The sequence below is a fragment of the Elgaria multicarinata genome, chromosome 11, assembly GCF_023053635.1.
Source record: "Elgaria multicarinata webbii isolate HBS135686 ecotype San Diego chromosome 11, rElgMul1.1.pri, whole genome shotgun sequence".
NCBI lineage: Eukaryota > Metazoa > Chordata > Lepidosauria > Squamata > Anguidae > Elgaria > Elgaria multicarinata.
In genome coordinates, this window is record NC_086181.1 from 34,740,048 (window position 1) to 34,850,041 (window position 109,994).

At 46.9% G+C, this 109,994-nt stretch overlaps 1 protein-coding gene across 1 annotated transcript; it reads left to right on the forward strand.

Annotated features, from left to right (window-relative positions):
• Window positions 1–17,544: 17,544 nt before the first annotated feature.
• On the forward strand, window positions 17,545–78,475 carry STX1B (syntaxin 1B). Its single transcript, XM_063138438.1, has 10 exons — window positions 17,545–17,852; window positions 58,723–58,797; window positions 65,879–65,978; window positions 66,198–66,272; window positions 68,049–68,122; window positions 70,500–70,608; window positions 71,447–71,520; window positions 72,873–73,010; window positions 76,179–76,289; window positions 77,873–78,475. The coding sequence occupies exons 1-10, from the start codon at window positions 17,823–17,825 to the stop codon at window positions 77,951–77,953; spliced, it is 867 nt and encodes a 288-aa protein (XP_062994508.1). The 5' UTR covers window positions 17,545–17,822; the 3' UTR covers window positions 77,954–78,475.
• The last annotated feature ends 31,519 nt before the right edge of the window (window positions 78,476–109,994 follow it).

Sequence of the window (109,994 nt, forward strand, 5' to 3'; positions counted from 1 at the left end):
ACCGGAAGTATTAACAACATAATAACATTTATTATGCTAACGATGTCCGTTACAGAGGCTACCACTGCTCCGTTATTCTCCCTCAGCCGGAAGTCGGTCCAACAGAGGAATTAATATATTAAAAAAAAAACACAAGCAGGAAGTAACATCCGACCCCTCAAGTGAATGTTCCTGTTTTGGCTTCAATATGGCCGCTGCCGGAAGTCCGGAAGCTTCTACCGGATGTCGGTTTTTATCGGATTCTCAAACGCTCTGTGGAAGAATGTGGATGGCTAGAGCGTCCCTCATCGTTAGTCTGGCTATTACCCCAGTTAATTAACCCTTGTTAACGCGTTAAGTAACAAGTGTTAAAATTAGTGCAGAAAAAGGCAACTAAAATGGTTTAAGCGGCTGGAGCATTTCCCTTTTGAGGGATGGTTGCAACAGGTGGGATTGTTTAGCTTGGTGTGGAAGGAGGCCAAGGATGTACACAACCAGGCATGAAGTGGAGGAGGGGAGACGTTTTTCTCCCTCTCCCACAACACTAGAACCCATTGGGGTCATCCCATGAAGCTGATTGTTTGGTGGGAGATTCTGGACAGATAAAAGGAAGGACTTCTTCACACATTGCATAGCTGAAGTTATTGGATCTCACTGCCACAAGATGTGGTGATGGCCACCGATATGGATGGCTTTAAAAGGGGGTTGGATAAATTCCTGGAGGTGAAGGCTATCAATGGCTACTAGTCCCGATGGCTATATGCTTCCACCAGAATTAGAAGCAATAAACATGGATATGCCAGTTGTTGGGGAGCATGAGCAGGAAGGTGCTGTTGCACTTATGTCCTGCTTGTACGTTTCCAAGGGCAGCTGGTTGGCCGCTGTGTGAACAATGCTGCACTAGATAAACCCTTGGTCTGATCCAGCAGGGCTCTTACGTTCTTATCTCTAAGGGGTTTTCTGAAGTATCTATTTACTTCCATCCATTATCAAATCATAGGGTGTACAAAGTATGTTAAAGCAACAATTAAGATAAAATCCAAAGGTAAAAACAACAAACAAGCAAGTTTGTTTATTTATTTATTAAATTTATATACCACCCCTTAGCCGAAGCACTCTGGGCAGCTTACAAAAGTCAAAACAGTGAACATTAAAAAGTATACAAATTTTAAACCATCAAAAATAGAAAAACAACAGTGTAAAACAGTGTCCATTTTAAACAACAACAATTCTTGGGTCCATTAAAAAACAAACAAATTTAGCATATGTTGTTCAATGCTGTTATACGCCTGGCACTGAAAAGATAACAATGTTGGCGCCAGGCAGGCCTCATCGGGGAGATCATTCCATAATTGGGGGACCACCACTGAAAAGGCCCTCTCCCTTGTTGCCATCCTCCGAGCTTCCCTCGGAGTAGGCACTCATAGGAGGATCTTAGATGTTGAGCGCGGTGTATGAATAGGTTCATGTCGGGAGAGGTGTTCTGTCAGGTATTGTGGTCCCAAGCCGTGTAAGGCCTTATAGGTTAAACCAGCACCTTGAATTGGGCTCGGGAACATATAGACAGCCAATACAAGTGGGCCAGAATCGGTGTTATATGTTCAAACCTTCTGGTTCCAGTTATCAATTTGGCCGCTGCATTTTGCACAAGCTGCAGCTTCCGAACTGTCTTCAAATGCTGCCCCACGTAGAGGGCATTGCAGTAATCTAATTTGGAGGTTACCAGAGCATGGACGACTGAAGCTAGGTTATCCTTGTCCAGATAGGGGCGTAGCTGGGCCACCAAACGGAGTTGGTAGAAGGCACTCTGTGCCACCGAGGCCACCTGGGCCTCAAGTGACAGAGATGGTTCTAGGAGAACCTCCAAGCTACGAACCTGCTCCTTCAGGGGGAATGCAACCCCATCCAGAACAGGTTGATCATCCATTTACTTTTCCCATTCAGGGTTGGTATTAAAGGTAGGCATAGTTGGGAACTTCCTGCAGGCTCACATCCAGCAGTGGCTGCTGACAAGAGTCCCCTAGAATTGCTCCTCATCACCATTGCAGCCTGCCTGTTCACTTACCTCTTGCTCTGGCCCAGATAATGGTGGTTGTGAGAAGGAGGAGGCGCAGATCCTCACTGAGGGAGCCCCCCCCCACCGAGGGCATCTTGCCCAAGGGCCGTTGATCTATTTTAAGCCTGACTGAATCTGAATCCAACCCATTATAAGTGAATTAGTATTGTCAGGGAAGTTCCCTGATCCAGTAGGAAGGAAGCGAAGTCCAGGCAAGTCCCAATACAAACTGTTGTTTTACTCTGTACAGCACCATGTACACTGATGGTGCTATATAAATTAATAATAATAATAATAATAATAATAATAATAATAATAATAATAATAATAAAGGCTTTTTATTCAAATTACAGGTGTAGGAGACAGACAGCCCTCAGCAAGCTGAGGGACAGACTCTGACCAACACCCACATACATCAAACCTTTAGGCTACAGAGTTGCTGATGATGAACTCATATTCCCCCCCCTCCCTCCCATGATTGATTACAAGTCCCATAAATGTTCCAAAACGAAACTAGATTACATAAACAACGCCTTTCTTATTATGGCAGCTATAGGTCAAGTGTTACTTCATGTTCCTGATAAGTGTCACCAAGGGCAGCTGGAAAGTCCCAGAGCCCGCTCTGAAACTTCCAAAATGCCCAGTCGAGGTCCTGAGGTATTTAGACAAAGAAAGGATGTGTTCTTCCTGTCCAGCTGATACGAACTGGAGTTGAAATGTGAGGTCTTCTGATATGAACTTCAGGCAAGTAGTAACAAGTTACTGGGAGGGGGCTAGGAGTCAGTGTGTGGGCGAAGGTCTAAGGCAGAATTTGGGTTGCCATTGTCTGGTTTCCCAGACTACATGGATCCAGGGAAGGTGGGGGCAGAGTGTCAGGAATTCTGGGGTGCTTGTGTGTACTTTTTGCATGAAAGACAGAAACCTAGGAAAGAGAATTTCCTTGTCGGTATGAACCAATAAGCAATCTATTAAAGATGACTGTCTTATCTCTTTCCCACACCCTCCATCAACTGTCAACTGTTATGTGACAAACAAATCCATTAGCGGAAACTTCCCAGTTTGTAGATTGCTGTGATGGGAAAACCTTTACCTGCTGAATTCATGACTGTCAGACAGCCATTGCAGGAACCACAGCCAGAAAAAAAAGGGCAGTTCTGCTTCCCTTTGTGAACTCAAAGACAGGTGCTTCTTTTGAGTTTTTTTTTTTTTTTTGGTCTATTTTGGATCTCACCAGGCTACAAATTATTAATAAGGTATGTAGCCACGCCTAGGGTACCACTATGCATAGTTCTGATCAGCCCACCTCTAAAACGTTATTGTAACAGTGGGAAACGTGTTGAGAAGGGCACCTAGAAAGATCGGGGTCCGAGCACCTCGTCTTCGAGGAAAGGGCTTCTAGTTTAAGAGTGGGGGGAAATGAAGGTGTCTACAGCCCCGTGCACACTTGTCTGGGAGTAAGCCCCATTGAAAACAATAGGTCTGCCTTCTGAGTAGACAAGTTGTATAGTATTGTGTTGCAAGAGGGTGGGGAGGGATATAAGGGGATTGTCTAAAATTATGCATGGCGTGACTAAATTAGATCGAGAGCGTGTTTTCTCCCTCTTTCAAAACCTGGGAATTGGTTGGCTTGGCAGGAGATTCACGAGCAGGAGGAAGACTGTACGGTTGCTGCCATTTGTCAAGAGTGCAGCGTCCTCAGAAAATGAGCCAGAAAATAAACAGCGAGGTTTCCTGGACTAATTTTGCTGACAAACGGATTGGGATAGTTGATGGCACTCTTGTTAATTATGCTCTGAAATTATTTATTTATTTATTTATTTATTACATTTCTATACCGCCCAATAGCTGGAGCGCTCTTCCAAATATTGGAAACGCGAATGACAATATCCTCTATTAGGCTGCTGGTCAATATAGATTATAGCGGCTTGGTCCTGTTCAGATGTGTTAGACTGCAGCTCTCCAAATCCCCTAGCCAACACATCTGAAGTGCACCAGGTTGGGGAAGGCTGCTTTATTGCTATTTGTAACTTCTGTGTCAGGAGTACAGAACCTCTTTCAGCCTGGTGACAGAATCCCATTTTGGAGAAGCTTTTGGGGGGCTGTGTTGCCTTGGTGGGCGGGGGTGTTTTTAAAAAGCAGCATATCGTAGCTTGAAACCCTGACTGCCAGTAACTAAGCCTTCGGAAAAGCATTTCAACCTTTTAGAATGGGAAGAGACTGTAGAAAAGCCATCAGATGATTGGTGGTCGGGGAAAGGGGAGGGGCCTGGAGAAGGGGGAGGGGGAGGGGCCCTTTGGGAAACCCTGGAGGGCCAGATGTGGGCCCCAGCCTGGAGTTCTGCACCCCTGCTCTGTGTTCAGAGGCTGAAACCAGTTGCTGGGGGCATCCTGAGCATCTGGAGGGCCACTTTGCAAACAGGATGCTAAACTAGATGGACCTTTGGACTGATCCAGTAGGGTTCTTACATTCTTAAGGAGCAGATTAAAGTACTATAAAAAATTTTTTTTTAAAAAAAATACAGTAAAATAAAACGGCAGACAAACCATTAGATTCCCAGCAATTAAAAAGCCTAGAAAATGAAAAGGTCTTTGCCTGGCGCTGAAAAGATAACAGCACAGGCACCAGGCAAGCCTCCCTGGAGAGAGCATGCCATTAATTAGCAATCTGCCTGCAGGGTGGGATCTAAAATCAGCGTTCTCTTGGTGGTGGGATGTGGGCCAAAAAAAGAAGCCGTTTGATTTTAAGCAGACACAAAGAGGGTTGGAGAACCATGAGTTTTAGGCAGAGTTGGCAAAACCCCCGGGTGTGGGTTGCAACCTTCTGTGCATGTGTATGGTTACTCTGTAATCATTCCTCTTTGAAAATCTGATGCAGAATTAGCAGTTGTGCTGCCTGCTTTAGGAGTCTGCTTGTAGATTTGTAAATAAACAGAGATTTACAAAGACACCAAAGTCCCCCAGTGCACTCTCTCCTCCTCCTCCTCCCTACATCTCTTTTTCATATCGCAAGAAAACAGACCCCATAAAGGGGTAAACTTCACCAAGGTACTGCCTCTTGGGGAAGTAAGCTGAGGTATCCTTTTTCTGGGTAACATCTAGGTATGGGTGTGTGTGTGTGTTAGTTGCTCATTTTTGGGTGGTTTTCCTTTGCTGCTTTGGCTTTCTGTTGCTAAGAGGACCAAAGGAGTTTTTGGCAGCTCCAGCCGTGCGTCAGGCCAGTCCCTTTGCTGGCTGCCTTGGCAGCATGCCCTGGCTGTCTGTGTCAATAGCGCAGCCAGTGACTCAGGAGGTTGCAAAGCTCCGTGATGGGAACAGGGATGAATGGATCCCTACAGCTGACACGGGAGGGAAGGGAGGAGGAGGAGGAGGAGGAGGAGGAGAGAAGAAGCATGGTTCAGACAGGACAGGAAAAAAGGGCATCTTGAGAGGCAAATATGACAATTGGAGAGTTACAGTTTCTCCTTATTTCCATTGGAACAGGGATGAATGGATCCCTACAGCTGACACGGGAGGGAAAGGAGGAGGAGGAGAGAAGAAGCATGGTTCAGACAGGACAGGAAAAAAAGGCATCTTGCAGCAGGGAACCGTCTACCTGCAGTGGTGAGCAGAGGATGCAATCCTAAACACACAAGGGCACTTACTCCTGAGTAAACACACACTGGCTTGTGCTGTTAAAATGGACAGTGCAGATGGTGTCGCGCCTACATGCCCACTATGACTGCCCAAAGCTTTGGTGTCTTTGTATATGAGAATGAGGGCCAGCCCAAGATATTTGATGCCTGGGGTGAAAAATTCAAATTGAACCCACTGCTCCCGCTTATATTATTATGGGTCACATTCCAGTGGGACTTTTACCTACACAAACCTCATTGGAATAAAACAGCCACACCCTTGCACAGATCCTGGGTGATTTCAGTGAGGTTTGCATAGGAACATTTCTGGGATAGGTGGGTGTGGGTGTGGGTGTGGGTGTGGGTGTGCACCCTATAGGTCAGATCTCTCTGTCCCCATTTGCTCACTGTTTCTGCTAGTGGTTAGATTTAATGGTTTCACAGAAGCTCCCCCCCCCTTAACGATGGGTATGCGTATCACTTCACGTACTTGAAAATACGGTAAGCAAGGTGCAAGAAGTTACAGTACCTCTCAGAGTGGGGAATGGATGGCATCTTGTCTCTGTTGCGCATGCATATAAATGCCCACGCATGAACGCTAAGGTGGCATGCATGGCACAGCCTGCTAATTAACGAATTGCTGTTGCTGATGTATATTTTGAAGTAAGTCCCATTGTGTCTTTTGTGTGGGACAATTAGATTTTGTCTCCTAGCATGATTTTAACCAAAAGAAAGAAACACACTCATGATGTTTAAATCTGTGGAAGTCAGTCTTTTGATTTTCTTTTCTTTTTCTTTTATTGTTCATCACCACTCAGGAATCTTATTAGATTTGATTTACAGATCAATTCTGTAAACAAAATTAATTAATGCAGTATAAAACAGACAAAGTACAGCATTCAGTATTGTGTAACAGTGAGGTGAGAGGCAAATATGACGATTGGAGAGTTACAGTTTCTCCTTATTTCCATTGGAACAATTACATAGGATTGTTCGTAGTCCCTCTGCCAAAGTCAGAGGCAGTGCTCCCCCCCTTTGCAGCTAAGGCAAGAAAAACCATGCAGGCCACCCTCCAAGGTTGGAAGAGGAGGAAAGGGGACGCTCTAGTGGGCAGGGAGGGGAGGGGATCAGAGAGGCCAAGATACAAGTTATCCCGAGCCTCTTCCAGCCTTCTTCCCTCCCTTTCCAAAGTGCCCTTGCTAGACGGGCTAAAAAAACCCGTCTAGCGAAATCTGCAGAGCAGGAGAATGAAGAGGTGAAGATCGCTTCTGCTGCCCCTTCCACCCTACACTGGATGATCAGATGGCTCTGAGTTCGGGGGCTTTCAGTGGATAGGATTGTGTCCTTATTTCTCTCAGTTCAAAATGTGGTAAGCCACCCAATGGAGGCTGGTGGCTCTGATGCCAGTGGGGCGGTGAATCCACTCCAGGTTTCAGTCAGAACTCAACAGGAGCTATCTAAGGTGCTGCTGAGTGGAGCCCTGGACGTTTGCCCCAAAGTCCTGCCCTCATGGTGCCACTGCTTATTTCTGTCTGTAAAACATGAAAGGGCATGCCACGGCACCTTTAATTCCTCCCAAATCTGCTGCCCAAGGCCGGTTATCTTGTTGCTACATAGTCAGAGGGAATCTCCTTCCACCATCCGACTGCAATCCCTCTGCATCAGTTGTGCATTTTTGGCGGCCAGCCTTCAGCTGTGCTGTTCTTTCATTTTCAGGAAACGATTCCTGGCAAGTTGATAAGCGTGACACGTTTTCTCTCGGCAGTGGATCCTTCTTGCCAACAGGGGTGTCCAGGAAGTTTGAATGTGCAAACTTCTGGCAGACTGAAAAGGATCATGACCCATCAACTTCCCAGCCCTTCACCTCAAAAATCTCAAGAATTGCCAGGTTTGAAACCAGAATCCACTGGTGTGTGTGTGTGTGTGTCTTTGAACTGACTTTGTGAACTGAGAAGGGCATGAGGACATGTTGCCACTATAGTTTTAACCTCAGCATCACACTCGAGGCAGACAGAAACTTCCTTTTAGATGAAACTAGAGCTGAGATTCTTAATATGTTTTAGTTTTTTTAATGAAGTGTGTTTATGGGATTCATTTACTGTGGAGCCTTGAAGGACTTCTGGATGAAGGTTGCCAGGTCTCCTGAGGCTCAGCCCTTGAGAGTCAGAGGGTGGAGCTTAAAGGTGATGTGTAATGGGTTCAAGGGGTGGAGCTTGGCATTTTAGGGGCGGAGCTTCGAGGTGCCTGGTGGGGGCACAAGGTCACTTATGTCTGGCAGTTCAGAGGAAGGGCGTGCTGTCTCAGAGGTATAGAGCCTGAGCAAATGCTCTCAAGCCATACTAATACTAATAATAATTAATATATCCAGCCCTGTTTGTGGCCTCATCCTGAGGTTATTCTTTCTTCCTTCCCCAAAGAACTTGAGAGGGAGGCTGAAGCCCTGAAACTTTATGCCAAAATTGCCACCATTTGGGGCTGGCCTCTATTTTATTCTCACAACAACCCTGAGATATTGCTTTGGCCTAAAGGTAGTTACTTGCCAAAGGTCACGCTGCCTAATTCTGCGTTCACTCTGCATTCTCACTCTGCCTCATAGCAGGGCCAGCCCTGACCTTTGGCAAGTGACTATCTCTAGGCCAAAGCTACATCTCGGGGCAGAGTGAGAATCTGAGAGGTGACAAGGGCCAGATCTACACCAACCAGGATATAACACTTTAAACGTGGTTTGAAAATGGTATATGGAATGTGTCATGGCCCCCAACAGTTGTCAGTGTCCTTCAATACCATTCTAAAGCAATAGGCTCAGTCCAGACAACACGTTTCCTCAACGGTGGTTTTAGAACTCCATGGTGGAGTTTTTTTACACCCCCGTTGAGAAATGTGTTGTCTGGTGGGAAAACTCCACCCCACGGTGGAGGTGTTTTTGGAAAACACTCCACGCTGAATATCCACACTGTGCAGAGGAGAGTTCCTGCACAGCTGTCTTGCATGTTGTGTGACGGGCTCTGCGGAGTTTTCATTGCATTGAGTTGGCTTTTCCCACTGGCTACAGAGCTCCCTGGCAAGAGTGGTGAAAAGAGCGAGTGCCGCTCTAGGAGAGCCGCCAGGATTGGGTTTTATTTGCAGCAACGGCCGATGGGATTCCATTAGGAGGACCGGGGCAGGAGAGAGGGCGGAGGAACTGTCAATCAAATGTCACGATGGATTTGACTCAACTCCACAGTTGAGTAGCCCACAGTCCTGCAACGGTGGAGTTAGAACATGTGTGGGGAGTACCCCCTGAAAACTCAACCCTTGAGTAGAGTTTTCACACTGTGTGGACTAGCATGTTGTCTGAACTGAGCCATAGTGTAGTTCCTGGCAAGGTGTTGGAGCTGCCACACAGTCTGCCCCCGAGCTACCCAGCTGACCTCAGGTGTTGTAGAGACAGCCAGCATCAGAGCGAGTCTGGTGGGCTTCTGAACATGGAACTGCAAGGGTCCATCTTGTCCTTGCGCCAGCCCTGCAAAAGGCCACCCACTGAGTGAACCAGGTCTCCCCGCTCCAAGCCCAGCATCATTCACTACACCAGCTTTGCAAAGAACCTCTTGGCAAAGAAGCTTTTGTAAGTTGGAAGGAAATTGAGGGTGTTTTTCCTTCCTGTCCTTCTAGCGGTTGGTGCGCCACAAGTTCATTTCTTTATTTATGGGTGTCGAATATAAGTATGCATTGATAGCAGGCTGCTAACAATTCTTGTGGACTAGTGACCTTTGTCAACTTGCTTGGAATTCTGCACTACAGTGACTATACGACGGTGGTTCTCATAGCCTGCATAAAGTACGCCAGCCAGTCAGCTCTAGGCAAAGCTTTGATAAATCTTTATTTATAGCTTTCTTTTGTTTTAAATCGCAGTCCTGTGGGTTGAAGATAATATCATACCCTAACAAAAAGGATCCAGGATTAGAGAACCAGAAAAGGGGGGGGGGGAAGCATCCGTTCAAGTAAGTCAGGATCAGAAAAGGGATAATACAAAAAGGAGGGCGCTGGGTTATTAAATACATGAAAGAGGGTGAAGGATGTGGGATTGAGAGAAAAGGATTCTTGTCAGCCAGTTATAGTACTGGAGGGCCAATCTGTGGAAGGATCTATTAGCAGTCCCTGAAGTGGGCTATTGGCCTGTCTTGTGGTCCTGGTCTTGTGCTTCCCCGCATATAGCAGTCTGGGTCGGGAGGGGGAGATTTGGGCCAGGAGACAGCCGTCGCTGATCCCTAGTACACAGCGTACCTCCTTCATTCTTACGTTGTCATTCTCCTTAACTTGATTTTGTCAGCCCAGGTCAATCGGGATCAGAGAGGAGACAATGGAGGGGAGAGAGTGTGGGGACCCCAGGGGCTAGAAATGGAAAGATGGGGGAAGGAAGTGGAATTGCAGAAGAGGTGTTTCTCAGTGGGAGAGCACATGTTTTGCAGGCTCAAAGAGCAGGGCTTGGTCCCCAACATCCCCAGCTAAAAACAGATCTCAGATAACAGGCCAGGCAAAGACACACACCCCATCTGAGACCTTAAGGCAGCCTTCCCCAATCTAGTGCCCTCCGGATGTGTTAGACTACAACTCCCAGCATTCCCCAGCCAGCCATGATTCCTCACTTACAGTAGTTTGTGGCTCCTTTACATGATATCCTCCAGAGCTTCTCCCGTGCTTTGCAACCATTTTAGGTGGGGTTTCCTAAGGAGGAAAGTCTGGTGATATTTCTGAATGGCGGGATAAAGCCTAGTGTAATTATGCAATTCTGCTATACCACAGCGCCAGCTAGTGCTTGTATAATGGAACATAAGGAAAGGAAAGGACGAGAAAGAAAAACCTCAGGGGGAAAAACACGTTTGAAGGCGCCATCTTAATCCTGTAAAGAATCTGGAAACAGAAGCCTCTGTAAAGTGGTAGGTTAAGCCTGTGGTGTAGATATGCCCTTCTATAAGGTTTGTTTTTTAAAAGATAAGTTATTTTATTGCTTATCAGCAATAAAATATGTGTTCTGTTGCATTTTTACTAGCCTATGCAATCCATGTAATGTTTGGTTTCTATCTATACTTAAATGCGTGAATATACCTTCTGATCAACATGAAGGATGTAGTCTGTGAAGACCTGATGTTTTGCATTCTCGATGGTAGTCAGTCTTACCTATGCTAACTGTTGAAAGACCTGTCATGATGTTCCCCTCAAAAGGAATGGTTGCTAAAAGTTTGGGAGACTGTGTATCAGTTCAGAAGTAAGAGTAATCCATGATTTCTCGCGAGGTTGATGAGTCAGCCCAAGTCTTGGGCTTGCATGCTTCTGCGTCGTTTTTTGTACTTGCAAGGAGGCATTTGGAAAAAGCAACTGCAGCTTCTTGTGATAGTCTGGAACCGTGGTTTGTTTAAACTGCAGTCAGTGAACAAATGATCAAACCAGTTTGATCATTTTCAATGTGTGCATTATAGCTGTTGATTTTTTTTGAGAGGGATTTATTGTTGATTAACCTTCAGGCATTGTATATTGAGATGTTATCCCATGTGCGAGATATAGATACTCTATAGATACCCAGAATCATATACTCTTTCTAATAAGATGTATAAAAGGCTTTTGTATGCATCATAGACTTCAGTGGATTAATTATTTCCGGGGTCTGCTTCCTGATCAAGTCCTGTCATTTCCCCCCCCCCTCCCCGCACCTGTTGAGAAATAGATTCCAGGGCTGAGCCCCAGCAAACCTTTCGCCTCCACTGAGCTGTTGAAAGGATTTTCTTTCTCCAGTCCCCCTCTCAATTTGCAGGCTTGTTTTCACGCATGGCCCTGTCATTGTGTCGCTGTCCCTTTCTCATGCCTAAATGCACGCAATTATGCAACCAGCCACCTTTCTTTCCCCCAGTCCCAATTTCACAGGTAAACGATTCCATGCAGCTCGTTCACCCTGAGGTGGTTTAGGCTCTCCCCAGCAGGGGGCAGTGCTGCATTCTCTCATGCGGCAGCGATGCACCCAAGACAAGAACTCTGGTCAACCTGAGAACATAATCGGCGCACGAGCACACTCACGGCAGCGCGTACCAGCGACACAAGTCCCCTGGTATGCCAGCAAAACACACTTGAGTGCGCCGGGCCACGCATTTTGGCTTTTACCATCCCTTCAGGTTCTCTGTTGATGATCAAATACAATCAGGTGGTAAAGGAATAGCGCTGGTGGCATTGTTGAATGCATTGGGGTGCTGTATGTGCTTCCAGAACTGTGCCGGCGAGTGAGGTGCTAGAATGCCGACATGGCAGGATGGACTGTACCATTTCAGATTCTCAGCGGTGGATTCTGGCTTTGGAGACTCCGCTGTCTGCAAAAAATAATAATAAAAAAAGTCCCTGCAGGCTGACAGCTAGCACAGTTTGAAGCAAGGTTTGACCTCAGCTCTTTGCCTGCTGGGCTGGTTTTCTATATGCAAGGTGTTCTTGACATAGAGAAGCATTGAAAAACGTGGGCTGCCATCTGCTGTCCCAAGTTGCGCAATGTGTTCTTCCATCTCATCACACGACGACCTCATTCTGCTGTGTGTGTAGACCAGGTCCAAGGTTACTGCTTTTCTTGTCCACGTTAAGGAAGGGATGGAGGCCATTGGGCCAAAGCCCTCGGGTCGCCCATGGGCGGCTCTAGCTATATGGAGATGCAGGATTGGCCTTGGACCAGGCTTCACCAACCTGGTGCCTTGCAGAGGTTTTGGACTTCAACTCCCATCAGCCCCATCTAACATGGGCAAGGGTCAGGCAAGCTGGGAGTTGTAGTCCAGAACCGGTTGGAGGATGCTGTGATGCCTGACGCAGGGTCTCTCGTTTCCACACCCGGTTGACAGCTGGGCATGCCAATCAGGTCGAAAGACTGAAACAGATGTCTTAGCCATTAGATTACCCAGAACATCTGTCTCTGCGGAGCTGCCAGGAGTGTGTGATAGTGTGACAGATTTTTAAAACATCCCCAGACGGGGACAGAAAACTTTGACAAATGCCTAGAAAGCCGCCCATCACTACCCACACACTCAAAGCCATTTTGCCTGGATTAGTCATGCCCCAACACACTTTAAATAATCAGGTTCCTGAAAGAGTTGGTGCTTTTATCATGTAATCAGCCTGCTCCAAGCACAGGATTTTAAGGTGGTTTAGATGATGACATCTTCCATTGGTAACCCTCCCGTGTTTGCCCACCGCTTGAATCCCAAAAATCTATTAAGAAGGGAAAGACGTAGCAGCTGCATAATATCTTTGGACTGATAAGCGCTAGGAGCTGTTCTTGTATGGAAGCACCCAGAATGAAAGAAATGGTTTCCTCCCCCTCAGCACATGCTTACACTTGAAGAGGAGATTCTGATCTGTGTTAGGGCACAGTCCCAGGGCCATGTCTACACCAGCCGTTGATTCCAGGATAATATCAAAGTCATTCCTACCGGGCCATATGATGCACAGCTGATCCTGCTGTGATCTTGTGTCAACCTCTCGGTTATTCAGGAATATCACTGACTGCTTTTGTCACCATTTTTTGGCTCTCTCGCTACAATCCCAAAGTCTGTGGCTGGTGTGCCCCCCCCCCCCACTTCGCGGAGCTGTTGCTGTTCGGTGCGAAATCCTGGCTCAGCGAATAGCCAACCCGCTGTCGGGGGCGTGTTTCATCGCCTAGTTTTTTTTAAAAAAAACAAACATCTCTGCGCAGGAGCGCATTATCGAGACAGTACCTGCTGGGAGAAACAAGTATTGTTGTACAAATTCCTCCGCAGCTCGCAAATAAACGCAAGCGTGAGTTTTGAATCTTCAACGCAGTTCATTTAGAGAAGTTCTTCAAAAACAAAACAACCAGGCTTGTAGCAGCAAATTATAACAAAGCAATTGTCTCACCATAAATCAAAGTAAGCATAACAGCTTTATGGTTCTCCTTGACAAAAGTTGGCTTTGCATCAAAACAGCATACTCCTTTCTCTGGCAGTGGCAGCAGCTTACTCCATACCCTCAAACCTCCACTGGCTGACCGCATATTGCTGTGAAAGAGCGAGCTTTTTACTCCCTTCACTCAAACACCAACAGGTGTTCTGAGCTTGCAAGTCTCAGCCAATAATCTGACATTAATTACTGTTTAGGTTAACACGAAAACCTGACAGTACCTATCCCCCTTTGTGTTGCTGCGTGTCTGCGCTGGCGCGAATCTCTCAGGAGTTATTAAAAGAAAAGAATCCATGCTCCGTAACCATCTGCCTAGTCCTGCCCACTTCTGCCAATTCACATTCGGAACTGCCGTAATGGGGCGCATGTGGAAACATCGGTGGCGCGTGTTCCGTGTGCGCCGATCCTGGAAACTGAGAACCATCGCAATCATCCCTTCTCTATTACGAAAGGGCTGTAGATGTAGATTAGGCCTCTAGTCACGTTTAGGCTGGGGAAAAAATCTAAAACTCCCAGTATGCCCCAGCTAGCTATACTAAACTTTTAGTGGCTTTAAATATGGCGCTTCATGCACAAAATCACACTCCTCGTCTGTGGAACTCTCTGCCCCTGGAGGTCAGGCAGATGCCAACACTAGGCTGTTTCCTGCACCTCCTGAAAACAAAGCTATTTCGAAAAACCATCTTCAACTCAACTGACTAGCCACTGTTTTTCTGAGTCCTTTGCTTTTAAATTGAACAATTTTAACCTGCTTTTTAAATCTTCTTTCTTTTACTGTTTATACCTATGTTCACTGCTCTGGAATCTGTGTTAGATAATTGAGCGGGATATACATATTGTTAATACTACTACTACTGGGCACATCATTTAGATCACAACATGGCAGAATGAGTTGTATCCTGTGTTGTTCCTACTTAGCGTAGACCCGTTGGCATTATTTATTAGCAATAAATTACCACTTCTCATTTTAAACACAACCCAAAGCAGTTTACAAAAGAGTAAAAAGAAAAAAATTAAACAAACAATTACATACATACACGCAAAATAAGATCGTGAGTCTGGTGCAACAATAGTTCATGGCAGACGGAAAGCGAAAGATGTGGTTTTGGTAAATGCCTAAAATTTGCCAGCGTTGAGAACGGACACACCTCAGAGGGGAGATCATTCCACAGGGTGGGTGCCACTGCAGAGAAGGCCTTCTCTCTGTGTTGCCACCAAACGGAAAGCCATCACTGCGGTACGGATAATAGGGACTCCTCTGAATGGGACTTAAGTTAGAGTAAAATTGAATACAATTCAAAGAGTAATTATACTCTGGTATTTTTCAAACTTGCGACCTGTAGGGAACCTTTTCCTCATTGACTTGTTTTCCCCAGGGAAGTGCCTTGCAGAAGGTGCAGTGTCTTCGAATGGCCTTTCCCAACCTGGTGCCCTCCAGCTATGTTGGACTACAACTTCCATCATCCACAGCCATGCTGGCTGGGGATGGTGGGAGTTGTATTTATTAATTTCATTTGCAATAGTTGAAGCTCTCTGGGCAGTTCTCAACAATTCATAAAAATTACAAACCACAGATGCAAGATACTAAAACATAGAATAATTTTTTTAAAATACAAAATTCAGAACAAGTTAAACAGCTTAAAACAATTTCAGCACGATACTAGACCTGTTAAAGATAGCTGACATAAATGCCCCATCATATGCCGCTAATTGCCTGAGAGTAGAGGACAGTCTTAACCTGGCTCCAAAAAGATACCAAGCAGGCCTCAGGGGGGAGTTCATTCCATCATTGCGGGGGGGGGGGGGGCACCACTGGGCTCATCTACACCAAGCAGGATATTCCACTATGAAAACGGTATATAAGTGGCAGGAGCCACACTACTGCTTTATAGTGGTACTGAAGTGCACTGATAACTGTTGGGGCCCATTGACACATCTACACCAAGCAGGATGTAACACCATGAAAGTGGTATGAAAGCGGTATATGACATGTGTCAATGGGCCCCAACAGTTGTTAGTGCACTTCAATACCACTAGAAAGCAGCAGTGTGGCTCCTGCCTTTTATATACCACTTTCATAGAGGAACATCCTGCTTGGTGTTGATGAGCCCTTAGAGAAGGCCCTCTCTCTTGCTGCTGCTTTCTCAACCTCCCTTCGAGATGGCACTTGGAGGAAGGCCCCAGATGTTGGTCATAATGTCAGGGCATATTCTTGTTAGGAGAGGTCCTTGTTGAGGTATTGCGGTCTTGAGCCATGTAAGGCTTTATAGGTTAAAACCAGCATTTTGAATTGGGTTTGGCAATGTACAGGCAGCCGATGCAAGCAGTCCAGAATTGGTTTTATATGCTCAGATCTTCTGAACCCAGTTATTCATCCGGCTGCTGCATTTTGCACAACCTGCACTCCCACGTAGAGTGCATTGCAGTAATCTAACTTGAAGGTTACCAGAGCATAGATTACGTGTACTCCAACACGCCTGGAGATTGTAAGCCTATGCGGCAGGGTCTTGCTATTTACTGTGTTATCTGTACAGCACCATGTACACTGATGGTGCTATATAAATAAATAAATAAATAAATAAATAAATAAAATAATAATAATAATAATAATAATAATAATAATAATAATAATAATAATACAGTCCACTCCAGTTCATGCTGGAGAATCACACAAGCTCTGTCGGTGATCAGAATTGCCTTGTGTAAACAGAGCATGCGACTTGACACACCCAACAGCTTTCTTGTTGTGGCTGTGCATTGTAAGTGAACGTTGGTAGCAAGGTGGGCAGCCGCAGTCCTCCTGGGAGGGGTGTCTGCCATTGATCTCCCTAGAAAGTTACAGATGGACGCCCAAGGTTTCCCCGAAAGTACAATTTCAAAGGCTCTACTCTACATGTGCTGAACACCACCATGGCGGACAACTGGCAAAAGGGCAGACCTCTTTATTTACTCCGTTCTTGCAGGTGAAGTGGAGATTCAAATCAGCATTAGGGATTCAGAGTACAGACCCAGTGCAGGGTACAGAAGGTGACACCCTTTTCCTTTGCATGAATCCGTCTGGAGAGACCGCCGCTCTAAATGGGTGGGAATCCTTCCCATAAGCAGACGTTGAAAGAAAGGACCATTTCCTCTCCCTCCCCATTCTTATCACTCTCTAACCAACTTGTTTATGAGCAACAAGAAAAGATAGTAAAGGGAGAAAAACAACCCAGAGTTTAGTAGCACAGCTTTGTGTTTAAGCACTCGCCTGGTCGCCAGAGGCGACCAGGAATTGCGTGCAGGGGGATCAGCAGGCTAGTAAAACGTTCTGCAGGCTATTTATTTTTATAGGCTTATTTACAAGGCTGCTGTAACACCTGAAAGACGGACACATTTAATACAGCATGAGCTAGCCTTCCTTCACCAACTGGGTGGTCCTAGTCACTGCAGGGGATATGGGGAATTGTAGTTGGGAGGGCACCCAGTTGGGGAAGGCTGGCATAAACTTCCGTGGACTGAAGTCCACATCTTCAGCTGCAGATGAACACTCTGGGCCTCATTAAAGGGGAAATAATAATTTCTTTGTGTTTTTAATATTTATATAGAATAACCCCCCCTTTTTTTTTCATGGCGGGGGACCAAGTGGTCTCACACTCCGGTTTCTGCTTGGGTGCTTCGCTTCTGTAGCCCTGGGGCCTCAGCTGCTCCCAACCCATCCTTCTCTCCCCACTGAAAACTCCGACTGCATTACGCAATCTTGAGTGAGCTGCCCAAGAGGCCGCCGTTACTCCAGGAGAACTAATGCCCAGTCCTGGCCGTGCCAACTTCTGCATGTGGCTCCCGACACCATAGGAAGCAACCCTTGCCTCTGATTTCCCCCTTCTCTGTGGCAGACTACAACTCCCATGGCCCCTTGGGTGGGTGGGGGCGCAGCGAGCATGCCCAGCCTCTGGGTTCTGCTTCCCCCTCCCCTCCCCTCCCCTCCCCTCCTCCCTCTCCTGCATCCTCCCACCCTGCTCTGCTGCATCAGCACCAGCCTCTTTCCATCCTTTGAGCATCTTTCTCCTCCCAGCTTGGCTGAGCAGGGAAGCTCAGTTTATCCATTACTGCAATTGCCAGTAACCTCCCTCTTCCCCCCCCTTCCACGCCAGCCTTCTCCTCCACCACCCCAAAGAAGAGGGGGGGTCCTCGCCAGCCACCGTGCCTGTCTGCTGTGCCAGAGGGAAGGTGGGGGAGAAAGCCCACTGAGAACTCGCAACCTCACGAGGAAGCGCAATGAAGGATCGCACCCAGGAGTTGAGAAGTGTAAGATGCAATTTCTTTCCCCCCCTTTCTCTACCTCGATTTAATGCTAATCTCTCATCTTCTCCCCCCGCCCCACGCCACAGAAGAGATGGAGGTGGTGGTGGGTTGTTAGCAGTATCTTCCCAAGGTGTTTCTTATATTCCCTCCCCATTGCATAAAAATAACCCTTTTATCTAGTCATCACTAGTAGCCATTTGGTGGTAAGGGAAACGCGATTTGTCTAAATTCTGATGTGGGGGATGGTCAAATAAGGCAGGGGGACAGGAAGGGGCTTCGGCTGCGGGATCAATGGGGTCTGTAGATAAGGATGTCTCGGATTTCCAAGATGGGGGAGGGTAGCAACTGGCTTGGGGAAGGGGCTGCTGCTGCTCCCTGGGTAGCCGAGGAAAGGCAGCTGGTTGCATTTCCAGAAGGGTGGAATCTCTCCAGAGATGAGTGTTATATATCCATGCAACTGAGTGTGTGTGTCGTGGGGGGGGGGGGAGCGGGCCTTTCTAGGGCCCCCAGAGCATGGGAGGGGGCAGCAGGTGCGGTGGTGGGAATTTGGGGGATAGAGATTTTAAGGCAGATTTGATTTTTGAGGAGTAAAGAGAGCCGAAATCTCTCATTCCAAATCCAGCCAATGTCCGCCTGTAGAAATGTGTGTCTTTGGCGTGGGGGTGGGGGGTGGGTGGACGGGCGACAGCTAATTTTTATAGGTCATCCGCTCCCTCCCCTCCCCAAGGAGGAGGAGGAGGGGGGGGCGGCGGTGGTGTAGGAGAGAAAGGAAAAACCCGTAAAGCGTCAAATCTTTCAGGAAGTGTGTGAGCTGGGGGCGAAGGAGGAGGAACTTTCATCCGCTTGTTGGGAGAAGGGTTGATAAATCCTCCCCCTCCCCTCCCCTCCCCCCTCCTTTTTGGGGATGGCAGAAGGTTGAGTCCAATTGGATGTGATAGATTCTGACTCCAGGGGGAGAGGCTTTGGGGACAGAGAAAGGCGGTGTGTGTGTGTCTGGGTGTGTGTTGGTGTTTAATATCCCAGTGTGATAATGTCGTTTTCCGATTAAAATGCAGCGATCGCTCATTGATATGTTACAGAGAGGTCTAAGGGGAAGCCATTGAAATAATTTCCAGGAAACCCCCCCCCCCACCTTTTATAAGATAGCACCTTCCTTCTACCCGGGTTCCAGAATGCCTCCTTCCATCACCCTTTTCTTGCTTTGCTGAGATAGGATGTGACTCTCATTTCCATTTAAGCCTGGAGACACACAGCAAGTCTTTGGCTTTAGTCTCTCTCTCTCTCTCTCTCTCTCTCTCTCTCTCTCTCTCTCTCTCTCTCTCTCCTCTCCCCCCCCCCCGCCACACACACACACACTTCCACCTCCAGTCTGCCCTCCCCAAGGGAATGGAGTCATTCATATAAAATGTTTGAAGTCAGTTCCTAAAGCAGGAGAAATGGGGGAAAGGAGAGCGGCTCCTTGTGATCATGGCAGGGAAAGTGGGGTGACCGGACGGGAAGACTCCACTTTCTCAGAGCCATCTCATTTCTTGTAGATCTCAAGTTGTTTGTGAGCTGGGGTGGGTGAGTGGGGTGGGAATAAAACAAGACTTCTTTACGATTATTGCCAAATCGACAACAACAGCAAAATGAAAATCACATCAAACTCACAACCACTCCCCCCCCCCGCTCCCCATATGAGATATTTCGCACAGCCTCTGCGGTTCCGTATTCTCTTCAGTTTCAACTTGTGTATGTGTTTTCCATGCAGTTTCGGTGCCTTTTGCGTGAATGTGAAGAAATCCCGGCTTTGTAGCGTGCGTGCGTGTTTGTGAGATTGGGGGGCGGGGGGGGGGGAGAGAAGACAGTATTCACTGTGTATGTTTGGGTGTAAGGGAAAGAATTTGTTTTGCATCTTCGTTTCTCTGTGTTTCTTCAACATTGACTCTTCTCCAATAGAATAAACATATTTTTTGTTGGGGTGGGAGTTAGGGTGGTGGTGTAGAAACGGTTTGGCTTTTTGGTGTTTGTGTTAATGTCACTCTCCAGGGACTGAGAAAGAAAAGGGGGGGAACCCAATCACCCTGCAAAACAATTTAATTGCAACTCTAGTGAAATAATTCGGTGACCTTTCCCAGCGTTGGAATAATCTCCCCCCTCCCCCATTTACTCTCTCTTTCCCCCCCCCATTGAGTTTGTGCTTTTTCTCTTCTGAGGGGAGGAGAGAAAGAGAGAGAGAGAGAGAGAGAGTTAATAATCACCATTCCATATGCTTCCATCTGCAGAGACAACAGCATTGAGCTATCCCTCCCCAGTTTCTTTTTTTAAATGTTTGGGAGGGGAGGAGGGGATTTAGGGCAGATGCAGTGACAATAAAGGAATCCTGGTGTGAGATATATATATATATCAATCTCAATGCAGCTCCTCCCCTTTTCCTCCTGTCTCCCTCCCTCCCCTTTTATTCTGCATGGATCAGAAGCAGACAGAAAATTGTTGATCTGCATGCGGACTCCAATTCTGGGAATATCTTTAGCGAACGCTTATATGGGGTGATGGTGGTGTGCTCTAGTTCAGATCTGCCGAAGGCAGATCAAATAAATAAATACCTTATCTCTCCACCCCCATATATATATATATATCTATATATATATATATATCTTTTCATTGCCAGCAGGCAGAGAATGGGCTTCAACATCCCTGCCTATCCCCCTGGCCAGGCAAGAGAAAATGGCATTTGCTTTATCGTTGGTGCATTGTGCGCTGAGGGGGGGTTATGATGGAGGAGACGGTTTTGCTGCAGGAGCCAAAGGCTTGTGTGTGTGTCTCTCTTTCTTCTCCCTCCCTTGCCCCCCCTTTACCAAACCTCTCCTCCATGTAGATAGTGTGTGTTGGTAGCTGAATGCAGCAGAAGAGAAGGCTTGCACCAACACATGCAGAAAGCAATGTGGGGAGAGGAACATCTATAAAAGCATGTGTGTTGGCAGGAGGGAGGGGGCTGCTAGCACCAAATGTGATGGCAGTCAGTCTGATTTGGGGGGGCAGGAACCCCTGCACCCCCTTAGGCAGCCTGTGTGCGTGAGTTTTCAACATCCTGCGGTCTCCAGCCAGGCTGCTAAACCGATAGAAGTAGAGGAGAAAATTCCTTTGCAAATCTGGTGCACCAGAGGGGGTAGAGGGTGGGGAACGCTTCCCCTCGCTTGCAAGCCCAGTTTTGTTTATCTCTGCTTTGCCATTGCAGCCCACCCAGGCTCCGGTAAGGGAGCAAAGTCACAGCAAAGCGCGATCAAACAGATAAATCTAAATCGGCATTCAGTTTCTCCCTTCCCTACACCACTGCAGCCAATAAAAGCCAAGAGAGATTTGTTTGTTTATTTGTTTGTTAAAAAAAGGGGGAGGGAAGAGGCAGGGGAAAGGGGATAGTGGACTTCTGGAAAAAATGCTCAAGTTCAGGCTTTGGAGAGTCGCCGAGGAAAGGGAGTTCCACAGTTGTGGGGCAGGCAGCCACAGGTCCATTGCGAGGGCTGGTCGGCAGTGGGGTGGATTGTGATGAATGAGGACCGATAGTAGCTTTGGGGAAGGAACGGGCTGCTTCCCCCTCTGCGAAAGGAGAGAGCTTCTCTGCATTTGGTTGCCCAGACACCACATGTCGCTCCTTAGATTCTGTCTCTTTACTCTGGAGCTCATCCAGAGGGCTGGCCGTGCGCATTAAATGGATGCAGCCGGGGGAGAATGAGAGAGAGAGGCTTAGAGATTGAAATGTGAGGAGGGAGGCTGAGGTGGGAGAGAATCTCAGGTGGCAGGTGGAGTCACAGGTAAGCTGAGATTTTGTTGAAGGTCTTGAGGAGGGACGTGAAGGAGGAGAGGGATGGGAGGCTGTTCCGGAGCAGAGCAGGAGGCTCAGGGACGAGACAAGGGCCTTACTGGGGGCCGGGGGTGGGAGGTACAGTACTGAGAAAAAAATGTGAAGGGGCATAAGGAGAAAGACTGGCCAAGGAAGTAGAGTAAATCTGAATGGCTGATTTATTTTTCTTGTATTCGATTAACACATACCCCCCTCCTTTTATTTACGAATCGTAAATGCAAAGCGGCTGGCAATTAAAGAAGAATGACCAAAAGCAACCCCAGATTACAAAATACAGAAATAAAATAGTAAACGGTGATCATAAAAGTTTCAAATTCCAATTCAACAAAGAGTCCTAGTAACAAGAGCAACAATCCATACACGGCGGCATCGTAGAGTCAGGCTAGGCAATGGCTCTTGGATAGAGGTTTTTGCCTGGGGCCTGCAAGTAGTCAAGGTGTCAGATCTCTCTGGGGAGGGCATTCTGTTAAGTTGGCACCACTACCGAAAAGGCCCTGCTCCTGAGAGATGCTCCCATGAGCGTCATCTGACAATGCAAGGCCTCGGATGTTGAATGCGAGCACATATGGAAGAAGGCGGCGGGCCTTAAGATATTCAGGCCTCAAGTCATTTAAGGGTTTAAAGGTCAAAACCAACAGAAACTAACAGTGCTGATCAAATATTTATTTATTTTTATTTATTTAAGTATTTTTATGCCGCCATTCAGCCAAAAAAGGCTCTCACGGCGGCTTACAAAAGTATTTCTTGACAGTATGAGTACTATATATTCCCCTCAGCCAGCTCCGTCCAATAATCTATCAATGACATTTTGCACTATTTGAAGTTTCTTTCCTCCTCTTTTTTTTTGAAGGAAGCCTCATATAGAGTGGGATAAAGTAGTCTAGCTGGAGGTTACTGGGACACGAATAGCTGTAGCAAGGTCCAAGTTAGCCAGGAAGGGTTGTCGTTGGCACTCTAGTGGAATCTGGTGAAAAGCCCTGCTAGTCAGTACTGCCCCTGCTCTCAGAATTAAGCTCTGGTCTTTGGACACATATTGCAGATTTCTGCTCTCTAGGGTAATCTCCCTAAGCTATTAAAATAAGGACTAGCATCTTGAAGGATCCAGAGGTGCGCTACAGAGAGCAGGAATGGATCAGCACGGAATAAATCGTTGGGGTGGGGGGGAATTGCAGACCTTTCCATAATGGGTTCAGTAGATTATTTTGTATATTTGGCTTTTAAAAACAACAAAGGAGTATTGTAAGCAAGGAGGCTCCTATGTGACAGGCTCTGTGTGTGTGTGTGTGTGTCTGTGTGTGTGTGTGAGAGAGAGAGAGAGAGAGGGAGAGAGTTCATGGGGAGGGATGATTGCACTCTCTCTCTCTCTCTCTTTCCTGCACCCCCAAACCTAAGTCCCAAAGCTAGCGATTCAAATAAATCCTAACCGTGTGCAATCTTTCCTGGGAAGCAGGGAAGGTGAAGAATTTCGTTCGGCCCGTATTTTGAAGCGAACCGGCATTCGCATTTCTCGAACTAACGTGTGGATGGGATTACGCCCTTCTCCAAATGTTGCGATATAGTCCTTGGCTTTAAAAAAAAAAATTGTTTTAGGAGGAAATGCGGTTTAAAGTGAAAATGCATACAAAACAGTGTACTTCTGGGGAATATGTGTCCGGTTCAAATGCAGTTTTTTGTGCAGCTAAAAAAAATAAATCCGGTCAGAACGGACTTATGATTGAACACTTGTGAACTGGGCTAGAGGAATAGACTGATCTGTCCATGCCTCCTAGGGAGTAAGCCCCATTCAGCTCAATAAGACTTTTCAATAAACTTGCTTAGCATTCCATTGTAAAGGGCATCTCTCTAATATAAACTGAAACCTGGGCCAGATCCACACTTCGTGTCATAGCAGTACGATCCCATCACGGTGACGCCATATCCCTCTTGCGCCCTCTTAGCACACACAATGACATATTTTGGATAGTACGGCATAAAAAAGCAGGAAATGATGCTAGAAAAGCAGTATACGGAATGCGTAATGTGCAGTTATCAGTGCACTTCAATACCGATAAAAAGTACTAGTATAGATTTAGCCTAGACTAGCAGAAGATTGGGAGGTGCTGTTTTTTAAGGGGGCTACAGAGCGTTCTTCCCAAAACTACAATTCTCAGAGTTATTTTGAGGGAGGGGAATGAGGGACCCATGACGTTCCTCCTGATTTCTAAACCATGTATGAGCTTTAAGGAAAGGAACACTTGTTAATCTGTGGAATTCATTGCCAGAGGATAGAAGATATAAATGGTGGGAGGAAAGAATAAGTTGCCTTGTGTTCTTTAGGGCTGGAGGAGGAAAGGGGAAGAGGGCTGGGTGGGTGGGGGGAGTTCTCGTATCGGGATCTAGTTATGGAAACTGAGAAGAGGAAGACTTGACAAGGAAGGATGGATGGAGACGACACCTTATGTTCTTCCAAGGAGAGCTCTTACGTCAGAGACAGTTGAGTGGGCTGGAAGGGGCCATTTTGGGGAAGGAAGCTGCATCTTCTGCTCTCGAAGCCCTTTGCCCTAACCCCAGATCGGCAGAAAGTTACTTGTGCTAACTCAGTTGTGAGTTATTATCTCTTCCCTGTTCTAGGCCTGAGCCCAGGCAGGTTCTGAGGCTAACCCTCCTGGTGAGGTCTACCTCTAAGTAAATCCTGGTCAACATCCATCCCTCAATCCCAACTCATGTCTTTTACTAGGTACTTGTCCAAACACTGGGGGATTTATGGCATATGGTTAGTCTGAGACTCTTAACAACTCTCCGCTCACAAAGTGTTCTTTCCTAACCACCTCAAGTCAATTTGTACTTACCACAGGTGGCCACTAGTCCAATGGCTGTTACAAGCCTGATCCAATGCTATGAGATACCATCCATCCATCGAGTCAATAGGTTGGTTCAGACATAAAACTTTAGACCATAGTTTAGCATTATACAAATGGTGCTAGGCGAGCCTTTAGCTTAAGCACTCACTGCTCCTCTTCTGGCACAGCTGTGAGGAGGGGTTCAGAACCCTTCACTTGCATTTTAGATTATCCACAGCTTGCCATGTTGTCCTAACCCAGACAAACCGTGGTTAATCTAACTACGGTTTGAGAAGTTGGCTTGTTTTTGTTTTTTGTTTTTTTTAAAAACGTAGTTAAAATGAACCACAGTTTAAGATTTGGAAGTAACACTAAACTGTGGTTAAACTCCCTTTCCCTATCTCTTCATGGTTGTGCATGAGCCTGAGACCCACTGCGGCTTTTTCTTGTAATGCTAAAATATGGTTTGGCATTACATCTGATTATTATTATTATTATTATTATTATTTATTTATTTATTTATTTATATAGCACCATCAATGTACATGGTGCTGATCCTTCCCAATATCTATATATCCAACTGTTCTTTATTTCATTGGTCTTCAAGTGGTGGGCCATGACTGGACCTCAGATGGGCCACACCTGGTCCATCACCATCATTCTCTTTCTATTATTTTTTTAAGAAACAAAAAAGAGAAAGAGAGGGGAAGGGCAGAGAGGGAGAAAGTGAGAATCAGAGATAGAGGAAGAAAGGCCAATGAGGGAGAAGGAAAACTACTGCCTGGCCCATAGGATATAACATTAAAAGTGGGTCTCAAGTTAATTGTTGCGGGAGGCCCTGGTTCTGACAAGGTTGATGTCTTCCACTGTATCTTACCTATCGATCCCTCCTGCTGTTGTTGTTGCTACTCAGTGTTTGGTTAATACCAGAAATAGTGCTTGGTGCAGAGCAGGGTTGGACAAACTCCTGTATTTATAGCAGACATTCTTCAGATCGTGGTCTTTGTGTGTGTGTGGAAGGAGAAGAGTAGAGAAAGTGATTTTGCCACTCCCATTGAACTGCTCGCATAGCTATCACAAACATTAAAATCTGGGATCTCTCAGTTTCTTGGAATGAAGGAGCTGCAATAGCTCAGTGAAGGAGAGCACAGGCCTTCCACAAAGAAGGTCCCAGATTCAGATCCTGGCACTTTCAATTCAAAGGATGCGAGGGAGACTGGAGCAGGCAGGGATCATCAGAGCCTGCTTCAGTTGGAAAAACACCCCCCCACACACACACACAGGGCTAATATCTTCACCTTGTGGGGAAGAAGGAGCTGTTGGTTTGCCCCTCCATTGGGAGATGAGAGGACGGAGCAGGGCCTTCCCACCAGCCTAAACAGTCTCCTTAATTTATTTTTATTTTCTCCCTCTTCCCTCCCCATCCACTTTTCCTTGTGTGTCATGTCTTTTTTAAAAAAATGTAAGCCTGAGGGTAGGGACTGTCTTCTTTATTGATACATTGTAAGCTGCTCCGAGAGCCTTTTGGCTGAGGTGCAGGATAAAAATACTCTAAATAAATAAATAAATAAAGGATCTTGAATAGCAGGGCTTGGACTGAGAGCGGACATCTTTGGGTAGGAAGACAATAGCCTGACTTGGTTTAGGGTTCAACATTTATTTATTTATTTATTTATTTATTTATTTATTTATTTATTTATTTTTGCATTTATATCCAGCCTTTTTTACTCCAAGGAACCCAAGGCGGCGAACATAATCCTCCTCCTCCTCCATTTTATCCTCAAAAGAACAACCCTGCGAGGTGGGTTGGGCTGAGAGTCTGTGACTGGCCCAAAGTCACCCAGTGGGTTTCCATGGCTGAATGGGGACTAGAACCCGGATCTCCCGACTCCCAGTCCAACACTTTAACCACTACACCATACTGGTTCTCATGGGAATGTTCCTCCCCCACCCATCCATTTCATTTCTATCCCACCTTTTGCCCATGAGGGAATTTTGGGGGTATTGTCAGTGTCATCCAGCCATTGACCCAACCCAGACCTACTTAACTTCAGTCAGGTTGCTGCATCATGCACTTTCAGACCATGCCCACTTGAAATGCTTGGCAAATATTTGACCATACCATGATGAAATTTGGGTAGTGCGACCAGGGAGCTGACTAAACTTGCTTAGAATTGGTGTGTGTGTGTGTGTGGATTTGGCCCGTGGGCTACCATTTGGCCAGCGGAGGCTGGTGGCTCCTATTTTAGTGGAACAGTAAATCCACTCTGGGTTTCAGTCAAAACCAATCAGAACTCTAAAGGAGCTATCCCAAGTGCTGAACCCAATCCCTCGGATAGCTCCTTTAGAGTTCTGACTGGTTCTCACTGAAACCCAGAGTGGATTCACTGCCCCACCGAAAATGGAGCCACCGAGCCTCCATTGCATTTGGCCATCCCTGTTGGAGACGTGACATAACTCCTACCCAGAAGGTTTATAACTAGAGCTGCATACAACAATCTGAGCGACCAAGTGCACCCGCACCCGAGCCATGGTCCGCAGCGAGAGGTGCCTTGAGTTTTGATGCGGATGGGCACACATTGGCCCATTTCACATTGCTGATTGTGCGTCTGCTGGTCATGAGGAGGGTCACCAACCCATGTACGCTGCTGGAGCTCTTCTCTTAGGCCCCTGGAAATCCTTCTCGGCCCCATCCTCCCTTCAGGTCCCTGGGCTCCTGCCCTTTATCACCGTTATAGTTGGTGACAGCCCTTAAGGACTGGAAACATGTTTTTGTTTCTCTAATGAAAGCTGATTTTTCCTGAATTCTGCGTCCAGTACCAAATTTCATGGTAGCCTGTTGCAGCTGCAAATGAAGGATACACATACAACCCTGCTTCTGTTCTACAAAGCACAGAAACAGGTTGTGTGTGTGTGATCCTTATATTGATCACCTCACATATTCCATTCTATCCCTCTCCGCATTTTTCCTCCCTCCTTCCTTCCCTTTCCGGCCTGTTTGCGAACAGGTGTAGTTGCCGTTTATACACGTACATAGATTTTTCTAGAAGTTGTCGCGTCCTTCGTTAGCAAACCCCCTGGATCCTCTCCATACATCCCCAAAGATCCTAGATCGGGCAGCCGGCTCAGATTGTCACGAGGTTCGCTAGAACAACACGAGACATGAAAAATCGTCCTGGCTTTGTTCTGCCTACTTGGCTTTAATTTCTCAGCCAGCAAGGCCTCCTTCGGCCATATCTGCAAGCATTTCCAGGAGGGGGTAGAATTTTAATCAGAGCTCTGCATGTGCTTATCAGGGTTACCTGGAAACAGTTATAAAAGAGGATGCTCAGGTGGTTGGACATCTTCTTTCCAGACTTCTGGATAACGTCTGAAGCCATCAGTGGAACATAGGAAGCTGCCTAATCTTGAGTCAGCCCTTTGATCTATATAGCCCAGTATTGTCGACACTGACTGGCAGCGGTTCTCATGGTTTCAGGAAGGAGTTTTTCCTGCCCTATCTGGAAAGGCCCAGGATCGAACCTGTGACCTTCTACTACTGAGCTACGGCCCTTCCCAAGTGCCTGCAGATTTTCTGATCATGCAGAAACGACGAAGAGTCTTGTGGTAACTTAAACACCCACCTTCCCCAACCTAGTGCCCTCCAGCCGTCTTGTACAACTCCCATTCTGGCTGGAGAATTCTGGGAGTTGTAGTCCAACACATCTGGAGAGGAAGGTTGTTAAAAATTAATGATACTGTGCTAAATGCATGAAGTCTTTAAGGTGGCACAAGACTCCGTCGTTTCTGCTGCAGCAGAGTGACACGGCTAAATCTGCAGCGTGATGCAAAACGTTGCTTCTTAAAATCCTTTCTTGTCCTTTGTCAAATCAAGCTTCTAGGCCTCAGGGGAACAGCTTACAAACCACTCCAGTCCCCCCTGCCTTCCCATTCTGTGTCAACCATTCCCGCTCCCTCCCCAAACACTTAAGTGACTCAAAACCCCAAATCGTGGCGGCTTGGCAAATTAATGCAAATATCATGCACTGCGATGCTATCACTGCTGAGTCCATCGGCTCTGCTAGCCTTACTGGGCCACGTCGTGCTGCAGGGTCTTTCCAGGCTGAGGAAGGAGGAGCTGCCAGATCTCAGGGAAACCATTTGCCTGGAGCAAAGGGGGAATAGCTAATTATAGCCCTGAGCAGTGCCGGCTCCAGGTTCCTCAGGGCCTTTGGTCAAGACCTCAATGGGTCCACCTCCCTCAGCGGGTCTCCCTTCTCATTGCCATGGTCCTCAGCTGTTCTTCCTCCTCCTCCTCATTGCCACTGCTTGCTCATTTGACAGCCAGGGGGGGTCATCGGGCAGGGCATCTGGTGCTCCTCCTTCTGACCACCTGGGCCAGAGCAAGAGGCAGATGAACAAGCAGGTTGCAATGCTGAAGAGGAGGAGCACCTCCAGGGGGCTCTTGTCCGTGAACCCCCTGCTGGGGTGTGGGCCCTTCGCATGTACCTGATCATGCCGACTGTTGACACCAGCCTTAGTTGTCGTTTTTATCGATTCAATTTGTATCCAACCCTGCTTCCAAGAAGCTCAGGGCAGCATGGGTGATGCGCCCCTGACTTTTCTATTTTGTCCTCGCGCTAATTCTTCAAGGTGGGTTAGGCTGAGAAGAAATGGTGAGCTTAGGGTCGTCCGGTGAGCATCAGGCCTGAGCCAAGATCTCTCCTGGTCCACGTCCAACGCTCCATCCGCCACACTGTCTCTTGACAGCAGTCGAAAAGAAGCTTCCTTCTAGATCTGAGATTGTCCTGGAGAAGCTTCCAAGACGTTGCTCTTGAGGAACCGCCACATGGCAAGCATGAATTTGGGATTCAGCCTCCTTTGAACCTGAGCATCCAAATGATATGCAGGTGGTTTTATAGCACTTAAGGTTTCAGAAGCAGGGTCGAAAGGGCACATTATATCATGGGGGTGGAAATGGGATGGATGGATTTGAATCAAAGCAATCTGAATCCCATAATGGTTGATTTAAATCAAATTTACCACTGATAGTTCTTCACATATTTCTTCAACAAATGGTGCAAATCGGATCACTAAAACATGTTAATTTACAACTCGGTACAGCATTTTACAACATTGAGGGGGGTATACTTTGCGTAATTATTTTTAGATGCAGTTTTATTAATTTAGGAAATAGTGCGGAATGCTCCTTGCCTGTGTCAAGCTGCAGGTGCATTATGAATGGTGAGAAATAAACCACACACACACACACACGTACACAATAGTCCAGTTTCTTTCTAGCCCGCTCCACTGCTCCCTTCTACTCTGCCTCCGACCACGGTTTCCTGCGTTGTCTCTCTGTCTTAAGTAACTCCTGTGCCTTGTTGGCCCAACTCCATCAACACAACACAAGACAACACAACAATAATCCCATCCAGCCCCAGCTGGTGTCTTTGCGCGTGTGATTTTAGTCAGAGAGGCAGAAACTGAAAGCCCAGCACTTTCAGAAAGCAAGAGCCGGTAGGGAGCTTGGACAGAGCTATTTCCATGAGATGAAAAACTGAAACTAATGCCCTTGTTTGGTTGGTAGGTAAACCTCATTTTTATCAGACTCTAATGCAATCCTCTGCAGGTTTAGACCCAAAAATGTCTTACATGCTGGCTGGGGAAAGCTGGAAGTTGTAGGATGAGTTGTTTTCTGTCTAAACATGAAAAGGGGTTACGCCTGAATTGTGTGGTTTAGCATGTTTATATAAGAACATAAGAAGAGCCGTGCTGGATCAGACCAAAAGCCTATCTAGTCAAGGACTCTGTTCACGCAGTGGCCCAAAAGCTGACTGTGGGAAACTCACGCTTAGGGCATGAGTTCAATGTCACCCTCTCATTCATGTTCTTCAGCAACTGGTATACAGAGGCATAACGCCTCCGATTCTAGAGTTAACATATAGATCGCATATAGCCATCAGGACTAGTAGCCCTTGATAGCCTTTTTCTCCATGAATTTGTCTCACACCCTTTCAAAGCCATCCAGATCTTCTGGTAGCAAACTCCATAGTTTAACTATGCGCTGTGTGAAGAAGTCCTTCCTTTCTCAGACCTGAATCTCCCACTAATCAACTACATGAGATGACCCCGTTGGGTTCTAGTATTTGGAGAGAGGGAGGAAAATGTCTCTCTCTCCACTTTCACCACACCAGGCACAACTTTGTGCACCTCTATCGTGTCTCCCTTTACTCTCAGCTAAACAGTCCCAAATGTAGTAACCTTTCTTCATGGGGCTGCTGCTCCAGCCCCTTCATCATTTTAGCTGTCCTTTTCTGCAACTTTCCCGAGTCTACCATACCCCTTTTTAGGTATGATGTTTGTAAGTTAATTGTAACTACATTTAAAGAGAGAGGGAGAGAGAAATTTAGTGTTTTATTGGTGATTCTAAAATAATTCACATTTTAAAAATCTGGTTTGTTAAAAAAAAGAAAAAAGACCATTGATTTTAATCCACCCTTTGTGGAAACCAGTGTAGTGTGTGATGCTCCCGCACCAACTCTGTAATGTAGGAGCTCGCCCCTGCCCCCCCCCCCCGATTACATGAGAGCAGGTCTCTATTATGGTTTCTTCCCAAGCCAGCGTCTCATACTAACATGAGGAGCCACGCCGTGGATGCTTCCTACTTGGCCTGGGGTTTCTGATGCTTCCAGAGCATTGTGGGAAGGAGACATGAAGTCATAGCGCCCACACCGCTCAAGTAGCGTCACCAAAGGATGTCAGAAGCCAGAAGGGTGGATCACCTGAGCAGGGTTTTCTCAGGTGGAGTGGGGGGGGGGGGAGTTGCAGGGCTTCCATGGCCCGGGTGGAACTCTTGCCTAGCGGAATAAATTATGCAAAATAAGCACGCTTGCATAATTTATGCAGGTTACACAATCCGGCATTTGTCTCGGCGGAGAATTTTGGCTGGGAATAGGTCCAGCCCTGCATATACTCTTGCCCGTGCCATTAGTTCTTTTTTTGCCTTCCTCTTCTCCTCTGTCTCTCCTCCGATATAACCCAATCCATCACCTCCCTTTTCGTGTGTATGCCTTTAACATGGCATCTGTCCATCCATCAACGAAATTGGCAGCTCCGAATACTTAAAAGAAAAGGCACTGTCCGCACCCATACATTCCCCCCCCCCCTCCAAGTTCCCGCAGATGAGACTGGATAAGCCTGTGCAAAGACTGCTTTTATGCCTTTTTATGGTTTATGTGCCTTTGGGGCGTATGCTGCAGTATTTCCTCCGGAGCCTGTCTCTTCAGCTATGAAGTGAAATGCCTTCTTCTTCTTCTTCTTCTTCTTCTTCTTTTTCTTCCCCCATTAAAAATGAAAGTTTTTTTTTTTTAATTTAAGCTTTGGTTATGTTATCGTGAAGGAAGTTGCGAAAACAAGACATCGTCCTTGTGGCATTTTAAATATAATTGCTTTTCTCTCCTCCGCCCCCAGCCCACTCTCGTGCGCCTGCACAAAACAGACGCAGCCCCCTTCGACATGGTTTTGAGAGAAGAAGGAGGAAATAAGAATACAAATGAAGCAATTTTGTTCAAGGAGGGGAGGGAAATGAAAGAGGAAAGGAAAAGGGATCTGTCGTTTTGTGTGTTTGTTTGTTTCTCCCCCGAAATGCTAAAGAAAAAGAGCATGCATTTCCTTGCCAAGATCTTTTTATTAAATAGGATGAAGTTCCCGCGTTGCCAATTGCATTGGCCTTTCTAACCAAGTTTCTGCAAGCAACTATATGATGCGGGAAGGCTTTTCCTGGATTGTGGCGGGAGAGTGCATGTTTGAACGCTCCCACATCTCATAATTCTCCCTGCACGCAGAAAGCTAGTCTGTAAGGGAGAAAGGATCAGCCTAACCTTCTCCCTGACACACTATTTTTCCGCATTCAGGGACTACCACAATACACGGGAGTCGATTCAGACACGACACCTGGTGCCTGAAGTCACACAATCATAGAATCATAGAACAGCAGAGTTGGAAGGGGCCTACAAGGCCATCGAGTCCAACCCCCTGCTCAATGCAGGAATCCACCCTAAAGCATCCCTCCAGATGTGCTCCAGATGTGTTGGGCTGCATCTCCAAGAATCCACCCTAAAGCAATCCAAGAAAAGCTTTACTATTTCATCCTGTTGCATGAATAAATTAGCCTCAAGTCTATATGAAGGACGGCGAAATGGGACCTGCAACAAAAACATACGCGGAGTGTTCCTGTTCAGGGTTCTAGTCAACTAGTCATGCTCTCTTATGGATACTCTAATCCATCCCCCCTCCCTCTCCCCAGTTTTCTGGGTCTCCCCTCAACAGACACTCAGCATTTTATGGCTTCTGAGTGTTGTTGCTCTTTTAGGGCTTTTCCCCCTAAAGGGTTCTGTGTGTGTGTGGGGGGGGTACTTTGGGGTCTCACTGAGCATGCTGATACCTGCTTCATGTTTCTCAGTGGCTCCATTTGGGATACAGTCCTGTCAGCAAACACCGGCTGATTTTGCTATTAGAAGGAATAATTAGCTGCTGGGCACAGGCCTCTGTCTTGAGAATATTTTTTGGACATATTATATATTGATTTAATGATGGGAGTAGTTTAAATGACCCACCAAGCCCACTATTGTGGTTCTAAGATTTTTCACTATTTTGGTTTCCTTTCACCTCATCCTTTATTTATTTATTTGTTTGTTTGTGACCCTCCAGAGCAGCCTTCCTCAACCTGGGGCGCTCCAGATGTGTCGGACTGCATCTCCCAGAATGCCCCAGCCAGCTGGCTGGGGCATTCTGGGAGTTGTAGTCCGACACATCTGGAGCGCCCCAGGTTGAGGAAGGCTGCTCCAGAGCATGCTTTTTGGTCTCAAAGAGCTCTCACAGTGGTACGCAAACATACTTTAAATGAAAAGTATGAATCTATTTTAAAACAGTTACAGAATATATATATATATATATATATATATATATATATATATATATATCACAAACACGCACACACACACACACACACACACACACGGCGCTATTAAAAGAAAAGAAACAAACACACCACATTAGAACAATTTCTAGCACCAGCACCACGTTAACATGCCCCCAAGGCCTTCAGAAATAACCATGTTGTCATGGTTTGTTGCTTGCTGAAAGGCGAGCAGCAATGGAGTGAGTGGACCTCCCTTGGGAGGGAATTCCACATTCTGCCACCATGACCGGAAAGGCCCTGTCTCATGCATGCGCTGAGGGAAGGGGAACATGGAGCAGGGCCACAGACATTCACTTGAGCACATGGCTACGGTGCAGGTGGGACGAGCCGTTCATTCAGGTGTCCTGGTTCCAGTTTGTTACGGCTCTAACACTCAAAGGCTGCATGTGAATTAGACCTAGAAGTGAATTAGTAACCAATGCAGATGGGATCATATGGGATTGCTGTCGTTCCCTGCCTCGATCCAATCGGAGAGGAGGGTAAGAATTATTATTATTATTATTATTATTATTATTATTATTATACGCTCTATGCAGCAAGCCCCAGTTTGAAGAACGGCTACTGCATTTTGGACGAATTGAAGCTTCCAAACATGTTTCAAAAGCAACCCCATGTAGAGCACTTTACAGTCGCCTTTACATGAAAAAAGCCCTTGGGGAATGAATGAATGAATGAATGAATGAATGAATGAATGAATGAATATTGATCTATTTTGAAAGTTGCAACAAATAGTTAGGGTCTGTATTCTAGAAGGATACTGGGTCTGCAATCCTATAGACCAGGGATAGCGTACCTCTGGCTTGTGGCCCAAATTTGGCCCACCAAACTGGCCCATCCAGCCTGTGGGACTGAAGCCAAAGCCCCCCTCCCTGTATAGTAGCAGAGAGCAAAATCATCACTGTCAGCAATTCCCCACCCCTGCTGTAGATACCTGCCTAGACGTAAGACCCATGGAACTGCGTGGGGCCTGTTTCTGAGTGGACACGAATAAAATTAAACCATTAATTATAAAATAGGTCAATAATTGCACAGCCAAACAGAGATCGGTTTAAGACTGTTCAGTAAAAAGATTTCGTCTTCTGTCTTCCCCAGTAACACGTTTGAAATTTCAGAAATCCAAACTGTGTTACCGAGGATGACAGACGCTGAAACATGTAACCGAAGAGTCTTAAATCTATCTCTGCTTGGCCATTTAGTTATCCACATATATTACATAACCCTTTCCTCTATAAAAGTTAAGAAAATATGAGCATGGAGACACCTTTGCAAATAAGAATACAAAAATTATTCTCATGCTGACGTCAGCCATTTCTGGCACATCACTGGAGAGAAAGGGCAGGCAACAGGTTCCCTTCTGTTCCAATTTTTAGAAACTTCCCCCTGCATTTTCCAGGAGGGTGAAATTCTTAGCACAGACGAGCAGGTCGGGGCTGGGCAGAAGGTCGATCTGGATTCCCTAGCAGATCTCTCGATGATTTATTTATTTATTTTATTATTATTATTTTTATTGCACTTATATACCGCTCCCATAGCCGGGGCTCTCTGGGCGGTTTACAGGAATTCTAAAATTAAGATTAAAAACGAGTATACAAAATTTTAAATTCTAAAACACAGAACATACACACAAAAAGCATTAAAAACCGTTAAAAAACTAAACATGTGGGTGATTAAGATGTGCCACCATATGCCTGGGCAAAGAGGAAAGTCTTAACCTGGCACTGGGAAGATAGCAGCGTTGGTGCCAGGCGAGCCTCGTCAGGGAGATAATTCCACAGTCTGGGGGCCACCACCGAAAAGGCCCTGTCCCTCGTTGCCTCTCTCGGAGTAGGCACCCGGAGGAGGACCTTAGATGTTGAACGTAGTGACCGGGTATATTCACATCGGGAGAGGCGTTCCATCAGGTATTGTGGTCCCAAGCCGTGTAAGGCTTTATAGGTCAAAGGCAGCACCTTGAATTGGGCTCGGAAATGTACACGCAGCCAGTGCAAGCAGACCAGAGCAGGTGTTATATGGTCGAACCTTCTGGTTCCCAAAATCAATCTGGCCCCTGCAGATTTGAGGTAGATAGGCAAGGTTTTCTGACTCTCAGTTTTCTAACAATAGCAACAATAAAATCACTCCCACCCTAAATTGTACTGCCGCAATGAAGGAAACTTGGTGTAACTGGGAGTGGATTTTGTGTGGATAGGACTGTGAGCACAGTTCAGTTCTGCTACATAAGAAGAGCCAAGCTGGATCAGGCCAAGGGTTCATCTAGTTCAGCATTGTGTTCACACATTGGACAACCAGCAGTCAACCAGGAACCCATAAGTAATACACGGTGCAACAGCACCCTCCCATCCATGTTCCCCAGCAACTGGTGTATAAGGGCTTACAGCCTCTGATACTGGAGATAGCACACAGCCATCAGGACGAGTAGCCATTGATAGCCTCCTCATCCAGGAATTTTTCCAACCCCCTTTTAAAGCCATCCAAATTGGTGGCCATCACCACATCTTGTGGTAGTGAATTCCATAATTCAACTATGTGCTGTGTGAAGAAGTCCTTCTTTTTATTTGTCTTGACTCTCCCACCAATCAGCTTCATGGGATGACCCCGTTGGGTTCTAGTATTATGGGAGAGGGAGAAAAATGCCTCCCCATCCTACCTTGAGAACAAATGCCTGGATCTAGACCTTTAATTCCAAGTGGATGTCTTTTGCATCAAACTCAGGTGCATCAACCTCAGGAGTCTTACCGATTCTGGCACAAGCCCAAAGTCAGCCCAACAGTTTCGATGTTGCAAGTGATTCCACTGGAGCTTGAGGGACTGTGTGGGGTCGTCCTAAGCAGACATTTTAGCGCTGGTGGCAGAAAACCCAACTCCCCAACCCCAGTTGACATGGGGCACCATCAGGGACTGTATGGGCACTTCTCCCTTCTAGTCATATATTGGAGCAGGTCCTGGGCATCAGGAAGAACTCCAGATGTTTTGGACTTCAACTCCCAGCATTCCTGACCATTGGCCATACTGGCCAGGGCTTCTGGGAGTGGAAGTCCAAAACATCTAGGAGATCTACCTTCTGCTCACCCTTGTTTCAGAGCATATGTGATTTTCTTTTTTTAGAAGCAAATCTATATCTGGTTGTTCTTATTTTAAATAACAACACCAAACTTGAAATCACCCCAAGGGCATAATCCACTGAACGTGGAGCTACACAAAAACAGGGGTGGTGGTAGAGGATTTCTTCATGGATCCTGCCTGCCTGGGGCCAGCTCTTTTACTCTGTGGCCTCTTCGTGGCATCCCATATACACCACCTGTGGTGATCATTTCAATCTGAGATCGGGGGGGCTTCGAATGCCTTTTGGGATTAAGGTGCCCAAAATAAGTGTGCGGTTCGTGTGTTTGGGCGGTGGTGGCAGAAACTTATTTTTGTCTGAAGAGAGAACACGTCCGGAGGTGTATCTGCACAAATGTGCAATGCTTGGGAAAAGCTGGCTAGAGGAGCCCACGCACGGGGGTGCGTGTTGGTGGGGAAACGCATCGCCTGCTCTCTGGGTAAGAGAGCTGTAGAGGCAGATAGATTTTTATATAACCATGATAGCTCTGCCACTGTTATGTGCTCAGAACAATAGAGCTAGCCAGAGAGGCAGCATTATATAAAACCCCCTCCTGTCTGTCGGTCTCTATTGCCTTGTGTACTTAAAGATCTTTACGGAAAGCCCCATTTCTAATCTGACCCGTTTCTAAAGATACAGAGAGATGGGGTTACCTAAAGTAATGAGCTGCCGTGACCTGTGCGCTCGCTTTTCTGAAAATCTTTGCCGCTGCCCCCAAAAGACTTTGAAGTGGCGGCCTCGAACCAGAGGCAATTTTGCCCCGTTGAACGTATGACAAGGCCTAGATTATGGGCCCATCCAGGCCAGCATTGTCAGGGGGAAGCGGCTCTCCGGGTTGCAGGCAGAAGGTCTTTCTAATTGGAGGTGACAGAGATTGAACCTGGGGTCTGCTGCGTAAAAAGCGCGTGCGCTACGCCGAGTTACGGCCCCGTCGTGAAACCCTAGCAGTACCAAAAGGATATGATTTGAGCCTGGTTCTTGTCCGTCTCGCGGCCCCGGAAGCAAAGGGTGGATGCCAAGGACCACGAAGAATATTCAAGCGAGGAGTGCGTATGCGGAGTGCACTTCTCCACTCCCAGATGAGTAACCACAGCTCCCCATTGCACCTCTGGGATTTGGGAACGCAGCTTCTAGGTCAACCTTGAGCAATGGAATGACTTAAAAAAAAAATAGGCATAGTATATTAAGGCACCCCCATCGGGTTTTCTATGTATTGTTTAAGTATATCTGAGGTCTGTGTGCCACCCAGCAGCTGTTAACTCTGCAATGCATGGCAGAAATAAGGGGAATGTACTGAAATGAAGAAGCAGCAACACCTGTTATAACACAGTACCTACTTAGCTACTGTTATGCTAAAAGCACATCTCTGCTGCCAAATGCATAATGGTTTTAGGCCACGTTGACTGTCGTGGCTCTCCTCACCCCACAAGAGTCCTGGGAATTGTAATTTAGTGAGGGTGCCGAGATCCCTATTAGAACTCCCTAGCACCTCCTCATAGAACAAGGTTCCCTGGGGAGAGGCAGTGACTAGTAAACCCGTTTCTCTAGATATGCCGGAGCTACATTGACGTGAGAGGGTTACGGAGTTGATTCATGTACAGCCAAGCCAGGGGGAAGCAACCCGGTGTCCTGTAGACCCTGAGCATTGGCCAAGTGGGCTGGGCCTGAAGGGAGAGGCATCCGGGTAAGGCTGGTGGCTCTCAATTCGGTGGGGCTGTAAATCCATTCCGGGTGTCAATCAAAACCAACCGGAACTCTAAAAAGAGCTATCCAAGGTACCGAACCTGTTTTGGGACTAGGGTTCGGCACCTTGGATGGCTCCTTTAGAGTTCTAGCTGGTTTCTGACTGAAACCCAGAATGGATTCACAGCCCCACTGAAATCGGAGCCACCAGCCTCCACTGGTTGTACCCCAAAACATCTGCAGGGCACCAGGTTGCCTGTCCCCTGCACTAAGCAAAAGGCATTTGAAATCCAGTTCATTTCATGTGCAACTTTTTCTTCCTTGCATGAGACGTTCCAGCCAGTCTCTGGCGCCTGCTTGCTTGAATGCTGTTCCCTTGTGAACCATCCAGTGGTGGCTTGAGTTGGCCGCCAGCTTGACGTTTGTGGCGACTGCTGAGAGGCCTTCTTGCATGTGTGAACCTGCCCTATCCTATCTGTCGTGTCAGTACTGCCAACCTTGACCTCCAGGGCTCAGCTCCCTGATCAATGGGGTCCCAGTCCCAATCACCTTTCATCGGCATGTCCAGTTTCGGGTTAAACACAGCGGCCATTTTGGTCATGACCAGTAATAGATGAACAGGGTAAAACCAAGAAAGTCTCTTGTTGCACCTTAAAGACTGGCACTTGTATCATAACACAAGCTTCCACAAACTAGATAGGGCTGCTAACCCCAAGCCGGTGCCCTCCAGATGCGTTGACTACAACTCCCATGATTCCCAGCCAACATGACATCTGGGACAAGGTATTGTCTTTAGAGATGCCAGGTGTGGGGGAACTCATATCTCTGTGACGATCCTGCCACCCTTGTGGCAAACAGGAAGTGAGGCCCGTGTGTCCCTCTTATAAAACTTTTATGGCTCTATAGTCAACTCACACCATCATTTCCTTGTACGTGGCAAAGAGGCAACGCAAAGTTATTTCTTTCAGGGGTTTTTGTATCTTGGCTGGCCCAGGGGCGGAGCCCAGTTGGAAAGCTACCTCTTAACCTTTAAAACACACACGCATCTGGGGGTGGGCAGGGGAATGGCCTTGGCCCCTTGTCTTTTGAGGCAAGTAAAAGTCCATTAGCCAGGCTAGCGGTGTCTTCCTGGCAATCCTACAGGCAGCGTGAGCTTATTGGTAATAACCTGCTCCATTGTAATATTTGTGATCAGCTTTGTGAGCGTGCTTGAATCTTTGCTTCCCCTTTCCCCCAGACTTCTTTAGGTGGTAACACCTTCAATTCCCCGCCCCCAGGAATTCACCTGTTTGGGCTAACTAGGGCGACCATATGAAAAGGAGGACAGGACTCCTGTATCTTTAACAGTTGTATTGAAAGGGGAATTTCAGCAGCACCTGGTGAAATTCCCTCTTCATCACAACAGTGAACCGCCCAGAGAGCTTCGGCTATTGGGCGGTATAAAAATGTAATAAATAAATAAACAGTTAAACCTGCAGGAGCTATACCAGAATGACTAGGAACAAAAGAGGACAGGCTACTGCAACTTTACCTGTTGTGATGGAGAGGGAATTTCACCAGGTGCTGCATGCATACAAAAGCTGCTGAAGTTCCCCTTTCAGTACAACTGTTAAGGATACAGGAGCCCTGTCCTCCTTTTCATATGGTCAACCTAGCCATTGGCCACATCACCCATACAAGTGCTTAACCAACAAATAACAATGTTGTGCATGGGGGTGGCAATGCAGAGTTCAGAGCCAGGGCTCAGCCTCTAAAACATATGTATTCAGAGTGGTAATGCATGGCTTATGGTGACACTGGCTGATGGACTATTGGTTACTTATTTTGATATGCCTCATTGCAGGGGCTCAGAACCTCAGTCCTGGGGGCCAAATCTGGCCCTCCTGGGGTGCCAGTTTGGCCTTTTGGGGGTTTCCCAGAATGCACCCCCTTCCTCTCCATTGAGAGTTTGCTGTTTTCCCGGGTGGGTTTTTTTTTTTTTTGCAGTCCCCCGCCCTGTTTTAAGTGTTGAAATGCATGTCCTAAGGCTATGTTACTGGCACTAAGAGCTTTCAGCTAAAATGTGCTGGTAGTTGGGGTATTTTGGCCCAAAAGATGATCAAAAATGGTACTCAGCCCTTGGCCTGAAAGAGGCTGTGCCCTCCTGCCCTATTGTTTTGAGCTTCCACTTTGCTGAGTGGTGGAATGTCCAGAGCAGCAAAACATCTGGAGCAGCGCAAGTGGGCCAGCTGCGAACTTCCAGATGATTTGGCCTACAATTCCCATTGGCCCCAGCCAACATAGCCAATGTTGAGAGAAAATGGGAGTTGAAGACTAAAACATCTGGAGCAGCCTTCCTCAACCTGGGGCGCTCCAGATGTGTTGGACTACAACTCCCAGAATGCCCCAGCCAGCTCTGGCTGGGGCATTCTGGGAGTTGTAGTCCAACACATCTGGAGCGCCCCAGGTTGAGGAAGGCTGATCTGGAGAGTCACAACCTGCTCACCCCTGCTTTTCAGTGTCTGTCTCCTGGCTTACTTCAAATGTACAAGTTGATCTGGTATTATAAGTTGTTTTTACGCTTTTCATGGTTTTAATTTTTGTGAACTGCCCGAGAGCTTCGGCTATTGGGCGGTATAAAAACGTAATAAATAAATGAATGAATAAGGATGCAGAAGCAAGCGCACAGGCAGGTAGGTTCGCAACAAGACCTTCATCAAAGGTTCCCCCACCTACCCCCGAGACAAAATTGACTCCTTCTCCAGTCACCTTTTAGCAACATTGTCTTGCAACTCCAGATTCAAACTGCCCTTCTGATCCAAATTGTGATCAGCCCGTATCCAGGCAGATGGGTGTGAGTCATATTCCAATATGGCTTTTTTAAACAGCACAATGGCCCATCAGTGACCACTATACGTGACTAAGCCTCACCCAGCCCAGGGAGGTGTGCAGATGACACTGCCTGGTATTGAGTCATCTGGACCACGGCTGTCTACTTCTGACTGGTAATGGCTCCCCAAGGTCTCAGGCAAGGGGCCTTTCCCAGCCCTTACGATCCTTTTAATCAGAGAAATCAGGGATTGTATCTGGCACCTTTTACACGTAAAGCCTTGGCATGCCACTGAGCTGATGCCCGGAGTTTAGCTGCAATACGTTATTTTAGTATGTCACTAACTCTGCTCTGAGGATTGATCATACTGATTCCTTTATGGAGACGGGCAGGCGAGGGTCCAGGGCTCAGTGGTAGAGCACATGCAGGAGGTCCCAGGTTCGATCCCTGGTATCTCTAAGGTCCTCCTCCGGGTGCCTACTCCGAGAGAGGCTCGGAGTGTGGCAACGACGGATAGGGCCTTTTCAGTGGTGGCCCCCAGACTGTGGAATGATCTCCCTGATGAGGCTCGCCTGGCACCAGCACTGCTACATTTCCGGCGCCAGGTTAAGACTTTCCTCTTTACTCAGGCATATGGCGGCACATCCTAATTACCCACATGTTTAGTTTTTAATCGGTTTTTAATACTTTATGTGTGTATGTTCTGTGTTTTAGAGTTTAAAATTTTGTATACCCGTTTTAATCTTAATTTTAGAATGTCTGTAAACCGCCCAGAGAGCCCTGGCTATGGGAGCGGTATATAAGTGTAAAATAAATATCTCCAGAAACCCTGGGGAGCCGCTGCCAGTCAGTGTCGACAATACTGGCCTAGATGGACCTATGGTCTGACTCCGTATAAGGCAGCTTCCTAGGTTCCTGTGTTTATCCCTAGGGTACAGACTCTCTTTCAGCCCAGGGAGTGGGGGTGGGCAAATTCCACTCTTGGGAGCCACATTCCATTGGTGGGAAGACTTTACAGGCCCTCGTCTATACGACTTCAATAATGCTGCCCCCGGCGGCACGGGCCGGGGCGCAGCTGTGTTGACGCTCCTTCCCAGCGTCTACATGGGAAGGAGCGCAGTTGGAGGTTTCCAGGTGCCAGCGTGCCCCCCCCCCCCGGAACACGAGGCCGGTCCAGGGGCACCTGGGAGCATCCGCACCCCTTCCACTTTGGTTAGTGGGTTTTTTTTAAGGGGAAAAGGGGGCTGATGTTTTGGTTTTTGTTAGCTGTAAATGCGAAGGGTCGCATTTGGAGCTAACTGGGGGATGGAAACAAGGGGGGAGGAATGGGGTGCACCCTCCCTGGTGGGATTTCCAGCCCCCCTCCTTTAAATTTTATTTGTTTTTCCTTAACAAGGCTCCATAGAGCTATGGAGCCTTGCTCCAATCTAAAAAAGTCGGGGTAAGTCCCCAACTTCTTTAGTGAGGAGCTTTGGGGCTTTGCCCCTGGATTGCTTGAGAGTGGCGGCTGCATCATGTAGATCACCTGCTGCCACTCCGAAGCAATCCAGGGGCGAAGCGCCCATGTGGATGAGCCCCAAGACAGGGCCAGAACCCCAAACATGCCAGCATATTTTAGTCCACAGCTTTCACTGCCAGTCCTTATGAGAGGCATTTCAAACTTTTAAAATAGGAGGGGTGGGGGGGTCTTCACAAAAACTGGGAAACAACCAAAGGGTTAGAGGTTAGAGGCAAGGGAAAGGGGTCATGGCCATTTGGAGAACCCCGGCGGATCGGATTTGGACTCCGAGAGGGCTTGATTTGGCCCCCGGGCCGGAGGTCCTGCACCTTCTTTGATCCAGGTGTCACAAATCTGAATTTAAAATCTGATTCTCCCCCTCTCATTCTGCCCTCCTCTCCCCCTTTCATAGCTCTTTGCTCCCAAGACAACCTTGTATGGTGGGCTAAATTCGGCACCCGTCTGGAGAGGGGGAAGAGGCTTCTCCTGCTGAAAAGCGAAGCAGATGATGGGCAGATATATTTCAGAAAATCGGAACAGACTGTTTTTTCTAACAATGGCTGTTTCATAGAGAGATGCGCTTGTGCGTAGCTTACTCTGGAGAGCCATGTATAATAGCATTATCGCTAGGGCTTCCAGCTTAATCGGTTTAATTGGTAGATTAATCAACTCAGGCTTGAGTTGATTAAAACTGGCCCCCATCCGATTAATCAGCGATAGCAAATTTTAATTGCTCAGGCTGCGAGTTAAAGGCAGATTTTTTTAAAAAATCTTTTGGTATTGGGTCTATCATGTAGAAGGGAATGAAACAGCAAATGCAGAGAATGACCTTTCCGTCTTTATGGCAAGTTGTAGCTTTTGTTTTTTTTTTATTATGCTGGTAATAATATTAATTTTGAAGCGATCGGCTGTTTTGTTGAAATTCCTTTGACAAATTTATCCATTAAAAGGCCGATGATTAATCTGCTGTCGATTCCTTTTAACTGACTGTCAGCGCTAACTATACAGCTGTGATAACGCTTCTAGTTTGTGTGAAACTTAGGGAGAAAAGTGAACCATGTCACTAGTCCGGTCAAATATGTTTCTTGAATATTGCCACTGCCTTACACAAGGTGCCTTCTGGTGGTGAATTACCAGTGCCAACCCAAGATTTTTTTTGCCTGAAGCAGAGTGCAAACACGTCCTGCCCCCCTCCGAACTGCAGTCAACCCTTAGAAGGTTTTGCTGCACCATTCAGAGCTTGGGTGTCATCGTGGGCCCTTGGCATGGTCGGGCATATGCCAAGGGGCCACGAACCTGCAGAGGCCCACTGACAAGAGCGCCCCAGAGTCGCTCCTCTTCTTCAGACTTGCCACCTGCTTCTTTGCCTGCCTCTTTTCTTTTTAAATTTTTTAATTTATTTTCTACAATACTTAAACATACACCATTACAATTAAAAAACACACCATACTACATAATTGTTGAGTAACATCAATATCATATCTATATAACATAATCAAACTTAACATATAAGTGCACCCCCCACCTCGGGATCTCATTCCTGCTTCCAAAATCTCATATTTTCTTCCGCTGGCGGTTTCCCACTTCCCTTAGAAAACACAAATATTAGGAACTGTTTCCAGATTCCTTCAAAATCATTTGTTTTAGCTATACCTCTTCTCACTTTAATATTACAAGTCAATTTATCATTAATAGCTATATCCCATACTTCTTTGTACCATTCTTCAATACAATCATCTCCTTGAATCTTCCAGTTCCTAGCTACGATCAATCTTGCTGCAGTCAGCAAATGCCTCTTGCTCTGGGCCAGATCGTGGTGGTGGTGGTTGGTGGTGGTAAGAAGGAGCAGCAGCAGATGCCACGGTCTACTTGCTCACTGGCTCTCTGTCAAACAAGCAAGCGGTAGTCATGCTGAGACATAGGAGGAGTTGGAGTTAAGAGCAGCTGGGGACATCTGCAGTGTAAAAACAGTTTCACTGAGGGAGGGGCCCCATTAAGAACATCAGAAGAGCCCTGCTGGATCAGACCAAGGGTCCATCTAGTCCAGAACTCTGTTCACACACTGGCCAACCAGCTGTCACTCAGGGACCAACAAGGCAGGACGTGGTGCAACAGCACCCTCCCGCCCATGTTCCCCAGCAGCTGGTGTACCCAGGCTTACTGCCTCGAATACTGGAGGTAGCACATTGAAGGTGTCTTGCCCAAGCCCCCCCACAACTGAAAATATGGATCTGGCCCTGATTTGGAGTCCGATTCCTGCCTTCATCTGTCCTCACCCCGTCCGCATCCAATGGGGCTGCTTAAAACAGGCCACCTCATCCTGGAATTTAGGCATGTCTGGAAGCTACCCTGCCTCTAATCCCAGTGAGGGCTGGGCTGGGCTTACTCAGCGGTAGGAGAAAAGCACTCTGGCCATGCTCAGAGGCCATTTCTTCTTAATGAGAACTTTGCATAATTCAGGGCTGACACGTGGCTTTGTAAATCATTGGAGATCATTTTCCGAAGCTCCGGGTAAAAGCCCTTGGCTCAGTTTGAATCGTGAGAAAATCCTCATGTGATTAGTCCATTCGCTCTGTTATGAGCATGTATGCATGTCCATCTGATGATGCGTCTCTTCCTCCTTTCCCTTCTGTGCTCTCATTTTCATTCAACTCTCTGTCATTATAGATACTCTTATCATAGAATCATAGAATAGCAGAGTTGGAAGGGGCCTACAAGGCCATCGAGTCCAACCCCCTGCTCAATGCAGGAATCCGCCCTAAAGCATCCCCGACAGATGCTTGTCCAGCTGCCTCTTGAATGCCTCTAGTGTAGGAGAGCCCACAACCTCCCTAGGTAACTGATTCCATTGTCATACTGCTCTAACAGTCAGGAAGTTTTTCCTGATGTCCAGCTGGAATCTGGCTTCCTTTAACTTGAGCCCGTTATTCCGTGCCCTGCACTCTGGGAGGATCAAGAAGAGATCCTGGCCCTCCTCTGTGTGACAACCTTTTAAGTATTTGAAGAGTGCTATCCTGTCTCCCCTCCATCTTCTCTTCTCCAGGCTAAACATGCCCAGTTCTTTCAGTCTCTCTTCATAGGGCTTTGTTTCCAGACCCCTGATCATCCTGGTTGCCCTCCTACCTGCCTGCGTGTTGACACTATCTGCCTATCCACCCACCTATCTTCCTACACGTAGTTCAGTCCTATCCTGTCTTATCCTGTCCTTCCAGTCCTATCCACCAGCGGCAGGCAGAAGGTAGTAGATTTGGGGCTGCTTCCAGACAGACAACTCCTGGTGCTACAAATCAAAAGGCACTGTGGAGCTATTCCTGTTTTCCCTCCTTCGTAGATTTTTTTGTGACAAGAAAAAAGGCAGAAGAGCTGGTGAGGAAACGCAGGAGGGTCACAAACGGAGGGGGAATCATCACCTGTACCCCCTTGTCCAGTTCCATGTCTGAGGCAGGGTGATTGCACAATAAAAAGCCTCATCTGGAAGTCCCCTGGATCTAATGGTGGATCTCTGGAATGCTTTGCAATAGATCAGCTTTCTGATTCCCAATTGTTTGACAATAGCGACAACAAAATGATCTTTCCCTCTGCCCTAAATTATACCCCCCAAATGAAAAGCGCTGGGGGTTAGCCAGGAGTTCGTTTTTGTGTGGAACAAATGTGAGCTCTGTTCAGTTCTGGTCGCGAAAACATGTCTGGCTCGGAATTCTTCCATTTTAAGACTATAACTTTTGCGCTAGACCAGCCTTCCTCAACCTGGAGCGCTCCAGATGTGTTGGACTGCATCTCCCAGAATGCCCCAGCCAGCAGAGCTGGCTGGGGCATTCTGGGAGTTGTAGTCCAACACATCTGGAACGCCCCAGGTTGAGGAAGGCTGCGCTAGACTCTAGGAAAAGAATTAAGTCGATCCTGTAAGCCTGCCTAACACCTGCCCCGCCCCACGCTGCCTATTCATGGCAAACTCATTCCCTAAGTGCACATCCTTCTGTAGCCATAACAGCACCATCCATACACAAAAGGGAGGAATCAGCAGGCTTGGGGAAAACCCTAACGTTTGTAAAAATACCCCCCCCCCAAAAAAAACCCGAGGGGGGCAAAAAAAAAAAGCCTATAGAAAAACCACTCAGCATGTTCATTGGGCTCAGAATGACTGGGGGCAGGGGGTGGAAATCTGAAGTTGGCGGGAGGGGACGACGGAATGGAATGATCTGGCAGAGGGCACGGCTGGCTGGAATTCTGAACAGGGGTACGCCATGCTGCAACATTTTGTTGCAGGTCCCACTTGTGCATATTGATTGGAAATAAATCCCACTCGGTTGAGCTGGGCAGACTCCTCTGTAACGGTTGTTTTCGGGTTGCAGCTACACACACTCACCCTGTAATGCTCTCCCTTGCTTTCTCCGTGTTTAAATTGTGCTCGCTCACTCATTATTTATACCTCTCAAAGTTGTCTGTCTCCAGTTCCATCTATCCATCAATCCCCTAGTAAATATATCTCTGCCCAATCTATACCCCATAAATTCCCCCCTCTGTCTCCGTTGCTCCATACATACCACTGGGTCTCCGTCTGGCTTCTCAAGCTCTCCATCTGCATCCGAAGGATCGAGCGTTTTGTTAGGCAATTTTTGCTCTGTGGCTTCCTTTCTCCCACCCCTCCCTGAATCAAAGCCTGAGCTAGTTAGATTTGGGGCTCCTCTCGAGATTTGAAAAGCCTGTGTTTTCCTGGTGTGTGTGTGTGTTTCTGCCGCTGCTTTTCTAGATACCTGCATTCTTTCCCCAAACAGCTGCAATGCAGGAACGAATTGTGTGAGTGGTGGAGATGGACGTGGGCTTGCCTGCTGTATCTCTTGTTCTCTCCTCCTCCTTCTTCCCCCCCCTTCCAGTTTCCAACAAAAGCCATAACTCATGTCAACTAGGGTGGTTTATGGGCTGCAGGCAAGAGGCTGGGCTGTGGTGGGGTGAGAGGTGACGTGGGGCTCCGGCTGGCTGGCTTTGCACACATGGGCCTTAATTGAAACCTCTATCATCTGTCTATATCTGGAACCAGTCCTCAATGCTTGGCCTCTGTCTGCAACTCTGAAATTATTATTAATAATAATGAGTAATAATCGTATATAGTAATGTCGCGCGCCTCTGCAGGTCTGTCTGCCTCTCTGCCTGCCCGCCTCCTAATCGACTTTTTTGGTGCAGGTGCGGGGAAAGGGCTGTTGAAAGTGGGGAAAGAGGTGTGGGTGGGAAGGCGACAAGCTTTCACTCTGGGGAGAGTGTCGTGTCCCCCTCACTGCCACCCCCCAAATGCCCCTTTTTCCTAAGAACTGCACTGGGGAATATCACAGTATTAGGGATCCATCTGTGATTAAGGTGCCCCTATGGAAAGGAGGACAGGGCTCCTGTCTCTTTAACAGTTGTATCGAAAAGGGGATTTCAGCAGGTGTCATTTGCATGCATGCAGCACTGGGGAAATTCCCTCTTCATCACAACAGTTAAAGCTGCAGGAGCCCTGCCCTGTTTTGTATCTGGTCACTCTAGCTAAAGACAGCAGGGCTCCTGCAGCTTTCTGTTGTGATGAAGAGGGGATTTCACCTGGTGCTGTGTGCACCAGTCCTCCTTTTCATATGGTCACCCTAGTCCTGGACCATCAGTACCTTTGTGACATCAGCAGGCCTTGCCCCAATCTCCATCCTACCCTCAGGCATATTTATTTATTTTATTTATTTATTTAACGATTTTTATGCCGCCATTCAGCCAAAAAAGGCTCTCACGGCGGCTTACAAAAGTATTTCTTGACATGCCTAGCAACCCAGGGGCAAAAACAGTTGTGTTTAATGGGCATGGAAACAAAGGTTCCAGGTTCAAAAGTGGGCATGAGAGGTGGTGGGAACAGCCAGCGTTTCCCTCACCCGCTTGGCTACAGAGTCCCACCTGCTATTTGGTGGACATTTTGCTAGTATAAAAGAGTGCCAAAAGCATGTGCAGAGTGGCTTTCCCTTTCTGCTAAGCAAACTGAAACGCACATAAATAACTCACTGTGACTTTGGGATTATGGGTGTCACTTCTAATGTAGGTTTGACCCCAGATCCTCTCACTTTACAAATCAAGCACTGAACACACAAGTGGATACATGAACAATGATGATGCATTTATATCCTGCCTTTTTTCCTCCAAGGAACCCATGGCAGCGAACGTAATCTTCCTCCTCTCCATTTTATCCTCACTACAACAACCCTGTGAGGTGGATTGGGCTGAGAATCTGTGACTGGCCCAAAGTCACCTAGTGAGTTTCCATGGCTGAGTGGGGACTAGAACCTGGATCTCCCGACTCCCAGTCCGACACTTTAGCCACTACCCCACACAATTGCAAACACACACCCTCTTTCCCCTCTCCGTCTTTATGCAACCTTTTTTGAAATGAGCAAATCGTTATTTTGTGCTACATGCGATCTCTGAATGCTTGGACACAGCCCCAGCCCTGTTTTTCCCCGAGACATATGAGGGAAAGCGTGCGATTGCACGCTCCGCAAGTGTGCTGTCATGCACCCCAGTGTGCGCAATCTGTCACAAGAAATGCTTTGATCCAGTGTGATATCAGATCCCGCATGGGGTGCTGGCAGAAATTGACAACACATGACAACATAAAGCTTAAACACAAGGAAGGGGACAGGGAAGGGAAAGTGGCTAAAGATGAATTTATTTATTTATTTATTTATTTATTTCGCACAATGAGCCACATCTCCAGGAATACCCACAGAGAAGCTTGACTGGAAGACAGATTCGTGATCAAAGGGGACGCTATACAATAGGAGGTAATTGCCTCCATATGCATTGTAGGAAGAAAGCACGGCTGAACTCAGGAGAAGCAGAACCCTTTGACCTGGTGTGGGTTGGCTAGAGATGGCTTGAGGAATTCTGCACAACGCAGGCATCCTTCTGTAAGTCCTTCCTAGTGTGTTTCCAGCATAGGCTTGCCACGTTTTTGGTTTAAGCAGCGGCTTTCAGACTCGGGGCCCGCCCAAGACACTTTGCTGCCTGAAGTGAAGAACAACATGGCGCCCCCTCCCATTCCATGTTCAAAACCCAACCGAACTGGCAGTTGAATCTTTCTTCAACACTGACAATGGGGCGGCCTCCTCCGTCGTACCTTAAAGCAGCAGCTTAGGGGGTGCAAGCAGGCTGCGCGCCCACAACTCTCTCCTCCAGCTGCCACCTCCCAGCATCTGCCAGCTGAGGTAACTGCCTCATTTGTCTAACGGTAGGGCCGGTTCTGTGGAGACTTCCTGCCTTCAGGGAACTCTTTCTTTACCTCATGTTTGCCATGAAAAACCCTTGCCTGTCAGACAAGGGGAACTGATGAGTTACAGAGGAATCACGAGTGTATTTTAAGGTGAACCCAGAGTACATCCGGGATGGCAGCACAGGCCAAGTGGACTTTCCACCTCAGGCGCTGAAATGCCTCAGGCCTACCAGTTGGCAGCTTTCGGCAGCCCCGGGATGGTGCTTTGGTGAACGCTTTTGCCTCAAAGTGACTGAGTGCTGGTGGCAAATGGGGACGGACATATTTGCTCTGTGCCAGCCAGCCTTCAAAAGGTCATAGAAAGGAATCCCTGCGGTCTAAGAGACTCAGGCCCCGTTCAGACAACACGCTAAACCGTGTTGCTTAACCACAAAATGGTTAACGGAATGCATTATCCATTAACCATTTTGTGGTTAAGCAGCATGGTTTAGCGTGTTGTCTGAACGGGGCCAAAGAAAAAGAGAGGCACAGCCTCTGTCGTGAGAAGCCAGACTCAATTTTCAACCTCTTGGCTAGAGTACCAGTCCGCTACCACCATCCCATTCCAGTTCTCATTCCACCGTTGTTCTCGTTGCTTTACGTCTTTTGATACACACACACATATATAGTTATGCAGCACTTGCTGTCAGTAAGCCTGTCAAGGTACGCATCACCCCACTGATGCAGTGTGGCTGCTTTAATAAGTAGATTCTGCCTGGCTGTGTCTAGATGTCAATTAAATTTCTCAATACGGGACCGAATCAAATGTGTGAGCTTGTGGTTGTTATTGTTTTTGGTGGAAGCCTAGATGTCAGAGTCAGATGAGCAGAGCCCTACATTTTGCAGTTTCTCTGTCTTTGCACACACACACACAAAGCACACGCACGCATGCAAAGATGAACTTAATGGTAATTGAGGGGTAACAGGAGTGTGAGTGTAGAAAGCGGACCAGGTGGGCGGCAGAAATCCCTGAATTCCTTCCCCACCATCGGAAGGGAGCGTGAACTCTCTAAAGGCCAGAGGGTGAGAGACGAGGCAGGCCCAGGGAAGGGAGGGGAAGGATGCATGCATAAGCTATTAAACTAAGTGGCTCTGTATTTGGGCAACTGAGTCTTTTTTTAGCCCGTGATTTTGTCGTCGTTGCGCTGGGTTTTCCTCAGTCAGGGGAGTGGAGTGGAGTGGAAGCCGGGGATGTTGAATGCGGCAATTGCTTGTAGCCTGCTCTCTCTGTGTGTATGTGTAAGAATAATGTTCATTATAATAATCTCTCCGGATTCCAAATCAGCTGGCATTACTCTGTGCCCGACTGTTCGCTGGGAACACAGTGGTGCCCTTTCTCCTTCTCATTGATTTTACTGGGCTCTAATCCCTACAGCTGAGGCTAGAACCCCGAGATCTGGGCTCCTAGCCATTCCCACCTCTTAACAAACCAGACCACACGTAAATAAAGGAGGACGTGGGAGGGGGGGAGAATGGCAGAGTGCTGGCCCACAGCCCATCTTCCTCCTCTGAACCCTTTCTGAGAATTTGTGGGGGGGGGGGGGAAACTCAGGAGTCCTAGTTTCCAGATTTAAACCCTGGTTTCTAGGCAAAGCCTGATTTTTAATCCAATAATCCCCATTAGGGCTGACTACAGAACCCTGATTCTCAGCTGTTATCCATTCGTAGTGCAATTGTATGCGCCATTTTAAAAACGTTCTACAGGTCTCAGCATTCCCCAGCCAGCTGTAGGACTTTTTTCTGTCTAAACATGCATTGGTTTGCACCCTAAATCACTCTTGCCCTCCAGTTTTACAGTGGGCTCCAGGGTCCCAGACTTCGTTCCTATTTTTAACCCACTGGTTCCAACCCAGTAGACTCCTCCACATATTGAAAGACCCCAAGAATCCTGCCTCAAAATGATCTCCTACCCCATATCCATAACTTTAGTATTGCCACCTTATTTTCCCCTGCCAGAAGTTCTGTGTCTTGCATGACAGGTGACTGTCCAAGAAGTGCAGACACACTCATGAAGAAGAAAAGCTTGATCTGTTGACTTTCCGCCTTATCATGCTGTTACTCAGGCTCCAGGGGAAAATTGGCAATTGTAACAATGACCCTGTTCAGAGAACACATTCAGCCACAGTGGTTAAGCGTTTTGAGCTAAATATTGGCCTGGTTCAGGCAACACTCTAAACCATGTTGCTTATTTATTTATTTATTTATTTATTTATTACATTTCTATACCGCCCAATAGCCGGAGCTCTCTGGGCGGTTCACAAAAATTAAAAACATTCAAAGTATTCCCTTAAACCATTTTGCGGTTAAGCAGCGTGTTTTAGAGTGTTGTCTGAACCAGGCCAGTACGACTTAGCATGTCATGTGAATCATTCCTAACCATGGTGGCTGCATAACCACGGTTTGAACACAGTTACTAACCCTTTGCTGCAAAAGGGTTAGTGGCCTAACCATGGCTTAGCATGTTGCCTGAACAGGCCCAATGGGTGCTTCCAGACGGAGGGGTCATAGCACTAGCTGATAGGGTGACCATATGGAAAGGAGGACAGGGGTCCTGTGTCTCTAACACAGTATTGTTAGAGACACAGTATTGTATTGAAAAGGGGGATTTCAGCAGGTGTCATTTGTAGGCATGCAGCACCTGCTGGATTTCCCTCTTCACCGCAACAGTTAAAGCTGTAGGAGCCCTGCCTAGCATGACCAGATACAAAAGAGGGCAGGGCTCCCGCAGCTTTAACATTTGCGGTGAAGAGGGAATTTCACCAGGTGCTGCATGCCTACAAATGACATCTGCTGAAATCCCCCTTTTCAATACAACTGTTAGAGAGACACAGGAGCCCTGTCCTCCTTTCCATAGGGTCACCCTAAGCCATTACCAGTTAAAAAACCTTCTGCAGTTATTCTGTCTTCTTCCCCTTAACGGATCTACTGCAGTAAAGAAGAAAAGATAAGAAGGAAGAAGCAGCACTGGAAAAACATGGGAGGTCGTAATCCGGATCCTTCATAAAATTCCACGGATCAGGCAGGGTGATAGCATGGCAAGAGCCTTGTCTGGAAGCATCAGATGTCATTGTAATTCAAAAGAACAAACCAACCCCATTTTATTCCACATTACCACCAATCTGGTACCAACCTGACCTCTACTATCACTTTCTCATTGGCTAGAAAAGCAGCTTAGTCACCCTGGATCGAGAAAGTCTGATTGGCCTGAGAGCCAATCACACTTGAAGGAGAACGGTGGTGTGAGGTTTTTAGGCATGCAAATAAGGGACTCGAAAGCAGCCAGTCACACTGGAAGGGCAGCCCTAGGAGGATCCTGATATTCAAATGAGGGGAAGCGAGCATCCAATCCGGTGTGAAAACAGGCTGGCAAGGGACCTGGTGGAGTGGGGGGAGGCTGCCAATCAGATTTGAGCAGCCTGCAAACAAGACCTCCGAAAGGTGAAATCAGTGATGGAGCCCCGTCCTGATGGGGATCTGGCTAGATACAGCTTTTCAGAGCCCAGTTCCCATATTACTGATCGTGTGCACACGTGCTACAGTACTTTTCCGTCCACTTCTAAAACTTTTGCTAACCCAAACAACATTCCCGATGCAGAAAGTTTTCTCTGAAGGCACAGTTTAAAAAATAGCTGAGCACCAGAGGTAGCAACAAATGCCAACTCCATCAGGGATGCAGGGGCTGGACTCGATGGCCTTTTAGGCCCCTTCCAACTCTACTATTCTATTATTCTGTTTGACTGTCAGTGTGGTGAATGGAGGGCTGAACTCGGATTAAAGAGACCTAGGGCTCATCTACACCAAGCAGGATATTCCACAATGAAAGTGGCATATAAAAGGCAGGAGCCACACTATGCTTTATAGCGGTATTGAAGTGCACTGCAGGATCTACACTATTATTTATTTATTTATTTATTTATTTAGAATATTTATATACCGCTCCTCATTGAAAAAATTTCGGAGCGGTGTACAAGATAAAATGAAAAATAAAAACAGAATAAAACAGTTAAAACAAAATTTAAAAAGAAGCAAAACAACAACAACACAGAAATCCAAGGCTGCATGTTAAAGAAAGGCTTCTTGGAATAAAGATGTTTTCAGGAGGCGCCGAAAAGAGTACAAGGTTGGAGCCTGTCTGACCTCCAGAGGCAGGGAATTCCACAGGAGGGGCACCGCCACGCTGAAGGCTCTTCCCCTGGTGGATTCCAATCGGAGGATGGATCTAGGTGGAACCACCAGGAGCAGGCCCTCGGATGACCTCAGTGACCGGGCAGGTTGGTAAGGGAGAAGGCGCTCTCTCAGGTATCCTGGTCCCAAGTTGTTTAGGGCTTTGTACACAAGTACAAGAACCTTAAACCTGGCCCGGTAGCCAATAGGCAGCCAGTGCAGTTCCCTCAGCAGAGGAGTTACATGCTGGAAAGGGGCAGCTCCAGACAACAGCCGAGCTGCAGCATTCTGCACTAGCTCCAGCTTCCGGAGCAGCTTCAAGGGCAGCCCCACATAGAGCGCATTACAGTAATCCAATCTTGAGGTTACCAATGCCTGTACCACCGTGGTCAAGCTATCCCTGTCCAGGAGAGGCCGTAGTTGGCGAACCAACCGAAGATGGTAAAAGGCACTCCGAGCCGTGGCGGCTACTTGAGCCTCCAACGACAGAAACGGGTCTAAGAGTACCCCCCCTACTGCTTTATAGTGGTACTTAAGTGCACTGACAATTGTTGGAGCTCCTGACACACCTACACCAAGCAGGATCTAACACTGTGAAAGTGGAATGAAAGCGGTATATGGTCTGTGTCTATGGGCCCCAACAGTTGTCAGTGCACTTCAGTACCGCTACAAAGCGGTAGTGTGGCTCCTGCCTTTTATGTACCGCTTTCATAGTGGAATATCCTGCTTGGTGTAGATGAGCCCATAGTTCAAATCCTTGCTCACTGGATCGACTTGGGCAGATCACGGCTCACCCTCACCTAGTTTGAATTGGACCAGTTTTGTCATAAAAGGGGATAACCTTATCTAAGCTGGCCTGCTGTGCTGTTTGGAGAAAGAGAGGGAGACAAGCGTGATAGATAAAGAAATAGATCCCAAAGTTATTTGGGTAGCTTTTTTTCTCAGCAACATTCCTCAGAGATCCTTGAAAACCGAGAGAGATAGCATCATGAGCAAAATGTTCCCAAAGTTTCTGACTGCCAGAAGGCACAAGTTGAATGACAGTAGATAGATAGCTTCATAAGTGCCCCATGGTGGCTTCTGAATCATCCAGATCTTGCCACGATCGGAGATGGATGGAGCCGTTCCTCGGACCTGATAGGGCTGCTCATCTGTGCTTGCAAAGAGATGACGACCTTGGCCTGCATCTCCTCTCGTGATGCAAATTTAGGAAATGGAGCAGCCAGTAACATTCAAGAATATGAGGATGCCAAGCATCCAAACCTAAGGTAGGTTAATTACCCGAGCCAGCCGGGAGTGACACAGGCCGCCAATGCAAATGGCTTTGGAGAGCATCCAGTCGGGGTGGAGCATCCAGCCGCATGGCCTGAGAGAGAGAGAGATTTGGAGGAGCCATTAAGCTCGCAAAGAACTAGGAATTACAGGCCGAGCCTGTGCTGGGTACGGGCTGCAGGAACAGGATGAAACAACCTAAACAAATCTCAATCTACCGTATTTCTTCGATTGTAAGACGCCATCGATTGTAAGACGCACACTTATTTCAGTACCACCAACAGAAATAAAAACCCTAAGACACACCCGCGATTCTAAGACGCACCTCATTTTTAGAGATGTTTATATGGGGGGGAAAGTGCATCTTAAAATCGAAGAAATAGGGTAGTCTGTGCCTGGAGGGGAGACTACTTTGGGAGCTTAGGTGTACTGCTTGGGGTTCCGATGTAGAAGAAAAATAGAATTAAATAAATTAGCAGAGTTTTGGTAGTGAGGTTACCCATGCAATCACCGCTTACCACAGTGATCTCCCAATTTCCCCTGTCGTTATTTCACTGGTAGACCTGCTGTGATTTTGACTCCAAACAAAACAAGTTTCTAGCCCCTGTGGCTATGAGGGGAAAAATGTGGATCAGTGGGAAAAAAATGTTGCCACAGTCCATGACATCCTCTGCTTCGTGGTCGCTCTTCCTCGGTCTGTACATTCCTAGTTGAGAAGTATCATTTGTTCTTTGAATGGGGTGGGAAAAAGCACTCCTCCGTGGCCTGCAAGTAAGCCCAGAAAAACAACTCCTTCCCACATCTGTCTCTGTCTCTCTCTCTCTTTGCCTTTCTCCCTACTCAGAAAGTGGAAGGGAGAGAAGAAATGGAACATGTCAGGGTACGATAATGGGTCGGCTGGTTGCCAATCGCTATTGCAAGTTCACAGGATTGTTAAATGCCGTCAGAACTAGCCCCAAACCTTGCACTGCAGAAGAAGTGGGAAGGAGGAATGAATATATATATATATATATATATATATATATATATATATATATATTATATGTTGTCCTCAGCCACCGGGGCTGGTTATTTTGGGGATAATGGTTTTCCTGGAAGGAGAAAAGGAATCTGATAGTCTACTGAGGTGATGTGGCACTGCCCTCTCTCTGTCTCTGCACACGCACGCACAAACACACACATTCCACACTGGAGTGTGAGCGGCTGTTTTGTGTGCATGTGTTATTATGTCACTGTTCCAGCTCGATTAGCTGTGACCTTGGACGGAAGGAGAATGCGATGAGAGAGCTTCGTCAGACACTGCCCTCCAGGAGACAGAGCCAGGCACCGGTCCAAAACCCAGCATCCTGCTTTGCTCCCTCCCTCCCAATCCTTCCCTCCTAATCCCTCTCGCTAGTTCCTTTCCCCATGGCAGTGGGGACAGCCTCCTCCGTCCCCACCCCAGAGATGTCAGCTTTCTCCAGCTGTGTGGAGCGGCAGGAGCGGCACGCTGCACCCGAGGGGACTTTCCAGGCGGCTGAACTGTCTCCCTCTGCCGTGTCGCCTCAGGTTAAATCAAGTTTTTGGGGGCTGCCCTTATATAAGAAGAAACGTGGCATCTCTGCTGAGAAGAACAGGCCTTCTCGCCCTGACAACTGGTGCAAGGCACTATGGGATACGGAATGGGGGAGCTGGTGGGAGAGAGACCAAGCGATGCCAAAGTTTCACTGTCAACGCTAAGGCCTAGTTCAGGGGTTCTCAAACTTTCTATCCCCAGGGTCCTCTTGAGAGAGCCAAACATGACTGAGGCTCACCAGTCACAAAACTGTGGTACAGGGTCAGCACCAGTCACAAAATGGTGGCAGATGGAGGTGAAGTTTGGCATAATCAGCTGGCAATTGCTGACATCATTCAACTATGAGATTCTCTTCCCCCCCACCCCACCCATGCAGACAATCTGAAGTTTGTAGAGCCCACAGACAGGTTAATCCACTGTTCCTACAAACTACTAGACCAGTCTTCCTCAACCTGGGGCGCTCCAGATGTGTTGGACTACAACTCCCAGAATGCCCCAGCTGGCTGGTGCATTCTGGGAGATGCAGTCCAACACATCTGGAGCGCCCCAGGTTGAGGAAGGTTGTACTAGACCATAAGGACCCCGTTCAGATGTAACCATTTGCTGCAAAAGGGTTAGTGGCCTAAATATGGCTTAGTGTGTTGTGTGAACCGGAAAATGAGGTGACATAGGGAAACTGTTGGGGGAATTTCTCTGGAGTTCTTACCCTCCTCTCAGTTCCCAGCTCTGGAAGGGAGATGAGGCCTTGTCTGTTAGTGCAGAGGAATTGTTGGAAACTAGGTCTTAGGTTTTTCTTTTAGCTCCAAAAATGAAATAGAAGGGTGTTTTTTTCTGGAAAATGGCTCGTCACTTTTTCTTCCCAGCTCTAGGCGTGAGAAATGGGCATACGTTGGTAAGAGGGATTCCAATAGGCAGTGACACATGCCTTGGTTGCATCCCAGTTTGATTACTGTAATCCATGAAGACAATTTGGAAACTGCAACTGCAGAACGTGGCAGCTAGAACGCTTATGGGAGCTAGATGTTTGGGCTATATTAGTCCTATTCGGTATCATTTATATTGGCTGCCTGTTAGTTTCCACCAGGCCCAATTCAAGCTGTTGGTCTTGGACTTTAAAGGCCTGGATGGGTTGGGACCTACACCTGTATGAGCTTGCCCAAACATTAAGATCAGCATCACAGGCCCTCCTTTCTGGCCGACCTACAAGAGTCATTAGGCTGGCAGATTTTAGGGGTAGGGCTTTCTTAGTGGTGACCCCACACTTTTAGAACTCCCTCCCCAGGGAGATACATACAGTATAGCCTCATCACTGCTGGCTTTTTAAAAAACCTGAAACACATTCATTCTAGTCTCTACTTGGTGCTTGAAATGGTGCCTCTGCTACTGCTTGCTGCTACTGCTCTCTCTCTCTCTCTCTCTCTGTGTGTGTGTGTGTGTGTTAACTGGAAGTTGTACATCCATGTCTTTGTAACATTGCACGCTGGCTTGTGAGGGCAGTGTGGCTAGATGGGCCTTTGGTCTAGTCCATCAGAGCTCTTCTTCTGCCCTCACGTAGTTCTGGACTTGGTTTTATTTATTTATTTACAATATTTATATACCGCTCCATATCTGAGATTCTGGAGCGGTGCACATAGGTGTATACACAATAAAAAGGAAGAAGATTAAAAAAGCAAATTAAAATTGTTCAATTTGAAATGAAGGACCTCTAAAAGCAGTGGCTAGTCAGCTGAGTTGAAGAAGGTTTTCCCCCGAAATAGAGTTGATTTCAGGAGGTGCCGGAAGCAGCCTAATGTTGGCGGCTGCCTGACCTCCAGGTATGCCTTGAACCAGGGAGCAAAGGCAAGTGTTTGTTTTGAGTAAAGAGCCAGGTGGGATGTTCTAACCTGCGACAACATTGTCTCTTGGGCAGGCCAAAGACAGCGACGATGAAGAAGAGGTGGTGCACGTGGACCGAGACCATTTCATGGATGAATTCTTCGAGCAGGTAAGATGATGGGCACCGTGGAAGACGTCTGCAGAAGAGGCCCAAACGCCTGCAGCTAGATTATATGGACTGAGCTGAAATATACAAATTAAGTACATTTGCATATTTCGGCTACGCTGATGGTTTTGTTTTAGGATATTAATTACACATGTGCATTTCCTAGGAATAATGAGCACTTAAGGGGATAGGCATTTGTCTTCGGAAATGTCAAAACCTACCATTCAGGGACCAGAACCCATGCTGCCACCACAACATTTTGAACATGTGCACACTCAGGCTTATCAGAGAAACCCATCCCGTAGGCCAAAAACGTCATGCATCTTAAATTCAGATTTTCACATATCCCCAGGCAAAATCAAAGTTTGGGCATCTGAGTGAAAATGCCCGTGTGGCCATTTAAAATTTGAGAGAGAACTTAGTCGAGAAACGGGGCCTCCCTATTCAGATGCAGTGTTCTCTCTGAATACCAGATGTTGGGAATGGGCAGCAAGTGGGGTGGGAGGGCTGTCCATAAACTTCCCAGAGGCTGACCACTGTTGGAGACAGAATGCTGGGCCGCATAGACTTTGGTCTGACCCAGGAGGGCTCTTGTGATCTTCCCATGCCATCATGTATCGCTCATTCTGCTTGCGCTCTATATCGAGATGAGTACTGAAGTCCTACCTCTTGAGTCATGGGTCCCACTTCTGGCTTCTGAAGTCTCACCGGACTTTGCCCATACATTTTCAGCTGTATGTCTGCTGTCACCAGGTCTAGAAACGTACCTCTTAAGAAGCAGAAGCTGCAGCTCTCAGGTTCCTGAACTCTGTGCTATGTACCAAATGCTGTACTTCATGATTGCAACTAAGTGGAGTACACATGGTCTTGGCAACAGGGGAGTAATGTAGACGCCCGAGCACTGGTGTCATTCGCTCTGCGCGACAAACCCCGCTAAGAGGCGGGTGGTCCCATTCCGCATTCGGCTCAACTTCCAACACGTCCTCAAGAGCCTGCCCTATGCCAGGGATGTCCAGCAATCCACAGGCTGCATCTCATCTCTGAAGGTATAGGATCTCTTCCCCATTCACCCATCCTATCTAACTAGCTAGTTTTAAATTCAAGTGTTATCAAAAAGTTTTTGAAGTCTGAAATATGCACGACAGCAGCAGGCCTGCGTCTTTAAACATGGGCTGGGCCCCCTTCATGTAAACAAAACAGAACAGATTGGGGGGGTCCAATTTCTACCACAAAATGGGTGAGAGGAGCTGAACCCTCATTTGCTGCTTCTCTCTTTGCAGCCCATCCCCTGGGGCAGTTTTCGCTCAGCCACATTAAGGGGACAGCTTGCAAGGAGGTAAGCAGAGGGCAGGGGGAACGTCAGCGCTAGATTACTTTCCCTTGACTGTGTGCTTCTTTTGCTCTGAACAGGGACACACAAGCACACACATTTTATATGTGATTGGGACAGACACAGATTTAATGAAACCCGTCTGTCATAGGGGGACCCTATGGAAAGGAGGACAGGGCTCCTGTGCCTTTAACAGTTGTACAGAAAAGGGATTTTCAGCAGGTGTCATTTTCATGCATGCAGCACTGGGGAAATTCCTGCTTCATCACAACAGCTAAAGCTGTAGGAGCCCTGCCCTCTTTTGTATCTAGTCACGTTAGGCAGGGCTCCTGCAGCTTTAGCTGTTGTGATGAAGAGGGAATTTCACCAGGGGCTGCACCGCCTACAAACGACACCTGCTGAAATTCCCTTTTCTATGCATCTGTTAAAGATACAGGTTCCCTGTCCTCCTTTTCATATGGCCACCCTAGTCTGTCCTGATCATGTAAGGGCGTTGTGTATATGCATGTGTGTGAAACTACAGATCCTACAGTTTAATGTCATCACTCTTGTTCAGTTTCACCTGTCAAACCCCAGCTATGCCTGAACTCCTTTGCCCCGTAGCAGTAAATCCACTTCCTGTTAGATAACTCTGGCTTCAATATAGAGGTTGGTTTATACAGACAAATACCCTTGCAGCTTCCAGCCAGCTGTGGGGAAACCAAAATGGCCACCAAGAATGCAGAAGTTGGCCATCCGTGGCTCTTCTCTTCCTGTCCCCGCACCTCACTCTTTCTCAAGAGCTGCCTTGGTACAGCAGAGGATACCCGTGGCCTGTATTAACTCCTGCTTAAACACGTGCTTGGGATCTGCATGAGAGCTGAACTCATTAATATTCAAGCCTCACGCATTTAATATGCAAGAGCATCTTCTTAACGATTCCAGGCAGCCTCCGTAATGCCCAGGCGCTGGAGGCTGAAGTAGGGCAAGGAAGGGCCATTGAGATGGCAGCCACCAACAGCTGCGGAATCCGTGCTCGTGTGTCCGGCCTTCTTTACCAAGGACATTCGTGAGTGAGACCGTCGCTGTGCGCTCTAGAGAAATCTTGCTGATTCTCCCAAGCGATGTGACAGGGTTGCTTGTGAAAAATTCATGCTTCAAATGCCTTTGACATTTTTTTTTCCAGAACTGAGCCTCTTTGCCTTCCATAACAGCAGGAAATCTGGTATTTGTGGCAGAACCTAATATTTATTTATTTATTCTTTTTATATTCTGCCTTTTCCTCTGAGCCGCCCGAGGCAGAATACGTAATTCTCCTCTCCATTTTATCTTCACAACAACTCTGTGAGGTAGGCTAGGCAGGAAGTTGGTGACTGGCTTGAAGTCACCCTGTGAGCTACTTGGCCAAGTGTGGACTAGAACCCGGATCTCCCGAGTCCCAGTCCAACACTCTAACCGCTACACCACTCTGGCTCTGATGTAGTCTTCTGTGATTCTTTCTTCCTTTTTTTTTAAAAAAAATGTTTCTAGCCCTCATGGTGACACACTTGAAAAGATGCTAATGATATGTCTTGAAGCGATTCTGGCATTATTGTGCTGAGCAGAGCTAACTATCCCTCCTATGGGGATTCCAGTAAAATACCTCTCTCCTAAGAACATAAGAAGAGCCCTGTTGGATCAGACCAAGGGTCCATCTAGTCCAGCACTCTGTTCGCACAGTGGCCAACCAGCCGTCGGCCAGCGACCAACAAAGCAGGACACGGTGCAACAGCACTTTCCCTCACTGCCTTTCATTTAGCCACACCTCACCTCTTGCCACCTTTCCTCAAAATTCCATTTTTTCTGCTTAAAACACACGCACCTGCTAACCCTCGTTCAAAGAAGCATGCGGATTCCCCAATTTCCTGCAAAATTAGCAAATGTAGTGCTCTGATCCAAGAATCTGAATCTTCTTGTCATCTCTTCTTGTGTGTGCCTGGATTCTGATCTGCCTCGGTTGTGTAACCACTCATCCGACATACATAACTTGTGAACACTTAGGCTCCATGTAGATATGATGGTGGAAGATGCATCCATTCAGACCTGGGTCTGTCCGTGGTAGTTGTGGATGGGCGGTTGGTAATTGCTAAGCCTACAGCTTACCTCCCTCCCCAAAGCCTATTTTCTGATGGCAATGTGCTCATCTGAGAGCGAAACGCCTTCAGGGGGAAAACCGTGAGGTGCTAAACTTGCAGCCTTCCTCAACCTGGGGCGCTCCAGATGTGTTGGACTGCATCTCCCAGAATGCCCCAGCCGAGCTGGCTGGGGCATTCTGGGAGTTGTAGTCCAACACATCTGGAGCGCCCCAGGTTGAAGAAGGCTGTGCTAAAGGATGGCCTTGGGAAGGGTCCCAATCCCCAGACACCCCTCTTGCTCTACAAATCCACCTTCTCCCACACCCCACTTTAAAACTGACTGAAGCAGACTTTGTGTGTTAAACAAACAGGCCTCTCTCAACTCGATGCGTAGTTTTGAGCCTTAGGATAAAGCGACTGAACACTCATTTGATAGAATGTACGCTTTCTTCTGACAGGGAGGGAAGCCCAGGTCGGGGTTGTTATGGGGACTTGAGGAGTACTGGCGAAGCCACTGTCTGCCCTATGTGAGTCGGCTGCAGGTTTCAGGACCTTGGAGAGGGTTTCTGGTAGTTGGCTCCAGGAGGAGGAGGAGCCCACGGTTCGAATCCTTTCTGCAGCGCAGTGCCCCCTAGTGCTCTTGCTGGGGCACTGCAGGCATTTCACTGGAAAAAACTAGCTTTAAGTCCGTCAAGTTTGGGGAGAACTTAGCCATGAATGGCAGCTCCATTCTCCCTGGATATAAAAAGGAATACGGTATTGGGGTTAGATAAATTCTAACCCCAATAGGCGAAGGCTATCAATGGCTACTAGCCCTGATGGCTGTGTGCTGCCTCTAGTATTCGAGGCAGTAAGCCTGTGTGCTCCAGTTGCTGGGGAACATGGGTGGGAGGGTGCTGTTGTACCATGTCCTGCCTTGTTGGTCCCCAGTCGACAACTGTGTGAACAGAGTGCTGGACTAGATGGACCCTTGATCTGATGCAGCATGGCACTTCTGATGTTCTTATTCCACATGGGTGGGGATGCTGGGACTCAGGGCTGGGGAACCTCTGGCCCACGGGACTTATCCGGCCTGTGAAGCCTTTCAGCCCAACCCCTACCCTTCCCATCCTTCATCCCTACCCCCTCCACAGCTCATCCAAGGCTCCCTGGGGCAACTCCAACCACCTCCACCTCCTAGCTTTCTCTTTTGCATTTAGGTTTTGTGCCTCTGCCTTTTTGTTCCTTTCTCCCCAACTCTCCGTGTTCCCACCCACCCTGCCCCACTTTCTTCGTGTGTGTGCATGTGTGTGTGTGTGTAGATATATGCATGTGTTGATGGATGTGTGTGTGTGAAACAGAGAGAGAGAACTGGGGGATGTGTGTGGACATACGATAGACGTGAATGAGGGAAAATGTGGATGGATGGGTGTGTGGGGAGTGACAAATGGGTGGGTGGGTGAGTGTTTATGTGGCTTTGACCCAGCCCATGCAGACCCCAGAATGTCATCCACAAGGGAACGTGATCCTCAGGTTGAACCCTCCTCCCCCCTCGCATTTTAACCGGTCCCCTTTCTTTCCAAATGGGAAAGGATGTTCTTGCTGGGCATAGAAACACTTTGTGAAACAAATGATAAGATGTGAACAAGAAGAAGAAAGGGAATGGTGAGGGGGAGATTCCTGTACAGACAATCATTGTTGCTGTGCCCATGTTGGGGAATATCTGTTTCAGGTGTGAGTAGGGTGACCATATGAAAAGGAGGACAGGGCTCCTGTACCTTTAACTGTAATGTAGAAAAGGGAATTTCAGCAGGTATCAATTGAAGTGGGTGAAACTCTCTCTTCATCAACACAGTTAAAGCTGCAGAAGCCCTGCCCTCTTTTGTATCTGGCCACTCTACTATAGCTAGTGTAGCTTTAACTGTTGTGATGAAGAGGGAATTTCACCCACTTCAATTGACACCTGCTGCAATTCCCTTTTCTACATTACTGTTAAAGATACAGGAGCCCTGTCCTCCTTTTCATATGGTCACCCTAGGTGTGAGGGTCTACGTGAAGGAACAGAAAGCACTGGCCGCTTCCCTTCATTACTGGAGTGACACCTGAGAGCTCTCTAGGCATGCCAGGGCAGACCTGCTGGGCCCTGGGGCCCTCAGAGGCAGGAGAGCGTATAGCACCCCATCAAAGCCCTGTCCCCAACCTCCACCTCCAATCATATATATTTATTTATTCACTGTGTTTTTATCACACCCTTTTACCACTCAGGGTGGTGTTCATGGTCCTCCCACCATTTTATCCTCACAACAACCCTGTGAGGGACCGTAGGCTGAGAGAGAAGGTAACTGGCCCAAGGGCACCCAGTGAACTTCATGGCTGTGCAGAGATTCGAACTTGGGTCTCCCTGGTCTAAGCCCTCCCTCAGAACTCCCTCCCCAGTCAGTTGGGGCTTCCCCCTCTCCTGGAGGCCACTCGGTGATGACGTCACACCTACCGGGGATGTCGCTCTGTGATGACATCACCCCTATCAAGGATGTCGCCCTGTCATGACATCCCCAACTGGCTTGATGTTTGCTTCAGGCAGCTTCCTGCTGGCTTCCCCAGGGTCCTGCTGCCCACTGCTCGGTTGCACGAGGCATTGAGAACCAGGACGAGGTGTTCTAATTGCACATTGCAGGGGGTGATGCCTCAGCACACAAACCTTACAGGACAGATGGGCTTGTTTAGTCCAACATATCCGGAAGGCACCAGGATGAGGAAGGCTGCAGTAGATCATTGCAAGGGGACACAGCCTCGCTGAAGCTATAGCCGAATGTCCAGCCGAACGTGCTGGAAAACCAAACCCAAGAAATAGGATAGGGCACCATAGAGATTTTGTGGCAGAGTAGCCCTCCCTTCTGCATTCATAGGCGTGCACAAGGGGTGTGCTGGGTGTGCCTAGGCACACCCTAATGTCTCAAGCAATAAGCGCTGAATTGAGGGGGCCATTGAGTAGGGATCTAGATGCAGCGGGAACCGTCCTCTGGCTCCCTCTGACTGCTTCACTGCCACCGCCCCCAACACTGCACCATTGCTCCCAACAGCAGGAGTGAAAAGGAATCATTCTGCCGGGAGCTTCTCTGCTGGGAACCACACTTCAAAGAGGCCAAGAGGAGGGCCCCCGAAGGCTAATCTCGCCTCATAAGCCCCTTCTCCTGCCAGTGTCACCACAAAACCCCACCAACGCCCCACCTGCAACGGCCCTCCCCGGTTAGGCAAGCCAAACACAGAGTAGGGCATCGGTGTCCACAGTGCTTAATAAATAAATGAATAAAAATAATATCGTTTAAATGTTCGCCTTTAAAAGAAATTAAATTCCCTGGGCGCACACCCTAATGAAATGTGCTGTGCGCGTCTGTGTCTGCATTATGCTCCGGCCTTGCACATGGCAGCATTCAGATAAAAACTAGAAGTGGGTTGTTTTTTTTTTGTATAACTCCCTTCTTTTCCTAGCTCTGTGGCCAATCCATTCTTCCAGGCCTGGAATTGTATGTTTCTCTGGTTAAAAGCACAGAGGACCTGTCCTGTATTGACTCTTGCAAACGTGGGTCACCATGTCGGTTTCCGAGTGGACTGGAGTCAAATTGCCCTCTGCAACCGCAGTCCGAGGGAGATCCCATGTGTGCCTCTGTGTCTCCTCGCCCAGGTGGAGGAGATCCGCGGCTGCATTGAGAAGCTCTCGGAGGATGTGGAGCTGGTGAAGAAGCAGCACAGCGCCATCTTGGCTGCCCCCAACCCGGATGAGAGTGAGTGAAACGTGGACCCTGCCATCCCCAGGGCTCACGTTAAGTGACGCAGTCCCATGCACCTGCACACACCCTCTGCCACATGTGGACCAGACATGTGCAGGGCTCTCCTGCTACAAACCCCTGGGAGGACTGAGGCACGTATCTCAGGCACAGGTGAACATTTCAGTCGTTGCCCGGTTCGGCTGCCAAACGCCCCTTTTTGTATTCTCTTTGCAGAGACTAAGCAGGAGCTGGAGGACCTCACAGCTGACATCAAGAAGACTGCCAACAAGGTGCGCTCCAAATTGAAAGGTGAGAGATGGAGCTGCAGCCGTGTGGATTAAGCTCTCTTGCTCATCACCACCATCACCATCTATCTATCTATCTATCTATAGTGATTTTGGGGTTTAATTATCATAGTAATCCTTACAATAGCCCTGTAAGGTAGGTCAGTATTATTAACCCCGTATTGCAGATTAAGGATTGAGACTGAGGCAAAAGAGCATGGCTTACCCCAAAGGGCACCTAGCATGCCCGTGGCTGAGATAAGATTTGAACCAAGACGACAGCTTCGTCGTAGGTTGTAGGTAGAGGAAAAGGTACCCAAGCCTAGAGATTCATGGGAATCCGGCACGCGTCAGATGTAGCTAGCGCTGAGCACAAACTGCTCCTCACTTTTGTGACTCCATTTTCAGCCTGCGAAAGTGCACGTGGGAATGCTGTTTCGCCTGATCTTTCAAGGGAAGGCTAAATTTGCAGGGTGGGGGGCGCAAAACCCATTGCCACTCAGAGCTCTTCCTGGAGACTGTGAGGGGGGGTCACTGTTTCCTCCCCCCCACCCCCACTGCATGCCTCCCAGAAGACCTTGTACGTGACGCTACATCGTCAGGCAGAATTGCGCCCAGGGGCTTCTGAGAAAGGAAAATGGCAGCTGCTGAAAAGTGCTCTGGTTGGCAGGGGTTTGTCCCCACCTTGACATTTGACTCTCCACTCTCAAAAACTGACGGGGGTGGGGGCTTTTCATCCCCATTTCACCTCCCCTCCTTCCCTCCTCCCCTAATTTGAGCTGGATGATCTCATCCAAGAACTCTTCGCTCAGCTCTAGATCTAGCCGGCCAGGTCGCCGCGGACAGTTGCTCAGGCAGGGTTCGGTCCTGAACAGGGGGGGCCCTGGGGGCTGGGAGGATGACCAACCCTGGGCGCCTTTTAACCTGCAGCAAGTGGAGACTGGTGGCTCCAATATCAGTGGGGTGGTGGATCCACTCAGGACTCTAAAGGAACTATCTTGACAGGTTCTGACTGAAACCTGGAGCAAATTCACTGCCCCACTGACATTACAGCCACCAGCCTCTGCTCGCTGCAGCCCTGTGACTCACCACTGGAGGCAGCAGAGGATGATGCCGGCATCCCAGGTTCTAACCTGGACTAGGAGCTCCATCACACCAACGTTTTATTGCACTGTTGTCCTGCCTTGTTTATCGTTTTACCCCATGACACTCATATGACGTTGACCCTGTCCTGCAGTTGTCTTGCCTCTTCCCCTCCCTTTTCCATCTTTTTCTAGAGCAGGGAAAGTGCGACTTATTTCCTCCATGTGAAATAAAAGCGCCCTTCCGTCCCCGCGTATTGCCGTCCTCGCACTATGTTGCTTTTGTTGGGGATGGTCCTGCTGATGAAAGAGGAGGGTGGGGCAGTTCTCCTCGAGCTTGCGGAGTCTGTTGGTCGAACAAACAGACTTGTGCTGAGCCACCTTCGTTGCCCACAGAAACTGCACCGATTAAACGCTGAATCGGTAAAACCCTAAACAACAAAACTAGAGCAGGGGCGGGGGGCGAGGAAGGCACCCACTTCCATCACCTGACAAGAACCAATGAACTGAAGGGGAAGAGAGAAGGGGCAGGATGGGGCAGGCGCATTAGAAGGAGAGCAAACAACAGTGGCAATTTGGAAAGGGACCCGCGCTTGCCACGCTATTGAAACAGACGTCAAAATCGCGGGTGCATACCAGGAGAAAAAAGTAGGTGTGATGGAGCTCAATATCTGGTACACGCAACAGCTCTGGCCTTTTTGCTCTTTTCATCTCCGCAGCGATTGAGCAGGGGATCGAGCAGGAAGAGGTGCAGAACCGATCCTCGGCGGATCTGCGGATCCGGAAAACACAGGTACCCTTCATTAGATTTGAATAGACTACATTTCTTCTATCTTTTTTTCCCCTTTGTGTCTTTTTGTTTTTTAATTATTATTATTTTAAAAAAAAATATCTGGGGTTTCTCTGCAACTTCATTCATCTGAAATTGATATGAACCAACTTGGATTTATTAATTATGACATGCAATATGTATTATATTATTATCCTTTAAACCAACTTCTGAATTATGGGACATAGGTTTAAAGAGTATTGAAAGGATACAATGATTGCAGAATGAAATGAACAGAACGGAGATTGAAGTGGTGACATCCACTAGGAAGGAAGAGTTTGGTACAAGAATGATACCGTTGTCATATTGCATTTTTGAGATTCCTTTCTCACTAGCCAGGCACCTGCCCCTTCTTTTTACTCAACTGATAACCTCAGCTAGAGTTATTGCCTGAGTTGATACATCACAATTGCTCTAGTTCAAGGCTGGGGAATGTGTGACCAGATGTTGTTGAACTCCCAACTCCTATCATCCCTGAACACTGGTCATGCAGCCTGGGGTTAGTGAGGATTGGGAGTCCAATAACATCTGGAAGGCCACGCATTCCCCACCACTGTTCCAGTTGATTGATCGATCTTGATCAATCAATTAAATCTGCATACTTTTACATCTGAGAAAGATGATGGTTCTAAAGGGAAAAAAGGTTTTTCCTCCTTGCTTTTAGATAATAAAGGCATTTGTCACTGCAAGCATTATCATTAGAACAGGGCATTCTCCCTTTCCTTTGAAGCTGAAAGGGAATGCCTCTTCTAAGATGAACCAAGAAGGAGAAGAAGAAAAAGAAGAAGAAATAATTATTCCGAAGTGGAAAATAATTTTTCCCTGTACATTTGGGTGATCGCATGCACGTGCCATCATAGCACACATCACCTTCGAAGAGGTGTTCCTCTCTTCTCCGGACACAGGAGGGAATGCCTCTTTTAATACAGTGCTTGCTTTTGCATTTTTTTTAATAATTAAAATAAAATATCTCTGGCCCAATTAATCTGGCGCCCTTTTTAGGCAACCAGATTTATTTTTAATCTAGCGTCTAGCCAAATCATCTACCGTATTTCTTCAATTCTAAGACACACTTTTTTCTCATATAAACATCTCTAAAAACGGGGTGCGTCTTAGAATTGCGGGTGCGTTTATTATTTCTTAGAATCAAAGCTTTTTTCTGTTGGTGGTACTGAAATTAGTGTGCGTCTTACAATCGGTGTCGTCTTAGAATCGAAGAAATACGGTACTAAACATTGCAGCCCTAATCCCAACCCATAGCTCCTCATCCTGTAGGGATGCATTTTTCCCCCCTGGCGCGGGTCTTCTGCTTTCAACTGTTGCTCAACCAGTATTTTGGCCACCGCTGGATCTGCCCGGGTGGTGCCAAATTCAATGCTTTATGCTGTGTTTCCTCTTCACACTTAGACCTTCTAAATCTGGGATGGGGAAGCCTTCCAGACGTTCCTGGACTACAACTCCCGTAATCTCTCACCAATGGCTATGCTGGCTAGGGTTGATGGGATTTGCAGTCCAACAACATCTGGAAGGCCACATTTCCCCCACTACTGCTCTAAACTCTCTTACAGCTGAGAATGGGCCCGTTCAGTCAACACGCTAAACTGTGGTTAGGCTGCTAATCCCTGCGCAACAATTGGTTAGTGAATGTGTATAAACTGTGGTTACGTAGCCACCATGGTTAGGAATGGCTCGCACGACACGCTGTGCTATCATGTTTCACACAATGCACTAAGCCGTACTGTTTAGCTCAAAATGCTTAACCATCGCGTGTTGTCTGAACAGAATCAATGTGGTTTAAAAACAACAACACAGTTCTGATGAAGCCCTATTAAGTTGCATGTTTTGGCCGTGTCGTTCCCCTTCAGCTCTATGATCGATAGGATCAGGCCCTGCCATGAAACAGGGAGGTCAAATGCCATGTTTCTTACCCGCCCAAAGGTCTCTACTTCTCTTGCTCGGCTTCGTCCATTTTCTCTCGCTGCCCCTTATGCCTGGAATTCTCTTCCAGAGCATTTGCGCATCACGAGTTCAATGACTGTTTCTAAAGCTCAATTGAAAACTTTTCTTTTTTCCCCTACAGCTTTTAGAACTTGACTTTGTTCTTATGTCCACACTGTTGGTTTTATTGCCCCCCGTGCCTATCTGGTGCATTCTCTTCCCTTTCTTTTTATTATGATTTTATTAGAATGTAAGCCTATGTGGCAGGGTGTTGCTGTTTTATTCTTTTACTATGTACAGCACCATGTACATTGGTGGTGCTATATAAATAAATATATAAATAATAGGTGAGGGAGAGGGGAACCTTCCCTTTGCCTCATTATCTCCCCATTTTGCCGGCTAGCACTCAACCCTCTCCCGCAAGTTTGTGGAGGTGATGACGGAATACAACACAACCCAGTCCAAATATCGAGACCGATGCAAGGACCGTATCCAGAGGCAGCTGGAGATAAGTACGTTTGCTTCCCCTCTGCTTTCCACTTCCAAACGTCCCCAGTATTGTCCCATTTTTAAAAACAAAGAAATCCCACTTCCCCTCCTTCACATTTTAAAATCCGGTCTGTGAAATACGTTCCACCCAGAGAAGTTGGGCTGTGCCGATTGGATGAAGCTACTGGCAGGTGGGCGTGGGAGTTGAACCGTATAACGTTAGCAGTAAGAAAGATGAGAATGCCACTGAGCCTGTGCAGAGTTGCTTCCCCTCCCTGCCAAGTCATGACAGTTAGCCCTGAATGTCTGAGATCAGGGGTTTGGGCTTCCAGGGCAGAAGGGTACATTTTCCTTTGCACCATTGCAAGCAGAAGGAGGAGGAGCCACCCCACACCAAAGCAGCCTCAGCGATACTGTGTTGTGGTGTTTAAAGCAGCGTGATTCCTTTGTTCCTTTTCTGGTAGCCACTGCCTTTGCCTAATAGGGGAGAGTAGCTGCTGCCAGATCAAATGAGGCACAGCTGCTGTTGTTTTTAAAAACACAAAACTAGTGACTACTGTCCAGTATCCATGCAGTAGTGACTCTTCCTCCTCAGTGCAGGACTAAGCAAGCAGCAAGCGAGGTAGTCCTGAAAGCATCTTCTTTGCCCAGTACCTGTACTGTCCGATGCTGGAAGGGAGCCTGCTCCTTTCTGCAGGATTTGTAAACAAGCAAACACAGTTTTGCGCTTTTTCTCACCAGGAGTGCAACTCAGCCCAGATTCAGAGCTGGCTCCTAAGCCTCGTGGCGGTAGTGGGGGGTGGGGGGACTGCGCTGCAAGGTGTGGTTATTCACCATTCCTCTGATCCCCCCTTTCTGCAGCTGGCAGGACAACAACCAACGAGGAGTTAGAAGACATGCTGGAGAGCGGGAAGCTGGCAATTTTTACCGATGACGTACGTATATTGGAGCCATAGCTGCCTCCCTCCCATGCTGCCTGGCGGGAGAGTGGGGGGCGACTTGGGCAGGCAGCACAGGCAAAGTGTGGCTCAGAAGCCGTGTGCAGACACGGCTCTCCCGCAGCTCAAAGCCTGGGGAAAGACAGTGGCACCGCCAACACCAGGGTGCTCTGCAAGAACCCCGTTCTGGGAGGCCCTGAGGTTTATGGATCAGGCTTGGCGGTGGGGTCAGAATACAGAAACTGGGGTCAAGGAAATGGAGATCCTACCCATTTTCACCTGTAAAGCCAAAAAAAGGGGGGGAATGTGTTAAATGTATTACTATCTGTCAATAACTAGACCTAAGCTTGATATATTTTTCAGGGGAGGGGGCTGCATGTATGTTTGTCTATCTTTATAGGCACGAGAAAACTGGACACTGAAAGCCCACTCTCTGTTAGGGAGCCGTGTTCTACACCACTTTGGCCTTGGAAACATCCACATATTTCAGTATCTTAGGGGCTAGAAACTTGCAAACATTTGTTGTTATTGTTTTCACAGCGCTGAGTTGACACCACTCCACTGCCAAGCCCTGCGATATCGCTGGTGCGGAGTGGCGGCGAATAATCCACACTGGGGGAGGGAGTGGGGGCTTTCTGGCATCCCTATTGCTTGCCAGGCCCACCCTGTCCCATGGCTTCCGGTGACCAATAGGAGGACACTTTCTGCTTGGGAACTCCCCCAGAGCAATGCCGCAACAAGGGCAAACGGTTAGAAGAGCCTTGCTCGGGCAGGAAATGTCAGGGTAAGTCCCTGACTTTTCCTCTGCAGATCTTTGGTTCTTTGCTCCAGAGTGACTCCGAATCGTTGGCTGTGTAATTGACACAGCGCAGATTCAGAGCCACCCTGGGGCTTCCAGAGCATATAGACAGTCCCCAGGACATCATAGCTCTGTCGGCTACATTATTATTATTATTATTATTATTATTATTATTATTATTATTTATTTATATAGCACCATCAATGTACATGGTGCTGTACAGAGTAAAACAGTAAATAGCAAGACTCTGCCGCATAGGCTTACAATCTAATAAAATCATAGTAAAACAATAAGGAGAAGAAGAGAATGCAAACAGGCACAGGGTAGGGTAAGCAGGCACAGGGTAGGGTAAAACTAACAGTATAAAGTCTGCACAACTTCTATCCGCGATTTTGTGTTCCAGGCCGTCAAGCAACATAATTTGTTTGTAGTGTAAGATGGGGGTGGGGTGGGGTGGGGTGTGGATGTGGGGTTGGATTTCAGGGTGTTTCCTTAGTGCAAAATTCTCCCCTTCTGTCTGATTATGCCTGCCTTGTGCCCTTTCCTCCAGATCAAAATGGACTCACAGATGACGAAGCAGGCCCTGAACGAGATTGAAACCCGGCACAACGAGATCATCAAACTGGAAACCAGCATCCGGGAGCTGCATGACATGTTTGTGGACATGGCTATGCTGGTGGAGAGCCAGGTACATACATGCAGCCTTGACAGCAGGCAAGCGTGGGATGGTTGCTCGACTTGGGGCTGTCTTTGAAGACAGTCCAGCAGTTCCAACGAGTTCAGAATGCAGCGGCTAGATTGCGAACTAGGAGCATCATCAGATAGCGGGAGGGAAATCGCGTTTACCTACCGTCGCTTTGCTTTCTGCTGATGTTCCACAATAGGGATGAACAGCTTCCTCTTTCCTCACACGGGGAAGAAAGAGGAAGCAAACGACGACCACATGGCCCATTCAGTGGGCATTTTTATCACGCGGCTTCTCCTGCACACAGCAGGAAATGGCAGCAAGTTTTGTCACAGCCCCCACAAAATTGGATTTTTCCGGGTCTTTTTTTTGTGACGGAAAAACGATCAGAAGGGGCGGGAGACGTGCAGGAGGTGGGCGACGTCATGGAAAAGACCGCGAAAAACCGTGAGTGGGCAGTAACAAGCGTGCTATACAACACTCCTCTGAGGACGCACTAGGAGATGGAATCGTACCACACCGGTTTTGAAACAACTTCAGCGGCTCTCTTTTTGCTGCTAGGCTCAATTCAAAGGGCTGGCATTTACTTTTAGAGCAGGGGTGAGCAATGTCATTCCAGTGGGCCAGATATGGCCCTCCCAGATGGATTCCCCAGATGGGGACGCCCCCTTTCCCCCAGCAGCCAATCATTTGGTGACTTCCCAGCATTTAGGCGGGGTTTTGTCCCCATTCTAAAAGGTTGAAATCGCTCTCCTAAGGCTCAGCTACTGGCATTAAGAGCTGAATCATAGAATAGCAGAGTTGGAAGGGGCCTATAAGGCCATCAAGTCCAACCCTATGGCTGTCCAACAGCCTCTTGTGTGGGAGAGCCCACAACCTCCCTAGGTAACTGGTTCCATAGTCATACTGCTCTAACAGTCAGGAAGTTTTTCCTGATGTCCAGCTGGAATCTGGCTTCCTGTAACTTGAGCCTGTTATTCCGTGTCCTGCACTCTGGGAGGATCGAGAAGAGATCCTGGCCCTCCTCTGTGTGGCAACCTTTCAAGTATTTGAAGAGTGCTAAGTTAAAATATGTTGGTATTTTAGCTCTACCCCCTTTTGCCTTTGGCCCCGCCCCCCACAGGAATGTCCCTGCGCCCCATGACAGCTCCAAAACTGAATTCGGCTCACGAGCTGAAAGAAACACACACCCCTGCACGGTTTAGGACTCCCGTTATCTGCTGGGCTTTTTGTTCCATATGGTGCTGTGAGATTGACATGGGAGGCTCTTCTTCCGGTGCCCCCACCCCCATCAAAAGTCAGGCAGCTGTCAAACAGGGAGAAAGCCTTTTCGGTGGTAGCATCCCCATCGGTGCAGTGTTCCTTCCCCAAGGAGGATTGCGCAACATCCATTTTGCTGTCATTTCAGCACCAGAGAAAGACCTTTTAAAAAAAAAAAAAAAAAAAAACCACATCCCAAGCTTTTAACATTTTAAAAATTAATTTTTTAAAAAATTGTTACCTTTTATCGTTTTGTTAACTTTTGTTAAATTGTTAACTTTAAAACTGCAGCGAGTTATTATCGATTTGAATTTGATCTTGCCCTGTGCCATGGTTTTACCATCTTTAAAAAAAAAAAAAAATCCACCATGCTTTTTTCGTCTTTTTATTTATTGTTTTACTCTTTTGTAAGCTGCCCTGACAATGCAAATGAAGGATGGTGTATACCTTTTGGGAAGAAAGAAGGAAATCCCACGTATTAATAGCAAACTCAATTTTCCAAGTGCTGATCTTTAGGTTGCCAAAAAATGCACCACCTATGCACAAAACGGAAAGTATCTTTAGGGCTCAGGGGAACCCCAAGATTTGCAAAGGTACAAAAAATATTCAGGAAAAATGGCTCAGTGGCCAAGGGACGCTGACTGATGGTGGCTGGAATAGGGTGACCATATGAAAAGGAGGACAGGGCTCCTGTATCTTTAACAGTTGTATTAAAAAGGGAATGTAATAAATAAATAAATAAATTCCCTTTTCTATGCAACTGTTAAAGATACAGGAACCTGGTCCTCCTTTTCATATGGTCACCCTAGGCTGGATGGGAGGCACAAACTGGGGGTGAAGGAGAATGGAACAGAGCGTGTCCTGAACAGAAGTATGCGGCAATATTTTGTTACCAGACCCACCTGTAACCAAGGAAATAAATAAATAAACATACCGGGCACACGGAATACTGCGGTCATCTGCCCCATGCCTGCGGGACAGCGGAGAGAAATCCTAGTGATTCAATACTCCAACAGGTGGCAGCCTGGTTCAGAGCCATGGTTATCTGTCTGCCATTCTTAATTTCTTAAATGAGAAGTCCTGGGACTTGAAACTTCCTTCTCTCTCTCTCTTTCTCTCTCACACAGACACACACACTCACACAGATGAATAGCAGCCTGGAGCTAGTGCTGAGAGAGAAAACTCTGTACATGCTCAGGAGCACAGGTGGCACCATTGAACTCTGGCATTAGAAAAACACCACACAAAACCAGGTCGTGGCATTTCCCTATCGGCTCCTTTTGCTCAAGTAAAGCCTTGAGGGTCTTAGGATGCTTTTGCATGCGGGGGGAGTACTTCAGAGCCACACAGGTTGTACTTCAGAGTCCTTCAAAGCCACACAGGATCTCTTCTCGATCATCCCAGAGTGCAGGACACGGAATAATGGGCTCAAGTTACAGGAAGCCAGATTCTGGCTGTACATCAGGAAAAACTCCCTGATTGTTAGAGCAGTACGGCAACGGAACCAATTGCCTAGGGAGGTCGTGGGCTCTCCCACACTAGAGGCCTTCAAGAGGCAGCTAGACAGTTAGGGATGCTTTAAGGTGGATTCCTGCATTGAGCAGGGGGTTGGACTCGATGGCCTTATAGGCCCCTGCCAACTCTACTATTCTATAATTCTATATGCAAGACCAAACAACTGAGCCAGTTTTGGGATTGAACTGGGCAGAAGCTTGGGTCCTCTTAGCCATGGCTGGGTTCAAGCCACTCAGCCTTAATGACTCTGCAGCACTATTGTGAGTGTGCTAACTATCGCTCCTTCGAGGAAGGGAGCAGGAATAGTTTTCTCAACCCTCCGTGTCGGCCATACCAACCCACCGTATTATGTTAAGCTTCCGCTTTAGTGACGTCTCTCCTCCTCCCATATTTCAGGGCGAGATGATTGACCGCATTGAATACAATGTTGAACACTCTGTGGATTACGTGGAAAGAGCCGTCTCTGACACCAAGAAAGCTGTAAAATACCAGAGCAAGGCTCGGAGGGTAAGCAAGCAGTGCTGGGGCCATGGGGAAGAGAACGGAGAAGGGGCGGACCTATCCTGCTAGGGGGCAGGGGAATCACGAACCTGCTAGGAAGTAAGAAGTTGTGTGGTGCACTGGAGAAGGCAAGATCGAGACCCGAAAGCTGAGGCGTCAAGCGGAGTCAGAAAAGGGGACCGAGAGGAGATTGGCATGGTTAGAAAATTTAAACTCAGTTCAGTACCTGGGATCTGAAGACAAGGTAGGTGCGGGAGCTAAAAATAAAGCAAGGAACAGAACCAAAAGCAGGGCCAAGAGAAAGGAAAGGACCAAGGATGTGGTCAAAGACAGAAAAGCTAAGGATGCAACCCTGTAACTGGGAATAAGCCCAGCCGAGCTCAATGGGACTTACTTCTGGGTAGTCGTGTAGAGGGTTGCACTGTGAATCTCCCCCTCTGCTTCTTACCTCTTGATCAGGCCTTCTGTGAAGTAGTCTGACCAATCAGGGCTCTAGTTAGTTCAACAAGCCAGCAAAACAACCCAGGGTTTGTTGTTGGGCTTGTTTAACTATTTAGAGTTTATTTTAAGTCACAATTCCTGGTTTGTGTGTAAGGATACCCGAGGAATCCTTTGAAGTGAAATGGATTTCTGGTTTATTCCTCTGCACGGAAGAGAGGGATGCATGAGCCTATGTGTCTGCACAACCTCCTTTTTGCTCCTGCACATAGCCGTAAACCAGGGGTAGGGAACCTCAGGTCCAGAGGCCAAATCCGGTCCTCGTGGCTCTGAATCCGGCCCTCTGAGGTTCCTCAGATGGCCACGCCCCTTTCCCCTCAGATGGCCACGCCCCTTTCCCCCCTCAGATGGCCACGCCCCTTTCCCCTAGCTACTGATCATTGTGTGCCTTCCTGTTTTTCCTCCCATTCTAAAAGGTAGAAATGCCTCTCCTGAGGCTTAGTTACGGGCAGCAACCGCTTTCAGCTACAACTAGGGTGGCCCTATGGAAAGGAGGACCGGGCTCCTGTATCTTGAACAATTGCATAGAAAAGGATATTTCAGCAGGCGTAATTTGTATGCATGCAGCACCTGGTGAAATCCCCTCTTCACCGTAACAGTGAAAGCTGCAGGAGCCCTGCCCTCTTTTGTATCTGCAGCTTTAACTGTTGTGATGAAGAGGGAATTTCACCAGGTGCTGCATGCCTACAAATGACACTTGCTGAAATCCCTTTTTCTATGCAACTATTCAAGATACAGGATCCCTGTCCTCCTTTTCATAGGGTCACCCTAGATACAATAGGTTGATTTTTTGTAGTTTTGGCTCCAACCCCAGTGCCTTTGGAGAGCTTCTTCAAACCGGAATTGGTCTCTCAGGATGAAAGGGCTTCCCTGTTCTTGAACTAAGCCATGGGTGCGTGTGAATGCAGCCCGTATGCTTTGATTGGCCTCTGGGTAGCACTAAACATGGGGGCGCCCTTTAGAAACCCCAGTTTGAGCCTCTTGATATCTTACCCTGAGCTCAGCGCCCCCATTACTAATGCTGGTTTGTCTTTCTTTCCCTGTCTTTCTTTCTCCTTGTCGTGCTCCATGGATTTTCTTGGGTAATGTAGAAGAAAATTATGATTATAATTTGTTGTGTGGTTCTTGGTATAGTACTGGCCTCTTCCATTGGGGGCACGCTTGGGTTGTAAATTAAAGCAAAATAATAATAATAATATAATAATAATAATTTAAAAATTGTACATGCAGTGGATATAACAGCACATGTTCCAGCTACCTATAGATAAAACAACTTTATCGGGTCAGCAAATCTAAGTTTGTTGTTCAGCATCATCTCTTCATCCATTTTTACTCATTTGCTGGATGCCCGGGTTCCGCCCAGAATGTCCCGATATTCTGGGCCTCAACCGGGTGTCTCGTAGCCACACCTCCCCTTCCCACTGCACCATGGTCCAAAATGTGTAATTCCTGCCCACCCTACAGATTTCCCCCCTTCCATATCAACGGTTAACCCTGTGGGAAGAAACGGTTCATGGTATTCTTTTCCGGCTTCGCACGGGAGAGGACCTCGCCATGAATCGAGCAGTCGTCTCTGACAGGCCGTGCTTTAACCTCCTCGGACGTTAGCGTACCAGGAAGAGCGAAATGCTTCGGTATTCATGCTAGAGTATTAGGCGCTAGCCAGGGCCGCAGTCTAGCACACAGTAATTTTGGACACGGGGTAGCGAGGACACCAGTTCCCGGTCATTGCCTGTGGGGACGGAAGGTCTTGTGCATATCCTGCGCAGCCACGGATTTTTCCTTTTTCATAGCTGACAACGGGAAACTCACGCGCTCGCCAACCTTTGGTAATCCAGACCAGGTTTCTGAGAACAGCATTTGCCCAGAGCCTTCGAAAACAGTCAAAAGTTTTCATTCTTAGGTACCTGGAAAAATTGAGTCAGTACTCAGGGCACCATCTGTTCATCTGCTGCATCTTCCTCCCCTTCACCCCGCGATGCTCCTTTGGCAGAATTTTTCTGCCACAACTTCACACACACACCCCGACCCCCCACATGTCCTCACCCCCTTTGACAGAGCTGCGTTTTCAGGAAGGCTACCTATGCCCTGATCATGCCTATAAGGGACCAACCGGATCAGCCCCATAGATCTCAAGTTACTCTAGAAACCTTGAGTATCATTGCTCCGGTCACTACATATAAAATTAGCAGTGTTAAAACTTCCCAAAAATACATGTGGCATGTAATCAAATTGGAGCTTTGATACCCTCCGTTTTGTTTTTAAAAAGCACACTAAGTGTTATTTACAATATCTAAGAAATATACCAATACTGCAGAGCAATGTGCTATGATTAAGCAATATTGTAACAACCAGGCATTTGGTTTATTCCTACCCCGCCACACACACCAGGGCATCGGAAATGCAGGAGCATTGCTATTATCTTCTGCATAAATCTTGGTACTCCATGGAGATCATGGCATTCAGTAATACCGGGGCCATCCCCCACCCCCAAAATAACATTCTGAATTACTGCTACGTCATGTTTGTGATATGTCACATTACCGTTATTCCAGTATGTGCACATAGGACCAAATTAGTAATTCATCTCATTTCTATTGGGCAATACAAGAAGACCAAAACAAATCCTTCTCCTGTCGCCTTCAAATTAGAGCCAAACTCAATGCGATGATAGTGCATGGTTTTTTTTAATATAGATAACCGGGATTGGGGTGGGGGTGGGTGAACTGAGATGGATCTGGACCATAGAGGGAGTGGGGATTTAACCATTTGTTCCCCCTGCTGTCCCAATTGAAATAAAAATCCAGATACAAAAGAGGGCAAGGCTCCTGCAGCTTTCACTGTTGTGATGAAGAAGGGATTTCACCAGGTGCTGCATGCCTACAAATGACACGTGCTGAAATTCCCTTTTCTATTCAGCTGTTAAAGATACAGGAGCCCTGTCCTCCCTTCCATAGGGTCACCCAACCCCTGTGTCATGTGGCACTTCTGAACACTAGGTTGGTTCTTGAGTAATCTAGAATGAGAAAGAGATGATGCCAGTTTTGGTGTTCCACCGCCAAGAATCAAGCCGTAAGGAAAAAAAGCGCTATAACAGGGTTAGAAAATCTATACGTGTTCTGATAACATTCCAATATTCTAGACTTGATGGAGGAAGATGGTCAAGGTTTCTTCCCTGTCGTTTTCACAGCAAAATAGAATGACCAAAAACATACCGAGGTTAGCAATTAATGCTACAGTAGTCTAGACTTGCAGGGTGATTCGTTCTCTTGTAGACTGATCCTAAATGCATCCACTGGAATGGGCTACTTCATAGGTTACGGCAACCACTTGGAGGAATTAGGAACTACTCCTGGGAGCTGTAGGCGCTAGTGAAAAGACTGTCCATGCAACCCTTTTTTTTAAAGTGGTCCTTAAGGGCAGTTGATGCATTCAGCAGAATCCAGAAGTACATCTTTTCCTGGGGCTCATTTACACCAAGCAGGATATTCCACTATGAAAGTGGTATGAAAGTGGTATATAAAAGGCAGGAGCCACACAACTGCTTTATATTGGTACTGAAGTGCACTGACAACTGTTGGGGCCCATAGACACATCTACACCAAGCAGGTTATAACACTATGAAAGTGGTATGAAAGCGGTATACGGTATGTGTCAATGGGCCCCAACAGTTGTCAGTGCACTTCAATAATGCTATTAAGCAGTCGTGTGGCTCCTGCCTTTTATATACCGCTTTCATACCACTTTCATAGTGGAATATCCTGCTTGGGGTAGATGAGCCCCTGGACTGTTCCATTTCAGAATGAGGGAATTGTGTGTTTGCATGGTCTCCCACAAGAAAAACAAAACTCTCTTCATGAAGAAGATCAGCATGTCAGGGGGAAGGGTTCAAACTAGCCTTCTCACTAAAATGCTAGTTTTCTGTGTGCAGGGATTTTTTCATTCACGGGGGAAGCACTAAACATTACCATTCCCTTACGCCTGCCACTTGCAGCCCAGTTACTACAGTCCTGGAAGTGCAATTGCCCTATTTCATTCTACTGAGCATATAAATTGGCTCTTATTTTCAAGAATGGATCCTTAGGATCACAGCCTTAAAATCTGTTTGGGTTCATTTCCTCCTCTCCACCCCGGCTCCTCCGCCCCCAAGCCGCCATGACCCAGCGATCCTCTTTAATGCATGGCAGGCTCATTACATCCACAGAGCAGCTGTTCCGTGCCAGCAACCTGCTATGGGATCTTGCTATCTGTGGGAAATGAGCGGTGATCTCTTCCTCTGGATTCCATGTCTGAAAAGCAACACAGGCTAAGAAGAAGGAATCCTGGGAGGAGCTGCAAGCCCGTTTTTGTATGTGCAAAGGGTTGCGCATGCACATTGGAATGCAAGAGCGATGCATATCCCTATCAAAGCACCATGCGCAGTACTAGTCATGTACAGTGCACGGGTATCTCTCTCCACTGCATTATTGCCTGCGAACTAAAAGTCAGCACTAAAGTATTGATCAGTAGAAAAATCTACGCTGGCCAGGCTGTAGTATTATTATCCACCCCTAACAAAAGCAACCAGATCTTCTTATCCAAAGTAGCCTGTGTGTGAGTAAAGACACACACCCTTGAGTAAGAGTCCCCGATCCCTAGGTTATCACTGAGTAATGATGCTGTACCCTTAGGAAACCAACTGATGTCATCCAAAGAAGCAAGGCCCTTGCGAAAGTTACTGCAGTATTCGCGAGGGAAGCTTTCTCCCAGTTACCAAAGGTACTGCAGTATTCTAGAGTAATATAATACTGTGCCTCATTGTAAAGTTTAGTGAAATAGCTTATGCCCTTTCAGGAAAAGAAAAATAAGTGATGCAATTGTGCCAGCACCCCTAGCACCCCTAACTATGCACCCTTTTCAAAGAATATTTGGTTGATGCTTGTTCTAGCTTGTCTAGCGAAGTCTAGAACATGAACTGCTTCTGGATGTGCATTTGCAGGTCTGGAATTATCTGGAATGAGTACAAGTACTCTTAATGCAATAGGACCCATGGTCACCAGCGACCCAGTTATAATATCATAATACTATGAGTGGATGTATTGTGGAATCATTCTGAAATATATAGCATTTTTAAAATAATAATAATAAGAGTAGCTTGAAACTAGTTTTATCCTAAATATTTAAATTTCTTTAGAGTCGTGTAGAGCAGTGTTTTGCAGAGTTCTAGAGGCCCACTTCACTCTTACTTTTATACACTTGCAGAGTGTGTAAGAGTTAAGGAGTACCCACGCCCAGAGGAGCACACCACTTGCGTTTTTGCGTGAGTCACTGTTCTGGACATGCCTTCTCTGAGGACAGGTAATCTGTTGGGAGACATTGCATGATCCCAATGCTCCCAATGCACTCGAAATGACCCACCCCTAGTGGAGGGTTGATTGAATAAAGGCAAATCCAAAATAGCAAAGCATTCAGAACTGCATTTGGCAGTCTCCTTTTTTGGCTGGGTAGCTTGGGCTCACAGAAGCGTCTAATTATTTAGTTAATTTCTTTCTTGTGGCACATTAGTGTGCTCTAGGTTTAGAATTACTGGTGAGTTGAGGAGTTCCTCAACATCAGTCAAAGACATCTAACCAGCTAGGTCCACGAGGTCTCGCTCTTTGCTGGAAGAGTATTTCACCTTCCATGGCCACAGTGTGAGATGAAGTGGGCTCTGCATTTGATGCGGCCGGCTCTTCCTTTGATGGTGATGGTCACCCAGAGGTCAGGGAAACCTGCGGTCCCATAGGGACTCCTTCCACCAACTTTTAGTTGACCACACGTATCGGTGAGCACTTCCTGTAGACACTAGCCATGTTGGCGTTGGCTGTGCATGCCATTTAGAACATCTCCTCCCAAGCATTTTCTTCTGGTACCTGGGCCCTCTAATTTGATGGAAGAGAGAGATGTGGCCACCTGCCCATGGTTCCAGCCATCGATGTCTGAGGCTTCAACACACATTGAATATGGAGAAGTCAAGGAGACTATTGAGTAAGAAAGCAGAGCTGATGATGACACACTGGGGAAGACCTTCAGAGAATTATCTAGCACTGTTGGTGGTGGAAAACCACCCCTAGCCAGAAGTGTGTCTCCAGACCAGTTAGAGGGGAGAACGCAATACCAGAGGAGTGATGGCCAGTTGTCCCATAATGCTTTCCGCTTCGGCCTTACCCACCCCAGCCCAACACCCATCCTTGAAAGGTCACGCCTGCAAATCTGTTCCCCAGGGTTCACATTGTCTAGTGTCATAAACAAAAGGGTCCCCACACACACAAAAACCTTTTCCCCTGGGGTGGGGCATGGTGATTCCCCCTATCCCCAAACTCTCATTCCCCCCCTTACCCATTTACACATCTGCTATTTCTTCCGTCACCTTTGATTCTGATTTTATGAAATCTGTGTGTGTGTTTGTGTGTGCCTATACATATACACATATCTGTACAGAGATACTTTATACATATGTTCAGTGTGGAATTCTTTTGTACTAATATAGATGTGAACTGGTGGGGATGTAGGTATACATATATAAGCGCACAGGTTGTGTATACTTCAGGCAGTCTGCGATGTATGTGTGCATATGCGTGAGTGGGTGTGTTTCGGTGTATGTCCCTGGTTTTGCGCCTGTGCGTACTGACAGTCCTTTGCCCCACTGACTCCAAAGTGAGAGCCATTCAGTTTAATGGGAATTTCAACAAGATTGCTCCAGAGTAAAGAGTTTTGAGACCTAGTTGTAGCACATTGGTGTATATACGTCATCCTTCCTGTCACACTTTATAGAAAGATTCTATGGGCAACCATTAAAATGAAAAGCCACAAAAAATAGTTTATATGGACAATTCTTATCATGTATGAGGACTCCTATTTGTGCTAGGTTTCCTTTCAGGATGTTCACACAATTGCAGTCTGGATTAGTTAATGCCTTAAAAGACCACACAAAGCAGTTTAAAAAGGGCGAACAAGTACTTTTCAAAGGGTATGTAAAGGCTGGAGAGGATACACTTGCAATTGGCAATGAAAGCTATTGACACTGAATCAGAAATAAAACACAAAGGCATAGGTTGTGAGAACGTTCCCATAAACATGCTTTGCAAGAGAAAGGCGAAGAAGAAGAAGAAGAAAAATCTCCCTTTCTGTGATGTGTGAACCATCCTGATTATGGGAACTACTGGGTGTTTAGAAAATGCTAACATTTAACTAAGACATCCGGGGAACCATGCATTAATAATTCTCTCATCTTCTACCCATTGTGGTGAAAATAGAATTTAGTGGATGGTATATAATCTGGGTTACTTCATCAAGAACCAAGAAATGCGTTCTTACCACCATTTTTTTAAAAAAATGTGACAATTTGTTATTTTGCAATAGCTGTCATCTGAAGCGCCCGTCACATGGCCATCTGCAACAGCAATTTCAACGCATTTGAACCAGAAGCAAGAGCACTAATGCGTTTGTCCTTCCCAAAGAAAAGCCATGTTAAGAAAGCCTCCTTAGAATCTGAGTACCTCTTTGAGGGATATATTTGTTTAGAGCCGCGTTTCACCATCAGCAGAGTCATGTAATGTATCTGGGGCTGGACTGCACCACTTCAGACTGCGGGTGTCTCCCTTACTTTAGACATTCTAGCTACATAAAATCTAGCATGTTGCTCCCCTGATGTTTTAGTTTTATACATAGTGGGAGGTTCTATTGCTTATGGGCAAGCATTCAATCAGTCGGTCGTCCACCTGCAGCCTGAAATGGTACATTCCAGCCACAGACATATCTCAGAAATCTGCTGGTCGCAAAGCTCGGTTCTCAGCATGCTCACACTATGCTACACGATACTCACATTCACAATGTGCTTACGATTAAGGTGACTTCTCAGGAGGCCCTGTGGAAATGGAACCAGAGTACAGAGTGTGGCAAATGTCTGTTATGTGTCGTTGGCATGAATAAGAATGCCTCCATGCGTACGTGATCCTGTCGATGCCTGTGTCCAGCTTTTAATGTGCCTAAGTATTATGCGCTATATCTATCTGTTGATCTCTATATGTGTTTTGTGTGTGTGTGTGTATGCAGTGTTGGTTCTCAAAGTGTGAGGCGGGTTGACCAAGGGAGGTGCAAAGGGCAACTGAGGGGGACGGGATGGGATTCCTTCCACTCTGTTCCTTGATTGGGCCAGGAGGCCCACCCACGTCTCCCCCAACCAATGCAAAGGCACAGGTCAGGTGTTCCGTCCCTTGGAGTTATTGCCGACAAACGAGGATCATCACGCAACCAAATTTCCCTCGGCTTTTCATCCTCCGAGGACGAGTTCATGTTTTTTGGCTTTCCCCCCCTTTCTTTTGCTGTCTTTGGGGAACGTTTCATTGTTTACCTGGCTTAATGTAGCTAACTGGCAGTTTGAGAACCACTCTGGCAAAGATACATATACCTCTATCTATATTATATCCTGGAGAGATAAAGATAAAATTTATTCATATACTGGTATAGGCGATACATTTGCTATGCAATGGGGTTTCTAGCATGTATGTTAATAGTTGGCCTGTGCTACCCCAACCCCCAATTTTGAGATGTGGCCCAGTTAGAAACTGACTACCCTAATCATAATTCCAAACGTGGTTCAGATATAGCAAATTAAACAGAATCTGAATCATCATGTTGGGATATGTATCACCCATTGCACATGTAGTAGCTAAACTATATCAGTATATTAATGTGTGTGTTAACAAGTGTGCAAATTGAACATGTGGATGTGATTTACTGGCGTGGGTGTGCCACTCATCTTTACGTGTATCTATATGTGTATATGTATGTGTATGTATGTATATATATGTGTGTATGTATGTATATGTATATATACATATGCACGCATATGTAAATCCACACACTTGGACACAATTCAACTCAAACACACACAAACAGACGCATATTGGAAATGTGAACAGAACTGTAATTACCCCCAACCAAGCCAAAAGTTTCCATTTGAATGTCTTGGATTCATCTAACCCAGCCTTCCTCAACCTGGGGCGCTCCAGATGTGTTGGACTGCATCTCCCAGAATGCCCCAGCCAGCTGGCTGGGGCATTCTGGGAGATGCAGTCCAACACATCTGGAGCGCCCCAGGTTGAGGAAGGCTGATCTAACCCAAATTATGTGTGGCATGAATGATGGGAGATGTGGTCGAAAGAGGTTCAAGTCAATTTATCCATTTACTATGGGGTGCTATTCCCCCCCCACACATTCTTTAAAGACTCATCTAAATTTAGGGACATCTTGGTTTGGGGGTAAATGCAGTGAATACACCAGAGTATTTTCATACAGCATTTGTGTTTCTCTGTGTAAGTACGTACATACTTTTCTTATTTTCTTTCTCTAAAGCCTTCATCCCGTCATCTCTGCATAAGAGATCAAACTCCAGAAAAGAAAGAACAAAGAAAACTTAGATTTTTTGATCTTTTTTACAAAACATATCCGATATAACACACAAACCAACAAAAACAACCGTTTTAAAAAAGAAAAAAAGAGAAAAAGATACAATGCAAAGATAAAAGACAAATCCTATGAACGTGTCGAAATCCCCTTGACTTTCCATTTTGGGTATTGATCTGTGTATTGTTTCAATGTAGGCGGTTTATTGTAGTCTGTGGCGTATTTGCTAAGAAACAACAACGTAAGAAAACTTCCTTTTAAAACATCATTCTTTTTTTTCCCCCCATTGACATATCCTTCGTTTCCCTTCGCTATTTTGTTCCCCTCCGGTTTCTCATTGAACTTTGTGGTATTAAAAAACGAAAGAGGGGAGACAAACCCTTACATATCTTCTTTTCCATTTCACTTGTCAACTCATTTTACAAACTGCAAAAAAAAAGAAAGAAAAAAAGGAAGGAAGAGAGAGCGAGGGGATGGTTTTGCCAAAAGAGCCCCCTCTTTCTCTTTCCCTCACTACCCCATAATAATCATGCTGCAACGAACAATCCTTTTAGGAGACAAACATTTCACCCTCTCTTATCCTGTCCCTCATTTCTTTGTTGCTATTGATTTTGGATCAAGGGAGTTCATCTGACTGCTGTCTGCCAGTAGCCCGTCCAAAGATTCATGCACACTTTGATGCGCCTGTGGATCTCTTGCGCACATTTCCCTGTTCGTGTCAGTGCAAGAGCCCACTTCCATGCGCGCAGAAGGAGGTGTGTTGAGATTGCGCATACTGAAATGAATGGGGAAGTTCATGTGGATGGAGGAGCTCCGTGTGTGTGTGCACATTTGTAAACAAAAAACCAACAAAGCACACGTTCCTAGATGGAGGGGATGGGGTCTTGTTTACTTTAAATGTCAGATGATTGCCTTCCTGGGGTCTATTCATCTGGTCTGGCCCCATCCAAGGCACAACCTGGGCACAGGAAGAACAGTTCGTGAGACGGGAGCAATGTGTACTGGAGGAGGATTCAGCATCCACAGTCCCTGAAAACCACGGATGCATAATCGTGTGGCTTTCAGTGGGAGAGTATTAAGCGCATGCCTTAACTCTCCCCCTGAAATCTAAGAGACATAACAGTACTTCACTTTGGCCAGGTGGCACCCATTAGGGTGACCATATGAAAAGGAGGACAGGGCTCCTGTATCTTCAACAGTTGTATTGAAAAGGGAATTTCAGCAGGTGTCATTTGTATATATGGAGAACCTGGTGGAATTCCCTCTTCATCACAACAGTTAAAGCTGCCGGTGCCCTGCCCTCTTTTAAATCTGATCACAGTATAGCTAATGCAGCTTTAACTGTTGTGATGAAGTGGAAATTTCACCAGGTGCGACATGCATGCAAAGGACAACTGTTGAAATTCCCTTTTCTATGCAACTGTTAAAGATACAGGAGCCCTGTCCTCCTTTCCATATGGTCACCCTACATAAATACATTCGTTGGGGTGCATCTACTCACATACAGTCCACTCTGTACTACTCCCTGCAGTATTACGCGCCTGATAAACGTTCCATTCCTGCTACCTTTGCCCATTCCTTTACGGACTGTCCATGTTACCTTAGGGAGAGGAGGGTATTTGATTAGAAGCACTGTGCTTCTGTGAACATAGATGCTCCAACCAGACCTTGAGTGCTTTGATCATGATTGCCATCTGATGATCTGACATTACTGTTGTTGTTTTTCCCCCCCAAGCTTAAAACTCTCAATGAGGTATGTGTCAAAAGGAGCAAACGAAATTCATTTTCAGGAGGGGAAAAAAAAGTGGCCTTGCAAAAACGTCTTCAGCCAGAAATATGCATGTGGGTCGCGCTCATTCGTTGAAGGTCCTTTTTTAAAAAAACATAAGCCTTCCATTTTCTCAACTCAAGGAAGATAAATTACTCGTGAACTTTGTAAAAGGTCTGGATCCAGGTGTAGTCATACTTAGAGTAGATCCATTTAAACTAACGATACCTCACATTAATCATGATTAAGTTCCATTGATTTCAGTGGCTCTACTCTTAAGTATGACTTAACTCTGGGTCCACCCCATAATCCCCGGCTGGAAACTATGAGCAGAATCCAGTAGGGCATTCGCACCGCTCCCTTTCCACTCTGCTGATTTCCTTCTGCAATTTGTGGATCCCACCAATGGCAGAGTGCATGCAGAACCCACCACGTATGCGAGGGTGGTTTAATACTTCCCAAGGAGGCAGGTCAGCAAAGCTCCTTTATGCAAGGTTTGCTGACTTTCCTCCTTCCAGGGACAACCATTTTCACTCATTCTGGATTGTAGGGTGACCATATGAAAAGGAGGACAGGGCTCCTGTATCTTTAACAGTTGCATAGAAAAGGGAATTTCAGCAGGTGTCATTTATATATATGGAGAACGTGGTGAAATTCCCTCTTCATCACAACAGTGAAAGCTGCAGGTGCCCTGCCCTCTTTTAAATCTGGTCACTCTAGTATAGCTCCTGCAGCTTTAACTGTTGTGAGGAAGAAAAACACTAACTCATCATTGCCCAGATTTATCTAATGCTTTTGCTGGTGGATAAGAAAATATCTATTCCTGTCTGGAAACCCAGCTCCAGAAATCTGCAGTGGCCCTTTGCAAAAGTGCTTAGCAGGATTTGGCCTGGTTAAGAGAAATGCTTTGGATGCTAGTTTGAATGGTGCAATGCACTCTTTGGCACATGCCTTGTTGAAATGAATAGATCTTAAGAAAAATCTTAATACACATTTGATTTTTTACCCAGCTGAGCCCAGCATATATTTATTACATTTCTATACCAACCAGTAGCTGAAGCTTTCTGGCCGTATCATAATGAGCCCTTGTTGTGAAATTTAAGCGAGTCCTTATGGAGATCTCCCAGTATGATAAAAAGAGTTGTCTCAACTTCCAAGCATCTTCACTTGACTTTGTTTGAACAGGTAATGACAGCATCATAAAAATGTCATCTTAGCATCAATAGCACATGGATCTGATTCCCTAATAGTCCAATGTGTTGCTAATTGCCTCCTGTATTTTACAGACCTGTCAGGAATGCCATCGCTTATGTTGCTCTAATTATCTGGATTTATCAGCTTTCCCTGTCTTCGGTAGCGAGACTTTTTTCCCTTCTTCATCTTTTGCTTTGAACATGTTTGCATTATGATTTTTAGCTGGTTTCAAAGAAGGTTAACGGCCGTGCCTTTCATGCAAAGCATCCTGGGAACTGTAGTCTGACGAGGCTGCGGAAAATTCTCCATTCGAGATCTCCAGTCCCTTCGTAAGATTACAGTTTGCAGGAATTCCTTAGTAATTGGGAGGCATGGCTAGTCGCTTTAAACTGGCTCACATTTGCAATGTATACCTGGCCTTAGATGCATAACCGAGAGTGACTGGTAAGATTCACTCTCTCTAAATTAATTAAGCTGTTACCATTTACCATTGCTGCCCATTTAAGAAGAAGTGTGAGAGAGTAGTTTGGCCTCTCCTGTGTGGGTTGAAATCTGTCGGAAGGAAGCATTTTTGCAACAATTTTTTTGCTGACTTCTCCAATACACTCAAAAATAGAGACGTTGATGCGATTGTGGGTTTTTTAGAGATGAAGTCATGTGCTGCAGTCCATGCGCAAGAACCACATGCGTGCGCGCATAGCGTGCCTCAGAGCCCCTGCATCCACAGCGAACTGCTGGAACCCGGTTAGGAGGGCATGTTGTGGAACTGAGGGGTCAACACGGAAGTCAATCCCAGTTAGGCTGTCGTGTGAATCTTGGCAGAACTCAGGGCCCAAATTTGTTAAAGGAAACATTTCCCCATTTCACCCACCCTTGCTTTCCTCCTCTCTTCTTCAAGAATATTTTTTTCCTCCACTCTTCAGTTCCTTCCCCACCTCCGTGTGTAAATACCAGCTGCTGTGCGTGACGGGTGATTTCCCTTCCTCCTCCTTCCTTCTTCTCTTCCCCCCCCCCCACAACCCCCTGTTTTTTCGTGGAAAAAGTTGCGTTTGTTTTGTTCTGAATGCGCTTTACTGGCTGACTTCGGAGGGACTGAGTGTTTTTATCTGGGGAAGTTTCTTTCTGGATTTCTTTCTGGATTTATTTGTGTGGCACTTTATTGCTTTTTTTTTCCTTTGAAAAACGAACAAACAAACCCAGTCCTTTTCATTTAAAAAATAACAATAATGACGATTTGTTTTCGTTGTTTTATTTTTTTCAATGTCTGTCCGAATGTGCTTAGTTAAAGCCAGTGACTAAATGCTAAACCTTTCCAAATGCTCAATGGCTTGCACGCTCTCGCCAACGGAAGTTGGTCTAATAAAAAGGTATCACCTTTTGCCTGCCGTGTGTCTCTCCATGTGTGTTGAAGAGTCCCGTTCTCTCTTTCTCTCTCTCTCTCTTGCCCTCCTGGGGGGACGACGACACACGGTTCCTCCTCCCATAAACACACACATGAAATTAGATGTGTGTGTGTGTGCGTGCGTGCGTCAAAGTTATTTTTCACCTTAAATGGTGATATTGCTTGAGCTGGCCAAATAGTAATTAAGAATAGCCCACAACAGCAACCCAAACATTCTACAATCAAAATAGTGTGATTTTGTGTATTAAATTTAGTGTATTCCCCTGCTCAGGTTTCTTTTGGATGAATTTCTCCCAAGAGAGGTTGGGAGGCTGCTGTTGCACCACGTTCTGCTTTGTTGGCCCCTGGTCGACAGCTGGTTGGCCCGCTGTGTGAACAGAGTGCTGCTGGACTAGATGGACCCTCGGTCTGATCCAGCAGGGCTCTTCTGATGTTCTAAAGAAATGCAAACCTGGGCTTTCCTTGCTAGTTCAAAGGAAACCTAGTTCTAGTGAGTTCATTAGCTACCTTTTCCACGAAAGGAGCCATATAGCAAGCAGTGTTCCGCCTTTCAAAGAAAATCCAACCTCACGCTCTCCAAACCTCGAGCTCAAAGAGGACTCTGGACCATTTTGACTTCATATATATATATATATATATATATATATATATATATATATATACATACATACATACACTGCAGTCCTCTCCAAAAGCTCATGACAGCTGACATGGCCTCTCTCATGGTTTATTCTTTACAACAATCCTGCAAGGTAAGTTGGTTGGAGAGATAGTGATTGGCCCAAAGTCTTCATGGCTCTGTGGGGATTTGGACCCAGGTCTGCCTGTTCTTATATCAGCAGTCTAACAACTGCACCATACTGGCTTCTCTTGACCCTTCCAGGTTTCCCCCCCTCACAATCATGAAGAAGTCATGAAAATACTTTATTATTGTTACTGTTATTTGTTTAAGTCATTGCTGGCAACATCTGATATAATAGCTGTCTGAAAGAAATGATGGAATGTGGCGTCATAGTTGGGATTTTGATTGAAAAAGTGTAGGCATGCAGGTTGAGGGGCCATCACCAAAGATTCAATATCACCCTGAATTGAGTGTGGGTTGACAATTGCGCTGCACTACCCAGTGATGGCCAAGCTGCACTTGGAATTTCAGATGCTACAGGTGAAATGAAAACGAACGCTAGCTGGGAGTTCGTACAGTGAGGAACGGAAGGAAACTGATGAGAAAAGATGGGGAGTCTCCCAAGGGCTGAACCTGAAAAGGAATGAGATGGATGGGATGGATTTTCAGATGTCATGAAGAGGGATAAAGATCAACTATTGGCATCGAACGTAAGGGCTAAGTCAAGAATGAAAGGCCATATCCAAAGGACTTTGCAACTGTTTCTAGGCGCGTGCCAAAGTTTCAGGAAATTTCTAGACCTTGTGGCTGTGGAGATGCGTTCAAATGTGTGAGAGTGACACTTTCTCAGAAGCCGGAAACAGGGCAGAAGAAAATAATCCGTTTTCCAGTGTTTGGGGGCAGGGGGGCCGTGCGCCACGCCGAGCGCCTTTGCTCTCACCCCAACGAGGAGCACAAGCAGAATAACTGATCTAAAATGGGGGAGTAGGGGGATAGCAGAATGAATGTTATGCAAATGTCAGAGCAAGTGTGCACATTTTTGCCAGGAGCCCGACATGGATAGTTGTGCATCTTGGGATGTCAAAGATTTATTTATTTATTTATTATTGCATTTATATCCCACCTCTTTTCCTCCAAGGAACCCAAGGCAGCGTACATAATCCTCCTCCTCTCCATTTTATCCTCGCAACAACCCTGTGAGGTGGGTTAGGCTGAGAGTCTGTGACTGGCCCAAAATCACCCAGTGTGTTTCCATGGCTGAGTGGGGATCTCCTGACTCCCAGTCCGACACTCTTAACCACTACACCGCACCGGCTCTCCTGGCAGATCACTGCTAAGGAGGGAAAACTCATGTAAGCACAGAATGCCTCTTTCCTTCACATTAATCCTGTGACACCCAAAATGAAAACCTTCCACATTTTTGTAAGGTTCCTCCTTGCTAATTTTATCAAGGTTCCCTCCCTGTTCATTCCTTGTTACTATTTTATGTTCTGTATCTCAGCTTTCCCCAACCTTGTGCCTCCCAGCTGGGGATGATGGGATTTAGAGGACATGGCTTGTTGGTCAACCTAGTCCCACATACATTTGGAGGGTGCCAGAATGGAGAAGGAGTAGAGATGATGAGAAATGTTAAACTGTTGATGAAATTTGAAACAAATAACATTAGCAGCCGAGGGAGACCAGTCCTAGAACACTTGCCTCTGTGTAATAATGTTTCAGGCTACAGCAGGCTTCATACGGGCCCTTCAGATTCCCCTGCTCTTTAACCTTCACCTTGCCTCTAGCTTCCACAGGTCACTGTCCCAGATCATGATTCAGAGGTACAGATCAGACTTAAGAAATCCATCTAACTTCACCAACCTATTTCTCCTTGGGCTACAAATGCCAGCATCCCCCAGCCAGCAGGAGGGACCTAGTCCATCATTTACAAGGGGCCAGCCAGATGTTTCTGGGAAGGCCACAAACAGGGCATCGGGGGGGGGACAGTGGACGTGTACCTGGATGAGAGCATTGACAGGTACACTGCCTCTGAAGAGGGAGGTTCCATTTAGCTGACATGGCTTGTTGGTCAACCTATCCTCCATGAGTGTCAAAGCCTCTTCACTGTCAGGTGACAAGCTTCACAATCCATTCACGGGCAGGACTGCAGACACTCTCCAGTGCCCATTCATGAACAGGATAATCATGGACCTTAAATGTCATCTAGTCCGACCTCCTACTGATACAGGAAATCTGCTACTACAGCATCCCCGCTAGGTGGTCCTCCACTCAGAATCCACTCAGTTTACATGTCAAGTCATTCATGTGCAAGCCCACAGCCATTAAAAAAAACCTATACAAAATTACAAAATCTATAACAGGAATAAAACACTGGAGTAATTAAAGAAATGAAGAAGAGCTCAGTGAATTTGAATCAAAATACATCCAGGCCTTTACAGCACAGAACCATATTTGCAATTAACTTTGATGGTAGTTAGGGCTTCAGCATGAATTTTTGAAGCCACTAGGGCAAAAAACACAACCTGCTTGAGTCACTTGATTATCTTGATCAGACAGCAGATAACATGTGTTTCTTAAGGCACTGAGATGTAATAGTCTCAGAAATTTTGAATGTGGTAATGCATATAAAGGACACACCGATAGATAGTGTATCAAGCCTTCCGTTTCTGGAGCTCCACAAATACATAGTTGATGGTCATAAAGGATCTGATGATATCTACCATCTAATACTGTTGTTGGCATTGTTTGGAATCTTAAAACTGTAAAAGCTTGTCTGAGTCTGAGAAAAGGTTTGCATGAGTTGTGCCAGTTGCAGGATTCAGCTTTTCTAGGTACAAGATTATAATTCTTATTTATTTATAGCCTTTATAGTCCACTATAGAAGAGCTTCCAAAATGGCTTATAAATCAATTTATTTTATTACATTTATATACCGCCCCATAGCCGAAGCACTCTGGGCGGTTTACAAAGGTTAAAAACAGTGAACATTAAAAACAAATATAATAATTTAAAACCATCAAAAGCATAAAACAATATCCGTTTAAAACAACTATTCTAGGGTCAGTTAAAAATTCCACATCCTGGGAGAAAAGTCTTGACCTGGTGCCAAAAAGATAACAATGTTGGTGCCAGGCGAGCCTCGTTGGGGAGGTCATTCCATAATTGGGGGGCCACCACTGAAAAGTCCCTCTCCCTTGTTGCCATTCTCCAAGCTTCCCTGGGAGTAGGCACTCAGAGGAGGACCTTAGATGTTGAGCGCAGTGTATGGGTAGGTTCATCTCGGGAGAGGCGTTCAGTCAGGTATTGTGATCCCAAGCTGTGTAATTAAAACACACACACACACACACACACACACACACACACACACACACACACACGAGTCTCAGATCTCAGGCTTACAATCTTAAAAGACACGGCACAAAAGGAAAAGAGAGGATGAAGGAAAACAAGAATACTCCAGCACCAATTATACAGAACTTGTGATGAGTGGCTGCAATGCTGCTGTAGTGCAGGAGCAGGCATTTTGGTCTTTTCATGACCAGCTGGACTGGAAATGGCACAGAGGAGGCACCAAAAGTTGTTGGCCTCAGCTGAGCCAACAGAGTTGCTCTGCTGTCTCTCCCTCTGCTACACAGGCATTGTAGAAAGAGAATGAATTACACACACACACACACACACACGGTTTAGGAAGGAATTTTTTATTTATATACTTACAGGAGAACAGCCAGCTTGACAGCTAAAGGGTTTGTTCCAGCAATACATCCTCCTTCTAGCTAACTGTGTCGGGGTCTACACCCTGGCTTAAGCACCAAATGTTTTCTCTGCTTTGCTTTTTATCTTCTGGAGTTTCGTGGGGTGAGGATGAAGTACATGTATGTTTAAAACAACAACGAAGAACAACGACAATAAAAAAAAACCTCATTTAAAATCTGTCTGCAGGTCAAAAGTGATTGAAACCCACCTGTTGTCCTTGCCAGTTTTTCTTTGGTTCTTGTGGTTTTATTGCTCTGGTGGCCGCACTTCTTCCCTCCTCTAACACCCACCCTTTGTCATCCCAATCCAGAACACCACATGTGCTTCAGTGCACAGAGAGCTACACACACACAGAGAGAGAGACAGTTCCTTCTTCTCTTTATTGCTAGTGATGGTCCTTGCCTGGCATTCTGCAGCCCACGAGAAGCTGCCCACGTTCTTTTGAAGTCCTTGGAGAAACTCAGGGGCTTTGGGGAAATCCATGTACAGAGTGGAACCCCTGCACCCGCAAGAGATCATTGGATCGGGTCACGGGGCTCTCCTTGACCTTGTGTGATGCTGCCAGGGTTGTGATGGACAAGTGGGACTCCTCTACTCCGTCCCAAATGGAGTTGACGGGAATTGTTCTCCGTCAAATGGGCCACAACTGATCCATAGTGTTCCATGCTGTGTTGCATGGCGGTCCCCTTGGCCACCATTCTTGAGGGTCAGATCAAGCAAGAGGCATGAGCACCAGCAGCTCCAGTCGCCATGGTGGTGTGTGGGGCCTCTCGCCGCCTCCTAACCCCCCTCCTTGCCTGCCCTTCCTTTGCAGCTATAGCAAAGAAACACCCAGATAGTTGTTCGAAGAAAGCAGAATGTGGTTTCAGACCAGTTTCAGACGCGCATGCATTTACAGTGTAGACATTCTCCTTGGGAGGAGGCCAAACCGAAATAGCAAGCCAGAGCAAACCCCTCAGCTCCCTTTCCCTCTCTGTTCTGGAGACAGCCCCCTGATCTCTGTGTTTGGGTGAGCCTGGCTACGTCCACCTTTTTTCTCCATCCCCAAAGTCAGCGGAGATGTGATGTCTCCGTGTGGCCCTAGGGGGCGCTGTGCCGCCCAGAGCAGAGTTCAGAGGTTCAGGGTAGCAGCCGTGTCTTCGCCCTGCCAAAGCACCCCAGCTGAGCAGCTTGGCCAACCAGGCAGCAGAAATGTCATTATCTAATCGGATTGCACGCTAATCGGGTAGGCTGGATAATCCTGGATCGTTAAAGGGAAATCTCGTTAGAACAATCCCATTTCGAACGCTCAGTAATCCTGCTGTGTCCTAACAGCTGGACAAGGCCTACGGAATACACAGCCCTCGGTGCTGGGAATTTGAACATGGGCCTCTGCCTCCTTAGCCTGAACTTTGAGGCCTTAACCAGAGGATGAAATATCCTGGAGTTCCTCCCAAATACCATAACTCACAACACACACACCCCTAATCAAAATTTCCACTCTCCCCGCCCCAGCAAGACCTTTAGGCTTTGAACAACTTCTGTAATTCAGGGCATGACGTAGTCTCACAGCATGGAGATGCAGTGCTGCAAAACGCTTCACCTGTTGGGTTTCTGGCTGACAGACATTTGTTAAAGGCAGAGGGAGCCTCCCAGGTGGGGGAGGGGGGACCTTTGCCATGATCCAACACCTGTTGCACCATATCCCAACCCCACATGATGGACATGAGAAGTCTGCAAGGGTGGAGATGTAAGTGCCGTGCAGGGAGCAGGCAGCTCTTGTGCAGCTCACTCCTGTTGAACCTGGGAGGACATGTGCACTCCAGCCGTGGAGGGGAGCGGGCGGGGTGCACCCCCCCAAAGAATAAAACATGTTTACAAAGCAAAAATAATAATGAAAATGGTAGGATACTACTATAAGGGCTCTGACTGTTGTTGGATACTATTTGTTTTAAAGGGAACTGGTGAGTACTGGTACGCATGAGTCCTCCTGCATGAGAGTACACATCCAGTTATGCTCAATGTACCTCACAGTCAATGGAGGCTGGTGGATCTAATGTCAGTGGGGCATTCTGGGTTCCAATCAGAAGTCTAAGGAATCTTTAGAGTTCCGACTGAAACCTGAAGAGGATTCATCACCCCACTGACATCCGAGCCACCAGCCTCCACTGCTCATAGTCACAATATAGAGTCTTGGGTGTGCCTAAATTCATCTTTTTCATTCCTTAGCGGACACGGGTTTTCTTGGACTCAGAATTTGGTTTACTGCTATGCAGCATCTTGACTGCCTCCCTTAAGAAGTACAATCATACACACTTCTTCCAAAAGTGGGGCCATCCCTAAGTACTTTGCCATCCCTGGCACAGGTGCTGGTCATGTCAGAGGTTCGCCCCTAAGGTCCTTTGCAGCCTGGAAGGCGGGGCACATCTGGAGGCGTATCGTTTCTCTGGCACTCTCAGATATTCCTGTTCAAAACAATCACTTGGCTCTCTCCACACACAACAAGGACTTGGCATGTTCCCCAATGCGCCAACTCCAAATGGATCTTCTCAGGGGTCATTCCCCAGCTTGGATCCAGTCTGAAGCTGGACAGAGCTGCCAACTTCTTAACCCCCCTCTTTGCTCCTCCGCCTTTAACAGCAGCTTGATCAGAAGGCCACAATCATGCTTCTCTCTGCACCCTGGAAGACAGCACCTGCAGATTTCTGTAGGCACAGGAGTAGGGTGACCATATGAAAAGGAGGACAGGGCTCCTGTATCTTTAACAGTTGTATTGAAAAGGAAATTACAGCAGGTGTCATTTGTATATATGGGGAACCTGGTGAAATTTCCTCTTCATCACAACAGTTAAAGGTGCAGGTGCCCTGCCCTCTTTTAAATCTGGTCACTCTAGTATAGCTCCTGCACTTTAACCATTGTGATGAAGAGGGAATTTCACCAGGTTCTCCATATATACAAATGACACCTGCTGAAATTCCCTTTTAAACTGTTAAAGATACAGGAGCCCGGTCCTCCTTTTCATATGGTCACCCTACACAGGAGCAAGTGAGGTTCTTTTTTATTCCTGGTCAGTTGGCCGTCCTGTTTCCCAAAGCAACGTATTCATTTAAAAAGAAAAGAAAAAAGAAGCAAGTCATACTGAGGGCAAGGAACTTTATTGCCACCTCCTGCATTAAAAATCGGGAGGGGGTTGTGCTCTCCAGCACTGGGGAGGAAAGGAATGGGCACCCCCTCAAGGAATCAAATAAAATCAGGTTCGTTTGTTTGTTTTCCTTCTCAAAAGGAACGGCGGAGAGGTCAGTGAAGCATTCTTGCCCTGGCTGCTGCGTTTCCTTCCCGTGTCTAAATCCCAAAAAGCAAGCAAGCAAGCGCACATAAAAATAGAGGGAGAGGCAGGTGCAGCAGCCGGCTGCAGGCCGCCCCCATTCCACCCTCTCCAGAAAAGCCAACGCTCCAGACAGTTATACAAGCTGTCAAACGGCAAGCCCGGCCCCAAACATTCTCATCTGTCAATGCTTGATTCCGACCTGCGGCGGCCTCCTCGCTTATATGATCGCGTGCACCCAGCAGTCCTGTCCATTCCCATCTATCCTGACCTACTGCCCTCTGGCTTCAATAAGCGTGGTTTAAAAATATTGTCTCTCTCTCTCTCTCCTTTCCACCCCCCCTCCTTATTTCCCTTTTTTCTTCTTTTTTTCCTTCTTGCAGTCTCAATTTTATTTTTAGGCTCCAATGCCTGGGAGCCTAGTTTCTTCATGCAGTGGTTTTTCTGTCAATATTGTCCTGCTGCCCTCTGGTGTTCAGCAGCGGTGAATTAAATCTGCAAATAAATACAAAAAGTCGGTTTGGTGGCTAGATCCAAGGCCTGCAAGAGACACATGCTACCTTCTGCCCGCCAGCTTTCGTTTAAGCCCTCAAGCCTTTTTTACCTGTGGAAAGTAGAATTATAGCAGTTTAAAAAAGGATGGACAGCAACATTCTTTTGAATAAGCTCCTGCCATTATGCCTTTTACAGCAGTGTGCCCCCCCCCCGACATTAACAGGGGGGTTAATGCTCATCTCTGGGCCATGAATGAAAACCTTTACCAGCTGAATGCCGCAGATCTGACTACTTGTTTAAAGGCACAGGAGCAGGTAAACGAACTGGAGAGCTAAGAGTCTTCCCAGAAGAAAAAAACTGAAATGGAGCTTGAATTCAAGATCCCAGCCCCTCAAGAGCAAGTAGGTCGCCTTAATGAGAAGTAGCTGCCACATTTAAACACAAAGATTGAAATTCCTGTCAGGTCACCTAATAATTCCAGGGGGGCTGCCTGGAAGATGCCCCCTGAGGGCTCCACCCTTAAGCTGAGAGGTGTGGTAGGGTGACCTGTATCTTTAACAGTTGCATAGAAAAGGGAATTTCAGCAGGTGTCATTGGTATGCATGCAGCACTTGGTGAAATTTCCTCTTCATCACAACAGTTAAAGCTGCAGCAGCCCTGCCCTCTTGGCCAGATACAAAAGAAGGCAGGGCTCCTGCAGCTTTAACTGTTGTGATGAAGAGGGAATTTCACCAGGTGCTGCATGCATACCAATGACACCTGCTGAAATTCCCTTTTCAATAGAACTGTTAAAGATACAGAAGCCCTGTCCTCCTTTCCATAGGGTCACCCTGGGAACAAATCTAAAAGCAGGGGTTTTTTATACTTCAGTTACACAATAACTTGACTGAAATGCCCAAACCTTGTGCTTAACTATTAACTGCACCTGGTGTCTTTTCCTGGATACTGTGTTTACCTTGATATTAAGGTCTAGTAGCTAATGAGCAACACATAATTTACATAGTTTATATCTTCCGCTGCTACTTCCATTGTTCCTTGACCAAGAGATTACACAGGCATAAAGTTCAAGCAGTGAACAGCATGGAGTTCAAGCAGCAAACATAGGGTTACTATAACACAGATAAATGTCTTAATACAAAATGCAACAAATGGAGTCACTTTGGTTCTTTCCTCTTTCTGCTACTTCATTTTTCTAACAACCCTACCACACCTCTCAGCTTAAGGGTGGAGCCCTCATGGGGCAGCTTCCAGGTAGGCCTCAGGCCTAGGCTTGCCAACTTTTGAACCAGCCCTGAAGCGCTCCCTTTAATATAAAAGTGTTGAATTACTTTTGGCCTGAGGGCTGAATTCACTCAGAGAAGCAGTTGGGGGCCGAAGAGAAAAGAGCCGGGCCAAAATACCAAAATACCAGTATATTTTAGTTTTAAAGCTCTTCTTGCCAGGAAGTAGGCCTCAGGAGAGGGATTTCAACCTTGTAGAATGCGTGTGTGTGTGTTTGGCAGTCGGGATGGAAAGTAGGGTGACCATATGAAAAGGAGGACAGGGCTCCTGTATCTTTAACAGTTGCATAGAAAAGGGAATTTCAGCAGGTGGCATTTGTATATATGGAGAACCTGGTGAAATTCCCTCTTCATTACAACAGTTAAAGCTGCAGGAGCTATACCAGAGTGACCAGATTTAAAAGAGGGCAGGGCATCTGCAGCTTTAACATTTGTGATGAAGAGGGAATTTCACCAGGTTCTCCATATATACAAATGCCACCTGCTGAAATTCCCTTTTCTATGCAACTGTTAAAGATACAGGAGCCCTGTCCTCCTTTTCATATGGTCACTCTAATGGAAAGGGGCATGGTCATCTGGAAAACCAGAAAGGGCTGGATTGGGACCCCCAGATAGGCCGGATTGAACCACGGGCCTGAAGCTCCACACCTTTGCAATGTGGTCTGCAGCTGTTCACAGATGAGAATGTTTGTGACATCCATGCCATGAAACGCTTTGCCTGCTGATTTCTGCATCTCTGTTAACAGCACAGACCAGGGGCTGCCTCTGCAGGGTTGCTCCCACAGTAAGCAAACTCCCATGCTTTTGCTGCTTTTGTGGGTGGGGGCTAATCCTGACACAGCATAAAAGTGCAGTGGGCTCCATCTGTCCACTATGCGTCCGCTGCGACTTCAGAGCGAGGATAGACGACAGATGTACCATATTCGCCTCGATCTGAAGAAAAATGTCGGGATAAGTCCTCAACTTTTTTTATTTGCAGCTTCGCAGGAAAGGCTCTGAATGGTTGCGAGGTGGCGCTGCGTCATATAATCAGTGAAGCGCCACCTTGCACCCACCCTGGGGCTTTCCCTGCATATAGACATCCCACAGGAAAGTGTTTTTCCCCCTTTCCTTGGCAGGTTGGCAACCCTCATTGACCTCCTTTCTTGGACATTGAGTGATTTTATTCAAGGCAACGTCTTCTCTGGGGCTCTCGCTACTCCACTGGGATGGCGGAGAAGCGTAATCATTTCCTCTGAACCAGGGTCCCACCCAAAGCAGTCCTGGGCTCACGAGCAAAGGGCCACCTACCCCTTCCCTTGGGTGATGAGGCAGAGGCACATGGAACAAGCCATCTGCTGCGTGGTGCTGAGGTCTTCTCTCATCAACGCTGATTGCCTGTTTCCATCCATGCAGCGGGGCCAAGTTACACCCTAGAAGGAATATCTGGGATTGTCTTACTGATGGATTGCCTTCTGTTGGATGTCAGTAATACATGTTACTAGCGATGTCTCATCTAATATTATTATTTGCTAAAAAACTAGAAACACAGAACAGAGGAAAAGAAAAAGAGACAGATAGAACCACCCTCAGTTCAAGGCTAAACATTGGACACTTGATCAGCCTCAGTTCTCCTTATGTAAAACAGGAGAGTTCTGTTTTGGTGGAGAGTTCTGTGCAATCTTTGCTCACAGTTCATGAATGGATGTACATGAAGTGGAATTTGGCATCCTAAGACTCTTTTAACGTTTCTAGTCCTCACACTCATTTTGCTTGTCATCTGAACCCAGACCAATGGCTTGTTTAGGGGCTAAAAAACCCCACAGTGGTTAACCCATGCTTTGTCGTTGGGTTAACTACTGAGTTGTTTAGCTCCTAAACAACCCAGCACTACAGGTTCGGATGACACGTTCAGCAACCTGAGAAGGAGCTGGTTGTGGGTTGCTGAGTGAAAGCCTAAGTGGCAGGCACGCTACAGGCAGTGTGACCTCTCTCTCCCACTCATGGGTTGTTTAACCCATGAGCTGTTGTTACATTTGAAACAGCCCGATTTCAACAATACTGGGCTAGATGAGTGGGCTGACTCCATTTAAGGCAGCTCCTTCTGTTCCTAACTCCTAACAGCATCATTGAAGAATGGGGATTCAAGTATATTATGTATTATGGTTTTATACTGTTGTTTTATCTTTTGAATGTTTTTAATTTTTGTGAACCGTCCAGAGAGCTCTGGCTAGTGGGCAGTATAGAAATGTAATTAATAATAAATAAATAAATAAATAAATAAATAAATAAATAAATAAATAAATATAACCCAGTTGTGAATCATTCTTAAACGGCTGTTTTGGGTCAGGAAAATATTTCTCCCCACCCCCCAGATCATATTGCTCAGCAATGTGGGGAGGGCAAAAGTTTCCCCTGCAGTGTGGGACTTGGCCTTCTTGTTTGTCATCTGGGTCTGTGAGAACAGTCTGTTGAATTCAGTCACCTTTCATTCCCACCCAAATCAATGAGTCTATGAAACAGGTACCTCCTGGAAGCTATCTGAGAAAGGAAGTGAGCCACGGAGGGCAAGTGTGAGCATATTTTATGATAAACACAGCCCGCCGCATTGCCAAACCATCCTCCATGCTCATTGGGGCTAGAAACTGGATTCTTCTAAAGTGAAGGTGTCCAGGAATCTGTGTTTTTCCAGGCCAGATTCTGTAAAAGGGTCCAGATATTCCCCATATGCCCTTCTAGTTAATCATTCAATTAAAACAACAACAGTAAAGCCAGGCCTCCTGCAGTTTCCTATGTGGGTGGAGATGAGAAGACGCTGAAAGGCAGATGGCCTCACCACCCATAAGGTTTGACAGCTTACATATTACTTGACATTCAGCCAGAGGTGACCTAGCATTTCTAATGCAACTACGCCCCTGTTGACAGCCTGCAAACTGTTTGCCTCCAATCCCAAAATCCACATGTGGTTTCCTAATCCCGTTACACTGCTTCTCTGCCCCCCTGATTTAGATATATATGTATATGCATAAAGGGAAGAGAGGGGCAACGAACTCCGCTCAGGACTCCGTGGTGGCAGTCCTGCTGCTGTGATCAGAACTGGTCATGCACTGGCAAAACAGTGCCACTAGAGGCCAGTATTTGCCCAGGCCACAATGCTTTGTCATACTGTTCCCGGGACCTTGGGGTCCCTCGAACGCTTATTGGGGTAGGGTGACCATATGAAAAGGAGGACAGGTCTCCTGTACCTTTAACAGTTGTATTGAAAAGGATTTTTCAGCAGGTGTCATTTGTATATATGCGGAAATTTCCTCTTCATCACAACAGTTAAAGTTGCAGGTGCCCTGCCCTCTTTTAAATCTGGTTACTCTAGTATAGCTCCTGCACCTTTAACTGTTGTGATGAAGATGAAATTTCATCAGGTTCTCCATATATACAAATGACCCCTGCTGAAATTCCCTTTTCAATGCAACTGTTAAAGATACAGGAGCCCTGTCCTCCTTTTCATATGGTCACCCTATATTGGGGTCCGCAAATAAGAACAGTCACGGCAGGTGAGACCTTGAAAGAGAGCTTGTCCACCACAACCGCTGGTATCCATCCACCTGCAATATGCAGACACAGGAGAGTGTCAGCTGCATTTTGTAATTGATTCAGTTGGAAGCAGGCAATAGAGAGACCCAGGTGGCCAGCCAGTGACCGGTCTGAAGCAACGAGCATCCTAGGCCATCCACCAGAGCCCTTGGCGATGCACTGGGGCCGTAGGGCAGCAGTTCAGGGCTTCCTCGAACCAATGAGTTGCTGTAGAAAGGGGTCCCTAAAGACATAGGGCTTCGTTAGATTAAAAGGAAATCAGGTTCGCTTACTGGCACTTTGCTTCCTGCTTCTCTTGTGCAATTGTAATGAGCGAATTACACTTCCCCTTCTCTCGGTGCTCGTAGATATTTCTGAAGAATCCAAAGATATTTTTTTTAAAAAAACCAGAATAACCAGGGGAAGGAGCAGATGTGCACAAGATTCACGACGTCATCAGAATGACCCCCAAATTTCCATGAGCAGCCAGTCACGAGTGTGCTATAAATTGCTTGTTTAGAGAAGCCCAAAGTCACGGGTGTAGGGCAATGAAATTTGAAGAGGACGACCAGACTACAGGGTGTATGGTGCAGAATAGAATAAGGCTAGACAGAGTAGGGCAACCATATGGAAAGGAGGACAAGGCTCCTGTATCTTTAACAGTTGTATAGAAAAGGGAATTTCGGCAGGTGTCATTCGTATGCATGCAGCCCCTGGTGAAATTCCCTCCTCATCACAACAGTTAAAGCTGCGGAAGCCCTGCCCTCTGTTGTATCTGGTGAAGCGGCCAGGGCTCCTGCAGCTTTAACTGTTGTGATGAAGGGGGAATTTCACCAGGTGCTGCATGCATACAAAGGACACCTGCTGAAATTCCCTTTTCTGTGCAACTGTTAAAGATACAGGAGCCCTGTCCTGCTTCCAATATGGTCACCGTAGGTTGTTTGTTTTATAAGCAACTGGGGATGGATGAGAGCAAATTCATGGTGAAAGATTAAGCCACTTGGCTTCCAAAGGCCTCTGGCTAGTAGTAGCAGCCCTGGGCAGGGTGGCGGTGGGGTGGCTCTAAAAGGTGAAAGGGGCAGAGAGAAGGCAAAAGGTATAATGTGCCAGGGCAGCCCAAGAAACCCACAATTACAAATGCTCCCCCCACAAATGCATCCATAATGCTTGCAGACTAGTCTTGGAAGAAGAAATCACATTGAATTCAATGGCAAATCAGTATACATCAGATCCGACTGCATTCCCATTTTGAAAACTCTTCAAGAGTGCAAAGCTAACTTTCCTGATTATTATTTTTTAAAGGCTCTAGCCCTCATTGTTGTGGAAATGTATTAGCGGTGTCTGTAAGAAGGCGCCAGTTTTCTTTTTATTTATTTATTTCTTGCAATTTTTATACTGCCCAATAGTCGAAGCTCTCTGGGCGGTTTACAAAAATTAAAACCACAAAAAGCATTCAAAATATAAAACAACCAGTATAAAAGCATAATATAAAATACAATATAAAAACATAACCAGGATAAAATCAAGCAGCAATGCAGAAATTAATACAGATTTAAAATACAAATTTAAAACACCAAAGTTAAAATTAAGTTACTAGACTGTTAAAAGGCTGAGAAAATAAAAAGGTCTTCACCTGGCATCTAAAGGAGTATAGTGTAGGTGCCAGGCAAACCTCTTTAGGGAGCTCATTCCATAGCCGGGGTGCCACAACAGAGAAGGCCCTCCTCCTGATAGCCACCTGCCTCACTTCTTTTGGCAGGGGCTTAGGGTCTGGGCAGGTACATATGGGAGGAGGCATTCCTTCAGATAGCCTGGCCACAAGCCATTTAGGGCTTTAAGAACATAAGAGGTGCCATGCTGGATCAGACCAAGGGTCCCTCTAGTCCAGCACTCTATTCACACAGTGGCCAACCAGCCATCGGCCAAGGACCAACAAGCAGGACATGGTGCAACAGCACCCTCCCACCCATGTTCCCCAGCAACTGGTGCACACAGGCTTCCTGCCTCAAATACTGGAGATAGCACACAATCATCAGAGCTAGTAGCCATTGATAGCCTTCACCTCCTTTGAATGTTAATACCACTGGCCAGGGTATAACATCTCCGTCTGCTGACTCCTAGAACCTTCTTACAGACACTGCGGACAGAAGTCCACAACAATGACGACTAGAAACCTTCCCCCCGTCCCCCGAAAGCCAAGGTTCTCATGAGTCTGTGACAGTTGTCAGGTTCCACTTTGACTCTGCTCCTGGCCACAACGTAAAACTACCAGTCTTGGCCAAAGTCCCAGTCCTGTCATCAGAACATGGGTGGCTTCCGATGGGTGTTTTGGTTGGGGAAGGTTGCAATCTAGCAAGGTCAGCAGAGCATCTGCATTCAAAAGCGTTCAGCAAGAGTTCCTCTCGGACAATGTTTATATTTAGATCATAAGCTACTTCTGCCTGCCCTTAGTAACGTCTCCTTCTACTTCCTTGTGGACCGTGATCTTCCAGATCTCTCTTCATGCTCCTGCCTGTTGCCTCCTACAAATGGCACCAGTGGTTAAGCTAAGACATTTGCCTCATCCTGTCACACACACACACACACCCATCTGCTGATGAAGACTCTTTGCCACACTTCTCGTGCACAAAGGGCATTGCTCGACAGTGCACCCTTTATGGCCACCCCACCACCTTTGGTGGAGGCTGAGGCTTCCAGATGGAGTTTTCCAAATCAATCACCTATGCAGGGTACTGGAGCCTGCCCTTTAACCCCACCCCCTCAGCCTCTCAAAATCTGGTCCAGCCATCTCTGGCTCCCCAGATTTCACCCACCCACTTTCCAGTATATCACCACAACCAATAAGGTCTAGAAACCAGTTTTTATTCTGGTTGTGCTTTTTCTATTGTATTTTGTATTTGTGCTTTTAACCTGTTGGTTGTCTTACTATGATTTTAATTTTTGTGAACCGCCCAGAGAGCTTCGGCTATTGGGCGGTATAGAAATGTAATAAATAAATAAATAAATAAATAGATAGATAGATAGATAGAAACACCACTTTCATTTTTAAAAGAACATGTTTCTTACGGTGATCATATGAAAAGGAGGACAGGGCTCCTGTATCTTTAACAGTTGCATAGAAAAGGGAATTTCAGCAGGTGTCATTTGTATATATGGGGAACCTGGTGAAATTTCCTCTTCATCACAACAATTAAAGCTGCAGGTGCCCTGCCCTCTTTTAAATCTGGTAACTCTAGTATAGCTCCTGCAGCTTTAACATTTGTGATGAAGAGGGAATTTCACCAGGTTCTCCATATATACAAATGACACCTGCTGAAATTCCCTTTTCTATGCAACTGTTAAAGATACAGGAGCCCTGCCCTCCTTGTCATATGATCCCCCTAAGAAACATGTTCTTTTAAAAATGAAAGCAGGTGGAACTAAAATGTCCAATGAGGCTGGAGCATCTCCCCTTGAGGGAAGGTTACAACAGCTGGGATTGTTCAGCTTGTGGGAGGGGGAAAAGGAGGCCTGATAGGAGTGTACAAAATTGTGCATGGTGCAGAGAATGTGGATACAGAAACATTTCTCCCTCCCTCTCCCATAATAGTAGAACCCGGGCTCTTCCCATGACGCTGAGTGGTGGGAGATTCAGGACAGATAAAAGGAAGGACTTCTTCACAGCTCTGTGAAGGGGGCTGCTCTGCTCAGAGCTTAACCTATGCAGTTTGTTAACATAAGATGTGGTGATGGCCACCAATTTAGATGGTTTTAAAAGGGGGTTGGGTAATTTCCTGGAGGAGAAGGCTATCAAGGGCTACTAGCCCTGATGGCTATGTCTCCCCTCAATCTTCTCTTCTCCAGGCTAAACATGCCCAGTTCTTTCAGTCTCTCTTCATAGGGCTTTGTTTCCAGACCCCTGATCATCCTGGTTGCCCTCCTCTGAACACGCTCCAGCTTGTCTGCGTCCTTCTTGAATTATGGAGCCCAGAACTGGACGCAATACTCTAGATGAGGCCTAACCAGAGCTGAATAGAGAGGAACCAGTACCTCACATGATTTGGAGGCTATACTTCTATTAATGCAGCCCAAAATAGCATTTGCCTTTTTTGCAGCCATATCGCACTGTTGGCTCATAATCAGCTTGCGATCTACAACAATTCCAAGATCCTTCTCGTTTGTAGTATTGCTAAGCCAAGTATCCCCCATCTTGTATAGGCTACTTGACATAGGCTTGTATAGGCTACTTGACATTGGCTACTTGACATCCCCAGCTGTCCTGCCTCCACTGGAGACCTCCTCCTCAGAGGAAGAGCTAGAGGCCTCAGAAGCCCAGGATACCTCAGACCGCAGCCTGCCACCAGACCCACAGGAGTCTGAGCCCTCGGGGGAGATGGTTGCAAGGCCATCCCAGTCAGGGGAAAGGGACTCTGCTTCCACCCAGGCAGAGGCTGAGCAGCCCCGACCCCTGGGAGCGCCAGTGCCTCAAGCAACAGGCCAGTAAGGCTCCTGTTCGAAGGAGTGCTCGCCTCCAGAAAAGGTCTCCTCAGGAGAAAGAGACTTCTCGGGAGGGAGACTCTGGAAAGGGAGCTTTGGTTGCTGCGGCTGATCTCTGGCTGGGGTCCAGCAGACTTTAAAAGCCTTCACTGGAAACCCAGCCAGGGTTGGAACAACGTCATCTATGCAGCCTCTGTGCTGTGTACCTTCCCTCGTGCCCTGTGACCGATGTGCTCTTCCCTGACCTTTTGGACTGCCTAACAACCCTGCCTCTGGACTGTGCAATGTACCAGACTGCTTTACTGTGTTTGATCTCTTGCTTGTTCCCTTAATCGCTCCTGCTGTGGCCTGATCTTCTTCGTCTGATCGCGTTCTGTCTTCTGCCTGGGTTTAGACCACCCGGTGTAACCTGAACCCAACCACCTGTAGGGTTGAATTTTTGCTGACTTCACTACAGTTAGAGTTTGCTGGTAGAAGCAGGACACCAGCCTCCCGTAGAACTTGGCCTGCTTGACCTGACGTTGCCCACATTGCTGTGCCCATGGCCATTCAAGGGGCAAAATGGCGCATTTCCAGCTACCACAAGCTGCATGTTTCAGCTGGATGTTGTACGTGTAGAGATCATAGAATCATAGAATAGCAGAGTTGGAAGGGGCCTATAAAGCCAATGAGTCCAACCCCCTGCTCAATGCAGGAATCCCCATTAAAGCATGCTTGCAAAACACCCAGGAGATGCTCTTTCACATAGCCCAGCTGGAGAAGGCAAGACTGAGCAAGTTCATTGGGGCTCCTCATCAGTAAATGTGCATGGTCACATATTTATGGCAAAAATGGGTGGGATATTCATCCGACATCTCTTTCTAAAAAGTAAATACTGCACCAGCTAGACAGAACCCATCACTAACAATAACATTATTTTCACATCCATGAATGGTGGAGATCACTTTCATTTGTAAGCACAATTTCTTGGCCAGTTTTATGCTCGCGGAGACCTGTGATAAAGGCAAGTTTACACATGCATGTATATTTAGACAAAATACGGATTATTGAGGTGTGCTGGCTCATGCATGCATGTGTTTCTCCTCGGTGTGTCTCCCTCTTCACCAAAGTCAGACTTTCAGAGAAGACTAATAAAAAAGAGTGACTCCTTGCGCTCATTCCAAGTTCTTAGATAATGCTATTGCATCACCAGTGTGTTTAGCTTGCACAATACAGGAGGTGCGTTTTCGGTGGAAAGGCATGTATGTTTGACGACCGTCCCAGGTTCAATGGGTCTTTTACTGCAAATTTACTCATAAAGTGCCCCGATGATCTCAGTGAGTCATGTCTGTTTCCTCCTGGGTGGTTTCCAGACATATGAAGCTGGTACCTGGAAAATGCATCATTTCACATCTGGAGTGTGTTTCCCTTAGGGGTGTTGAAGCTCTTTCAGCCCAAGGGCTGATCTCCATTTTGGAGAAGGCCACGGGCACTGCGCTCCGGTGGTGGGCCAGGCTGAAGGGCAAAAGCGGTGAGGTCAAAATGCCCCCCAAATATCAGCATATCTTAGCTTAAAGCTCTTACTGGTGATAATTATGCCTTAGGAGAGGCATTTCAACCTTTTAGAATGGATGAAAAGAACCCACGCAAAAGCCAGGACACCATCAAATAATTGCCCATCAACAGAAAAGAGGCATGGCCATCTGGCGAAACCTGGAGGGCTGCGTTGGGTACTCAGGACGGCTGGATTCGGCCTGCAAATTTGAGGGGTAAAGCAGGGGTGGTGAACCTGGACCCCTCCAGATGTTTCATCTCTCATTTTCCCTGACTGGAGCAGATGGAGTCTGACAAAATGGGGGGGGGACCAGTTCCCCCAAGAAAGAAGAGATTTTTTTATAGAGGGATGAAAATGACACCCTGTGCAGCGACGTCTCCATTTTGCATCCTCCGGACACCGTTCCTGGA

Coding starts and splice junctions, on each gene's coding strand:
- STX1B (XM_063138438.1), top strand. CDS start 17,823: ATGAAGGATCGCACCCAGGAGTTGAGAAGT. Junction 68,123..70,499: donor TGCGGATCCGGAAAACACAG/GTACCCTTCATT, acceptor TTTGCCGGCTAG/CACTCAACCCTCTCCCGCAA. Junction 73,011..76,178: donor CTATGCTGGTGGAGAGCCAG/GTACATACATGC, acceptor CCCATATTTCAG/GGCGAGATGATTGACCGCAT.